At 46.7% G+C, this 118,529-nt stretch overlaps 1 long non-coding RNA gene across 2 annotated transcripts; it reads right to left on the bottom strand.

The window, feature by feature from the left end:
• Positions 1-46,143: 46,143 nt before the first annotated feature.
• LOC118401589 (uncharacterized) lies at positions 46,144-91,422 on the bottom strand. Of its 2 annotated transcripts, none has more exons than XR_004829286.2 (4): positions 91,193-91,422; positions 70,196-70,334; positions 50,362-50,424; positions 46,144-46,756 (listed from the first exon to the last, which is right to left on the bottom strand). It is a non-coding gene; the product is annotated as an uncharacterized LOC118401589 (long non-coding RNA). The 2 variants fall into 2 exon arrangements; XR_004829287.2 differs by having other exon boundaries at positions 91,197-91,422.
• Positions 91,423-118,529: the final 27,107 nt, after the last annotated feature.

The following is a 118,529-nucleotide window of genomic DNA, read 5'->3' as shown; positions in this document are numbered from 1 at the left end:
GGTCTGATGGTGTCTATCACCACGTCAGAGTTCCCTCTAGTGGTCTGATGGTGTCTATCACCACGTCAGAGTTCCCTCTAGTGGTCTGATGGTGTCTATCACCGCGTCAGAGTTCCCTCTAGTGGTCTTCTGATGGTGTCTATCACCACGTCAGAGTTCCCTCTAGTGGTCTGATGGTGTCTATCACCACGTCAGAGTTCCCTCTAGTGGTCTTCTGATGGTGTCTATCACCACATCAGAGTTCCTCTAGTGGTCTGATGGTGTCTATCACCGCGTCAGAGTTCCCTCTAGTGGTCTGATGGTGTCTATCACCCGTCAGAGTTCCCTCTAGTGGTCTGATGGTGTCTATCACCACGTCAGAGTTCCCTCTAGTGGTCTGATGGTGTCTATCACCACGTCAGAGTTCCCTCTAGTGGTCTGATGGTGTCTATCACCACGTCAGAGTTCCCTCTAGTGGTCTGATGGTGTCTATCACCACGTCAGAGTTCCCTCTAGTGGTCTGATGGTGTCTATCACCACGTCAGAGTTCCCTCTAGTGGTCTGATGGTGTCTATCACCGCGTCAGAGTTCCCTCTAGTGGTCTGATGGTGTCTATCACCACGTCAGAGTTCCCTCTAGTGGTCTTCTGATGGTGTCTATCACCACGTCAGAGTTCCCTCTAGTGGTCTGATGGTGTCTATCACCGCATCAGAGTTCCTCTAGTGGTCTGATGGTGTCTATCACCGTGTCAAGAGTTCCTTCTAGTGGTCTGATGGTGTCTATCACCACGTCAGAGTTCCCTCTAGTGGTCTGATGGTGTCTATCACCACGTCAGAGTTCCCTCTAGTGGTCTGATGGTGTCTATCACCGCGTCAGAGTTCCTCTAGTGGTCTGATGGTGTCTATCACCGCGTCAGAGTTCCCTCTAGTGGTCTGATGGTGTCTATCACCGCGTCAGAGTTCCTCTAGTGGTCTGATGGTGTCTATCACCACGTCAGAGTTCCCTCTAGTGGTCTTCTGATGGTGTCTATCACCACGTCAGAGTTCCTCTAGTGGTCTGATGGTGTCTATCACCGCATCAGAGTTCCCTCTAGTGGTCTGATGGTGTCTATCACCGTGTCAAGAGTTCCTTCTAGTGGTCTGATGGTGTCTATCACCACGTCAGAGTTCCCTCTAGTGGTCTGATGGTGTCTATCACCACGTCAGAGTTCCCTCTAGTGGTCTGATGGTGTCTATCACCGCGTCAGAGTTCCCTCTAGTGGTCTGATGGTGTCTATCACCGCGTCAGAGTTCCCTCTAGTGGTCTGATGGTGTCTATCATCGCGTCAGAGTTCCCTCTAGTGGTCTGATGGTGTCTATCACCGCGTCAGAGTTCCCTCTAGTGGTCTGATGGTGTCTTCACCACGTCAGAGTTCCCTCTAGTGGTCTGATGGTGTCTATCACCACGTCAGAGTTCCTTCTAGTGGTCTGATGGTGTCTATCACCACGTCAGAGTTCCTCTAGTGGTCTGATGGTGTCTATCACCACGTCAGAGTTCCCTCTAGTGGTCTGATGGTGTCTATCACCACGTCAGAGTTCCCTCTAGTGGTCTGATGGTGTCTATCACCGCGTCAGAGTTCCCTCTAGTGGTCTTCTGATGGTGTCTATCACCACGTCAGAGTTCCCTCTAGTGGTCTGATGGTGTCTATCACCACGTCAGAGTTCCCTCTAGTGGTCTTCTGATGGTGTCTGTCACCACGTCAGAGTTTCTACATTTACATTACATTTAAGTCATTTGGTCTGATGGTGTCTATCACCACGTCAGAGTTCCCTCTAGTGGTCTGATGGTGTCTATCACCACGTCAGAGTTCCCTCTAGTGGTCTGATGGTGTCTATCACCGCGTCAGAGTTCCCTCTAGTGGTCTTCTGATGGTGTCTATCACCACGTCAGAGTTCCCTCTAGTGGTCTGATGGTGTCTATCACCACGTCAGAGTTCCCTCTAGTGGTCTTCTGATGGTGTCTATCACCACATCAGAGTTCCTCTAGTGGTCTGATGGTGTCTATCACCACGTCAGAGTTCCCTTTAGTGGTCTGATGGTGTCTATCACCGTCAGAGTTCCCTCTAGTGGTCTGATGGTGTCTATCACCACGTCAGAGTTCCCTCTAGTGGTCTGATGGTGTCTATCACCACGTCAGAGTTCCCTCTAGTGGTCTGATGGTGTCTATCACCACGTCAGAGTTCCCTCTAGTGGTCTGATGGTGTCTATCACCACGTCAGAGTTCCCTCTAGTGGTCTTCTGATGGTGTCTATCACCACGTCAGAGTTCCCTCTAGTGGTCTGATGGTGTCTATCACCGCGTCAGAGTTCCCTCTAGTGGTCTGATGGTGTCTATCACCACGTCAGAGTTCCCTCTAGTGGTCTTCTGATGGTGTCTATCACCACGTCAGAGTTCCCTCTAGTGGTCTGATGGTGTCTATCACCGCATCAGAGTTCCTCTAGTGGTCTGATGGTGTCTATCACCGTGTCAAGAGTTCCTTCTAGTGGTCTGATGGTGTCTATCACCACGTCAGAGTTCCTCTAGTGGTCTGATGGTGTCTATCACCACGTCAGAGTTCCCTCTAGTGGTCTGATGGTGTCTATCACCGCGTCAGAGTTCCCTCTAGTGGTCTGATGGTGTCTATCACCGCGTCAGAGTTCCCTCTAGTGGTCTGATGGTGTCTATCATCGCGTCAGAGTTCCCTCTAGTGGTCTGATGGTGTCTATCACCACGTCAGAGTTCCCTCTAGTGGTCTTCTGATGGTGTCTATCACCACGTCAGAGTTCCCTCTAGTGGTCTGATGGTGTCTATCACCGTCAGAGTTCCCTCTAGTGGTCTGATGGTGTCTATCACCGTGTCCAGAGTTCCTTCTAGTGGTCTGATGGTGTCTATCACCACGTCAGAGTTCCCTCTAGTGGTCTGATGGTGTCTATCACCACGTCAGAGTTCCCTCTAGTGGTCTGATGGTGTCTATCGCGTCAGAGTTCCCTCTAGTGGTCTGATGGTGTCTATCACCGCGTCAGAGTTCCCTCTAGTGGTCTGATGGTGTCTATCATCGCGTCAGAGTTCCCTCTAGTGGTCTGATGGTGTCTATCACCACGTCAGAGTTCCCTCTAGTGGTCTGATGGTGTCTTTCACCACGTCAGAGTTCCCTCTAGTGGTCTGATGGTGTCTATCACCACGTCAGAGTTCCTTCTAGTGGTCTGATGGTGTCTATCACCACGTCAGAGTTCCCTCTAGTGGTCTGATGGTGTCTATCACCGCGTCAGAGTTCCTTCTAGTGGTCTGATGGTGTCTATCACCACGTCAGAGTTCCCTCTAGTGGTCTGATGGTGTCTATCACCACGTCAGAGTTCCCTCTAGTGGTCTGATGGTGTCTATCACCGCGTCAGAGTTCCCTCTAGTGGTCTGATGGTGTCTATCACCACGTCAGAGTTCCCTCTAGTGGTCTTCTGATGGTGTCTATCACCACGTCAGAGTTCCCTCTAGTGGTCTGATGGTGTCTATCACCGCGTCAGAGTTCCCTCTAGTGGTCTGATGGTGTCTATCACCACGTCAGAGTTCCCTCTAGTGGTCTGATGGTGTCTATCACCGCGTCAGAGTTCCCTCTAGTGGTCTTCTGATGGTGTCTATCACCACGTCAGAGTTCCCTCTAGTGGTCTGATGGTGTCTATCACCACGTCAGAGTTCCCTCTAGTGGTCTGATGGTGTCTATCACCACGTCAGAGTTCCCTCTAGTGGTCTGATGGTGTCTATCACCGCGTCAGAGTTCCCTCTAGTGGTCTTCTGATGGTGTCTGTCACCACGTCAGAGTTCCCTCTAGTGGTCTGATGGTGTCTATCACCACGTCAGAGTTCCCTCTAGTGGTCTGATGGTGTCTCTATCACCACGTCAGAGTTCCCTCTAGTGGTCTTCTGATGGTGTCTATCACCACATCAGAGTTCCCTCTAGTGGTCTGATGGTGTCTATCACCACGTCAGAGTTCCCTCTAGTGGTCTGATGGTGTCTATCACCGCATCAGAGTTCCCTCTAGTGGTCTGATGGTGTCTATCACCACGTCAGAGTTCCCTCTAGTGGTCTGATGGTGTCTATCACCACGTCAGAGTTCCCTCTAGTGGTCTGATGGTGTCTATCACCACGTCAGAGTTCCCTCTAGTGGTCTGATGGTGTCTATCACCACGTCAGAGTTCCCTCTAGTGGTCTTCTGATGGTGTCTGTCACCACGTCAGAGTTCCCTCTAGTGGTCTGATGGTGTCTATCACCACGTCAGAGTTCCCTCTAGTGGTCTTCTGATGGTGTCTATCACCACATCAGAGTTCCCTCTAGTGGTCTGATGGTGTCTATCACCGCGTCAAGAGTTCCCTCTAGTGGTCTGATGGTGTCTATCACCACGTCAGAGTTCCCTCTAGTGGTCTGATGGTGTCTATCACCGCGTCAAGAGTTCCCTCTAGTGGTCTGATGGTGTCTATCACCACGTCAGAGTTCCCTCTAGTGGTCTGATGGTGTCTATCACCACGTCAGAGTTCCCTCTAGTGGTCTGATGGTGTCTATCACCACGTCAGAGTTCCCTCTAGTGGTCTTCTGATGGTGTCTATCACCACGTCAGAGTTCCCTCTAGTGGTCTGATGGTGTCTATCACCACGTCAGAGTTCCCTCTAGTGGTCTGATGGTGTCTATCACCACGTCAGAGTTCCCTCTAGTGGTCTTCTGATGGTGTCTATCACCACGTCAGAGTTCCCTCTAGTGGTCTGATGGTGTCTATCACCACGTCAGAGTTCCCTCTAGTGGTCTGATGGTGTCTATCACCGCGTCAGAGTTCCCTCTAGTGGTCTGATGGTGTCTATCACCACGTCAGAGTTCCCTCTAGTGGTCTTCTGATGGTGTCTATCACCGCGTCAGAGTTCCCTCTAGTGGTCTGATGGTGTCTATCACCACGTCAGAGTTCCCTCTAGTGGTCTGATGGTGTCTATCACCACGTCAGAGTTCCCTCTAGTGGTCTGATGGTGTCTATCACCACGTCAGAGTTCCCTCTAGTGGTCTGATGGTGTCTATCACCGCGTCAGAGTTCCCTCTAGTGGTCTGATGGTGTCTATCACCACGTCAGAGTTCCCTCTAGTGGTCTGATGGTGTCTATCACCACGTCAGAGTTCCCTCTAGTGGTCTGATGGTGTCTATCACCACGTCAGAGTTCCCTCTAGTGGTCTGATGGTGTCTATCACCACGTCAGAGTTCCCTCTAGTGGTCTGATGGTGTCTATCACCGCGTCAGAGTTCCCTCTAGTGGTCTGATGGTGTCTATCACCACGTCAGAGTTCCCTCTAGTGGTCTGATGGTGTCTATCACCACGTCAGAGTTCCCTCTAGTGGTCTTCTGATGGTGTCTATCACCACTCAGAGTTCCCTCTAGTGTCTGATGGTGTCTATCACCACGTCAGAGTTCCCTCTAGTGGTCTGATGGTGTCTATCACCACGTCAGAGTTCCTTCTAGTGGTCTGATGGTGTCTATCACCACGTCAGAGTTCCCTCTAGTGGTCTGATGGTGTCTATCACCACGTCAGAGTTCCCTCTAGTGGTCTGATGGTGTCTATCACCACGTCAGAGTTCCCTCTAGTGGTCTGATGGTGTCTATCACCACGTCAGAGTTCCCTCTAGTGGTCTGATGGTGTCTATCACCACGTCAGAGTTCCCTCTAGTGGTCTGATGGTGTCTATCACCACGTCAGAGTTCCCTCTAGTGGTCTGATGGTAGTGAGTTCTCTCTAGTGGTCTGATGGTGTCTATCACCACGTCAGAGTTCCCTCTAGTGGTCTTCTGATGGTGTCTATCACCACGTCAGAGTTCCCTCTAGTGGTCTGATGGTGTCTATCACCACGTCAGAGTTCCCTCTAGTGGTCTGATGGTGTCTATCACCACGTCAGAGTTCCTCTAGTGGTCTGATGGTGTCTATCACCGCGTCAGAGTTCCTCTAGTGGTCTTCTGATGGTGTCTATCAGAGTTCCCTCTAGTGGTCTGATGGTGTCTATCACCACGTCAGAGTTCCCTCTAGTGGTCTGATGGTGTCTATCACCACGTCAGAGTTCCCTCTAGTGGTCTGATGGTGTCTATCACCACGTCAGAGTTCCCTCTAGTGGTCTGATGGTGTCTATCACCGCGTCAGAGTTCTAGTGGTCTGATGGTGTCTATCACCGCGTCAGAGTTCCCTCTAGTGGTCTGATGGTGTCTATCACCACGTCAGAGTTCCCTCTAGTGGTCTGATGGTGTCTATCACCACGTCAGAGTTCCTCTAGTGGTCTGATGGTGTCTATCACCACGTCAGAGTTCCCTCTAGTGGTCTTCTGATGGTGTCTATCACCACGTCAGAGTTCCCTCTAGTGGTCTGATGGTGTCTCATCACGTCAGAGTTCCCTCTAGTGGTCTGATGGTGTCTATCACCACGTCAGAGTTCCCTCTAGTGGTCTGATGGTGTCTATCACCACGTCAGAGTTCCCTCTAGTGGTCTTCTGATGGTGTCTATCACCACGTCAGAGTTCCCTCTAGTGGTCTGATGGTGTCTATCACCACGTCAGAGTTCCCTCTAGTGGTCTGATGGTGTCTATCACCACGTCAGAGTTCCTCTAGTGGTCTGATGGTGTCTATCACCGCGTCAGAGTTCCCTCTAGTGGTCTGATGGTGTCTATCACCACGTCAGAGTTCCCTCTAGTGGTCTGATGGTGTCTATCACCACGTCAGAGTTCCCTCTAGTGGTCTGATGGTGTCTATCACCACGTCAGAGTTCCCTCTAGTGGTCTGATGGTGTCTATCACCACGTCAGAGTTCCCTCTAGTGGTCTGATGGTGTCTATCACCACGTCAGAGTTCCCTCTAGTGGTCTGATGGTGTCTATCACCACGTCAGAGAGTTCTGATGGTGTCTATCCACGTCAGGTTCCTCTAGTGGTCTGATGGTGTCTATCACCGCGTCAGAGTTCCCTCTAGTGGTCTGATGGTGTCTATCACCACGTCAGAGTTCCCTCTAGTGGTCTGATGGTGTCTATCACCGCGTCAGAGTTCCCTCTAGTGGTCTGATGGTGTCTATCACCACGTCAGAGTTCCCTCTAGTGGTCTTCTGATGGTGTCTATCACCACGTCAGAGTTCCCTCTAGTGGTCTGATGGTGTCTATCACCACGTCAGAGTTCCCTCTAGTGGTCTGATGGTGTCTATCACCACGTCAGAGTTCCTTCTAGTGGTCTGATGGTGTCTATCACCACGTCAGAGTTCCCTCTAGTGGTCTGATGGTGTCTATCACCACGTCAGAGTTCCCTCTAGTGGTCTGATGGTGTCTATCACCACGTCAGAGTTCCCTCTAGTGGTCTGATGGTGTCTATCACCGCGTCAGAGTTCCTCTAGTGGTCTGATGGTGTCTATCACCACGTCAGAGTTCCCTCTAGTGGTCTGATGGTGTCTATCACCACGTCAGAGTTCCCTCTAGTGGTCTGATGGTGTCTATCACCACGTCAGAGTTCCTCTAGTGGTCTTCTGATGGTGTCTATCACCACGTCAGAGTTCCCTCTAGTGGTCTTCTGATGGTGTCTATCACCACGTCAGAGTTCCCTCTAGTGGTCTTCTGATGGTGTCTATCATCAGAGTTCCCTCTAGTGGTCTGATGGTGTCTATCACCGCGTCAGAGTTCCCTCTAGTGGTCTGATGGTGTCTATCACCGCGTCAGAGTTCCCTCTAGTGGTCTGATGGTGTCTATCACCACGTCAGAGTTCCTCTAGTGGTCTGATGGTGTCTATCACCGCATCAGAGTTCCCTCTAGTGGTCTGATGGTGTCTATCACCACGTCAGAGTTCCCTCTAGTGGTCTGATGGTGTCTATCACCACGTCAGAGTTCCCTCTAGTGGTCTGATGGTGTCTATCACCACGTCAGAGTTCCCTCTAGTGGTCTGATGGTGTCTATCACCACGTCAGAGTTCCCTCTAGTGGTCTGATGGTGTCTATCACCACGTCAGAGTTCCCTCTAGTGGTCTGATGGTGTCTATCACCACGTCAGAGTTCCCTCTAGTGGTCTGATGGTGTCTATCACCACGTCAGAGTTCCCTCTAGTGGTCTGATGGTGTCTATCACCACGTCAGAGTTCCCTCTAGTGGTCTGATGGTGTCTATCACCACGTCAGAGTTCCCTCTAGTGGTCTTCTGATGGTGTCTATCACCACGTCAGAGTTCCCTCTAGTGGTCTGATGGTGTCTATCACCGCGTCAGAGTTCCCTCTAGTGGTCTGATGGTGTCTATCACCACGTCAGAGTTCCCTCTAGTGGTCTTCTGATGGTGTCTATCACCACGTCAGAGTTCCTCTAGTGGTCTGATGGTGTCTATCACCCATCAGAGTTCCCTCTAGTGGTCTGATGGTGTCTATCACCGTCAAGAGTTCCTTCTAGTGGTCTGATGGTGTCTATCACCACGTCAGAGTTCCCTCTAGTGGTCTGATGGTGTCTATCACCACGTCAGAGTTCCCTCTAGTGGTCTGATGGTGTCTATCACCGCGTCAGAGTTCCCTCTAGTGGTCTGATGGTGTCTATCACCACGTCAGAGTTCCCTCTAGTGGTCTGATGGTGTCTATTCGTCAGAGTTCCCTCTAGTGGTCTGATGGTGTCTATCACCACGTCAGAGTTCCTCTAGTGGTCTGATGGTGTCTATCACCACGTCAGAGTTCCCTCTAGTGGTCTGATGGTGTCTATCACCACGTCAGAGTTCCCTCTAGTGGTCTGATGGTGTCTATCACCACGTCAGAGTTCCCTCTAGTGGTCTTCTGATGGTGTCTATCACCACATCAGAGTTCCCTCTAGTGGTCTGATGGTGTCTATCACACGTCAGAGTTCCCTCTAGTGGTCTGATGGTGTCTATCACCACGTCAGAGTTCCCTCTAGTGGTCTGATGGTGTCTATCACCACGTCAGAGTTCCCTCTAGTGGTCTTCTGATGGTGTCTATCACCCATCAGAGTTCCCCTCTAGTGGTCTGATGGTGTCTATCACCACGTCAGAGTTCCCTCTAGTGGTCTGATGGTGTCTATCACCACGTCAGAGTTCCTCTAGTGGTCTGATGGTGTCTATCACCACGTCAGAGTTCCCTCTAGTGGTCTGATGGTGTCTATCACCACGTCAGAGTTCCTCTAGTGGTCTGATGGTGTCTATCACCACGTCAGAGTTCCCTCTAGTGGTCTGATGGTGTCTATCACCACGTCAGAGTTCCCTCTAGTGGTCTTCTGATGGTGTCTATATCAGAGTTCCCTCTAGTGGTCTGATGGTGTCTATCACCACGTCAGAGTTCCCTCTAGTGGTCTGATGGTGTCTATCACCACATCAGAGTTCCCTCTAGTGGTCTGATGGTGTCTATCACCACGTCAGAGTTCCCTCTAGTGGTCTGATGGTGTCTATCACCACGTCAGAGTTCCCTCTAGTGGTCTGATGGTGTCTATCACCACGTCAGAGTTCCCTCTAGTGGTCTGATGGTGTCTATCACCACGTCAGAGTTCCCTCTAGTGGTCTGATGGTGTCTATCACCACGTCAGAGTTCCCTCTAGTGGTCTGATGGTGTCTATCACCGCGTCAGAGTTCCCTCTAGTGGTCTGATGGTGTCTATCACCGCGTCAGAGTTCCCTCTAGTGGTCTGATGGTGTCTATCACCACGTCAGAGTTCCCTCTTGTGGTCTGATGGTGTCTATCACCGCGTCAGAGTTCCCTCTAGTGGTCTGATGGTGTCTATCACCACGTCAGAGTTCCCTCTAGTGGTCTTCTGATGGTGTCTATCACCGCGTCAGAGTTCCCTCTAGTGGTCTGATGGTGTCTATCACCACGTCAGAGTTCCCTCTAGTGGTCTTCTGATGGTGTCTATCACCACGTCAGAGTTCCCTCTAGTGGTCTGATGGTGTCTATCACCGCGTCAGAGTTCCCTCTAGTGGTCTTCTGATGGTGTCTATCACCACGTCAGAGTTCCCTCTAGTGGTCTTCTGATGGTGTCTATCACCACGTCAGAGTTCCCTCTAGTGGTCTGATGGTGTCTATCACCACATCAGAGTTCCCTCTAGTGGTCTTCTGATGGTGTCTATCACCACGTCAGAGTTCCCTCTAGTGGTCTTCTGATGGTGTCTATCACCACGTCAGAGTTCCCTCTAGTGGTCTTCTGATGGTGTCTATCACCACGTCAGAGTTCCTCTAGTGGTCTGATGGTGTCTATCACCACGTCAGAGTTCCCTCTAGTGGTCTGATGGTGTCTATCACCACGTCAGAGTTCCCTCTAGTGGTCTGATGGTGTCTATCACCGCGTCAGAGTTCCCTCTAGTGGTCTTCTGATGGTGTCTATCACCACGTCAGAGTTCCTCTAGTGGTCTGATGGTGTCTATCACCACGTCAGAGTTCCCTCTAGTGGTCTTCTGATGGTGTCTATCACCACATCAGAGTTCCCTCTAGTGGTCTGATGGTGTCTATCACCACGTCAGAGTTCCCTCTAGTGGTCTGATGGTGTCTATCACCGCGTCAGAGTTCCCTCTAGTGGTCTGATGGTGTCTATCACCACGTCAGAGTTCCCTCTAGTGGTCTGATGGTGTCTATCACCACGTCAGAGTTCCCTCTAGTGGTCTGATGGTGTCTATCACCACGTCAGAGTTCCCTCTAGTGGTCTGATGGTGTCTATCACCGCGTCAGAGTTCCTTCTAGTGGTCTGATGGTGTCTATCACCACGTCAGAGTTCCCTCTAGTGGTCTGATGGTGTCTATCACCACGTCAGAGTTCCCTCTAGTGGTCTGATGGTGTCTATCACCGCGTCAGAGTTCCCTCTAGTGGTCTGATGGTGTCTATCACCGCGTCAGAGTTCCCTCTAGTGGTCTTCTGATGGTGTCTATCACCACGTCAGAGTTCCCTCTAGTGGTCTGATGGTGTCTATCACCGCGTCAGAGTTCCCTCTAGTGGTCTGATGGTGTCTATCACCACGTCAGAGTTCCCTCTAGTGGTCTGATGGTGTCTATCACCACGTCAGAGTTCCCTCTAGTGGTCTGATGGTGTCTATCACCGCGTCAGAGTTCCCTCTAGTGGTCTGATGGTGTCTATCACCACGTCAGAGTTCCCTCTAGTGGTCTGATGGTGTCTATCACCACGTCAGAGTTCCCTCTAGTGGTCTGATGGTGTCTATCACCACGTCAGAGTTCCCTCTAGTGGTCTGATGGTGTCTATCACCACGTCAGAGTTCCCTCTAGTGGTCTGATGGTGTCTATCACCTGCGTCAGAGTTCCCTCTAGTGGTCTGATGGTGTCTATCACCACGTCAGAGTTCCCTCTAGTGGTCTTCTGATGGTGTCTATCACCACGTCAGAGTTCCTCTAGTGGTCTGATGGTGTCTATCACCGCATCAGAGTTCCCTCTAGTGGTCTGATGGTGTCTATCACCACGTCAGAGTTCCCTCTAGTGGTCTGATGGTGTCTATCACCGCGTCAGAGTTCCCTCTAGTGGTCTGATGGTGTCTATCACCACGTCAGAGTTCCCTCTAGTGGTCTTCTGATGGTGTCTATCACCGCGTCAGAGTTCCCTCTAGTGGTCTGATGGTGTCTATCACCGCGTCAGAGTTCCCTCTAGTGGTCTGATGGTGTCTATCACCACGTCAGAGTTCCCTCTAGTGGTCTGATGGTGTCTATCACCACGTCAGAGTTCCCTCTAGTGGTCTGATGGTGTCTATCACCACGTCAGAGTTCCCTCTAGTGGTCTTCTGATGGTGTCTATCACCACGTCAGAGTTCCCTCTAGTGGTCTTCTGATGGTGTCTATCACCACGTCAGAGTTCCCTCTAGTGGTCTGATGGTGTCTATCACCATGTCAGAGTTCCCTCTAGTGGTCTGATGGTGTCTATCACCACGTCAGAGTTCCCTCTAGTGGTCTGATGGTGTCTATCACCACGTCAGAGTTCCCTCTAGTGGTCTGATGTTGTCTATCACCACGTCAGAGTTCCCTCTTGTCGTCTGATGGTGTCTATCACCGCGTCAGAGTTCCCTCTAGTGGTCTGATGGTGTCTATCACCGCGTCAGAGTTCCCTCTAGTGGTCTGATGGTGTCTATCACCACGTCAGAGTTCCCTCTAGTGGTCTTCTGATGGTGTCTATCACCGCGTCAGAGTTCCCTCTAGTGGTCTGATGGTGTCTATCACCACGTCAGAGTTCCCTCTAGTGGTCTGATGGTGTCTATCACCGCGTCAGAGTTCCCTCTAGTGGTCTGATGGTGTCTATCACCGCGTCAGAGTTCCCTCTAGTGGTCTTGATGGTGTCTATCACCGCGTCAGAGTTCCTCTAGTGGTCTGATGGTGTCTATCACAACGTCAGAGTTCCCTCTAGTGGTCTTCTGATGGTGTCTATCACCACGTCAGAGTTCCCTCTAGTGGTCTGATGGTGTCTATCACCGCGTCAGAGTTCCCTCTAGTGGTCTGATGGTGTCTATCACCGCGTCAGAGTTCCCTCTAGTGGTCTGATGGTGTCTATCACCACGTCATAGTTCCCTCTAGTGGTCTGATGGTGTCTATCACCACGTCAGAGTTCCCTCTAGTGGTCTTCTGATGGTGTCTATCACCACGTCAGAGTTCCCTCTAGTGGTCTGATGGTGTCTATCACCTCAGAGTTCCCTCTAGTGGTCTGATGGTGTCTATCACCACGTCAGAGTTCCCTCTAGTGGTCTGATGGTGTCTATCACCACGTCAGAGTTCCCTCTAGTGGTCTGATGGTGTCTATCACCACGTCAGAGTTCCCTCTAGTGGTCTGATGGTGTCTATCACCGCGTCAGAGTTCCCTCTAGTGGTCTGATGGTGTCTATCACCACGTCAGAGTTCCCTCTAGTGGTCTGATGGTGTCTATCACCACGTCAGAGTTCCCTCTAGTGGTCTGATGGTGTCTATCACCACGTCAGAGTTCCCTCTAGTGGTCTGATGGTGTCTATCACCACGTCAGAGTTCCCTCTAGTGGTCTGATGGTGTCTATCACCACGTCAGAGTTCCCTCTAGTGGTCTGATGGTGTCTATCACCGCGTCAGAGTTCCTCTAGTGGTCTGATGGTGTCTATCACCACGTCAGAGTTCCCTCTAGTGGTCTGATGGTGTCTATCACCACGTCAGAGTTCCCTCTAGTGGTCTTCTGATGGTGTCTATCACCACGTCAGAGTTCCCTCTAGTGGTCTGATGGTGTCTATCACCGCGTCAGAGTTCCCTCTAGTGGTCTGATGGTGTCTATCACCACGTCAGAGTTCCCTCTAGTGGTCTGATGGTGTCTATCACCACGTCAGAGTTCCCTCTAGTGGTCTGATGGTGTCTATCACCACGTCAGAGTTCCCTCTAGTGGTCTGATGGTGTCTATCACCGCGTCAGAGTTCCTCTAGTGGTCTGATGGTGTCTATCACCGCGTCAGAGTTCCCTCTAGTGGTCTGATGGTGTCTATCACCGCGTCAGAGTTCCCTCTAGTGGTCTGATGGTGTCTATCACCACGTCAGAGTTCCCTCTAGTGGTCTGATGGTGTCTATCACCACGTCAGAGTTCCCTCTAGTGGTCTGATGGTGTCTATCACCGCGTCAGAGTTCCCTCTAGTGGTCTGATGGTGTCTATCACAACGTCAGAGTTCCCTCTAGTGGTCTGATGGTGTCTATCACCACGTCAGAGTTCCCTCTAGTGGTCTTCTGATGGTGTCTATCACCACGTCAGAGTTCCCTCTAGTGGTCTGATGGTGTCTATCACCGCGTCAGAGTTCCCTCTAGTGGTCTGATGGTGTCTATCACCGCGTCAGAGTTCCCTCTAGTGGTCTGATGGTGTCTATCACCACGTCAGAGTTCCCTCTAGTGGTCTGATGGTGTCTATCACCACGTCAGAGTTCCCTCTAGTGGTCTGATGGTGTCTATCACCACGTCAGAGTTCCCTCTAGTGGTCTGATGGTGTCTATCACCACGTCAGAGTTCCCTCTAGTGGTCTGATGGTGTCTATCACCGCGTCAGAGTTCCCTCTAGTGGTCTGATGGTGTCTATCACCACGTCAGAGTTCCCTCTAGTGGTCTGATGGTGTCTATCACCGCGTCAGAGTTCCCTCTAGTGGTCTGCTGGTGTCTATCACCACGTCAGAGTTCCCTCTAGTGGTCTTATGGTGTCTATCACCGCGTCAGAGTTCCCTCTAGTGGTCTGATGGTGTCTATCACCACGTCAGAGTTCCCTCTAGTGGTCTTCTGATGGTGTCTATCACCACGTCAGAGTTCCCTCTAGTGGTCTGATGGTGTCTATCACCACGTCAGAGTTCCCTCTAGTGGTCTGATGGTGTCTATCACCACGTCAGAGTTCCCTCTAGTGGTCTGATGGTGTCTATCACCACGTCAGAGTTCCCTCTAGTGGTCTGATGGTGTCTATCACCGCGTCAGAGTTCCCTCTAGTGGTCTGATGGTGTCTATCACCACGTCAGAGTTCCCTCTAGTGGTCTGAGTGTCTGTTCCCTCTAGTGGTCTGATGGTGTCTATCACCACGTCAGAGTTCCCTCTAGTGGTCTGATGGTGTCTATCACCACATCAGAGTTCCCTCTAGTGGTCTTCTGATGGTGTCTATCACCACGTCAGAGTTCCCTCTAGTGGTCTGATGGTGTCTATCACCACGTCAGAGTTCCCTCTAGTGGTCTGATGGTGTCTATCACCACGTCAGAGTTCCCTCTAGTGGTCTGATGGTGTCTATCACCGCGTCAGAGTTCCCTCTAGTGGTCTTCTGATGGTGTCTATCACCACGTCAGAGTTCCCTCTAGTGGTCTTCTGATGGTGTCTATCACCACGTCAGAGTTCCCTCTAGTGGTCTGATGGTGTCTATCACCGCGTCAGAGTTCCCTCTAGTGGTCTGATGGTGTCTATCACCACGTCAGAGTTCCCTCTAGTGGTCTGATGGTGTCTATCACCACGTCAGAGTTCCCTCTAGTGGTCTTCTGATGGTGTCTATCACCACGTCAGAGTTCCCTCTAGTGGTCTGATGGTGTCTATCACCGCGTCAGAGTTCCTCTAGTGGTCTGATGGTGTCTATCACCACGTCAGAGTTCCCTCTAGTGGTCTGATGGTGTCTATCACCACGTCATAGTTCCCTCTAGTGGTCTGATGGTGTCTATCACCACGTCAGAGTTCCCTCTAGTGGTCTTCTGATGGTGTCTATCACCACGTCAGAGTTCCCTCTAGTGGTCTGATGGTGTCTATCACCACGTCAGAGTTCCCTCTAGTGGTCTGATGGTGTCTATCACCACGTCAGAGTTCCCTCTAGTGGTCTGATGGTGTCTCATCACCACGTCAGAGTTCCCTCTAGTGGTCTTCTGATGGTGTCTATCACCACGTCAGAGTTCCCTCTAGTGGTCTGATGGTGTCTATCACCACATCAGAGTTCCCTCTAGTGGTCTTCTGATGGTGTCTATCACCACGTCAGAGTTCCCTCTAGTGGTCTGATGGTGTCTATCACCGCGTCAGAGTTCCCTCTAGTGGTCTGATGGTGTCTATCACCACGTCAGAGTTCCCTCTAGTGGTCTTCTGATGGTGTCTATCACCGCGTCAGAGTTCCCTCTAGTGGTCTGATGGTGTCTATCACCGCATCAGAGTTCCCTCTAGTGGTCTTCTGATGGTGTCTATCACCACGTCAGAGTTCCCTCTAGTGGTCTGATGGTGTCTATCACCACGTCAGAGTTCCCTCTAGTGGTCTTCTGATGGTGTCTATCACCGCGTCAGAGTTCCCTCTAGTGGTCTGATGGTGTCTATCACAACGTCAGAGTTCCCTCTAGTGGTCTGATGGTGTCTATCACCACGTCAGAGTTCCCTCTAGTGGTCTGATGGTGTCTATCACCGCGTCAGAGTTCCCTCTAGTGGTCTGATGGTGTCTATCACTGTGTCAGAGTTCCCTCTAGTGGTCTGATGGTGTCTATCACCACGTCAGAGTTCCCTCTAGTGGTCTTCTGATGGTGTCTATCACCACGTCAGAGTTCCCTCTAGTGGTCTGATGGTGTCTATCACCGCATCAGAGTTCCCTCTAGTGGTCTGATGGTGTCTATCACCACGTCAGAGTTCCCTCTAGTGGTCTGATGGTGTCTATCACCACGTCAGAGTTCCTCTAGTGGTCTGATGGTGTCTATCACCGCGTCAGAGTTCCCTCTAGTGGTCTGATGGTGTCTATCACCACGTCAGAGTTCCCTCTAGTGGTCTGATGGTGTCTATCACCACGTCAGAGTTCCCTCTAGTGGTCTGATGGTGTCTATCACCGCGTCAGAGTTCCCTCTAGTGGTCTGATGGTGTCTATCACCACGTCAGAGTTCCCTCTAGTGGTCTTCTGATGGTGTCTATCACCACGTCAGAGTTCCCTCTAGTGGTCTTCTGATGGTGTCTATCACCACGTCAGAGTTCCCTCTAGTGGTCTTCTGATGGTGTCTATCACCACGTCAGAGTTCCCTCTAGTGGTCTGATGGTGTCTATCACCACGTCAGAGTTCCCTCTAGTGGTCTGATGGTGTCTATCACCGCGTCAGAGTTCCCTCTAGTGGTCTGATGGTGTCTATCACCACGTCAGAGTTCCCTCTAGTGGTCTGATGGTGTCTATCACCACGTCAGAGTTCCCTCTAGTGGTCTGATGGTGTCTATCACCACGTCAGAGTTCCCTCTAGTGGTCTGATGGTGTCTATCACCGCGTCAGAGTTCCCTCTAGTGGTCTGATGGTGTCTATCACCGCGTCAGAGTTCCCTCTAGTGGTCTGATGGTGTCTATCACCGCGTCAGAGTTCCCTCTAGTGGTCTGATGGTGTCTATCACCATGTCAGAGTTCCCTCTAGTGGTCTGATGGTGTCTATCACCGCGTCAGAGTTCCCTCTAGTGGTCTGATGGTGTCTATCACCACGTCAGAGTTCCCTCTAGTGGTCTTCTGATGGTGTCTATCACCACGTCAGAGTTCCCTCTAGTGGTCTGATGGTGTCTATCACCACGTCAGAGTTCCCTCTAGTGGTCTGATGGTGTCTATCACCACGTCAGAGTTCCCTCTAGTGGTCTGATGGTGTCTATCACCACGTCAGAGTTCCCTCTAGTGGTCTGATGGTGTCTATCACCGCGTCAGAGTTCCCTCTAGTGGTCTGATGGTGTCTATCACCGCGTCAGAGTTCCCTCTAGTGGTCTGATGGTGTCTATCACCACGTCAGAGTTCCCTCTAGTGGTCTTCTGATGGTGTCTATCACCGCGTCAGAGTTCCCTCTAGTGGTCTGATGGTGTCTATCACCACGTCAGAGTTCCCTCTAGTGGTCTGATGGTGTCTATCACCACGTCAGAGTTCCCTCTAGTGGTCTGATGGTGTCTATCACCACGTCAGAGTTCCCTCTAGTGGTCTTCTGATGGTGTCTATCACCACGTCAGAGTTCCCTCTAGTGGTCTTCTGATGGTGTCTATCACCACGTCAGAGTTCCCTCTAGTGGTCTGATGGTGTCTATCACCGCGTCAGAGTTCCCTCTAGTGGTCTTCTGATGGTGTCTATAACCGCGTCAGAGTTCCCTCTAGTGGTCTGATGGTGTCTATCACCGCATCAGAGTTCCCTCTAGTGGTCTGATGGTGTCTATCACCACGTCAGAGTTCCCTCTAGTGGTCTGATGGTGTCTATCACCACGTCAGAGTTCCCTCTAGTGGTCTGATGGTGTCTATCACCACGTCAGAGTTCCCTCTAGTGGTCTGATGGTGTCTATCACCGCGTCAGAGTTCCCTCTAGTGGTCTGATGGTGTCTATCACCGCGTCAGAGTTCCCTCTAGTGGTCTGATGGTGTCTATCACCACGTCAGAGTTCCCTCTAGTGGTCTGATGGTGTCTATCACCCGTCAGAGTTCCCTCTAGTGGTCTGATGGTGTCTATCACCACGTCAGAGTTCCCTCTAGTGGTCTTCTGATGGTGTCTATCACCACGTCAGAGTTCCCTCTAGTGGTCTGATGGTGTCTATCACCACGTCAGAGTTCCCTCTAGTGGTCTGATGGTGTCTATCACCACGTCAGAGTTCCCTCTAGTGGTCTGATGGTGTCTATCACCACGTCAGAGTTCCCTCTAGTGGTCTGATGGTGTCTCATCAGAGTTCCCTCTAGTGGTCTGATGGTGTCTATCACCGTCAGAGTTCCCTCTAGTGGTCTTCTGATGGTGTCTATAACCGCGTCAGAGTTCCCTCTAGTGGTCTGATGGTGTCTATCACCACGTCAGAGTTCCCTCTAGTGGTCTTCTGATGGTGTCTATCACCGCGTCAGAGTTTCCTCTAGTGGTCTGATGGTGTCTATCACCACGTCAGAGTTCCCTCTAGTGGTCTGATGGTGTCTATCACCACGTCAGAGTTCCCTCTAGTGGTCTGATGGTGTCTATCACCACGTCAGAGTTCCCTCTAGTGGTCTTCTGATGGTGTCTATCACCGCGTCAGAGTTCCCTCTAGTGGTCTGATGGTGTCTATCACCACGTCAGAGTTCCCTCTAGTGGTCTGATGGTGTCTATCACCACGTCAGAGTTCCCTCTAGTGGTCTGATGGTGTCTATCACCACGTCAGAGTTCCTCTAGTGTCTGATGGTGTCTATCACCACGTCAGAGTTCCCTCTAGTGGTCTGATGGTGTCTATCACCACGTCAGAGTTCCCTCTAGTGGTCTGATGGTGTCTATCACCACGTCAGAGTTCCCTCTAGTGGTCTTCTGATGGTGTCTATCACCACGTCAGAGTTCCCTCTAGTGGTCTGATGGTGTCTATCACCACGTCAGAGTTCCCTCTAGTGGTCTTCTGATGGTGTCTATCACCACGTCAGAGTTCCCTCTAGTGGTCTGATGGTGTCTATCACCACGTCAGAGTTCCCTCTAGTGGTCTGATGGTGTCTATCACCACGTCAGAGTTCCCTCTAGTGGTCTGATGGTGTCTATCACCGCGTCAGAGTTCCCTCTAGTGGTCTGATGGTGTCTATCACCGCGTCAGAGTTCCCTCTAGTGGTCTGATGGTGTCTATCACCACGTCAGAGTTCCCTCTAGTGGTCTGATGGTGTCTATCACCGCGTCAGAGTTCCCTCTAGTGGTCTGATGGTGTCTATCACCACGTCAGAGTTCCCTCTAGTGGTCTTCTGATGGTGTCTATCACCACGTCAGAGTTCCCTCTAGTGGTCTGATGGTGTCTATCACCGCGTCAGAGTTCCCTCTAGTGGTCTGATGGTGTCTATCACCACGTCAGAGTTCCCTCTAGTGGTCTGATGGTGTCTATCACCGCGTCAGAGTTCCCTCTAGTGGTCTGATGGTGTCTATCACCGCGTCAGAGTTCCCTCTAGTGGTCTGATGGTGTCTATCACCACGTCAGAGTTCCCTCTAGTGGTCTGATGGTGTCTATCACCACGTCAGAGTTCCCTCTAGTGGTCTGATGGTGTCTATCACCACGTCAGAGTTCCCTCTAGTGGTCTGATGGTGTCTATCACCGCGTCAGAGTTCCCTCTAGTGGTCTGATGGTGTCTATCACCACGTCAGAGTTCCCTCTAGTGGTCTGATGGTGTCTATCACCACGTCAGAGTTCCCTCTAGTGGTCTGATGGTGTCTATCACCACATCAGAGTTCCCTCTAGTGGTCTGATGGTGTCTATCACCACGTCAGAGTTCCCTCTAGTGGTCTGATGGTGTCTATCACCACGTCAGAGTTCCCTCTAGTGGTCTGATGGTGTCTATCACCGCGTCAGAGTTCCCTCTAGTGGTCTGATGGTGTCTATCACCACGTCAGAGTTCCCTCTAGTGGTCTGATGGTGGTCTGATGGTGTCTATCACCACGTCAGAGTTCCCTCTAGTGGTCTTCTGATGGTGTCTATCACCACGTCAGAGTTCCCTCTAGTGGTCTGATGGTGTCTATCACCGTCAGAGTTCCCTCTAGTGGTCTTCTGATGGTGTCTATCACCCGTCAGAGTTCCCTCTAGTGGTCTTCTGATGGTGTCTATCACCACGTCAGAGTTCCCTCTAGTGGTCTGATGGTGTCTATCACCGCGTCAGAGTTCCCTCTAGTGGTCTGATGGTGTCTATCACCACGTCAGAGTTCCCTCTAGTGGGTCTAGTGGTCTGATGGTGTCTATCACCACGTCAGAGTTCCCTCTAGTGGTCTGATGGTGTCTATCACCGCATCAGAGTTCCCTCTAGTGGTCTGATGGTGTCTATCACCGCGTCAGAGTTCCCTCTAGTGGTCTGATGGTGTCTATCACCACGTCAGAGTTCCCTCTAGTGGTCTGATGGTGTCTATCACCACGTCAGAGTTCCCTCTAGTGGTCTGATGGTGTCTATCACCACGTCAGAGTTCCCTCTAGTGGTCTTCTGATGGTGTCTATCACCACGTCAGAGTTCCCTCTAGTGGTCTGATGGTGTCTATCACCACGTCAGAGTTCCCTCTAGTGGTCTGATGGTGTCTATCACCACGTCAGAGTTCCCTCTAGTGGTCTGATGGTGTCTATCACCACGTCAGAGTTCCCTCTAGTGGTCTTCTGATGGTGTCTATCACCACGTCAGAGTTCCCTCTAGTGGTCTTCTGATGGTGTCTATCACCCGTCAGAGTTCCCTCTAGTGGTCTTCTGATGGTGTCTATCACCACGTCAGAGTTCCCTCTAGTGGTCTGATGGTGGTGTCAGAGTTCCCTCTAGTGGTCTGATGGTGTCTATCACCACGTCAGAGTTCCTCTAGTGGTCTGATGGTGTCTATCACCACGTCAGAGTTCCTCTAGTGGTCTGATGGTGTCTATCACCACGTCAGAGTTCCCTCTAGTGGTCTGATGGTGTCTATCACCACGTCAGAGTTCCCTCTAGTGGTCTGATGGTGTCTATCACCACGTCAGAGTTCCCTCTAGTGGTCTGATGGTGTCTATCACCACGTCAGAGTTCCCTCTAGTGGTCTGATGGTGTCTATGGTCAGAGTTCCCTCTAGTGGTCTGATGGTGTCTATCACCACGTCAGAGTTCCCTCTAGTGGTCTGATGGTGTCTATCACCGCGTCAGAGTTCCCTCTAGTGGTCTTCTGATGGTGTCTATCACCACGTCAGAGTTCCCTCTAGTGGTCTGATGGTGTCTATCACCACGTCAGAGTTCCCTCTAGTGGTCTTCTGATGGTGTCTATCACCACGTCAGAGTTCCCTCTAGTGGTCTGATGGTGTCTATCACCACGTCAGAGTTCCCTCTAGTGGTCTGATGGTGTCTATCACCGCGTCAGAGTTCCTCTAGTGGTCTGATGGTGTCTATCACCACGTCAGAGTTCCCTCTAGTGGTCTGATGGTGTCTATCACCGCGTCAGAGTTCCTCTAGTGGTCTGATGGTGTCTATCACCACGTCAGAGTTCCCTCTAGTGGTCTTCTGATGGTGTCTATCACCACGTCAGAGTTCCTCTAGTGGTCTGATGGTGTCTATCACCACGTCAGAGTTCCCTCTAGTGGTCTGATGGTGTCTATCACCACGTCAGAGTTCCCTCTAGTGGTCTGATGGTGTCTATCACCACGTCAGAGTTCCCTCTAGTGGTCTGACGTCAGAGTTCCCTCTAGTGGTCTTCTGATGGTGTCTATCACCACGTCAGAGTTCCCTCTAGTGGTCTGATGGTGGTCAGAGTTCCCTCTAGTGGTCTGATGGTGTCTATCACCACGTCAGAGTTCCCTCTAGTGGTCTTCTGATGGTGTCTATCACCACGTCAGAGTTCCCTCTAGTGGTCTGATGGTGTCTATCACCACTCAGAGTTCCCTCAGTGGTCTGATGGTGTCTATCACCACGTCAGAGTTCCCTCTAGTGGTCTGATGGTGTCTATCACCACGTCAGAGTTCCCTCTAGTGGTCTGATGGTGTCTATCACCACGTCAGAGTTCCCTCTAGTGGTCTGATGGTGTCTATCACCACGTCAGAGTTCCCTCTAGTGGTCTTCTGATGGTGGTCAGAGTTCCCTCTAGTGGTCTGATGGTGTCTATCACCACGTCAGAGTTCCCTCTAGTGGTCTTCTGATGGTGTCTATCACCACGTCAGAGTTCCCTCTAGTGGTCTTCTGATGGTGTCTATCACCACGTCAGAGTTCCCTCTAGTGGTCTGATGGTGTCTATCACCACGTCAGAGTTCCCTCTAGTGGTCTGATGGTGTCTATCACCACGTCAGAGTTCCCTCTAGTGGTCTTCTGATGGTGTCTATCACCACGTCAGAGTTCCCTCTAGTGGTCTGATGGTGTCTATCACCACGTCAGAGTTCCCTCTAGTGGTCTGATGGTGTCTATCACCACATCAGAGTTCCCTCTAGTGGTCTGATGGTGTCTATCACCACGTCAGAGTTCCCTCTAGTGGTCTGATGGTGTCTATCACCACGTCAGAGTTCCCTCTAGTGGTCTGATGGTGTCTATCACCACGTCAGAGTTCCCTCTAGTGGTCTGATGGTGTCTATCACCACGTCAGAGTTCCCTCTAGTGGTCTGATGGTGTCTATCACCACGTCAGAGTTCCCTCTAGTGGTCTTCTGATGGTGTCTATCACCACGTCAGAGTTCCCTCTAGTGGTCTGATGGTGTCTATCACCACGTCAGAGTTCCCTCTAGTGGTCTTCTGATGGTGTCTATCACCACGTCAGAGTTCCCTCTAGTGGTCTGATGGTGTCTATCACCGCGTCAGAGTTCCCTCTAGTGGTCTGATGGTGTCTATCACCACGTCAGAGTTCCCTCTAGTGGTCTGATGGTGTCTATCACCACGTCAGAGTTCCCTCTAGTGGTCTGATGGTGTCTATCACCGCATCAGAGTTCCCTCTAGTGGTCTGATGGTGTCTATCACCACGTCAGAGTTCCCTCTAGTGGTCTGATGGTGTCTATCACCACGTCAGAGTTCCCTCTAGTGGTCTGATGGTGTCTATCACCACGTCAGAGTTCCCTCTAGTGGTCTGATGGTGTCTATCACCGCGTCAGAGTTCCCTCTAGTGGTCTGATGGTGTCTATCACCGCGTCAGAGTTCCCTCTAGTGGTCTGATGGTGTCTATCACCGCGTCAGAGTTCCCTCTAGTGGTCTTCTGATGGTGTCTATCACCACGTCAGAGTTCCCTCTAGTGGTCTGATGGTGTCTATCACCGCGTCAGAGTTCCCTCTAGTGGTCTGATGGTGTCTATCACCACGTCAGAGTTCCCTCTAGTGGTCTTCTGATGGTGTCTATCACCACGTCAGAGTTCCCTCTAGTGGTCTGATGGTGTCTATCACCGCGTCAGAGTTCCCTCTAGTGGTCTGATGGTGTCTATCACCACGTCAGAGTTCCCTCTAGTGGTCTGATGGTGTCTATCACCACGTCAGAGTTCCCTCTAGTGGTCTTCTGATGGTGTCTATCACCACGTCAGAGTTCCCTCTAGTGGTCTGATGGTGTCTATCACCACGTCAGAGTTCCCTCTAGTGGTCTGATGGTGTCTATCACCACGTCAGAGTTCCCTCTAGTGGTCTTCTGATGGTGTCTATCACCACGTCAGAGTTCCCTCTAGTGGTCTTCTGATGGTGTCTATCACCACGTCAGAGTTCCCTCTAGTGGTCTTCTGATGGTGTCTATCACCACGTCAGAGTTCCCTCTAGTGGTCTGATGGTGTCTATCACCGCGTCAGAGTTCCCTCTAGTGGTCTGATGGTGTCTATCACCGCGTCAGAGTTCCCTCTAGTGGTCTGATGGTGTCTATCACCACGTCAGAGTTCCCTCTAGTGGTCTGATGGTGTCTATCACCACGTCAGAGTTCCCTCTAGTGGTCTGATGGTGTCTATCACCACGTCAGAGTTCCCTCTAGTGGTCTGATGGTGTCTATCACCACGTCAGAGTTCCCTCTAGTGGTCTGATGGTGTCTATCACCACGTCAGAGTTCCCTCTAGTGGTCTGATGGTGTCTATCACCGCGTCAGAGTTCCCTCTAGTGGTCTGATGGTGTCTATCACCGCGTCAGAGTTCCCTCTAGTGGTCTGATGGTGTCTATCACCGCGTCAGAGTTCCCTCTAGTGGTCTTCTGATGGTGTCTATCACCGCGTCAGAGTTCCCTCTAGTGGTCTGATGGTGTCTATCACCACGTCAGAGTTCCCTCTAGTGGTCTTCTGATGGTGTCTATCACCACGTCAGAGTTCCCTCTAGTGGTCTGATGGTGTCTATCACCACGTCAGAGTTCCCTCTAGTGGTCTGATGGTGTCTATCACCACGTCAGAGTTCCCTCTAGTGGTCTGATGGTGTCTATCACCGCGTCAGAGTTCCCTCTAGTGGTCTGATGGTGTCTATCACCACGTCAGAGTTCCCTCTAGTGGTCTGATGGTGTCTATCACCACGTCAGAGTTCCCTCTAGTGGTCTTCTGATGGTGTCTATCACCGCGTCAGAGTTCCCTCTAGTGGTCTGATGGTGTCTATCACCACGTCAGAGTTCCTTCTAGTGGTCTGATGGTGTCTATCACCACGCGTCAGAGTTCCCTCTAGTGGTCTGATGGTGTCTATCACCACGTCAGAGTTCCCTCTAGTGGTCTGATGGTGTCTATCACCACGTCAGAGTTCCCTCTAGTGGTCTGATGGTGTCTATCACCGTCAGAGTTCCCTCTAGTGGTCTGATGGTGTCTATCACCACGTCAGAGTTCCCTCTAGTGGTTTTCTGATGGTGTCTATCACCACGTCAGAGTTCCCTCTAGTGGTCTGATGGTGTCTATCACCACGTCAGAGTTCCCTCTAGTGGTCTTCTGATGGTGTCTATCACCACGTCAGAGTTCCCTCTAGTGGTCTTCTGATGGTGTCTATCACCGCGTCAGAGTTCCCTCTAGTGGTCTGATGGTGTCTATCACCACGTCAGAGTTCCCTCTAGTGGTCTGATGGTGTCTATCACCACGTCAGAGTTCCCTCTAGTGGTCTTCTGATGGTGTCTATCACCACGTCAGAGTTCCCTCTAGTGGTCTGATGGTGTCTATCACCGCGTCAGAGTTCCCTCTAGTGGTCTGATGGTGTCTATCACCGCGTCAGAGTTCCCTCTAGTGGTCTGATGGTGTCTATCACAACGTCATAGTTCCCTCTAGTGGTCTGATGGTGTCTATCACCACGTCAGAGTTCCCTCTAGTGGTCTTCTGATGGTGTCTATCACCGCGTCAGAGTTCCCTCTAGTGGTCTGATGGTGTCTATCACCGCGTCAGAGTTCCCTCTAGTGGTCTGATGGTGTCTATCACCACGTCAGAGTTCCCTCTAGTGGTCTTCTGATGGTGTCTATCACCGCGTCAGAGTTCCCTCTAGTGGTCTGATGGTGTCTATCACCACGTCAGAGTTCCCTCTAGTGGTCTGATGGTGTCTATCACCACGTCAGAGTTCCCTCTAGTGGTCTTCTGATGGTGTCTATCACCACGTCAGAGTTCCCTCTAGTGGTCTTCTGATGGTGTCTATCACCACGTCAGAGTTCCCTCTAGTGGTCTGATGGTGTCTATCACCGCGTCAGAGTTCCCTCTAGTGGTCTGATGGTGTCTATCACCACGTCAGAGTTCCCTCTAGTGGTCTGATGGTGTCTATCACCACGTCAGAGTTCCCTCTAGTGGTCTGATGGTGTCTATCACCACGTCAGAGTTCCCTCTAGTGGTCTGATGGTGTCTATCACCACGTCAGAGTTCCCTCTAGTGGTCTGATGGTGTCTATCACCACGTCAGAGTTCCCTCTAGTGGTCTGATGGTGTCTATCACCGCGTCAGAGTTCCCTCTAGTGGTCTGATGGTGTCTATCACCGCGTCAGAGTTCCCTCTAGTGGTCTGATGGTGTCTATCACCACGTCAGAGTTCCCTCTAGTGGTCTTCTGATGGTGTCTATCACCACGTCAGAGTTCCCTCTAGTGGTCTTCTGATGGTGTCTATCACCACGTCAGAGTTCCCTCTAGTGGTCTGATGGTGATCAGAGTTCCCTCTAGTGGTCTGATGGTGTCTATCACCACGTCAGAGTTCCCTCTAGTGGTCTGATGGTGTCTATCACCACGTCAGAGTTCCCTCTAGTGGTCTTCTGATGGTGTCTATCACCACGTCAGAGTTCCCTCTAGTGGTCTTCTGATGGTGTCTATCACCACGTCAGAGTTCCCTCTAGTGGTCTTCTGATGGTGTCTATCACCACGTCAGAGTTCCCTCTAGTGGTCTGATGGTGTCTATGTCAGAGTTCCCTCTAGTGGTCTGATGGTGTCTATCACCGCGTCAGAGTTCCCTCTAGTGGTCTGATGGTGTCTATCACCACGTCAGAGTTCCCTCTAGTGGTCTGATGGTGTCTATCACCGCGTCAGAGTTCCCTCTAGTGGTCTGATGGTGTCTATCACCACGTCAGAGTTCCCTCTAGTGGTCTGATGGTGTCTATCACCACGTCAGAGTTCCCTCTAGTGGTCTGATGGTGTCTATCACCACGTCAGAGTTCCCTCTAGTGGTCTGATGGTGTCTATCACCGCGTCAGAGTTCCCTCTAGTGGTCTGATGGTGTCTATCACCCGCGTCAGAGTTCCCTCTAGTGGTCTGATGGTGTCTATCACCGCGTCAGAGTTCCCTCTAGTGGTCTGATGGTGTCTATCACCACGTCAGAGTTCCCTCTAGTGGTCTGATGGTGTCTATCACCCGTCAGAGTTCCCTCTAGTGGTCTGATGGTGTCTATCACCACGTCAGAGTTCCCTCTAGTGGTCTGATGGTGTCTATCACCGCGTCAGAGTTCCCTCTAGTGGTCTGATGGTGTCTATCACCGCGTCAGAGTTCCCTCTAGTGGTCTGATGGTGTCTATCACCGCATCAGAGTTCCCTCTAGTGGTCTTCTGATGGTGTCTATCACCACGTCAGAGTTCCCTCTAGTGGTCTGATGGTGTCTATCACCACGTCAGAGTTCCCTCTAGTGGTCTTCTGATGGTGTCTATCACCGCGTCAGAGTTCCCTCTAGTGGTCTGATGGTGTCTATCACCACGTCAGAGTTCCCTCTAGTGGTCTGATGGTGTCTATCACCACGTCAGAGTTCCCTCTAGTGGTCTGATGGTGTCTATCACCACGTCAGAGTTCCCTCTAGTGGTCTTCTGATGGTGTCTATCACCACGTCAGAGTTCCCTCTAGTGGTCTGATGGTGTCTATCACCACGTCAGAGTTCCCTCTAGTGGTCTGATGGTGTCTATCACCACGTCAGAGTTCCCTCTAGTGGTCTGATGGTGTCTATCACCCGTCAGAGTTCCCTCTAGTGGTCTGATGGTGTCTATCACCACGTCAGAGTTCCCTCTAGTGGTCTGATGGTGTCTATCACCGCGTCAGAGTTCCCTCTAGTGGTCTGATGGTGTCTATCACCGCGTCAGAGTTCCCTCTAGTGGTCTGATGGTGTCTATCACCACGTCAGAGTTCCCTCTAGTGGTCTGATGGTGTCTATCACCACGTCAGAGTTCCCTCTAGTGGTCTGATGGTGTCTATCACCGCGTCAGAGTTCCCTCTAGTGGTCTGATGGTGTCTATCACCGCGTCAGAGTTCCCTCTAGTGGTCTTCTGATGGTGTCTATCACCGCGTCAGAGTTCCCTCTAGTGGTCTTCTGATGGTGTCTATCACCACGTCAGAGTTCCCTCTAGTGGTCTTCTGATGGTGTCTATCACCACGTCAGAGTTCCCTCTAGTGGTCTGATGGTGTCTATCACCGCATCAGAGTTCCCTCTAGTGGTCTGATGGTGTCTATCACCACGTCAGAGTTCCCTCTAGTGGTCTGATGGTGTCTATCACCACGTCAGAGTTCCCTCTAGTGGTCTGATGGTGTCTATCACCACGTCAGAGTTCCCTCTAGTGGTCTTCTGATGGTGTCTATCACGTCAGAGTTCCCTCTAGTGGTCTGAGAGTCAGAGTTCCCTCTAGTGGTCTGATGGTGTCTATCACCACGTCAGAGTTCCCTCTAGTGGTCTGATGGTGTCTATCACCGCGTCAGAGTTCCCTCTAGTGGTCTTCTGATGGTGTCTATCACCACGTCAGAGTTCCCTCTAGTGGTCTGATGGTGTCTATCACCGCGTCAGAGTTCCCTCTAGTGGTCTGATGGTGTCTATCACCACGTCAGAGTTCCCTCTAGTGGTCTGATGGTGTCTATCACCACGTCAGAGTTCCCTCTAGTGGTCTGATGGTGTCTATCACCACGTCAGAGTTCCCTCTAGTGGTCTGATGGTGTCTATCACCGCGTCAGAGTTCCCTCTAGTGGTCTGATGGTGTCTATCACCGCGTCAGAGTTCCCTCTAGTGGTCTTCTGATGGTGTCTATCACCACGTCAGAGTTCCCTCTAGTGGTCTTCTGATGGTGTCTATCACCACGTCAGAGTTCCCTCTAGTGGTCTTCTGATGGTGTCTATCACCACTTCAGAGTTCCCTCTAGTGGTCTGATGGTGTCTATCACCCGTCAGAGTTCCCTCTAGTGGTCTGATGGTGTCTATCACCACGTCAGAGTTCCCTCTAGTGGTCTGATGGTGTCTATCACCACGTCAGAGTTCCCTCTAGTGGTCTGATGGTGTCTATCACCACGTCAGAGTTCCCTCTAGTGGTCTGATGGTGTCTATCACCGCGTCAGAGTTCCCTCTAGTGGTCTGATGGTGTCTATCACCACGTCAGAGTTCCCTCTAGTGGTCTGATGGTGTCTATCACCACGTCAGAGTTCCCTCTAGTGGTCTTCTGATGGTGTCTATCACCACGTCAGAGTTCCCTCTAGTGGTCTGATGGTGTCTATCACCACATCAGAGTTCCCTCTAGTGTTCTGATGGTGTCTATCACCACGTCAGAGTTCCCTCTAGTGGTCTGATGGTGTCTATCACCACGTCAGAGTTCCCTCTAGTGGTCTGATGGTGTCTATCACCACGTCAGAGTTCCTCTAGTGGTCTGATGGTGTCTATCACCACGTCAGAGTTCCCTCTAGTGGTCTTCTGATGGTGTCTATCACCACGTCAGAGTTCCCTCTAGTGGTCTGATGGTGTCTATCACCGCGTCAGAGTTCCCTCTAGTGGTCTGATGGTGTCTATCACCGCGTCAGAGTTCCCTCTAGTGGTCTGATGGTGTCTATCACCACGTCAGAGTTCCTTCTAGTGGTCTGATGGTGTCTATCACCACGTCAGAGTTCCCTCTAGTGGTCTTCTGATGGCGTCTATCACCACGTCAGAGTTCCCTCTAGTGGTCTGATGGTGTCTATCACCACATCAGAGTTCCCTCTAGTGGTCTTCTGATGGTGTCTATCACCACGTCAGAGTTCCCTCTAGTGGTCTTCTGATGGTGTCTATCACCACATCAGAGTTCCCTCTAGTGGTCTTCTGATGGTGTCTATCACCATGTCAGAGTTCCCTCTACTTGTCTGATGGTGTCTATCACCACGTCAGAGTTCCCTCTAGTGGTCTGATGGTGTCTATCACCACGTCAGAGTTCCCTCTAGTGGTCTGATGGTGTCTATCACCACGTCAGAGTTCCCTCTAGTGGTCTGATGGTGTCTATCACCACGTCAGAGTTCCCTCTAGTGGTCTGATGGTGTCTATCACCACATCAGAGTTCCCTCTAGTGGTCTTCTGATGGTGTCTATCACCACATCAGAGTTCCCTCTAGTGGTCTGATGGTGTCTATCACCGCGTCAGAGTTCCCTCTAGTGGTCTGATGGTGTCTATCACCGCGTCAGAGTTCCCTCTAGTGGTCTGATGGTGTCTATCACCACGTCAGAGTTCCCTCTAGTGGTCTTCTGATGGTGTCTATCACCACGTCAGAGTTCCCTCTAGTGGTCTGATGGTGTCTTTCACCACATCAGAGTTCCCTCTAGTGGTTCTGATGGTGTCTATCACCACGTCAGAGTTCCCTCTAGTGGTCTGATGGTGTCTATCACCACGTCAGAGTTCCCTCTAGTGGTCTTCTGATGGTGTCTATCACCACGTCAGAGTTCCCTCTAGTGGTCTTCTGATGGTGTCTGTCACCACGTCAGAGTTCCCTCTAGTGGTCTGATGGTGTCTATCACCACGTCAGAGTTCCCTCTAGTGGTCTGATGGTGTCTATCACCACGTCAGAGTTCCCTCTAGTGGTCTGATGGTGTCTATCACCGCATCAGAGTTCCCTCTAGTGGTCTTCTGATGGTGTCTATCACCACGTCAGAGTTCCCTCTAGTGGTCTGATGGTGTCTATCACCACGTCAGAGTTCCCTCTAGTGGTCTGATGGTGTCTATCACCACGTCAGAGTTCCCTCTAGTGGTCTGATGGTGTCTATCACCACGTCAGAGTTCCCTCTAGTGGTCTTCTGATGGTGTCTATCACCGCGTCAGAGTTCCCTCTAGTGGTCTGATGGTGTCTATCACCACGTCAGAGTTCCCTCTAGTGGTCTGATGGTGTCTATCACCACGTCAGAGTTCCCTCTAGTGGTCTTCTGATGGTGTCTATCACCACGTCAGAGTTCCCTCTAGTGGTCTGATGGTGTCTATCACCGCGTCAGAGTTCCCTCTAGTGGTCTGATGGTGTCTATCACCGCGTCAAGAGTACCTTCTAGTGGTCTGATGGTGTCTATCACCACGTCAGAGTTCCCTCTAGTGGTCTTCTGATGGTGTCTATCACCACGTCAGAGTTCCCTCTAGTGGTCTGATGGTGTCTATCACCGCGTCAGAGTTCCCTCTAGTGGTCTGATGGTGTCTATCACCACGTCAGAGTTCCCTCTAGTGGTCTTCTGATGGTGTCTATCACCACGTCAGAGTTCCCTCTAGTGGTCTGATGGTGTCTATCACCACGTCAGAGTTCCCTCTAGTGGTCTGATGGTGTCTATCACCACGTCAGAGTTCCTTCTAGTGGTCTGATGGTGTCAGAGTTCCCTCTAGTGGTCTGATGGTGTCTATCACCGCGTCAGAGTTCCCTCTAGTGGTCTGATGGTGTCTATCACCGCGTCAGAGTTCCCTCTAGTGGTCTGATGGTGTCTATCACCGCGTCAGAGTTCCCTCTAGTGGTCTGATGGTGTCTATCCGCGTCAGAGTTCCCTCTAGTGGTCTGATGGTGTCTATCACCGCGTCAGAGTTCCCTCTAGTGGTCTGATGGTGTCTATCACCACGTCAGAGTTCCCTCTAGTGGTCTTCTGATGGTGTCTATCACCATGTCAGAGTTCCCTCTAGTGGTCTTCTGATGGTGTCTATCACCCATCAGAGTTCCCTCTAGTGGTCTGATGGTGTCTATCACCGCGTCAGAGTTCCCTCTAGTGGTCTTCTGATGGTGTCTATCACCACGTCAGAGTTCCCTCTAGTGGTCTGATGGTGTCTATCACCACGTCAGAGTTCCCTCTAGTGGTCTTCTGATGGTGTCTATCACCACGTCAGAGTTCCCTCTAGTGGTCTTCTGATGGTGTCTATCACCGCGTCAGAGTTCCCTCTAGTGGTCTTCTGATGGTGTCTATCACCACGTCAGAGTTCCCTCTAGTGGTCTGATGGTGTCTATCACCACGTCAGAGTTCCCTCTAGTGGTCTGATGGTGTCTATCACCGCGTCAGAGTTCCCTCTAGTGGTCTTCTGATGGTGTCTATCACCACGTCAGAGTTCCCTCTAGTGGTCTGATGGTGTCTATCACCGCGTCAGAGTTCCCTCTAGTGGTCTGATGGTGTCTATCACTGCGTCAGAGTTCCCTCTAGTGGTCTTCTGATGGTGTCTATCACCGCGTCAGAGTTCCCTCTAGTGGTCTTCTGATGGTGTCTATCACCACGTCAGAGTTCCCTCTAGTGGTCTGATGGTGGTTCCCTCTAGTGGTCTGATGGTGTCTATCACCACGTCAGAGTTCCCTCTAGTGGTCTGATGGTGTCTATCACCACGTCAGAGTTCCCTCTAGTGGTCTGATGGTGTCTATCACCACGTCAGAGTTCCTTCTAGTGGTCTGATGGTGTCTATCACCGCGTCAGAGTTCCCTCTAGTGGTCTGATGGTGTCTATCACCACGTCAGAGTTCCTTCTAGTGGTCTGATGGTGTCTATCACCACGTCAGAGTTCCCTCTAGTGGTCTTCTGATGGCGTCTATCACCACGTCAGAGTTCCCTCTAGTGGTCTGATGGTGTCTATCACCACGTCAGAGTTCCCTCTAGTGGTCTTCTGATGGCGTCTATCACCACGTCAGAGTTCCCTCTAGTGGTCTGATGGTGTCTATCACCGCATCAGAGTTCCCTCTAGTGGTCTGATGGTGTCTATCACCGCGTCAGAGTTCCCTCTAGTGGTCTTCTGATGGTGTCTATCACCACGTCAGAGTTCCCTCTAGTGGTCTGATGGTGTCTATCACCGCGTCAGAGTTCCCTCTAGTGGTCTGATGGTGTCTATCACCGCGTCAAGAGTTCCTTCTAGTGGTCTGATGGTGTCTATCACCACGTCAGAGTTCCCTCTAGTGGTCTGATGGTGTCTATCACCACGTCAGAGTTCCCTCTAGTGGTCTGATGGTGTCTATCACCGCATCAGAGTTCCCTCTAGTGGTCTGATGGTGTCTATCATCGCGTCAGAGTTCCCTCTAGTGGTCTGATGGTGTCTTATCACCACGTCAGAGTTCCCTCTAGTGGTCTGATGGTGTCTATCACCACGTCAGAGTTCCCTCTAGTGGTCTTCTGATGGTGTCTATCACCGCGTCAGAGTTCCCTCTAGTGGTCTGATGGTGTCTATCACCATGTCAGAGTTCCCTCTAGTGGTCTTCTGATGGTGTCTATCACCACATCAGAGTTCCCTCTAGTGGTCTGATGGTGTCTATCACCGCATCAAGAGTTCCTTCTAGTGGTCTGATGGTGTCTATCACCACGTCAGAGTTCCCTCTAGTGGTCTGATGGTGTCTATCACCACGTCAGAGTTCCCTCTAGTGGTCTGATGGTGTCTATCACCGCGTCAGAGTTCCCTCTAGTGTTCTGATGGTGTCTATGATCAGAGTTCCCTCTAGTGGTCTGATGGTGTCTATCACCACGTCAGAGTTCCCTCTAGTGGTCTTCTGATGGTGTCTGTCACCACGTCAGAGTTCCCTCTAGTGGTCTGATGGTGTCTATCACCACGTCAGAGTTCCCTCTAGTGGTCTTCTGATGGTGTCTATCACCACATCAGAGTTCCCTCTAGTGGTCTGATGGTGTCTATCACCGCGTCAGAGTTCCCTCTAGTGGTCTGATGGCGTCTATCACCGCGTCAAGAGTTCCTTCTAGTGGTCTGATGGTGTCTATCACCACGTCAGAGTTCCCTCTAGTGGTCTGATGGTGTCTATCACCACGTCAGAGTTCCCTCTAGTGGTCTTCTGATGGTGTCTATCACCACATCAGAGTTCCCTCTAGTGGTCTTCTGATGGTGTCTATCACCACGTCAGAGTTCCCTCTAGTGGTCTTCTGATGGTGTCTATCACCACGTCAGAGTTCCCTCTAGTGGTCTTCTGATGGTGTCTATCACCACGTCAGAGTTCCCTCTAGTGGTCTTCTGATGGTGTCTATCACCACGTCAGAGTTCCCTCTAGTGGTCTGATGGTGTCTATCACCACGTCAGAGTTCCCTCTAGTGGTCTGATGGTGTCTATCACCCGTCAGAGTTCCCTCTAGTGGTCTGATGGTGTCTATCACCGCGTCAGAGTTCCCTCTAGTGGTCTTCTGATGGTGTCTATCACCACGTCAGAGTTCCCTCTAGTGGTCTGATGGTGTCTATCACCACATCAGAGTTCCCTCTAGTGGTCTTCTGATGGTGTCTATCACCACATCAGAGTTCCCTCTAGTGGTCTGATGGTGTCTATCACCGCGTCAGAGTTCCCTCTAGTGGTCTTCTGATGGTGTCTATCACCACGTCAGAGTTCCCTCTAGTGGTCTTCTGATGGTGTCTATCACCACGTCAGAGTTCCCTCTAGTGGTCTTCTGATGGTGTCTATCACCACGTCAGAGTTCCCTCTAGTGGTCTGATGGTGTCTATCACCACATCAGAGTTCCCTCTAGTGTTCTGATGGTGTCTATCACCACGTCAGAGTTCCCTCTAGTGGTCTGATGGTGTCTATCACCACGTCAGAGTTCCCTCTAGTGGTCTTCTGATGGTGTCTATCACCACGTCAGAGTTCCCTCTAGTGGTCTTCTGATGGTGTCTATCACCACGTCAGAGTTCCCTCTAGTGGTCTGATGGTGTCTATCACCACGTCAGAGTTCCCTCTAGTGGTCTGATGGTGTCTATCACCACGTCAGAGTTCCCTCTAGTGGTCTGATGGTGTCTATCACCACGTCAGAGTTCCCTCTAGTGGTCTGATGGTGTCTATCACCGCGTCAGAGTTCCCTCTAGTGGTCTGATGGTGTCTATCGTCAGAGTTCCCTCTAGTGGTCTTCTGATGGTGTCTATCACCACGTCAGAGTTCCCTCTAGTGGTCTGATGGTGTCAGAGTTCCCTCTAGTGGTCTGATGGTGTCTATCACTGCGTCAGAGTTCCCTGTAGTGGTCTTCTGATGGTGTCTATCACTGCGTCAGAGTTCCCTCTAGTGGTCTTCTGATGGTGTCTATCACCACGTCAGAGTTCCCTCTAGTGGTCTTCTGATGGTGTCTATCACCCGCATCAGAGTTCCCTCTAGTGGACTTCTGATGGTGTCTATCACCGCGTCAGAGTTCCCTCTAGTGGTCTTCTGATGGTGTCTATCACCACGTCAGAGTTCCCTCTAGTGGTCTGATGGTGTCTATCACCACGTCAGAGTTCCCTCTAGTGGTCTGATGGTGTCTATCACCACGTCAGAGTTCCCTCTAGTGGTCTTCTGATGGTGTCTATCACCACGTCAGAGTTCCCTCTAGTGGTCTGATGGTGTCTATCATCGCGTCAGAGTTCCCTCTAGTGGTCTGATGGTGTCTTATCACCACGTCAGAGTTCCCTCTAGTGGTCTGATGGTGTCTATCACCGCGTCAGAGTTCCCTCTAGTGGTCTTCTGATTATATCTGTCACCACGTCAGAGTTCCCTCTAGTGGTCTGATGGTGTCTATCACCACGTCAGTGTTCCCTCTAGTGGTCTGATGGTGTCTATCACCACGTCAGAGTTCCCTCTAGTGGTCTGATGGTGTCTATCACCGCGTCAGAGTTCCCTCTAGTGGTCTTCTGATGGTGTCTATCACCACGTCAGAGTTCCCTCTAGTGGTCTGATGGTGTCTATCACCACGTCAGAGTTCCCTTTAGTGGTCTGATGGTGTCTATCACCGCGTCAGAGTTCCCTCTAGTGGTCTGATGGTGTCTATCACCGCGTCAGAGTTCCCTCTAGTGGTCTTCTGATGGTGTCTATCACCACGTCAGAGTTCCCTCTAGTGGTCTGATGGTGTCTATCACTACGTCAGGTTCCCTCTAGTGGTCTGATGGTGTCTATCACCACGTCAGAGTTCCCTCTAGTGGTCTTCTGATGGTGTCTATCACCACATCAGAGTTCCCTCTAGTGGTCTGATGGTGTCTATCACCGCGTCAGAGTTCCCTCTAGTGGTCTGATGGTGTCTATCACCGCGTCAGAGTTCCTTCTAGTGGTCTGATGGTGTCTATCACCACGTCAGAGTTCCCTCTAGTGGTCTTCTGATGGTGTCTATCACCACGTCAGAGTTCCCTCTAGTGGTCTGATGGTGTCTATCACCGCGTCAGAGTTCCCTCTAGTGGTCTGATGGTGTCTATCACCACGTCAGAGTTCCCTCTAGTGGTCTTCTGATGGTGTCTATCACCACGTCAGAGTTCCCTCTAGTGGTCTGATGGTGTCTATCACCGTGTCAGAGTTCCTTCTAGTGGTCTGATGGTGTCTATCACCACGTCAGAGTTCCCTCTAGTGGTCTGATGGTGTCTATCACCGCGTCAGAGTTCCCTCTAGTGGTCTGATGGTGTCTATCACCGCGTCAGAGTTCCCTCTAGTGGTCTGATGGTGTCTATCACCGCGTCAGAGTTCCCTCTAGTGGTCTGATGGTGTCTATCATCGCGTCAGAGTTCCCTCTAGTGGTCTGATGGTGTCTATCACCACGTCAGAGTTCCCTCTAGTGGTCTGATGGTGTCTTATCACCACGTCAGAGTTCCCTCTAGTGGTCTTCTGATGGTGTCTATCACCGCGTCAGAGTTCCCTCTAGTGGTCTTCTGATGGTGTCTATCACCATGTCAGAGTTCCCTCTAGTGGTCTTCTGATGGTGTCTATCACCACATCAGAGTTCCCTCTAGTGGTCTGATGGTGTCTATCACTGCGTCAGAGTTCCCTCTAGTGGTCTTCTGATGGTGTCTATCACTGCGTCAGAGTTCCCTCTAGTGGTCTTCTGATGGTGTCTATCACCACGTCAGAGTTCCCTCTAGTGGTCTTCTGATGGTGTCTATCACCACGTCAGAGTTCCCTCTAGTGGACTTCTGATGGTGTCTATCACCGCATCAGAGTTCCCTCTAGTGGACTTCTGATGGTGTCTATCACCGCGTCAGAGTTCCCTCTAGTGGTCTTCTGATGGTGTCTATCACCACGTCAGAGTTCCCTCTAGTGGTCTGATGGTGTCTATCACCACGTCAGAGTTCCCTCTAGTGGTCTGATGGTGTCTATCACCACGTCAGAGTTCCCTCTAGTGGTCTTCTGATGGTGTCTATCACCACGTCAGAGTTCCCTCTAGTGGTCTGATGGTGTCTATCATCGCGTCAGAGTTCCCTCTAGTGGTCTGATGGTGTCTTATCACCACGTCAGAGTTCCCTCTAGTGGTCTGATGGTGTCTATCACCACGTCAGAGTTCCCTCTAGTGGTCTTCTGATTATATCTGTCACCACGTCAGAGTTCCCTCTAGTGGTCTGATGGTGTCTATCACCACGTCAGAGTTCCCTCTAGTGGTCTGATGGTGTCTATCACCACGTCAGAGTTCCCTCTAGTGGTCTGATGGTGTCTATCACCGCGTCAGAGTTCCCTCTAGTGGTCTTCTGATGGTGTCTGTCACCACGTCAGAGTTCCCTCTAGTGGTCTGATGGTGTCTATCACCACGTCAGAGTTCCCTCTAGTGGTCTGATGGTGTCTATCACCACGTCAGAGTTCCCTCTAGTGGTCTGATGGTGTCTATCACCACGTCAGAGTTCCCTCTAGTGGTCTGATGGTGTCTATCACCACGTCAGAGTTCCCTCTAGTGGTCTGATGGTGTCTATCACCACGTCAGAGTTCCCTCTAGTGGTCTGATGGTGTCTATCACCACGTCAGAGTTCCCTCTAGTGGTCTTCTGATGGTGTCTATCACCACGTCAGAGTTCCCTCTAGTGGTCTGATGGTGTCTATCACCGCGTCAGAGTTCCCTCTAGTGGTCTGATGGTGTCTATCACCACGTCAGAGTTCCCTCTAGTGGTCTTCTGATGGTGTCTATCACCACGTCAGAGTTCCCTCTAGTGGTCTGATGGTGTCTATCACCGCATCAGAGTTCCCTCTAGTGGTCTGATGGTGTCTATCACCGTGTCAGAGTTCCTTCTAGTGGTCTGATGGTGTCTATCACCACGTCAGAGTTCCCTCTAGTGGTCTGATGGTGTCTATCACCACGTCAGAGTTCCCTCTAGTGGTCTGATGGTGTCTATCACCGCGTCAGAGTTCCCTCTAGTGGTCTGATGGTGTCTATCACCGCGTCAGAGTTCCCTCTAGTGGTCTGATGGTGTCTATCATCGCGTCAGAGTTCCCTCTAGTGGTCTGATGGTGTCTATCACCGCGTCAGAGTTCCCTCTAGTGGTCTGATGGTGTCTTATCACCACGTCAGAGTTCCCTCTAGTGGTCTTCTGATGGTGTCTATCACCACGTCAGAGTTCCCTCTAGTGGTCTTCTGATGGTGTCTATCACCATGTCAGAGTTCCCTCTAGTGGTCTTCTGATGGTGTCTATCACCACATCAGAGTTCCCTCTAGTGGTCTGATGGTGTCTATCACCGCGTCAGAGTTCCCTGTAGTGGTCTTCTGATGGTGTCTATCACTGCGTCAGAGTTCCCTCTAGTGGTCTTCTGATGGTGTCTATCACCACGTCAGAGTTCCCTCTAGTGGTCTTCTGATGGTGTCTATCACCGCATCAGAGTTCCCTCTAGTGGACTTCTGATGGTGTCTATCACCGCGTCAGAGTTCCCTCTAGTGGACTTCTGATGGTGTCTATCACCGCGTCAGAGTTCCCTCTAGTGGTCTGATGGTGTCTATCACCACGTCAGAGTTCCCTCTAGTGGTCTGATGGTGTCTATCACCACGTCAGAGTTCCCTCTAGTGGTCTGATGGTGTCTATCACCACGTCAGAGTTCCCTCTAGTGGTCTGATGGTGTCTATCACCACGTCAGAGTTCCCTCTAGTGGTCTGATGGTGTCTATCACCGCGTCAGAGTTCCCTCTAGTGGTCTTCTGATGGTGTCTGTCACCACGTCAGAGTTCCCTCTAGTGGTCTGATGGTGTCTATCACCACGTCAGAGTTCCCTTTAGTGGTCTGATGGTGTCTATCACCACGTCAGAGTTCCCTCTAGTGGTCTGATGGTGTCTATCACCACGTCAGAGTTCCCTCTAGTGGTCTTCTGATGGTGTCTATCACCACGTCAGAGTTCCCTCTAGTGGTCTGATGGTGTCTATCACCGCGTCAGAGTTCCTTCTAGTGGTCTGATGGTGTCTATCACCACGTCAGAGTTCCCTCTAGTGGTCTGATGGTGTCTATCACCACGTCAGAGTTCCCTCTAGTGGTCTGATGGTGTCTATCACCGCGTCAGAGTTCCTTCTAGTGGTCTGATGGTGTCTATCACCACGTCAGAGTTCCCTCTAGTGGTCTTCTGATGGTGTCTATCACCACGTCAGAGTTCCCTCTAGTGGTCTGATGGTGTCTATCACCGCATCAGAGTTCCCTCTAGTGGTCTGATGGTGTCTATCACCGTGTCAGAGTTCCTTCTAGTGGTCTGATGGTGTCTATCACCACGTCAGAGTTCCCTCTAGTGGTCTTATGGTGTCTATCACCACGTCAGAGTTCCCTCTAGTGGTCTGATGGTGTCTATCACCGCGTCAGAGTTCCCTCTAGTGGTCTGATGGTGTCTATCACCGCGTCAGAGTTCCCTCTAGTGGTCTGATGGTGTCTATCATCGCGTCAGAGTTCCCTCTAGTGGTCTGATGGTGTCTATCATCGCGTCAGAGTTCCCTCTAGTGGTCTGATGGTGTCTATCACCACGTCAGAGTTCCCTCTAGTGGTCTTCTGATGGTGTCTATCACCATGTCAGAGTTCCCTCTAGTGGTCTTCTGATGGTGTCTATCACCACATCAGAGTTCCCTCTAGTGGTCTGATGGTGTCTATCACCGCGCCAGAGTTCCCTGTAGTGGTCTTCTGATGGTGTCTATCACACGTCAGAGTTCCCTCTAGTGGTCTTCTGATGGTGTCTATCACCACGTCAGAGTTCCCTCTAGTGGTCTTCTGATGGTGTCTATCACCGCATCAGAGTTCCCTCTAGTGGACTTCTGATGGTGTCTATCACCGCGTCAGAGTTCCCTCTAGTGGTCTTATGGTGTCTATCACCACGTCAGAGTTCCCTCTAGTGGTCTGATGGTGTCTATCACCACGTCAGAGTTCCCTCTAGTGGTCTGATGGTGTCTATCACCACGTCAGAGTTCCCTCTAGTGGTCTGATGGTGTCTATCACCGCGTCAGAGTTCCCTCTAGTGGTCTTCTGATGGTGTCTATCACCACGTCAGAGTTCCCTCTAGTGGTCTGATGGTGTCTATCACCGCGTCAGAGTTCCCTCTAGTGGTCTGATGGTGTCTATCACCGCGTCAAGAGTACCTTCTAGTGGTCTGATGGTGTCTATCACCACGTCAGAGTTCCCTCTAGTGGTCTGATGGTGTCTATCACCGCGTCAGAGTTCCCTCTAGTGGTCTTCTGATGGTGTCTATAACCGCGTCAGAGTTCCCTCTAGTGGTCTGATGGTGTCTATCACCACGTCAGAGTTCCCTCTAGTGGTCTGATTGTGTCTTATCACCACGTCAGAGTTCCCTCTAGTGGTCTTCTGATGGTGTCTATCACCGCGTCAGAGTTCCCTCTAGTGGTCTTCTGATGGTGTCTATCACCACGTCAGAGTTCCTTCTAGTGGTCTTCTGATGGTGTCTATCACCACGTCAGAGTTCCTTCTAGTGGTCTTCTGATGGTGTCTATCACCGCGTCAAGAGTTCCTTCTAGTGGTCTGATGGTGTCTATCACCACGTCAGAGTTCCCTCTAGTGGTCTGATGGTGTCTATCACCACATCAGAGTTCCCTCTAGTGGTCTTCTGATGGTGTCTATCACCACGTCAGAGTTCCTCTAGTGGTCTGATGGTGTCTTTCACCACATCAGAGTTCCCTCTAGTGTTCTGATGGTGTCTATCACCACGTCAGAGTTCCCTCTAGTGTTCTGATGGTGTCTATCACCACGTCAGAGTTCCCTCTAGTGGTCTGATGGTGTCTATCACCGCGTCAGAGTTCCTTCTAGTGGTCTGATGGTGTCTTTCACCACGTCAGTGTTCCCTCTAGTGGTCTTCTGATGGTGTCTATCACCGCGTCAGAGTTCCCTCTAGTGGTCTTCTGATGGTGTCTATCACCACGTCAGAGTTCCCTCTAGTGGTCTTCTGATGGTGTCTATCACCATGTCAGAGTTCCCTCTAGTGGTCTGATGGTGTCTATCACCACGTCAGAGTTCCCTCTAGTGGTCTGATGGTGTCTATCACCGCGTCAGAGTTCCCTCTAGTGGTCTGATGGTGTCTATCATCGCGTCAGAGTTCCCTCTAGTGGTCTGATGGTGTCTATCACCGCGTCAGAGTTCCCTCTAGTGGTCTGATGGTGTCTTATCACCACGTCAGAGTTCCCTCTAGTGGTCTTCTGATGGTGTCTATCACCACGTCAGAGTTCCCTCTAGTGGTCTTCTGATGGTGTCTATCACCACGTCAGAGTTCCCTCTAGTGGTCTGATGGTGTCTTATCACCACGTCAGAGTTCCCTCTAGTGGTCTTCTGATGGTGTCTATCACCGCATCAGAGTTCCCTCTAGTGGTCTTCTGATGGTGTCTATCACCGCGTCAGAGTTCCTCTAGTGGTCTGATGGTGTCTATCACCACGTCAGAGTTCCCTCTAGTGGTCTTCTGATGGTGTCTATCACCACGTCAGAGTTCCCTCTAGTGGTCTTCTGATGGTGTCTATCACCACGTCAGAGTTCCCTCTAGTGGTCTTCTGATGGTGTCTATCACGTCAGAGTTCCCTCTAGTGGTCTTCTGATGGTGTCTATCACCACGTCAGAGTTCCCTCTAGTGGTCTGATGGTGTCTATCACCACGTCAGAGTTCCCTCTAGTGGTCTTCTGATGGTGTCTATCACCACGTCAGAGTTCCCTCTAGTGGTCTTCTGATGGTGTCTATCACCACGTCAGAGTTCCCTCTAGTGGTCTTCTGATGGTGTCTATCACCACCACAGAGTTCCCTCTAGTGTTCTTCTGATGGTGTCTGTCCCTTAAAAGAGTAATCTATTTTACTTTGGATGGAAACACTCCCAAACGTTTGTCATTGGCCAAACCTTGTGTTTCCCCATGTATTGTTTGAGTTATAAAACAGTGGAATTATTGGATCTCTTGATCTTTATTTTAATGAGCAAAAAAATACATACAAAACTATATTATATACTAAACACAATTACTCAGAGAAAGAGATTTTGTAATATATATATATATATATATATATAATTTTTAAAAAACATTCTCCCCCTTGTGAGGATAACAGCACTGAGCCGTTTTCTAAAATGTTTGATGACATTGGAGAACACATTGGGATACTATCTTAGACCAGTCCTCCGTACAGAATCTTACCACTTCCTTGATATCCTTCATCTGCACTTATGGACTGTCCTCTTCAAAATCAAACCACGTGTGCGGAGAATAAGATGGTCAAGCATATCTTTGTGGATTTTTGATGTGTGTGGTTATCTTGCACGAAGATTCAAATGCAACCAGGTTTTTTAAAATATTTTTTACTAAAAATGTCTTGGTCCTTGTTAAAGTTCATTATGCTGTTGACCTTAACAAGGGCCCCAAGACCAGTGGAAGACAAATAGCCCCATTACATCAAAGAACCACCATCACATTTCACAGTAGGCATGGGGTTATTGTATTGTTCTTTCAAAGGCCAAACCCACATGACCACAGCACTGGTTCCAAACCAAGTACCAAGGCCGTTTCGCCAACTCCAGGCAGTGATATGGTCAGGTGCTGGGAGTATTGAAAACAGGGGATCCTGACCCCTATCTTTCAGGGAGCTTTTAAAAAAATATATTATGAGCAATTGTATTAGTATGAAATATAATTGGTTGAGCATTCCCATATCGCTCAGTATTTTAATTATTTTAGTATTTTTTTGTAAAAAAAATATTTTTATCAAGGGATCCTATAATTCCAGACCCCACAGTATCTGAAGTTGGACTACATTTACATAAGTAACAGCATAATGGGTCACCAATTCTTCAAGTGTTATTTTCTGGAAGATAAAGGACTAGATAAATGTAAAATTAGATTATGAGAACAAAATGTAAAAATGAATTTTAAAGTAATCAAATTCCAGACACACAACTAGTTGAAGGTCTTGTGTTTAATATGAGTTGCCATCATCCTTGTTATGAGGTACAGTATCATTCCCTTTATGGATTCACAGAACTTCTCTCTCTCTACATTTATTATATAATGCCTACTAAATACCTTTAAATCACTACAGGCGGGGGGGTGGTGTGATGCACTGTTTCTCCAAGATGATTAGTGGGGCTATTTCCTTCAGGACATAACAAATCTAATCAAAATGTATTTGTCACATGCGCCGAATACAACAGGTGAAATGCTTACTTTACAAGCCCTTTAACCAACGACGCAGTTTTAAGATAATACCTAAACAAAATAAAAATGAGAAAAAAGGAAGATAAGAAAAACAAATAAAGAGCAGCAGTGAATAACATTAGCGGGGCTATATACAGGGTATTACGGTACAGAGTCAATGTGGAGGCTATATACAGGGTATTACGGTACAGAGTCAATGTGGAGGCTATATACAGGGTATTACGGTACAGAGTCAATGTGGAGGCTATATACAGGGTATTACGGTACAGAGTCAATGTGGAGGCTATATACAGGGTATTACGGTACAGAGTCAATGTGGAGGCTATATACAGGGTATTACGGTACAGAGTCAATGTGGAGGCTATATACAGGGTATTACGGTACAGAGTCAATGTGGAGGCTATATACAGGGTATTACGGTACAGAGTCAATGTGGAGGCTATATACAGGGTATTACGGTACAGAGTCAATGTGGAGGCTATATACAGGGTATTACGGTACAGAGTCAATGTGGAGGCTATATACAGGGTATTACGGTACAGAGTCAATGTGGAGGCTATATACAGGGTATTACGGTACAGAGTCAATGTGGAGGCTATATACAGGGTATTACGGTACAGAGTCAATGTGGAGACTATATACAGGGTATTACGGTACAGAGTCAATGTGGAGGCTATATACAGGGTATTACGGTACAGAGTCAATGTGGAGACTATATACAGGGTATTACGGTACAGAGTCAATGTGGAGGCTATATACAGGGTATTACGGTACAGAGTCAATGTGGAGGCTATATACAGGGGATACCGGTACAGAGTCCATGTGGAGGCTATATACAGGGTATTACGGTACATAGTCAATGTGGAGGCTATATACAGGGTATTACGGTACAGAGTCAATGTGGAGGCTATATACAGGGTATTACGGTACAGAGTCAATGTGGAGGCTATATACAGGGTATTACGGTACAGAGTCAATGTGGAGGCTATATACAGGGGATACCGGTACAGAGTCAATGTGGAGGCTATATACAGGGGATACCGGTACAGAGTCAATGTGGAGGCTATATACAGGGGATACCGGTACAGAGTCAATGTGGAGGCTATATACAGGGGATACCGGTACAGAGTCAATGTGGAGGCTATATACAGGGGATACCGGTACAGAGTCAATGTGGAGGCTATATACAGGGGATACCGGTACAGAGTCAATGTGGAGGCTATATACAGGGTATTACGGTACAGAGTCAATGTGGAGGCTATATACAGGGTATTACGGTACAGAGTCAATGTGGAGGCTATATACAGGGGATACCGGTACAGAGTCAATGTGGAGGCTATATACAGGGTATTACGGTACAGAGTCAATGTGGAGGCTATATACAGGGTATTACGGTACAGAGTCAATGTGGAGGCTATATACAGGGTATTACGGTACAGAGTCAATGTGGAGGCTATATACAGGGTATTACGGTACAGAGTCAATGTGGAGGCTATATACAGGGTATTACAGTACAGAGTCAATGTGGAGGCTATATACAGGGGGTACTGGTACAGAGTCAATTTGTTGAGGTAGTTATGTACATGCAGGTAGGGTTATTAAAGTGGCTATGCATAGATAATAACAGAGAGTAGTGGCAGCATTGGGTGGGGGGGTGCAAATAGTCTGGGTAGCCATTTGATTGAGGAGTCTTATGGCTTGGGGGTAGAAGCGGTTTAGAAGCCTCTTGGACCTAGACTTGGCGCTCCGGTACCGCTTGCCATGCTGTAGCAGAGAGAACGGTCTATGACTAGGGTGGCTGGAGTCTGACGATTTTTGGGCCTTCCTTTGACACCGCCTGGTATAGAGGTCCTGGATGGCAGGAAGCTTGGCCCCGGTGATGTACTGGGCCGTACGCACTACCCTCTGTAGTGCCTTGCGGTCGGAGGCTGAGCAGTTGCCATTTTAATTTTTTTATTTCACCTTTATTTAACCAGGTAGGCTAGTTGAGAACACCTTTATTTAACCAGGTAGGCTAGTTGAGAACAAGTTCTCATTTGCAACTGCGACCTGGCCAAGATAAAGCATACCAGGCGGTGATGCAACCCGTCAGGATACTCTCAATGGTGCAGCTGTAAAATCTGTTGAGGATCTGAGGGACCCATGCCAAATCGTTTTAGTCTCCTGAGGGGGAATATGTAATGATGGTGTTGGAGTTGTGCCTGGCCGCGCAGTCATCCTGTCCTCCATCTGTCAAACTAGACCAATTTAGTGTTATAATCTAATAATCTTACAGTAGGTTGCCTTTGTGCTAAATTTGACAGTCGCCCAACACTGTGAAAGAGTGATGGGTTAAAACGTGTTAATTCCCCTCTCTAATCCTTGGTAATGACAGTCTGTAGTTTATTTGTATTTAAGGCTCTATTCAATCTGTATTGCTGAAGCGTTTAGAGATTCCGCGATAGAAATGTAAAATGTCAGCTGAATGCAGTCTAGTAATGCCTTTTAAAAAATGTTAAATCACACTAACGGTGAACTATAGCGACACGGATGGAATAGAGACCTTAGATTTGTATCTCAATGAGAAAAATAAAGGCTGTTGGAAGAGGGACCTATAATATCTGCCTTTTTCAAAATCCGTTTTGACCGTCAGTCAAAAAAAGAAACCCACACAGAATCATACGAAATATACATTTTATTCTCTCCCTCTCCCATAGTCACATAAGAAGTCTCCACGAGCATGATCAAGATGAGATATGACGCAATGTCTACTTACATTCTCCATATAATACTGTACATACATACATACATACATACATACATACATACATACATACATACCAGAATCAGCATATCAGAACGAGATCCCCTCTGATGGTCGATTGCTGTGAAAATCTGGGACACAGTTGCATTCATTGTTCAGCGAGTTTTTCCATATAGTTAAACCCACCGACAGCAATGAATGTTGATTGTGACCTTTGTTGTGGTTTGGGGCCAGAGGCTTTTCTTTCAGCAGAGTTGTTCTGAAGGAAGGATACAGGATGGGGGCTGGGGTGGAGTGGAGGGGGCTGGGTTGGGTGAAGGAGGCTGGGTTGGGTGGAGGGGGCGGGGCGTGGTAGTGGTGGGGCGTGGTAGTGGTGGGGCGTGGTAGTGGTGGGGTGTGGGTGGAGGGGCGTGGGTGGTGTGGTAGTGGAGGGGTGGGCTGTGGTAGTGGAGGGGTGTGGTAGTGGTGAGGCGGGGCGGGGCGTGGTAGTGGTGTGGGTGGAGGGGGCGGGGTGTGGTAGTTGTGCGGTGTGGGTGGAGGGGGCGGGGTGTGGTAGTGGAGGGACTGGGTGTGGTAGTGGTGAGGCAGGGCGTGGGTGGAGGGGGCGGGGTGTGGCGTGGGTGGAGGGGGCGGGGTGTGGTAGTGGTGGGGCGTGGGTGGAGGGGGCAGGGTGTGGTAGTGGTGAGGCGTGGGTGTGGTAGTGGAGGGGTGTGGTAGTGGTGAGGGTGGAGGGAGCGGGGTGTGGTAGTGGCGGGGTGTGGCGTGGGTGGAGGGGGCGGGGTGCGGTAGTGGGACGTGGGGGGCAGATGGGACCATAGTGTTCTTTCTCTGGTTATAATGAGTTAGTAGCCATGCGCGTCGATCATCAAGCGAAAAGGGCTGGCCACAGGGTACAATCAACGGTCGATGGTCTTTGTCAATTTAGCTCAAAACTCACCGACAGCGTTGAATGTTCACCGGGGCGAACGGGGGCTGATAGTGAACAAGGTTGACAGGCTGACGCTTGGAGATTCAGAGAGATGAGCACAGTGGGCGACTGGGCCGATCATTTCCTCTCGCTCTCTCTCTCTCTCTCTCTGAGAGCAAGAAGGACACTACAAAGACACAGCCATTATCCCTCATATCTCAAGTCACTTTTCAGACAGCTCTCTCTACCGGGTTATCAGAGGATGGCTATTTAATGTTTCACAGAAGACACTCGATTACTTTTTTTGTTGTTGTTACATTCTACTTCAATGACTGAAACCCGTTTCATAATTGCGCCCTGTGTAGAGAGACGAAAGGCGTGGATATGAATGCAGACGGTCTCTTCTTGCCCCTGGTCTTGTCCTCTGGCTGACAACAAGAGGGAGAAAGGAAGGAATTAACAATTTTTTAAAAACAACTCTTCCATTTGGGTAATAAACCTGAATTTCAAATAAAAGTGCCATTATCAATTTGGTTTCAGACTGTTTAAATGTCTTGATGTAATTTAATATAATACATTCATAATATTCTTATTTTGCTCAGAGAGTTTAAACGTCAGTTCAGCTCCTTACTTTTCTTTGACTGATATAACACAGTATAAAAACTGTACACTGGGCAGGAAAACATGTTTATTTTCTCTCTCGGTAGCGGTTGGGGCTTTAGTCATATTTTAGTCATCTCTAAAGTCCTGACTCATTTAAGAGTTTTGGTAAACAGCACACTGTGGGAATGCTAGGGGTGGTGTCACAGTGGCCTATCCGCGTATGCGTTGTTTACCTCAACTGAGCGTCAACTAGCTTCAGTGGGTGGAGGTGCCCCTAACCGTAACCCAGAGGGCTCATCTCAGAGCTCAGGATGAGACGGTGTCGGACTCGCAACCTGCTCGGGTCATGATAATTGATAGCATCTGGAGACTATGGTGTGGGGCATGGCCGCAGGAAAATGTAGGGTACATTTATTTGTTCCTTTATAATAAAGTATGTAGAGAGCAGGGATGTTTTAGTATTTTCACACACCTTTTTCACAGGGTCTGGAAAAACCCAGGGAAAAAAATGGCCATTTATAAACACATTTCATGACATTCTACGTCATTTGCATGACAGAACACAACAGAACTGTTTGAAATAGCACAAAAGGCTACTCTGACAAACAGATCAATAAAAAACGACCAGATATTGAATGCAAACAAATAGCCCAGGCCAATTACACACACACACACACACACACACACACACACACACACACAACATCCGGGTTAGGGTTTGGCCAGGGTAGGCCGTCATTAATGTAAATAAGAATTTGTTCTTAACTGACTTGACTAGTTAAATAAAAGGTTAAATAAAAAATGTAAAAAAGCGAAAATATTGCCTTTGAACGGGGTATGGTGGTAGTAGCCTTTGAACGGGGTATGGTGGTAGTAGCCTTTGAACGGGGTATGGTGGTAGTAGCCTTTGAACGGGGTATGGTGGTAGTAGCCTTTGAACGGGGTATGGTGGTAGTAGCCTTTGAACGGGGTATGGTGGTAGTAGCCTTTGAACGGGGTATGGTGGTAGTAGCCTTTGAACGGGGTATGGTGGTAGTAGCCTTTGAACGGGGTATGGTGGTAGTAGCCTTTGAACGGGGTATGGTGGTAGTAGCCTTTGAACGGGGTATGGTGGTAGTAGCCTTTGAACGGGGTATGGTGGTAGTAGCCTTTGAACGGGGTATGGTGGTAGTAGCCTTTGAACGGGGTATGGTGGTAGTAGCCTTTGAACGGGGTATGGTGGTAGTAGCCTTTGAACGGGGTATGGTGGTAGTAGCCTTTGAACGGGGTATGGTGGTAGTAGCCTTTGAACGGGGTATGGTGGTAGTTGCCAGGCGCACCGGTTAGAGTGTGTTAAGAACTGCAACGGTGTTGGGTTTTTCACACTCAACAGTTTCCCGTGTGTATCAAGAATGGTCCACCACCCAAAGGACATCCAGCCAACTTGACAACTGTGGGAAGCATTGGAGTCCATGCCCCAATTAATTGAGACTGTTCTGAGGGCAAAAGGGGGTGCAACTCAATATTAGGAAGGTTTTCTTAATGTTTTGTACACTCAGTGTATATAGTGACCCGCTTGATTAGCTACTATCTTGTGTGTGTGTGTATTCCCTCTTGCTAAATAAACAACACGCTCCTAACCGGGCCTTTAACGGCTTGCTCCAGAGACATGACCAAATGTGCAGTCAGTCCATGCTCGAGAGGCCACATCAAACTCCCTGACCCCTGGCCCCTTAGTAAAGCCATTGGACTGACAAAAGTGGCAGTGTACTGTAAGGTCTTCTACTGGCCAGAGGACAAGATGACAGAGACTTGTTAAGCCAGGAGTCAGAGAGAACCAGAGAGGGGGCCCCTGAGCTGACATCCAAGCCCATATCAGAGTGACAGGGCTGGGCATCACAGGTGGACGTGTTAGTGTGGATGGTGGAAGAGGGGGAAGTTTACAGTACATGGGAATGGAGGAGGGGGTTGGTAGTCTTTCCCTTAATGGCACCGGCAGCTCTGACATTTAGCCACTTCATGGTTGTAAGTCAGATGATGGGTGGGATAGAGACTGCTGTGTCAGAAGTGGATGTGTTTATAGTCATAAAGCATGTGACTGCAGATAAATAATTGACTGTGCATAACAGGGTGGAACATTAGGTTTATATCGCTGAAGCAATCCTAGTGACTAAAAAAACCCAAGAAAAATACTAAGATATCATTTATTTTTTTGTATAATAAGGAAAAAAGGACAGTGACCAACATATTAACTAAAGTGTAAACACATATTCAGACTCCTCCCACAGAAACTCCAGAATGACAAATCGCCAAGCGCGATCGAATTACTGAAAAATAACTAAAAGGGAGGTGTCGGCACATTGCTATCGTAGCAGCCGTGTGAACTATTTTACTGCTCAGAGATCTGCTTTCAACCACAGGGAAGGGTGGTATTACACAAAACTAGCTCAGCGACGACACGGGAACACTTTGTGACACCGGCTAGGGAGAACCAGGCAACACTTTACAGGACACCAGGCAACTGGGTCATGTTCATTAGAGAAACAGGTTGAAAACACTCTGCAATCAGAAAGGGTCATTTTCATTAGGGAAACAGGTTGAAAACACTCTGCAATCAGAAAGGGTCATGTTCATTAGAGAAACAGGTTAAAAACACTCTGCAATCAGAAAGGGTCATGTTCATTAGGGAAACAGGTTAAAAACACTCTGCAATCAGAAAGGGTCATGTTCATTAGAGAAACAGGTTGAAAACACTCTGCCATCAGAAAGGGTCATGTTCATTAGATAAACAGGTTGAAAACACTCTGCAATCAGAAAGGGTCATGTTCATTAGAGAAACAGGTTGAAAACACTCTGCAATCAGAAAGGGTCATGTTCATTAGAGAAACAGGTTGAAAACACTCTGCAATCAGAAAGGGTCATGTTCATTAGAGAAACAGGTTGAAAACACTCTGCAATCAGAAAGGGTCATGTTCATTAGAGAAACAGGTTGAAAACACTCTGCAATCAGAAAGGGTCATGTTCATTAGAGAAACAGGTTGAAAACACTCTGCAATCAGAAAGGGTCATGTTCATTAGGGAAACGGGTTAAAACACTGCAATCAAAATATATATATCTAAATTGGACAAGTCCAGGTAGTCCCTCCCAGTTGCAGTCTGGATTAGTTCTGTTGTATTACAGGAAGCTATCAGGGTAAAGTAGTTCTGTTGTATTACAGGAAGCTATCAGGATAAAGTAGTTCTGTTGTATTACAGGAAGCTATCAGGGTAAAGTAGTTCTGTTGTATTACAGGAAGCTATCGGGGTAAAGTAGTTCTGTTGTATTACAGGAAGCTATCAGGGTAAAGTAGTTCTGTTGTATTACAGGAAGCTATCAGGGTAAAGTAGTTCTGTTGTATTACAGGAAGCTATCAGGGCAAGTAGTACCTGCCCCTCCTCCTCCTCCTCTCACCTCCAGGAGCGCGTAGGTCTATTGGCCCCACAGCTGAAAGGTCTTGTGGTCTTCTGTGATCTGCTGTCACACACGCAGGCAAGAAATAATTATTAATACACCATTACTATTTTGACATTTGAAAAATACTACAAGCTATTTGAAGAATAGTTATAACAGCACAAGCACACACAAAAAAGCCACACACACACGCACAGTCTCTCTTTCATGTTGAAACACACCGTCCCTGTGACAGGATGTGTGTGATGCGGTTGATTACAGTCATTGTGTGTGTGTGTGTGTGGGATGCTGCGGCAGGAAGGTTGTTATGGAGTGGGGAGGACAGGCCGCGACACCCCTTTCGACACCCAGCCACCGAGCACTGACAAAAAAAAACTCTGACCAAACCAAAATGGCAGCATATTCCCAGCATCAAGGCCTAGTGTGAACATCAAAATGGCAGCATTTTCCCAGCATCAAGGCCTAGTGTGAACATCAAAATGGCAGCATTTTCCCAGCATCAAGGCCTAGTGTGAACATCAAAATGGCAGCATTTTCCCAGCATCAAGGCCTAGTGTGAACATCAAAATGGCAGCATTTTCCCAGCATCAAGGCCTAGTGTGAACATCAAAATGGCAGCATTTTCCCAGCATCAAGGCCTAGTGTGAACATCAAAATGGCAGCATTTTCCCAGCATCAAGGCCTAGTGTGAACATCAAAATGGCAGCATTTTCCCAGCATCAAGGCCTAGTGTGAACATCAAAATGGCAGCATTTTCCCAGCATCAAGGCCTAGTGTGAACATCAAAATGGCAGCATTTTCCCAGCATCAAGGCCTAGTGTGAACATCAAAATGGCAGCATTTTCCCAGCATCAAGGCCTAGTGTGAACATCAAAATGGCAGCATTTTCCCAGCATCAAGGCCTAGTGTGAACATCAAAATGGCAGCATTTTCCCAGCATCAAGGCCTAGTGTGAACATCAAAATGGCAGCATTTTCCCAGCGTCAAGGCCTAGTGTGAACAACACACAGAAAGCCATCCTCCATTTGAGCTTTGTGCTGGTAACACACACACACAGGGCTGAGCCGGGGGAATGGGGCAGAGGCATTCAGTCTCACAGTATTAGCTGAGAAGAGGAGGTTGACAGAGACCTTTATTATTGATGCCATGTGTTTCATAGAGTGCCTAAGTGCCTTCGTGGCTACACATTAAATCCATTCCTTTAAATCTATACATTAAAGCCAATAGGCCCTAGACATCTAGTATAATGTGCAATAAAACACTCCTTAGTACAGATCTATTGATATAATCCATTCATTCTTTGAAAAAAATCCACTCCATAATCGGACAACCTTCCTGAAGTTCCCCACCAGTCTGTCTGTATAAACCCCGTGGTTTCTGGTCTTTTTAAAACACATCGTGCTTTTCTCCAAAGACTACGCACACTAAAGCCTTGTGTGACGTGGACTGAGTAGACGTTGAAGCCAGTCAGAGTGACCACAGGTGATAAAACCGTGTCCAGCCAGCTAGGCCACTTCTCCACCTCCGGTCAGCCCACTGACACTGAGGGCAGATCTGGGTTACGCTCCATAAGGCATGCAACCAAAAAAAAAAAAAAATAATACATTTTTAAAAATGTTTTGCAACTGGAAATGAAAACGTGGGTTTCTTATTGAACCAGGTCCAGGGAGTACCGCCTTTATTCAGTCAGTTAATTCTATATTAATATTAATATAATTAATTATATTTTTTGGTGCCTAATGAACGCAACCCTGAGGTAGTACTTTGGGTCGAACCAGAATACAGGACAGAACGTGTTAGGACCTCTGAATATGGACTTAGACGGGACAGGAGACACCTTGGTGTGTGAGAGTTAAAGAGAGAGACACACCAGACACATCTGTCTGTGTACAGGGCAGGCTTCACATTGTCTCCATTCAACCTATTTGACATTATTTTGAGAGAGGGAAGGAGCGACAGAGCCAGCGAGAGAGAGCGACAGAAAGAGCGAGAGAGCGTGCGACACAGAGAGCGAGCGACAGAGAGAGCGAGCGACAGAGAGAGCGAGCGACAGAGAGAGCGAGCGAGCGGCAGAGAGAGCGAGCGACAGAGAGAGCGAGCGACAGAGAGAGCGAGCGACAGAGAGAGCGAGCGACAGAGAGAGCGAGCGAGCGGCAGAAAGAGCGAGCGGCAGAGAGAGGGAGCGACAGAGAGAGGGAGCGACAGAGAGCGCGAGACATTGAAATACAGAGAGAAGAGAGATAAATTAAGAGAAAGTGAACAAGGAGAGATGTAGAGTAAAAGAGTGAATAGTAACCTGCAATATCATTATCATTCATCCCCCTCAGTTATCGTCCGCCCTCCCTCTCATCATTCATCCTCCTCAGTTATCGTCCGCCCTTCCTGTTATCAATCATCCCCCTCAGAGGGAGAGAAAGAGCGATAGGTTTCCATGGTAACCTGGGATGGCATAGCTCCAGTGTTTGTGAAGTGCAGTGGGGATATTTCATTGTGGGAAAATATAACTAGTGAGAGTGAGAGAGAGTGAGTGTCAGAGAGAGAGTGAGAGAGAGTGAGAGAGTGTCTGAGAGAGAATGAGAGTCAGAGAGTGAGAGTGAGAGAGAGTGAGTGTCAGAGAGAGAGAGAGAGTGAGTGAGTGAGTGAGTGAGTGAGTGAGTGAGTGAGTGAGTGAGTGAGTGAGTGAGTGAGTGAGTAAGTGAGTAAGTGAGTGAGTGTGTCTGAGTGACTGAGTGAGGTGAGTGAGTGTGTGTGTCTGAGTGAGGTGAGTGAGGTATAAAAGGTGACACGGGTCACAGGGTTTCATTTGGGTGTCTGACAGAGTGGATACTCAGGCCAGTGTGAGGAATAGACACATAGTTCTCACTGCATAGGAGTTGTATTCACTAACAACATTCATGTTTAACAAACACATGCATAAGTCCAGTACAGGCAGATTGTATCTTCTACTTATTGTATGTACTATGTAGTAGTAGTTTGGATACTCCCATCATCATTACATATCCAGTCATTACTACACATTGTTGTACTGACTCTGGTTATTACCACGGGCGGTGTACAGGATGTCTGTGTGGTTATTACCACGGGCGGTGTACAGGATGTCTGTGTGGTTATTACCACGGGCGGTGTACAGGATGTCTGTGTGGTTATTACCACGGGCGGTGTACAGGATGTCTGTGTGGTTATTACCACGGGCGGTGTACAGGATGTCTGTGTGGTTATTACCACGGGCGGTGTACAGGATGTCTGTGTGGTTATTACCACGGGCGGTGTACAGGATGTCTGTGTGGTTATTACCACGGGCGGTGTACAGGATGTCTGTGTGGTTATTACCACGGGCGGTGTACAGTCTGTCTGGTTATTACCACGGGCGGTGTACAGTCTGTCTGGTTATTACCACGGGCGGTGTACAGTCTGTGGTTATTACCACGGGCGGTGTACAGTCTGTGTGGTTATTACCACGGGCGGTGTACAGTCTGTGGTTATTACCACGGGCGGTGTACTGGCTGTCTGGTTATTACCACGGGCGGTGTACAGTCTGTGTGGTTATTACCACGGGCGGTGTACAGTCTGTCTGGTTATTACCACGGGCGGTGTACAGTCTGTCTGGTTATTACCACGGGCGGTGTACTGTCTGTCTGGTTATTACCACGGGCGGTGTACAGTCTGTGGTTATTACCACGGGCGGTGTACAGTCTGTGTGGTTATTACCACGGGGGTGGTGTACAGTCTGTGTGGTTATTACCACGGGTGGGGTACAGTCTGTGTGGTTATTACCACGGGTGGGGTACAGTCTGTGTGGTTATTACCACGGGTGGGTGTACAGTCTGTGTGGTTATTACCACGGGTGGTGTACAGTCTGTGTGGTTATTACCACGGGTGGGGTACAGTCTGTGTGGTTATTACCACGGGTGGTGTACAGTCTGTGTGGTTATTACCACGGGTGGTGTACAGTCTGTGTGGTTATTACCACGGGTGGGGTACAGTCTGTGTGGTTATTACCACGGGTGGGGTACAGTCTGTGTGGTTATTACCACGGGTGGGGTACAGTCTGTGTGGTTATTACCACTGTGTGGGGTGGGGTACAGTCTGTGTGGTTATTACCACGGGCGGTGTACAGTCTGTGTGGTTATTACCACGGGTGGGGTACAGTCTGTGTGGTTATTACCACGGGTGGTGTACAGTCAAACCCAAGGTCTCACCTTTGTTTGTGGATATGAATCCACTCACAACCTCATTGATACGCACCTCATGGGTGATCTACAGTTTTTCCGGTGCATTTACTCTCAACCTAACTTGACTGTCAGGTTTTTTTGCAGCAGCCTTTTATATCGCATGTAGAGAATGAGGAGTTTCTCGTGAAACCTAACTTTTTTTCTCTTTCCCTCTAAACAGACAACGAACAGTAGAACCTTGAGGTAGGAACGTATCGAGGTAGGAACGTATCGAGGTAGGAACGTATCGAGGTAGGAACGTATCGAGGTAGGAACGTATCGAGGTAGGAACGTATCGAGGTAGGAAAGAATCGAGGTAGGAAAGTATCGAGGTAGGAACGTATCGAGGTAGGAACGTATCGAGGTAGGAACGTATCGAGGTAGGAACGTATCGAGGTAGGAAAGAATCGAGGTAGGAAAGAATCGAGGTAGGAAAGAATCGAGGTAGGAAAGTATCGAGGTAGGAACCTATCGAGGAAGGATACGTTCCCTCTCCCCTCCCATTTCCCCTCTCCCTTCCCGTTCCCCCTCTCCCTCCCCACCCGTTCCCCCTCTCGTTCCCACCCTCTCTCCCTTTCCCAACCCTCTCCCTCCCGTTCCCTCCCTCCCTCCCCTCCCACCCTCCCCCCCCCAACCCCTCCCTCCCTCCCTCCCCCTCTCCCTCCCTCCCAACCTCTCCCTCCCTCCCAACCTCTCTCCCTCCCAACCTCTCCCTCCCAACCTCTCTCCCTCCCAACCTCTCTCCCTCCCAACCTCTCTCCCTCCCAACCTCCCAACCTCTCTCCCCCTCCCAACCTCTCTCCCCCTCCCAACCTCTCTCTCCCCCTCCCAACCTCTCTCCCCCTCCCAACCTCTCTCCCTCCCTCCCAACCTCAACCCTCCCTCCCTCCCAACCCCAACCTCTCTCTCTCCCTCCCAACCTCTCTCTCTCCCTCCCAACCTCTCTCTCTCCCTCCCAACCTCTCTCCCTCTCCCTCCCTCCCCCCTCTCCCTCCCGTCCCTCCCAACCCCCTCTCCCTCCCGTTCCCCCCCTCCCTCCCTCCCAACCTCTCTCCCTCCCAACCTCTCTCCCTCCCAACCTCTCTCCCTCCCAACCTCTCTCCCTCCCAACCTCTCTCCCTCCCAACCTCCCAACCTCCCTCCCGTTCCCACCCTCTCCCTCCCGTTCCCACCCTCTCCCTCCTCCCTCCCTCCCACCCTCTCCCTCCCTCCCTCCCTCCCTCCCTCCCTCCCCCGCTCTCTCTCTCCCTCCCTCCCTCCCTCCCGTTCCCTCCCGCTCTCTCTCCCCTCCCTCCCTCCCTCCCGTTCCCTCTCTCTCCCCTCCCTCTCTCCCGTTCCCTCCCGTTCCCCGGCCCTCTCTCCCTCCCGTTCCCCGGCCCTCTCTCCCTCCCGTTCCCCGGCCCTCTCTCCCTCCCGTTCCCCGGCCCTCTCTATCCTTCTCTCTAACACCAAGCATCAATGAGCAGACAGACAGGCTTGCTGAAACCAGGGAGGGCATTCTTCATCAGGACAGACACGGCACAGAGACTCGCCAATGTATTCCCTCATTAGCAAGTACATGTGCTGCACACTTCAGTAAAAACCATGGGGACCACCCATGTAGTCATGCCCTCTCTAACAACCACACACAATAAAGAGAGCAGCTCTCTGGTGACTAAATAGTGAACGAGCTGTTTATTTGGCTCACTGATTTGAATACTGCTACTTCTGCTTTTTGCACTTCAGACAACAATTATCTGCTGATAAAGTTACAAAATCAAATCTCCGAAGAGGGTAAATCCTCACTGCAGAAACAATCAATAGCGGGGAAGAACAAGTCGTTCTGGTCCACGGCTCATTTTTGCAGTGTGTTAAAAGAAAACATTTGTTTTGTTGTTGCAGGTAATCAAATCCTTTGACCAGGTAGGAAAGTACTTGAACGCGCATTTCACATTCTGACAATGGCACCCTACTTTTAACACACTTTTAGGGTTTTCCACTGGAGATCAAAAATCATGGTCCAAGTGGAATTTTAAGCATTTTTCAACAAAGAGTAATTTGGGAGCCAAATTCATAAACTAACACAGTGCTGTCATTCAAACAACTCCCCCCCCCCCCCCCTCCTCTCACCAGTCTAACAGACTTCATCCTCTGGTGCCATTCTACTTACAGCACATCTAAAACACTAACACTAGTTCACTAGGAAACCAATCCTCACTCAGCCATATCCCACTGGGCACAGACGTCTATTCCATGTTGGTTCAGCGTAATTTCATTGTAATGACATGGAAACAACGTTGAGTCAACCAGTGTATGCCCAGTGGGATATGTCTTTATGTCTTTATGTGAAGTCATATCTATAGCCAGTCATTTATTAACATTGTAAGCTAGACATTCTGACCTGTTGCATCAGCCTCAGTGCTTTTAAAAAAAGTGTTTTTGATGCTAGTGGTTGTATTAATTTGAGCTCTATCACATCCCAGAACTGTCCAGCCTTTTATTTGGAATATTTATGTAATGCACAGAAGGACAAGTTGACCAATAGAACAGGTCAACTTTTGTATTATGGGGGAGAGTAGATTGACATAGGCTAGTGCTTTTGCTGTTCCTTAGGCCTACTCATCTTGTTGGCTGACGAAAAATAGGCGGTTCTACTAAAATCAATATGCTTCTCGGAATTCGATAAGTGGGGCGCACAGTTGTGTCCTCAATGTCTCGGTCTTCACTTGTAGCCTACTTCTTAACTGTGATAAGGACCCGATCACATAATGATGATGGGCATTGGCTAATAAGAATTGAGATATCTGAGAGGCCCATGTGACTGAGAGGTGGTTTGGCGCATGGCAGCCTGGAGAAGGAAATTATAATCAGCCCAAGGGTACAACGGCCACTTTGGCTGCAACAGGCATGGATTTGTTTAGGGAACATAACGGCCACACATGGGGGATACCACCGGGATATTCGAGACCTGGTGAGAATATTATCAACTACTTGTCAAATTGTGAATGAGAGACTGATGAAGTGTGTGCAGCCTGTGCAAATAAACAAAAAGTAGAGCTCATGCCTTTCAGGTGACTTTTTTCAAATCATCATTAAATTGCATCATGCAGCCTTACATTATATTAAAAATCTAAACATATAGACCAACATTTGTATCACACCTGAAGTTATAAGGAACTATAAATTAAGCAGATATGAGGACCTGGTTCCTTGTTAACCCCTCAACACAGAATACCTGCATGTTCGAACTCCCTTGGAAATCGTTTGGAGAAAATATCCTTTCTATTTTAAAATCAGCTATATTCAATTGAATTCTTCATACTATGAAACATATATTTTTTTAAAGAATGCCACAGAATTCTAAGCAAATCTTGTCTGCTAAATTAACTATTGTAGGCCACAGCCATTAGGCATAGCCAGACCAGGGCCTAACATAAGGACAACTCAAGAGTATGTTATTCTGTTCTTCTGAAATGTACTACATGGTCTTCGTGTCATGTTTCTTTAGAGACCTGTCTAAAATAAATAAGCCACTGATGTTCCAAAGGTCTATGCAGGAAACTAAAATGTGTTTATGTTAATTAACGGTCAGTTACCGTGAGACTGGCAGTTATTTGCTTGACAATCACCGGCTGACAACATTTTGTGACCGCCACAGCCCTAGTTGTTATGCTTATGGTTCATTATCGTGGCTTTGTTTACACTGACTATTCATTTAAGTTGCACTGTATTAAAATGGCTCCTAAACAACAAGTAAATGTTACCCATCGACAACAACATTGAACTCCAGCTGAGGTTATGTTCTCGGTCTACAGAGATAGTCGGGAAAACACACTGACAAACTCAAATCCTTTTGACTTCAAAGAGATGAGTAAAAAAAAAAAGAAATGAAGCTCTTATATCAAGCCATGCGCAGACAGACAGAGGAAGACCCGGAGATGAACGGAGAGAAAACAGGAAACAGAGACGTTGTAATGAAGGAGTGCCGGCAACAAAAAGAATGAGCGGCTGTTGTGAACACACTGCTGCAGTGCCTTTCAGAGGCCTGTAATTTTAAGATGGTTATATTCAGAGTCGAGAGGTAGGCAGGGCCCGTAACAATGCCTCTCTGCCAGATCCAAAACCCTATGATCCTCTGGCCGACACGCTCCTGAATGTTTTTGTTTGGAAACAAATAGTTTAGACGCTTCCACTAAAAGCACAGTGACATCCCCACTAAACAGTGCCCGAAAAGCCACTAAACACAGTGCCCCGAAAAGCCACTAAACAGTGCCCGAAAAGCCACTAAACACAGTGCCCCGAAAAGCCACTAAACAGTGCCCCTAAAAAGCCACTAAACAGTGCCCCGAAAAGCCACTAAAACAGTGCCCCGAAAAGCCACTAAACAGTGCCCCGAAAAGCCACTAAACAGTGCCCGAAAAGCCACTAAACCCCGAAAAGCCACTAAAAAGCCACTAAACAGTGCCCCGAAAAGCCACTAAACAGTGCCCGAAAAGCCACTAAACAGTGCCCGAAAAGCCACTAAACAGTGCCCGAAAAGCCACTAAACAGTGCCCAAAAAGCCACTAAACAGTGCCCGAAAAGCCACTAAACAGTGCCCGAAAAGCCACTAAACAGTGCCCGAAAAGCCACTAAACAAAAGAACACTTTGGTAAAAAGGGTTCTTTGGATATCCCTGTATGAGAACCTTTTCTTTGGTTCCAGGTACAGTAGAACCCTTTGGAACCAATAAGCAATACCCCACAGGGACAACCAAAGAACCTTTATGGTGAAGAGAAGAGTAGAAAATAAGGAAGCCAAGAGAGCGAGAGGTACCCCGCTCCCTCCTTTCCTCCAGTTAGGACGGGGTCGTATTCTTTAGGGCCACATCCTCCAGTTAGGACTGGGTCGTATTCATTAGGGCCACATCCTCCAGTTAGGACTCGGTCGTATTCATTAGGGCCACATCCTCCAGTTAGGACGGGGTCGTATTCTTTAGGGCCACATCCTCCAGTTAGGACTGGGTCGTATTCATTAGGGCCACATCCTCCAGTTAGGACTGGGTCGTATTCATTAGGGCCACATCCTCCAGTTAGGACTGGGTCGTATTCATTAGGGCCACATCCTCCAGTTAGGACTGGGTCGTATTCATTAGGGCCACATCCTCCAGTTAGGACTGGGTCGTATTCATTAGGGCCACATCCTCCAGTTAGGACTGGGTCGTATTCATTAGGGCCACATCCTCCAGTTAGGACTGGGTCGTATTCATTAGGGCCACATCCTCCAGTTAGGACTCGGTCATATTCATTAGGGCCACATCCTCCAGTTAGGACTGAGTCGTATTCATTAGGGCCACATCCTTTAGGACTGGGTCGTATTCATTAGGGCCACATCCTCCAGTTAGGACTGGGTCGTATTCATTAGGGCCACATCCTCCAGTTAGGACTGGGTCGTATTCATTAGGGCCACATCCTCCAGTTAGGACTGGGTCGTATTCATTAGGGCCACATCCTCCAGTTAGGACTGGGTCGTATTCATTAGGGCCACATCCTCCAGTTAGGACTCGGTCATATTCATTAGGGCCACATCCTTTAGGACTGAGTCGTATTCATTAGGGCCACATCCTCCAGTTAGGACTGGGTCGTATTCATTAGGGCCACATCCTCCAGTTAGGACTGGGTCGTATTCATTAGGGCCACATCCTCCAGTTAGGACTGGGTCGTATTCATTAGGGCCACATCCTCCAGTTAGGACTGGGTCGTATTCATTAGGGCCACATCCTCCAGTTAGGACTGGGTCGTATTCATTAGGGCCACATCCTCCAGTTAGGACTGGGTCGTATTCATTAGGGCCACATCCTCCAGTTAGGACTGGGTCGTATTCATTAGGGCCACATCCTCCAGTTAGGACTCGGTCATATTCATTAGGGCCACATCCTCCAGTTAGGACTGGGTCGTATTCATTAGGGCCACATCCTTTAGGACTGGGTCGTATTCATTAGGGCCACATCCTCCAGTTAGGACTGGGTCGTATTCATTAGGGCCACATCCTCCAGTTAGGACTGGTCGTATTCATTAGGGCCACATCCTCCAGTTAGGACTGGGTCGTATTCATTAGGGCCACATCCTCCAGTTAGGACTGGGTCGTATTCATTAGGGCCACATCCTCCAGTTAGGACTGGGTCGTATTCATTAGGGCACACGGTAGCAGTTCAGGTGGTCCCCTTCCTTTTTCAGTCCGCTTTCCTCTGTTCGGTGCCTAATGAATACGACCCAGGCAGTCATATAGCATCCCTTCTTCAGAGCTACTTATCCTCGTACACAGAGGGGGAGACAGAGGAGAGACGACCATTTTAGCTTCAGTGAACTGGCGCTGATGGGAACACAGCAGGGGCGCGGAGGGGGGGGGGTACACTACGCCTTCCTCTCAACTTATTTGATTCGACTGTCTCTGTCACAACCACTAATGACGGATGCGGGAGAAGGTATGTGTGTGTGCGGCACCTGTTTGTGTGTGTGTGTGTGGGGGAGGTAATGCCTCCAAGGGCAGCCTAATGCTACCTTTTATCGACATCCAGCAGTGAATATGCGCCTGTCTCCAGCCTCAGAAAATTGAGAATTTAAGGCTTCCTTTACCTAACCAGCTGATACACTAACACTAGATCTCTCAACTAACACTAGATCTCTCAACTAACACTAGATCTCTCAACTAACACTAGATCTCTCAACTAAGGTCAAGTCCCAATTATCTCTCCTTCCCCCTGAAGTGTGGTATTGTTCACTACTTCCAACACATTTTAAAATCATTGGATTGGTGTAAGCATGGGCGGGGAGTTTTCATATACCTGAAAGGAGACATTGGGACTTAGGGACAGACACAGTTGAATCAAATATCCAAACAGACGTTAGTATCCAACTACTTGACTTGAGTATTTTGACAATGAAAAAGCTTTGTCTGAATTACATTTGAATGATCCTTGTGACATTGTTATCTACAAGGATATACCATGACATTTTAAATGCTTAAATTTAAAAACAAAACTTTTGATTGTAGTTTTTATAACCGTGCGTTGAACTACTGCTGTACATCTAGCGCTGCAGTCCGTTTATCATCTTCCCACCCTTAAATATTACATGTACATACCTAACAGAGTTTCCACAAGACCTGACAATGATCAATGCAAAACACTCACTTTTTTGTAATCAGAATCAGTTATCATGGGTGAAAATCTGACTTTGCTTTTCACTGGTAGTCAAAACTACCGGTGAAAAGCAGTCCGTCCTGTTTACCTCTGCCAAGTGCATTTGCACCATAAAAAATGTTGACTATCCGGGTATCCGAATAGTTAAACAATTTCAAAATAGCCATCCTTAATTGGGACGTACCCCTTCCAACCGAGAGGCTGAGCCAGCATCCAGAGTAAATGCTGTAGCCTAAACTGCTCTTTGAAAGCTGAGCTAACATCCAGAGTAAATGCTGTAGCCTAAACTGCTCTTTGAAAGCTGAGCTAACATCCAGAGTAAATGTTGTAGCCTAAACTGCTCTTTGAAAGCTGAGCTAACATCCAGAGTAAATGCTGTAGCCTAAACTGCTCTTTGAAAGCTGAGCTAACATCCAGAGTAAATGTTGTAGCCTAAACTGCTCTTTGAAAGCTGAGCTAACATCCAGAGTAAATGTTGTAGCCTAAACTGCTCTTTGAAAGCTGAGCTAACATCCAGAGTAAATGCTGTAGCCTAAACTGCTCTTTGAAAGCTGAGCTAACATCCAGAGTAAATGCTGTAGCCTAAACTGCTCTTTGAAAGCTGAGCTAACATCCAGAGTAAATGCTGTAGCCTAAACTGCTCTTTGAAAGCTGAGCTAACATCCAGAGTAAATGCTGTAGCCTAAACTGCTCTTTGAAAGCTGAGCTAACATCCAGAGTAAATGCTGTAGCCTAAACTGCTCTTTGAAAGCTGAGCTAATATCCAGAGTAAATGTTGTAGCCTAAACTGCTCTTTGAAAGCTGAGCTAACATCCAGAGTAAATGCGGTAGCCTAAACTGCTCTTTGAATGCTGAGCTAACATCCAGAGTAAATGCTGTAGCCTATACTGCTCTTTGAATGCTGAGCTAACATCCAGAGTAAATGCTGTAGCCTAAATTGCTCTTTGAATGCTGAGGAAGTTACTGAGTAAAAAAGAAAATAGGGAGAGTTGCTTTGCCTCTGTCAAAAATATAGAAAAGGGTCTGAAAAAGGTGCTCATTGAAAATAAGGTTTGAAATAGACTTTTATATAAAATTGAAAATAAGGTTTGAAAAATTGTTTATATAAAATTGTTTGTAGCAGTTTGGAAATGATCTCTTTCAATGATAATAATCATGATTGTTCTCAATCTACAGGCTAAAGAGGCACAGAATGGAGAGCAATGCTAATTCATACAGTCCTTCATTAAAGAGAGGTCCCCTCGTTAAATCACTCACACACTGCAATTAGAGAAGGACCAGGAAGCACACAACTTTACGACCTTATATAAAACGTTAGACCAAGCACACATCTCTCTCTCTCCAGAGCAAGACTGCATGTGATCAAGACTATATTGAGGGTCTAGATGTGGGTGATGTCCGTCTGTCTGTCTGCCTGCCTGCCTGTCGGTCTTTAGCAAATGGAAAAAGGCTAACTTTAGGCTAGAGGCTACAAGTCTTGGTAGTTCCTGGCAGGTCTGCAATCCTAAAATGACACAGAAAGAGCTGAAATGCACTGTGCTTCCAGTTTGAGCCCTCATTCACGGAGACACCACACTCGAGAGGAAACCACTAGGCCTCAATGAATAAAGACCCAGGGTAGTGTTCATTAGGGCGCAGATAACGTTTTAAAACGTCTTGCAACGGATAACAAAAATGTGCGTTTCTTATTCACCAGACAGCCTTGCATCACAGGGAGCCATAAGAAGTCAGGTGACATCCTGGCTTTAAAACCACACTCCTATTCATTAGACACTAAACAAAAGAAAAACTTACTGAAACAGAAGGCAACACCTGAACTTGCTTGTTTGTTATTTTCTGTTACAAAAGGTTTTGCTACGTTTTGTCCTAATGAATAGGACCCAGGGGGAGGTAAAGCAAAGTGGGGTTATTTGCTTGGAAGCCCTTTACAGGAGGTTTCCTTGTAAAGAAACAAGGAGGTACCCTCTATATCCCCTTAATCTCTTTCATCACCTCCTGCCTTTAAAATGGGAAAACATGAAGCCTTTGTTGGAGGGCCCAGTAGGATGGAAGAGCAGTCACAGAGTAGTCAAGGGCCTGGGAACCACGATGGGCCCAGTAGGACAGGGTCTGGAACTTGGACTGGCGGTAGCAACTGGATGCCAACAGCTTGCAGAAAGGGGGGCGTGAACTGTGAAAGGGCTCTTGGAGAATGAGGAGAGAGAGAGAACACCAATGTAGGTGTGGGTAAGGAGGACTTGCATTTATTTCCGAGAAGTTGGCTACAGCAACTAAGTTACCACAACAGCTAGTTTGAAGCTACAGTGTCAAATCTTTTCTACCTCCTTACCACCCGGTTTTGAATTGTACCACAGAAGAGAGAAAGATAAGAAGAGAGGGAAGAAATGACAGCTTTCTGGCATTCCGCATCCTCTTTATATCTCTGCCTGGAATCTTAGAGCCCCGGTCTGACCACGCTACAGACTAGCATTTGATTTACTGTAGCTTTTAGCCCGGGAGAGGGAAAGACAGAGTGCTCGGAGGTTAAGTGGCAGAGACGTGGGAAACCCTACAACACAATCCAGTAGATGTCTTTCTCTTTGTGTTCCATCCTTTTGCTCTGACCTGTTCACACATACGTTGTTCTGAACATACAACCTTGAGAGAGTTGTTTTTCTCAGATTGTGTTTTTTTAATTTAGACAGGGAGTCAACGCTGAAAACAAGGTGTCTTTATTTAGACAGGGAGTCAACGCTGAAAACAAGGTGTCTTTATTTAGACAGGGAGTCAACGCTGAAAACAAGGTGTCTTTATTTAGACAGGGAGTCAACGCTGAAAACAAGGTGTCTTTATTTAGACAGGCAGTCAACGCTGAGAACAAGGTGTCTTTATTTAGACAGGCAGTCAATGCTGAGACCAAGGTGTCTTTATTTAGACATGCAGTCAATGCTGAGACCAAGGTGTCTTTATTTAGACAGGGAGTCAATGCTGAGACCAAGGTGTCTTTATTTAGACAGGCAGTCAACGCTGAAAACAAGGTGTCTTTATTTAGACAGGCAGTCAATGCTGAGACCAAGGTGTCTTTATTTAGACATGCAGTCAATGCTGAGACCAAGGTGTCTTTATTTAGACATGCAGTCAATGCTGAGACCAAGGTGTCTTTATTTAGACAGTGAGTGAATGCTGAGGCCAAGGTATCTTTATTTATACAGGGAGTCAATGCTGATACCAAGGTGTCTTTATTTAGACAGGCAGTCAATGCTGAGACCAAGGTATCTTTATTTATACAGGGAGTGAATGCTAAGACCAAGGTGTCTTTATTTAGACAGGGAGTCAATGCTGAGACCAAGGTGTCTTTATTTAGACAGGAGTCAATGCTGAGGCCAAGGTATCTTTATTTATACAGGGAGTGAATGCTGAGACCAAGGTGTCTTTATTTAGACAGGCAGTCAACGCTGAGACCAAGGTGTCTTTATTTAGACAGGCAGTCAATGCTGAGACCAAGGTGTCTTTATTTAGACAGGGAGTGAATGCTGAGGCCAAGGTATCTTTATTTAGACATGCAGTCAATGCTGAGACCAAGGTGTCTTTATTTAGACATGCAGTCAATGCTGAGACCAAGGTGTCTTTATTTAGACAGTGAGTGAATGCTGAGGCCAAGGTATCTTTATTTATACAGGGAGTCAATGCTGATACCAAGGTGTCTTTATTTAGACAGGCAGTCAATGCTGAGACCAAGGTATCTTTATTTATACAGGGAGTGAATGCTAAGACCAAGGTGTCTTTATTTAGACAGGCAGTCAATGCTGATACCTAAAAATACACAATAAAATGCACATTCAGATATGTTATACACAACAATACACAAAAAGCTAAACACAATCATAAAAAACAGACACATTCTTCTGTAAAAAGGTCCCCGAACACCAGTCTGAAATTACCTAGAGGCACCAAGTCATCCCATTTTAAAGTGCATTGTAGATCATTCCACACGTAAGGTGCAAGGAAATTAAAAGTGGATTTATCTAACTCCCTAGACGCCAAAGGAGTCTCCTGCCTTGTGTGGTAGGAAGGGCGTCTCGTGTGGTAGGGGGTTGTAGTTTAAAAGCCCAGAGTAAATCTCTCCTTCATGTGTTAAGAGTTGCTTCACATTAGTAGCTTTTTGCTTGACACCAGCTATCAAATTGGGCTCATATTTTTGGTAACGCCACGAAAATGTCTCGGGCCTTTTAGTCAGTGGCCATTTAAAATACTTATTTGAATCCTAAGAGCAACCAATAGACCATCTTATCTATCCTCCCATGCTATGGTCGTTGTATAGCTAACAAGACTTATTCTGAAGTCCAGTATTCGGTCGATTGAACCAGGTTGACTTGGATGTGAAGCAAATACTATTTTCTGAAATACCAGGTGGGCGGGATTTTCACTTTTGTGCAATCTGGAAAACTGTCAAATCCCTCTAGGGTCCAACTTCCTCCTCTCTGCCACAACATATGAATTCAGACACAGGCCACATTACGGAAGAAGAAAAAATGCCTTCACTGATGCATTTAAAAAGCATGTTATATCATCTTTCTTTGAGAAAGAACTTTAAGCCTATTCACAAGGATATTGGGCTGGATGCCGATAGGGGAAAGTTGCTGAATGATCAAATCAATGATTGTCAAAGCTTTTCATTTAGGCTATTGACAGAAAAAATAAGTCCTGAATGCTTTTTAAATGATTTTTTATTTAACTAGGTAAGTCAGTTAAAGAACAAATTATTGTTTACAATGACGGCCTACCCCGGCCAAAGCCTCCCCTAACCTGGACGACACTGGGCCAATTGTGCGCTGCCCTATGGGACTTCCCGATCACGGCCGGTTGTGATACAGTTCAGGATTGAACCCAGGTCTGTAGTAACGCCTCTAGTGCTGAGATGCAGTGGGTTAGGCTGCAATAGAAGACAATAAAAACCACAGGGGCCGACCAATTGGATCCTGGTCTGCTTAAGTGTCCAGAGCCCATCATTGTTGGCTCAATAACCCACATTTCACATTGTTATCAGGAAATATGAAATATTCCCAAAAGTATGGAAATCATCTCTTGTGCTGCCACTCCATAAAGATGGGGAAAGTAGTGATCTCAATAAATATCACCCCATTCCAAGGCTTCCTTGTCTATGATTCTAGAATCCTTGGTAAATGTACAACTTTACAAAAAAAAATATCTGAGTAATGTATTTTGAATGTAAATCAATCAGGGTTTAGTCCTGAACATAGTTTAGTACTATTACAACAACCACTGCTACAGCCAGGGTTTAGTACTATTACAACAACCACTGCTACAGCCAGGGTTTAGTACTATTACAACAACCACTGCTACAGCCAGGGTTTAGTACTATTATTACAACAACCACTGCCAGGGTTTAGTCCTGGACAACAACCACTGCCAGGGTTTAGTCCTGGACAACAACCACTGCCAGGGTTTAGTCCTGGACAACAACCACTGCCAGGGTTTAGTCCTGGACAACAACCACTGCCAGGGTTTAGTCCTGGACAACAACCACTGCCAGGGTTTAGTCCTGGACAACAACCACTGCCAGGGTTTAGTCCTGGACAACAACCACTGCCAGGGTTTAGTCCTGGACAACAACCACTGCCAGGGTTTAGTCCTGGACAACAACCACTGCCAGGGTTTAGTCCTGGACAACAACCACTGCCAGGGTTTAGTCCTGGACAACAACCACTGCTACTGCCAGGGTTTAGTCCTGGACAACAACCACTGCTACTGCCAGGGTTTAGTCCTGGACAACAACCACTGCTACAGTCAGGGTTTAGTCCTGAACATAGTACTATTACAACAACCACTACAGTCAGGGTTTAGTCATGAACAACAACCACTACAGTCAGGGTTCAGTCCTGGACATAGTACTATTACAACAACCACTACAGGCAGGGTTTAGTCCTGGACGACAACCACTACAGGCAGGGTTTAGTCCTGGACGACAACCACTACAGTCAGGGTTTAGTCCTGGACAACAAACACTACAGTCAGGGTTTAGTCCTGGACAACAAACACTACAGTCAGGGTTTAGTCCTGAACAACCACTACAGTCAGGGTTTATTACAACAACCACTACAGTCAGGGTTTAGTCCTGAACAACAACCACTACAGTCAGGGTTTAGTCCTGAACATAGTACTATTACAACAACCACTACAGTCAGGGTTTAGTCCTGGACAACAACCACTACAGTCAGGGTTTAGTCCTGGACATAGTACTATTACAGCAACCACCACAGCTGTTAATGAACTTGTCAATGTTTTAGACACTAAAATGAAATGTCCTGCTTTGTTTGTGGACCTGTCAAAAGCTTTTGATACTGTTTATCAGGCTATTTTATTGAATAAGTTGTCCTCGATAGGCCTGAGCTCTGACGCCTGTTGATGGTTTCATGATTATCTTAGTGACAGAACTCAGACCATTGTGATTGATGGGGTTAAGTCTAGAAGTACATAAAGGTGTACCTCAGGGGTCGATAATACGACCTGTTCTTTTCACTCATTTATATAATTGCTATTGGTCAATCTGTTAAAAATAAAACATTTATATGCAGATGATACTATTATGTACTCAATTGCCCTGACTGCTGACCTGGCTGTGTCAAAACTACAGTCTGATTTTGCAGCTGTACAGGATGCCCTTACTAATTTAAAACGGGTATTTAATAAATGGCAAACCTAAATATATGTTGTTTTTAAATTCTGTTAAGATTGTCTCAGAAGGATGACATCTTTAATATAATATAATAATATATGCCATTTAGCAGACGCTTTTATCCAAAGCGACTTGTGCGTCATGTGTGCATACATTCTACGTATGGGTGGTCCCGGGGATCGAACCCACTACCCTGGCGTTACAAGCGCCATGCTCTACCAACTGAGCTACAGAAGGACCGTAGCTCATTGGATGGTTCTATAAATCAAAACGAGTCCCTGTATACAAATACCTTGGTATTTAGATTGACAATGATTTAGCGTTTAAAGAACACACGACTGAGCTTGTTAACCTGTTGAGTGTAGGGGGCAGTATTTTGATGTTTGGATGAAAAACGTACCCAAATGAAACTGCCTATTTCTCAGGCCCAGAATCTAGAATATGCATATAATTGTCAGATTAGGATAGAAAACACTCTAAGGTTTCCAAAACTGTCAAAATATTGTCTGTGAGTAAAAGAGAACTGATATTGCAGGCGAAAACCTGAGGAAAATCCAACCAGGAAGTGCCTAAGAGAAACGAATCTCCCTGTTCCATTGCATGCCTTCCCTCCATTTAAAGGGATATCAACCAGATTCCTTTCCCTATGGTTTCCACATGGTTTGAACAGTCTTTAGACATAGTTTCAGGCTTTTATTCTGAAAAATGAACGAGAACGATCACTCGTGTCAGTGGATGGCTGGGTGCCAGCAGAGTTTTGCATGCGCAACAGCTTGGAGCATACATTTTCTCTCTCTCTCCTATTGAAAAAGCTACGTTCTGGTTGAAATATGATTGATTATTGTAAAAACAACCCGAGGATTGATTATAAAAAAAACGTTTGACATTTTTCTATTTTATGGATACTATTTGGAATTTGTGTCTGCCTGTCATAACCGCCACGAGCCTGTGGACTTCTGAACAAAACGCATCAACCAAATGGAGGTGTTTGGATATAAAATAATCTTTATCGAACAAAAGGAAAAATGTATTGTGTAACTGGGAGTCTCATCCGAAGATCAAAGGTAAGCGATTCATTTTATTGCTTTTCTGACTTTCGTGATTTTGCTGCTAGCTGTTGGTAATGTTTTGTCTGCTGAGCGAGATGTCCTAACAAATGCTTGGATAGCTTTTGCTGGAAAGCTTTTTTGAAATCTGACACGACAGGTGGATTAACAAGCTAAATTGTGCTTTGCTATATTGCACTTGTGATTTCATGAAAATTAAATATTTTTAGTAATTTAATTTGACGCTCTGCAATTCAGCGAATGTTGACGAAAATGATCCCGCTAACGGGATGGGTGCGCCAAGATTTTTTTTATTTTTTTTATTTTTTTTTTACATAAAGAGATCTTGTCTCTCTCTGGTTCACCAGGAAGCAGATTGTGCAGTCAAACCATCTACCTGTTCTTGATTATGGAGATACTATTTATCAAAGTGTAGCTGCCTCTATTCTTAAACCCTTAGATGTTATTTTTCATAGAGCCCTTTGTTTAATGACAGAAGACAGTTGTATTTCTCATCACTGTAATTCTTCACCAAAAAGGTTGTCTGGGCCTCTTTAAAGTCACATAGATCACATCATTACACCCTTTTTTGTTTACAAAGCCCTGCTCCACAAAATTGACTTACCTAACATCACTGTTAAGATTTTAAATGACAAGTCCCTCTCCCTACTACACCTTCCCCACCACACTCTCACCTTCCCTACCACACAAGGCTCCGTTTGACCTCAGGGCTCTTACTTACCTCTATCACTCTTTCATGTCACAGCAGTTATCCCTCCCTCCCTCTGGTTCTGCTCTGGGGCTTCTTCCATTCCTTCGGGCCACTTCTCTTCATCCTCTCCTTCTCTCTCTCCCCATTTTCCTGTCTGCTTTCTGATAGCCTATGAAATGTAATAGGACAGAGGGTTAAAGAAATGGTTCCAGCATATGGAGTCATCCTCATCGTCATAAGGCTGAGGGCAGGGAACAGGCTGAGGGCAGGGAACAGGCTGAGGGCAGGGAACAGGCTGAGGGCAGGGAACAGGCTGAGGGCAGGGAACAGGCTGAGGGCAGGGAACATTCCATTAAAAACTACATTTGTCAAGAGAGTCGTGCCCAGGTTGTTGAATCCCAATCATTACATTAGTATTTCGATTATCTTTCAAAATGGTTACAACAAAGATATAAAATATTAGGAGGGGACAAAAATCCTGGGAAATAATACCAGGGTAGATGAGAGCAGCTATTTCTAATGCAGGGGCAAGATGGTGTCCAGAAGCTTCAATGCAGTCAGTAGTTAAAAAAGGTGAGAGAAGCAGCGAAGCCAGAATAATGGACTGTGTTCGGGCCGAACGGCAGCAGCATACTGCAGGGAGATAACTTGTGTGGAGAGGGAGGGGGTCAGCTAGAGGGGAATACACCGCTGTTATAAGTGTACTCATGAAATTGCTAGCAGCTGTGCTCCTATCCAGCTAGTTAGAACCCCCCCCAGCCTTTTTTTTTGATCATACAGCCGCACAGATAGAGGGTTAAGCAAATATTACACAAAGAACAGTAAAACACAGCAGACCTTCCACTCCTCGCACCTCGCTTCGGGAAACATGGGCAAGAGACCCCTACTGTGTCTGTCTCTGTGTGTGTCTCTGTGTGTGTGAACTCACTGCTTGTGCTCTTTGTCTGTCTCAATATAACCCCTCTTAATATTTTATTCTCTATTCTCTGCACCCTCCCTCCTCTCCAGCACTGCCTGCCTCCGCCGACCCTCCCCAAAAAACCTTGGGGAGGCAATGACAGTGTTCCTTTGTTCGCCCTCCTCTCCTCTCGGCCCCCGTCGCTCTTTCACTCCCTCTGTGCCCACGTCGGTTGTGAGGGGAGGCATGCCTGGACAGGCGCAGGGAGGGAGTGAGAGCCAAGAGAAGGGTGAGAAGGGGAGGGTCTCTCTCTCATTCCTCCACCTTTCTGTCAACTCGGCAATACCAGAGTGTGCTTGGGAGAGGGGGTCAGCAGTAAGGTTTGACCTCTGAACTAACCACTACAGGAGGTCAGCCACACCCCATAGCTGGGGCCTATATAAGGACTTTATATCAGAACATAAACAAAAAGTCCAAACCAAACATCGGGGAGAGACAAAACAGTTTGACTTAAGAGGCTCTGTGGCTTCACAAGAACAACGAGAAAAGGTTTAATTTCTGCATTCGTTTGGAAAGAAGACAACATTCCAGACTACAGTAATAACGTGCCATGGGGGAGGGGGGGGTATACCTCCTTAAAAACAAAGAAACATGCAGTCTGTTCATTATGGTCAGGGAGACAGTTTTCTGAGCTGCTCCTTTAGCAAACCCATCCCCAAATAGTGGGCATAGAAACCGAATGACTAGAATGGACATTCTGTAATTATATTTCTATGCTATATGTTGCCTGCAGTACTGTAGGTGCCTGGTGGTAATCAGGGAGCCTCCCTGCTAAGAACAGCTCATTTTCCCCAACCCATACTTTAAAGACGCCTAGCCTCCCAGGCAATCGGATCATTAACCTCAGCTAATCTACAAACATTACATTTAGAAAGAAATGTCTTCCCAGGCTTAAGCTCTGTGCACAGCCAAAGCGCCTTGCTTATTCATTTGGAGGGTGCAAGACTGACTGTGTGAGTGAGATGGAGTGTACACATGAGCGTGTGTGTGTGCGTGTGTGTGTGTGTGTGTGCGCGAGTGAGCGAGACTGCATTTTTATCTACATGCGTGATGTCTACAAAAAAAAAAAAATGAAAAACTGAGCAGCCTTGATGGTGTCTGTTGTCTCTCCTGCCAAGCTAAAGCCCCTGCTGGGATCTCAATCAATAGGACCGATGAAGACACCCGTCGTGCCATGAGGGAAAACGCTAGTCTGTGTTTGAGACGGGCTGTCAATCCCCAAGGGTAGAGGGGGGCAGATATGGAAAGAGTTCCCTAAATGTGCAAAGATAATCTGAACGTCACCCCACTGATTCTATCATGAAAACCTAGCTTATTTATACATCTCAAATGTGGAGATAGAAATGCACTGGCTCAAAAAAAAAGGATTCAGTATCTGAGATGGTTTCTTATTCATTTGGGGACGAAACTGATTCTGGATGTGATAAATACAAATGAGAAAATGCTAATTCACCCTGAGTGCAATAAACATGGTTCTAACCTATCGTACAATTCTGAAAGTCTATCCCTCATCTTCCTTCGATGTAACAAACATGAACCTCGCAATAGAAATGAACACATTTATGTGGTTTTATGGATTTTTCCTTCTCTCTTTTCAAATGTGAATCCAGAGAAATTCATTAATAACTAAATATACAGTACTTCAATGCTTGTACGACCTGCAAGATGAAGGCAATAGGGTGGAAGCTACCCCATTGCTCTGCTGATGTCTATAGACTCTTCACATCGTAGAAGAGTAAACAGTTAGGGTAGGGAAGGGCTTGGCAGCAAATTGAGACTGCTCGGTTAGTCATGTCTTGCTCTTTATAGGCCCACACCACATCTCTGACAGAGAGGAGTGATCAAGACTCCAGCCAAAGTGTACACAGGTGATTGGGAGGCGTCCCACGCGAACATCTGCGAATCAAACTGTCAATCTCAGAACTGGGAGGTTGTGTGTGAAGGGGGGAGTAGCTTCGGGTTCTCCTGACTTAACTGCCACGTTGGTCCGAGAACCAAGAAGCGTCCGGAAGCGATTCTGAGACTGTCATATTTACTCTCTGTGGTTAGAAGGACTGCCTTTGGGGAGTTAAACCAAACATTATAATGTGAGATGTCAGCTTGAAAATATGACTTGTGTTTCCCTTCAAATAATTCTCAAAAAAACCTTGACAACTTCAGTAATATATAGACACAATATGTAATTCATAACATTATATATGTTTATTGCATTTGGTTAAGCACTATCATTCAGTCCAGAGGGTAGACTACGGCCCAGAGGGTAGACTACGGCCCAGTGGGTAGACTACGGCCCAGAGGGTAGACTACGGCCCAGAGGGTAGACTACGGCCCAGAGGGTAGACTACGGCCCAGAGGGTAGACTACGGCCCAGAGGGTAGACTACGGCCCAGAGGGTAGACTACGGCCCAGAGTAGACTACGGCCCAGAGGGTAGACTACGGCCCAGAGGGTAGACTACTGCCCAGTGGGAAGACTACTGCCCAGAGGGTAGACTACTGCATAGTGGGTAGACTACTGCATAGTGGGTAGACTACGGCCCAGAGGGTAGACTACTGCCCAGAGGGTAGACTACTGCCCAGTGGGAAGACTACTGCCCAGAGGGTAGACTACTGCCCAGTGGGTAGACTACTGCCCAGTGGGTAGACTACTGCCCAGTGGGTAGACTACTGGGTAGACTACTGCCCAGAGGGTAGACTACTGCCCAGTGGGTAGACTACTGCCCAGTGGGTAGACTACTGCCCAGTGGGTAGACTACTGGGTAGACTACTGCCCAGAGGGTAGACTACTGCATAGTGGGTAGACTACGAAGTGTTTAAAAAAAAAAACTGCTCACTCAAAGTTGCCATCTCAATTTAATTTCCAATTAAATGTTTTTATTTTTTTATTATTATTTTCTTCTACAACTGATGTCACTACCACAGGAAGATTTTGTCATTTCAACCAAAGAATGTGTGTCATTTCCTGGTATTCCAACTTCCAGATGAAATCGACGCAACAGCTCAGCTACCAATTCTACAACAATAACCTTTTAAAACGTTATCCACCCGTGGAAGTTGGGGACTTTTAATTGTGCATGTTTAAAATGCTTTATAATATCATCGGTGACATGTATCAATGGGGCGGCAGGGTAGCCTAGTGGTTAGAGCGTTGGACTAGTAACCGAAAGGTTGCAAGTTCGAATCCTCGAGCTGACAAGGTACAAATCTGTCGTTCTGCCCCTGAACAGGCAGTTAACCCACTGTTCCTAGGCCGTCATTGAAAATAAGAATTTGTTCTTAACTGACTTGCCTGGTTAAATAAAGGTAAAAATAAAAAATTTAAAAAATCAATGTACACAATGTTCTTATAGTTGGTGATATCTTGTTATAGAATGTAACTTTCTTTCAAACTCGAGGCTTCTCTATTCCTCTACTTAACATGAGCCAATAGCAGCAGCATCCTCCTCCTCCTAACCATCATATTTACCAAAGAGATCGTCAATAAACGTTTAAGAGGTGAGAATAAACTACCCAACATAGACCCTTGTGTGTTTCCAGCATCTCAAAAGGTTAATAGACGTGTCAATTCCCTAGCCGAGATACCCTGACTGCACCCCCCACTCAACGCTCCTAATCAGCCTCCGCAACCCTTCAGAGGACCCCCCAGCCAACTCCAGACAGAGGGGCATTTAAGAGTGGGACACTAACCAAATGAACGTCCTCCTGGAAGCTATAGTTTAATTGTCCGTCCTCTCCTCTCTAAATTGAACAAGCTGCCGTACTCACAAGAGGCAATGCGGATCTCTCTACCGTAAAAGACAGGCACGTTTCCATTATATTGAACGCAGACTTTCTTGGGCGCCCTGAAGCCTTCTTCACAACAATTGAACCGCTCTCCTTGAAGTTCTTGATGATCCGAAGAAAATGGTTGATTTCGGTGCAATTTTACTGGCAGCAATATCCTTGCCTGTAAAGCCTTTTTTGTGCAAAGCAATGATGACGGCACATGTTTTCTTGTAACCGTGGTTGACAGAGGAAGAACAATGATTCCAAGCACCACCCTCCTTTCGAAGCTTCCAGTCTGTTATTAAAACTCAATAAGCATGACAGAGTGATCTCCAGCCTTGTCCTCTTCAACACTCACACCTGTGTTAATGAGAGAATCACTGACATGATGTCAGCTGGTCCTTTTGTGGCAGGGCTGAAATGCAGTGGAAATGTTTTTTTTTGTGTGATTCAGTTCATTTGCATGGCAAAGAGGGACTTTGAAATTAATTGCAATTCATCTGATCACTCATCATAACATTCTGGAGTATATGCAAATTGCCATCATACAAACTGAGGCAGCAGACTTTCTTAAAACTTTTGGCCACGACTGTAGAATGTATTTCACATTTTTGGGATGGACAACAGCAAGTGTGGAGCTCACCTCTCTTCCGGACTCTTCTCTTATCCTCACCATTCCACGCCTCTCCCACATTCCTTCTTTCCTTTTTTCTGTGTGTGGTAGTGTTTTCTTTCAAAAACCCTGCTGTGTTTCTTAGAACAAGGCAGGGAGAAGTTGAACATGGTTCCAGTTTAGGTATCACCCAGCACTACATTAATGGCACAAGTGACGAAATCATGTCTCTTTTTGCTGCAGGAGATCATGTCAGCTGTCAATTCCATCTTTCAAGCTTGAATTTGAACAACAGTCAACTACAGTAATGGTTTCATCTTTATCACTTAAAGGCAATACATGCTCCATTTGAAGAAAATAAGCTTTAGCTGACAGAATGGCGACGTCTGTAGAATTTACAGTCGTTTGAAAAGAGAGAGGAAGTCGAGTGGCCATGTTCATCATTTACCTGGAAAGCGTTCAGCTAAAAAATGACTAACCGGCTTTGTCGCTTACCCACCATTTAAATCATGTTCCTCAGTGGCTGTTCAGCTTTGATAGAACAACCCGACAGGACAAATACCGGTCTCATAGGAAATTGTGCAAATAATTTTCTTTCATCTCGGATCCTAGCGGCATTGTTCCATTCCCCCCACGGGGTGCTAATCTGAGACAAACACTCGAAGACTCTGACACCTTGTCAAATCCCAAACTATCTAACCACAGACAGGAGAAGGGAGGGGGGAAATCTAACCAGAGCTGGGAGAAGGGTAAATCTAACCAGAGACGGGTAAATCTAACCAGAGACGGGTAAATCTAACCAGAGACGGGTAAATCTAACCAGAGACGGGTAAATCTAACCAGAGACGGGTAAATCTAACCAGAGACGGGTAAATCTAACCAGAGACGGGTAAATCTAACCAGAGACGGGTAAATCTAACCAGAGACGGGAGAAGGGATAACTAACCAGAGACGGGAGAAGGGATAACTAACCAGAGACTGGAGAAGGGATAACTAACCAGAGACTGGAGAAGGGATAACTAACCAGAGACTGGAGAAGGGATAACTAACCAGAGACTGGAGAAGGGATAACTAACCAGAGACTGGAGAAGGGATAACTAACCAGAGACTGGAGAAGGGATAACTAACCAGAGACTGGAGCAGGGATAACTAACCAGAGACTGGAGCAGGGATAACTAACCAGAGACTGGAGCAGGGATAACTAACCAGAGACGGGAGAAGGGATAACTAACCAGAGAGTGGAGAAGGGATAACTAACCAGAGAGTGGAGAAGGGATAACTAACCAGAGAGTGGAGAAGGGATAACTAACCAGAGAGTGGAGAAGGGATAACTAACCAGAGAGTGGAGAAGGGATAACTAACCAGAGAGTGGAGAAGGGATAACTAACCAGAGAGTGGAGAAGGGATAACTAACCAGAGAGTGGAGAAGGGATAACTAACCAGAGAGTGGAGAAGGGATAACTAACCAGAGAGTGGAGAAGGGATAACTAACCAGAGAGTGGAGAAGGGATAACTAACCAGAGACGGGAGAAGGGATAACTAACCAGAGACGGGAGAAGGGATAACTAACCAGAGACTGGAGAAGGGATAACTAACCAGAGACTGGAGAAGGGATAACTAACCAGAGACTGGAGAAGGGATAACTAACCAGAGACTGGAGAAGGGATAACTAACCAGAGACTGGAGAAGGGATAACTAACCAGAGACTGGAGAAGGGATAACTAACCAGAGACGGGAGAAGGGATAACTAACCAGAGACGGGAGAAGGGATAACTAACCAGAGACGGGAGAAGGGATAACTAACCAGAGACGGGAGAAGGGATAACTAACCAGAGACGGGAGAAGGGATAACTAACCAGAGACTGGAGAAGGGATAACTAACCAGAGACGGGAGAAGGGATAACTAACCAGAGACTGGAGAAGGGATAACTAACCAGAGACTGGAGAAGGGATAACTAACCAGAGACTGGAGAAGGGAGAAGGGATAACTAACCAGAGACGGGAGAAGGGATAACTAACCAGAGACTGGAGAAGGGATAACTAACCAGAGACTGGAGAAGGGATAACTAACCAGAGACTGGAGAAGGGATAACTAACCAGAGACTGGAGAAGGGATAACTAACCAGAGACTGGAGAAGGGATAACTAACCAGAGACGGGAGAAGGGATAACTAACCGGAGACGGGAGAAGGGATAACTAACCAGAGACGGGAGAAGGGATAACTAACCGGAGACGGGAGAAGGGATAACTAACCGGAGACTGGAGAAGGGATAACTAACCAGAGACTGGAGAAGGGATAACTAACCAGAGACGGGAGAAGGGATAACTAACCAGAGACTGGAGAAGGGATAACTAACCAGAGACTGGAGAAGGGATAACTAACCAGAGACTGGAGAAGGGATAACTAACCAGAGACTGGAGAAGGGATAACTAACCAGAGACTGGAGAAGGGATAACTAACCAGAGACTGGAGAAGGGATAACTAACCAGAGACTGGAGAAGGGATAACTAACCAGAGACTGGAGAAGGGATAACTAACCAGAGACTGGAGAAGGGATAACTAACCAGAGACTGGAGAAGGGATAACTAACCAGAGACTGGAGAAGGGATAACTAACCAGAGACTGGAGAAGGGATAACTAACCAGGAGAAGGGATAACTAACCTGAGACTGGAGAAGGGATAACTAACCTGAGACTGGAGAAGGGATAACTAACCAGAGACGGGAGAAGGGATAACTAACCAGAGACGGGAGAAGGGATAACTAACCAGAGACGGGAGAAGGGATAACTAACCAGAGACGGGAGAAGGGATAACTAACCAGAGACTGGAGAAGGGATAACTAACCAGAGACTGGAGAAGGGATAACTAACCAGAGACTGGAGAAGGGATAACTAACCAGAGACTGGAGAAGGGATAACTAACCAGAGACGGGAGAAGGGATAACTAACCAGAGACGGGAGAAGGGATAACTAACCAGAGACGGGAGAAGGGATAACTAACCAGAGACAGGATGCACGCAGTGGGGCTTAATTCTGTAGGCCTATCAGCATTTGGTTTGCCAGTCTCCAAGATCCAATCTTCTAATACTCAGTGCCGGTCGGAAGGATATCTGTCAGATAGTGCTGCCCCAAGGCCTCGGCTGCGTAAGGCCTCGGCTGCGTAATCGGATTTCAGCAGAAGAGGAGTAATACTGGCCCTGCCAACAGCCCTCTGCTCCACGCTCCCCTTACTGACCACCTCCAGGCTTCACCTCATCTTTTTCCACACACTGGGAATGGCGGGAATTATCCGTGTGTAACATGAGCTCCAAGATGAGGGAGGACAGACGAGTGGACCGAACGCTGATCCCTTTTCTCTCTCTGTGATAAATGTCATTGACCGGCTCCGTTTCAGATAGCTCAAGGATAAGCAGACCCCTCCTTTTGGAAAGGCAGACCCCTCCTTTTGGAAAGGCAGACCCCTCCTTTTGGAAAGGTTTTGCTGTAAGTGCTGCCTTCACCAAGATCAATGGCACATACCGTCGACTGGCCAGTTCAATCCCAGCAACAATGGTGCTGCACAAATCTCTGCACATTTTTGTGACCGCAATAGACGGACAACCGCAAGACGGTTGGTTTATAAAGTTAATTTATCAAAAAACTTCCCCTTAATGAGGCCAAAAGTCTGATTGATTTCTCATGGAGATCAGTCTGTGTAGAAATTATACATTCCTCCTTGTCAACTCCCAAATCTATATGAAATAGGGCAGAGCATCGGTCTAGCCGCTCCATCTAGATGGCAGGAGAACAGATGTAATTTAGTTCATTAACCTAACAGCACTTAACCACTGGGCCATGTACTCTAGATGGTTCAGTCCATCAGAGAATGTTTTTATTTTAAAGAAAGCGCCTTAATAGCATCAGGAAACGTTAACTACTGTCACATGTGCTCCCTCTCCGGCCTCTAGGTCACCAGGCTGCTCGTTAGGGAGCACACCTGTTACCAGCGTTACGCGCATAATGACACTGACCTGGACTCCATCACCTCCTTGATTACCGGCCCTTTATATGTCCCTCCCAGTCGTCATTGTTGCCGTTTCATGTCGCTACACTACTTCTACTCTCTGTTTATCATATATGCATAGTCACTTTAACAATATCTACATGTACATACCACCTCAATCAACCTTACTAACTGGTGTCCCTATTACCTCACTGCTGTTAATACCCTCTCTCTGCTGCATGGAGCCTCTCTGCTGCATGGAGCCTCTCTGCTGCATGGAGCCTCTCTGCTGCATGGAGCCTCTCTGCTGCATGGAGCCTCTCTGCTGCATGGAGCCTCTCTGCTGCATGGAGCCTCTCTGCTGCATGGAGCCTCTCTGCTGCATGGAGCCTCTCTGCTGCATGGAGCCTCTCTGCTGCATGGAGCCTCTCTGCTGCATGGAGCCTCTCTGCTGCATGGAGCCTCTCTGCTGCATGGAGCCTCTCTGCTGCATGGAGCCTCTCTGCTGCATGGAGCCTCTCTACTGCATGGAGGCTCTCTACTGCATATAGCCTCTCTGCTGCATGGAGCCTCTCTGCTGCATGGAGCCTCTCTACTGCATGGAGCCTCTCTGCTGCATGGAGCCTCTCTGCTGCATGGAGCCTCTCTGCTGCATGGAGCCTCTCTGCTGCATGGAGCCTCTCTGCTGCATGGAGCCTCTCTGCTGCATGGAGCCTCTCTGCTGCATGGAGCCTCTCTGCTGCATGGAGCCTCTCTGCTGCATGGAGCCTCTCTGCTGCATGGAGCCTCTCTGCTGCATGGAGCCTCTCTGCTGCATGGAGCCTCTCTGCTGCATGGAGGCTCTCTACTGCATGGAGGCTCTCTACTGCATGGAGGCTCTCTACTGCATGGAGCCTCTCTGCTGCATGGAGCCTCTCTGCTGCATGGAGCCTCTCTGCTGCATGGAGCCTCTCTACTGCATGGAGCCTCTCTACTGCATATAGGCTCTCTACTGCATGGAGCCTCTCTGCTGCATGGAGCCTCTCTACTGCATATAGGCTCTCTACTGCATGGAGCCTCTCTGCTGCATGGAGCCTCTCTGCTGCATGGAGCCTCTCTGCTGCATGGAGCCTCTCTGCTGCATGGAGCCTCTCTGCTGCATGGAGCCTCTCTGCTGCATGGAGCCTCTCTGCTGCATGGAGCCTCTCTGCTGCATGGAGCCTCTCTGCTGCATATAGGCTCTCTACTGCATGGAGCCTCTCTGCTGCATGGAGCCTCTCTGCTGCATGGAGCCTCTCTGCTGCATATAGGCTCTCTACTGCATGGAGCCTCTCTACTGTTTTCACTGTCTTTTTTTTCTTCTTTACTTACCTATTGTTCCCCCAATACTTTTTTTGCACTATTGGTTAGAGCCTGAAAGTAAGCATTTCACTGTAAGGTGAACAACACCTGCTGTATTCGGAGCCCGTGACAAATAAACTTTGATTTGACGTCGGTATTTGTTGTTTTGTTCATTTATTGAATATATTCACTCCCTGAACTTGTTTCCCAGACTCTCAGTGTACGGCCAGGGGCTCATTTGCTCTGGCGTTATCAAACGGTGGAATAATTATGACAAGCCTCTGATTTTATGATCTTGTGATTATTACACCATGTCATACCATCTGAGTTTTTCTTCATTATTTGAATATAGGGGCCTATGGAGTGGGGTTTAGGCAACCCACTGAAAGAAGAGAATGCGGGAGAAATCACCACCCCGTTCCTGCTAAGAACCCTCTCCCAGAGCCAATACAATGACCTTCCTGTTTGGAACCCTCACACCAAGCCAATACAATGACCTTCCTGTTTGGAACCCTCACACCGAGCCAATACAATGACCTTCCTGTTTGGAACCCTCACACCAAGCCAATACAATGACCTTCCTGTTTGGAACCCTCTCCCCGAGCCAATACAATGATTTTCCTGTTTGGAACCCTCACCTCGAGCCAATACAATGACACTAAGACCTTCCTGTTTAGAACCCTCACCCCAAACTAATACAATGACACTAAGACCTTCCTGTTTAGAACCCTCACCCCAAGCCAATACAATGACCTTCCTGCTTAGAACCCTCACCCAGGGCCAATACAATGAACTTCCTGCTTAGCACCCTCACCCCGAGCCAATACAATGACAGACCTTCCTGTTTAGAACCCTCACCCGAGCCAATGCAATGACACAAAGACCTTCTGTTTAGAACCCTCACCCCGAGCCAATACAATGATACTAAGACCTTCCTGTTTAGAACCCTCACCTCGAGCCAAAACAATGACCTTCCTGCTTAGAACCCCCACCACGAGCCCATACAATGATACTAAGACCTTCCTGTTTAGAACCCTCACCCCGAGCCAATACAATGACACTAAGACCTTCCTGTTTAGAACCCTCACCCCGAGCCAATACAATGACACTAAGACCTTCCTGTTTAGAACCCTCACCCCGAGCCAATACAATGACACTAAGACCTTCCTGTTTAGAACCCTCACCACGAGCCAATACAATGATACAAAGAGGAGAAGACATGTGAAAAGGATCTGTGTGTTCACACAGTGTTTCCCCCAGGTTCTCCAGTGTGTGTGAGCTCAGGCGGAGAGAGGGCTTGCACCTGGAGCAGGGAGGAGCATGCAAGGTCAGGGTCTCCCCACGGGGTTAAAACGGGACTTGCTCGCTCTCCTGGGGAGGCCAGACAATCCCTGCGGTGGCGTGGCACAATATGGGCCTTTTTTCCCCTCCCGTTCCCCCTCTCCTTCTCTTTCTTTTGGAGAAACGCAGTAATCCATAACACAAGCAGCAACCGGCAGCTCAATTATCCTCACCTTAGAACATTTTCTAAAACAATTAACCCCTTCATGGACCGCAGACTATTCCCAGGAAAGTGCACATCCGTAATTGAATGAATCCTCCATTTACAGTCAGTGACCCCAGGTCTCCGAGAAGGTCTCAGGGGGAGTCGAGATATGCAAAAAAAAATATTTTGCTCCAATTCACACATAAATAAACACACTCGTACATTTGTGAATTAGGACAAATATAAGCACCGATCAAATTATTGTTTTGTTACTACATTCCTGACCGTGACATCGGTCAATCATGAAATCCTTAACTGTTGCTTTGTCCTCAGCAGCATGGGTGTTATATTACCGTGCAATAAAGATAACAATTTATTTCAGTACAGATTTATAGACTGGCTACAAAATACATAAAAAACGTTTCATATAATTCTCAATAACCATTGGCAAACAGTGATTCGCATAAGCAAATATTACTACTATTTTACGACCTACCCCTAATGCAATGTGGTTTTGTGTTAAGATGAATGCGGAATGAAAAGGTGCAACACAAAATCCAGTGCAACATCAATTTCCAAAAGAAACAAAAAATCCCTATTCATTACAATTTAGCTAAAAAAATATATATATTTTACCTTTATTTAACTAGGCAAGTCAGTTAAGAACAAATTCTTATTTTCAATGACTGCCTAGGAACAGTGGGTTAACTGCCTGTTCAGGGGCAGAACTACAGATTTGTACCTTGTCAGCTCGGGGGTTTGAACTTGCAACCTTCCGGTTACTGGTCCAACACTCTAACCACTAGGCTACCCTGCCACCTCAACCAAGATAATTCAAATTTACTGAACATCTAAACTAATAGGGCAAAAATGAGATGCATAGTGTGTACCCTGTAAGTGTGTAACCTGTACAGTGTGTTGTGAAACAGAAATGTGTTTTTTGTATATCCCACTCCCATGAGACACCCTCGGAGAGTGGGGTCACGGCCAGGGATCAGCCAGTCGGCTCGGGATTCAAAAAATATTTTGGTTACTGGCCCAACGCTAAGCTATCTGCTGCCCTATCTTCAGGCCCAACGCTAACCGCTAGGCTATCTGCTGCCCTATCTTCAGGCCCAACGCTAACCGCTAGGCTATCTGCCGCCCTATCTTCAGGCCCAACGCTAACCGCTAGGCTATCTGCCGCCCTATCTTCAGGCCCAACGCTAACCGCTAGGCTATCTGCCGCCCTATCTTCAGGCCCAACGCTAACCGCTAGGCTATCTGCTGCCCTATCTTATAGAGCAAATCAATGTTCTTAAAAAAAAAATTGGGAGATGAAGAGGCTGGCTTGCTTTTTGACTCAGAAAGTGATCAAATCAAATGTTTTATTTGTCACGTGTGCTGAATACAACATTTACCTTTATACTTACTTAAAAGACCTTAACATTTATTTTTCTTAAAACTGCATTGTTGGTTAAGTAAAAAAAATAGATGAGTAAAAAATGGAAAATAAAAAAAGTTACAAATAATTAAAGAGCAGCAGTAAAATAACAGTAGCGATGCTATATACAGGGAGTACCGGTACAGAGTCAATGTGGAGGCTATATTCAGGGGGTACCGGCACAGAGTCAATGTGGAGGCTATATACAGGGGGTCGCTCTGGATAAGAGCGTCTGCTAAATGACTTAAATGTAATGTAAATGTACCGGTACAGAGTCAATGTGGAGGCTATATTCAGGGGGTACCGGCACAGAGTCAATGTGGAGGCTATATTCAGGGGGTACCGGCACAGAGTCAATGTGGAGGCTATATACAGGGAGTACCGGTACAGAGTCAATGTGGAGGCTATATTCAGGGGGTACCGGCACAGAGTCAATGTGGAGGCTATATTCAGGGGGTACCGGCACAGAGTCAATGTGGAGGCTATATACAGGGAGTACCGGTACAGAGTCAATGTGGAGGCTATATTCAGGGGGTACCGGCACAGAGTCAATGTGGAGGCTATATACAGGGAGTACCGGTACAGAGTCAATGTGGAGGCTATATTCAGGGGGTACCGGTACAAAGTCAATGTGGAGGCTATATACAGGGGGTACCGGTACAGAGTCAATGTGGAGGCTATATACAGGGGTTACCGGTACAGAGTCAATGTGCAGGCTATATACAGGGGGTACCGGTACAGAGTCAATGTGGAGGCTATATACAGGGGGTACCGGTACAGAGTCAATGTGGAGGCTATATACAGGGGGGTACCAGTACAGAGTCAATGTGGAGGCTATATACAGGGGGTACCAGTACAGAGTCAATGTGGAGGCTATATACAGGGGGTACCAGTACAGAGTCAATGTGGAGGCTATATACAGGGTATTATGGTACAGAGTCAATGTGGAGGATATATACAGGGTATTATGGTACAGAGTCAATGTGGAGGCTATATACAGGGTATTATGGTACAGAGTCAATGTGGAGGATATATACAGGGCGTACCGGTACAGAGTCAATGTGGAGGCTATATACAGGGCGTACCGGTACAGAGTCAATGTGGAGGCTATATACAGGGGGTACCGGTACAGAGTCAATGTGGAGGCTATATACAGGGGGGTACCAGTACAGAGTCAATGTGGAGGCTATATACAGGGGGTACCAGTACAGAGTCAATGTGGAGGCTATATACAGGGGGTACCGGTACAGAGTCAATGTGGAGGCTATATACAGGGGGGTACCAGTACAGAGTCAATGTGCGGGGGCACCGGTTAGTCGAGGTAATATGTACATGCAAGTAGAGTTAAAGTGACTATGCATTGATAATAAAGAGAGTATCAGCAGTGTAAAAAAGGGGGGGGCAAATAGTCTGGGTCATCCAGATCTTGACTTAGAAAAAGTTGGTGACCACTGTTATAGGGGCTAGGGTTCTATTTGGGATTTAGCGGAGGCCAGATCTAGGAGTGTCCTTAATTAATGCCATGACACTCAAAGTAGACATTAGAAAAACAGATTGTTTTCATTTCCAGCTGCCCTCATATTTTCCATAGCCTATCACACATGTTCCTTACTTTGTAGGCTTGGGGATTATTCTTTCAATAGAGGAGATCCATTTCCTGTACATTATACATACTCTTAAAACATGTGCAAAAGGTTTGAATATGGAATTTAAAAGCTTGGTTGCAAGAAAGTAAAATCAATCATATAAGTCTTAATTTGATCAAAGTAAGATTTGTATCTTGTTTCAAAAATAGAATACACAGTGGTCACTCAGAAATGTTAGGGAAAAAAATTCCATGACGTGGAATAGTGTAGGTGGATTTTTATTTCACCTGATTGTAGAATGAGCATTTTGTGAGTGTCACACACAGACCACTCAAATCAGCCATTTGGTGAGTGTCATACGCAGACCACTCAAATCAGCCATTTTGTGAGTGTCACACAGACCACTCAAATCAGCCATTTGGTGAGTGTCATACGCAGACCACTCAAATCAGCCATTTTGTGAGTGTCACACAGACCACTCAAATCAGCCATTTTGTGAGTGTCACACAGACCACTCAAATCAGCCATTTGGTGAGTGTCACACGCAGACCACTCAAATCAGCCATTTTGTGAGTGTCACACGCAGACCACTCAAATCAGCCATTTTGTGAGTGTCATACGCAGACCACTCAAATCAGCCATTTTGTGAGTGTCATACGCAGACCACTCAAATCAGCCATTTTGTGAGTGTCACACAGACCACTCAAATCAGCCATTTGGTGAGTGTCATACGCAGACCACTCAAATCAGCCATTTTGTGAGTGTCACACAGACCACTCAAATCAGCCATTTGGTGAGTGTCATACGCAGACCACTCAAATCAGCCATTTTGTGAGTGTCACACAGACCACTCAAATCAGCCATTTTGTGAGTGTCACACAGACCACTCAAATCAGCCATTTGGTGAGTGTCACACGCAGACCACTCAAATCAGCCATTTTGTGAGTGTCATACGCAGACCACTCAAATCAGCCATTTTGTGAGTGTCATACGCAGACCACTCAAATCAGCCATTTTGTGAGTGTCATACGCAGACCACTCAAATCAGCCATTTTGTGAGTGTCACACAGACCACTCAAATCAGCCATTTGGTGAGTGTCATACGCAGACCACTCAAATCAGCCATTTTGTGAGTGTCACACAGACCACTCAAATCAGCCATTTGGTGAGTGTCACACGCAGACCACTCAAATCAGCCATTTTGTGAGTGTCATACGCAGACCACTCAAATCAGCCATTTTGTGAGTGTCATACGCAGACCACTCAAATCAGCCATTTTGTGAGTGTCATACGCAGACCACTCAAATCAGCCATTTTGTGAGTGTCACACAGACCACTCAAATCAGCCATTTAGTGAGTGTCATACGCAGACCACTCAAATCAGCCATTTGGTGAGTGTCACACACAGACCACTCAAATCAGCCATTTTGTGAGTGTCACACACAGACCACTGAAATCAGCCATTTTCTGAGTGTCACACGCAGACCACTGAAATCAGCCATTTTGTGAGTGTCACACGCAGACCACTCAAATCAGCCATTTTGTGAGTGTCACACACAGACCACTCAAATCAGCCATTTTGTGAGTGTCACACACAGACCACTCAAATCAGCCATTTTGTGAGTGTCACACGCAGACCACTCAAATCAGCCATTTGGTGAGTGTCACACGCAGACCACTCAAATCAGCCATTTGGTGAGTGTCACACAGACCACTCAAATCAGCCATTTAGTGAGTGTCATACGCAGACCACTCAAATCAGCCATTTGGTGAGTGTCACACACAGACCACTCAAATCAGCCATTTTGTGAGTGTCACACACAGACCACTGAAATCAGCCATTTTCTGAGTGTCACACGCAGACCACTCAAATCAGCCATTTTGTGAGTGTCACACGCAGACCACTCAAATCAGCCATTTTGTGAGTGTCACACACAGACCACTCAAATCAGCCATTTTGTGAGTGTCACACACAGACCACTCAAATCAGCCATTTTGTGAGTGTCACACGCAGACCACTCAAATCAGCCATTTGGTGAGTGTCACACGCAGACCACTCAAATCAGCCATTTGGTGAGTGTCACACGCAGACCACTCAAATCAGCCATTTGGTGAGTGTCACACACAGACCACTGAAATCAGCCATTTTGTGAGTGTCACACACAGACCACTCAAATCAGCCATTTGGTGAGTGTCACACACAGACCACTCAAATCAGCCATTTTGTGAGTGTCACACACAGACCACTCAAATCAGCCATTTTATGAGTGTCACACGCAGACCACTCAAATCAGCCATTTGGTGAGTGTCACACGCAGACCACTCAAATCAGCCATTTGGTGAGTGTCACACACAGACCACTCAAATCAGCCATTTTCTGAGTGTCACACACAGACCACTCAAATCAGCCATTTTGTGAGTGTCACACACAGACCACTCAAATCAGCCATTTTGTGAGTGTCACACACAGACCACTGAAATCAGCCATTTGGTGAGTGTCACACGCAGACCACTCAAATCAGCCATTTTGTGAGTGTCATACGCAGACCACTCAAATCAGCCATTTTGTGAGTGTCATACGCAGACCACTCAAATCAGCCATTTTGTGAGTGTCACACGCAGACCAATCAAATCAGCCATTTTGTGAGTGTCACACGCAGACCACTCAAATCAGCCATTTGGTGAGTGTCATACGCAGACCACTCAAATCAGCCATTTTGTGAGTGTCACACGCAGACCACTCAAATCAGCCATTTTGTGAGTGTCATACGCAGACCACTCAAATCAGCCATTTTGTGAGTGTCACACGCAGACCACTCAAATCAGCCATTTTGTGAGTGTCACACGCAGACCACTCAAATCAGCCATTTTGTGAGTGTCACACGCAGACCACTCAAATCAGCCATTTGGTGAGTGTCACACGCAGACCACTCAAATCAGCCATTTGGTGAGTGTCACACGCAGACCACTCAAATCAGCCATTTGGTGAGTGTCACACGCAGACCACTCAAATCAGCCATTTGGTGAGTGTCACACGCAGACCACTCAAATCAGCCATTTGGTGAGTGTCACACGCAGACCACTCAAATCAGCCATTTGGTGAGTGTCACACGCAGACCACTCAAATCAGCCATTTGGTGAGTGTCACACGCAGACCACTCAAATCAGCCATTTGGTGAGTGTCACACGCAGACCACTCAAATCAGCCATTTGGTGAGTGTCACACGCAGACCACTCAAATCAGCCATTTGGTGAGTGTCACACACAGACCACTCAAATCAGCCATTTTGTGAGTGTCACACACAGACCACTCAAATCAGCCATTTTGTGAGTGTCACACGCAGACCACTCAAATCAGCCATTTTGTGAGTGTCACACGCAGACCACTCAAATCAGCCATTTGGTGAGTGTCACACACAGACCACTCAAATCAGCCATTTTGTGAGTGTCACACACAGACCACTCAAATCAGCCATTTTGTGAGTGTCACACACAGACCACTCAAATCAGCCATTTTGTGAGTGTCACACACAGACCACTCAAATCAGCCATTTTGTGAGTGTCACACACAGACCACTCAAATCAGCCATTTGGTGAGTGTCACACGCAGACCACTCAAATCAGCCATTTGGTGAGTGTCACACGCAGACCACTCAAATCAGCCATTTGGTGAGTGTCACACGCAGACCACTCAAATCAGCCATTTTGTGAGTGTCACACGCAGACCACTAAAATCAGCCATTTTGTGAGTGTCACACGCAGACCACTCAAATCAGCCATTTTCCATAAAGCTAGCCCATCATTCAGCATTCCTCAGACGACAGATCAACGAAGGCATTCCAAGAAGAAAGACGTGTGACCACAAAGGAGAAAAACAAAAATCCCTCCCGTAACAGATATAGGCTTGTCGTTATGAGATTAAAGCAGGCTAAAATGGAAGTTTGTGGGTGAAAAAGTCCATATTTTAGGCTTCACAAAAGCTCCTTTCAACCAAAGACAATTTTTCCATTGAAGGGTTTTTCATGAACTCGCAAGTCCTAATGAGAGCTTGGTAAGTCAGCCTTTTACTCATTAGAACCCTCCATGCCCTAGCGTTCAGCCCCAGGTGATAGACATTCGCTTATAGCAGTGAGTGTGGCCAAATCGTTTAGAACGTGACACCTGTCTTCAAAAGGCCTGAGTATAACCACCAATGTAGTACTGAAACAGGGACAGGTTCCGATTAAGACAACATGATCCAGGTACGCATGCAAGAGCATGAGGTGCAAGGGTAAATAATGCCTTTATGCCGTGGAATGAGACAGAATGTGTAGGCTAATGATCCCAAAAAATAAAAAAAATAAAAATATTTTTTTTTTAAATAATCTGCCATACTGTGTGTGAATAAGCCCTCAACTCCGTTTGCATTAAAAAAAAAATTAAAAACCTAGGTGCTGTTTAACTATGTTTCACAGCCTTGCTGAAAGAGTATGGTAGAACACACACACTCTCAACAGTAACAGTGTTGTCTTTCATGTTCCCTTACTCCTCTCTCTCTGTGTGTGTGTGTGTGTGTGTGTGTGTGTGTGTGTGTGTGTGTGTGTGTGTCTCCATCCCCTGCCATATACAACGACAGCGGAACTGGCCACCCGCAAGCATAGCGTGCTGGCTCCTTGATTGTGGATGGAGGAAGGAGGCAGACAGGCAAACAGACAAGCAAAAAGATAGGCAGACAAACACAGGCAGGCAGACAGGGGCAGCAGTAGGGGGGGGGCATATAAAACAACTGGCTGTTCTCCAGACTGACTGGAACATTATCTTTCAGGTGTCTCGAGGCGGCAGTTGGCGGCAGTTGGGTGAGGTGTACATAACAGAAGAACCAGACAAAGAAGAAGGAGCCTACCAGCTGCAAGCAGGGAGGGAAACAATGAGGTTATAAACATTTGATTAGGCATCTTCCACTGGAGTGACTTTCTGTGTTGGGTTGTTTTTCTCGCATTCACCCCCTTTCTTTCCCCCCGGGAATGGGACAAATACATTTTTATAGATCTAGTTAAAACCATCTGAAGCCTTTCAAAACATCTCATTTCCTGTTATTTTCTAAGATCCTTAAATGTCTCGATTTCAGAGCGTTTTTATTGAGACTCAAAATCTATAATTTTTTCACTCCCTTCTGTGTTGAAATCAATCATAGGGTTATAACATAACCTCATATAGCCTGTCTTTTCCATTTGATTGGAATGTGATCCCTCTCAAGCAAAGGCACGTTTGGTAGTGAGACAGAGAGAACACTCTTGTAGGCGAGCCAATACTGCCGACTTCAGTCTTCTTATAACTGAGCTTTAAAAAGATATCAAAATTTAAGGGTAGTTTTGTCAGAATATTTGGCATGGAAATGGAGAATGAAATCGGAGAATGATACACCCTTTCTCTCATCCCTGTTGCTGAGCTTTGCCCCTCAGGTGCTCCATGTCCTCTTGTTGGAAACTTGGGTTAATTGCCCTCACTCAGCCATGTCGACCGGTTGGACAGCCCTGTACGGTCTTTTAGGGTCAGCGTGTTTGGCGGGCCTTTATTCAAGCTGTCATGCCCTAACATATATCCTGTCAAAATCAGAGCACTTAGGCTACCTTTCACGGACTGTTTCTAACCAAAACCACGGGGGTGGTAGGGTACGCCTATAGGCGTGAACCTCAAAGTATACGGATTAATTATACCATTATATAAATAAAATACATGTATTTTAGAAATGACTAAATTGTTCTCTCAACGTGCAAACACAGTACGTGGGGTGCAAGGTGTGAAGAGCAAAAAACAGAAATGGCTCAACTTTTTTTAAACAAGACATGAAATGAGTCACCATTGATAGGCGCGCATCATCAAAAATAAATCTGAGTGAAGTAATAAAAACACTTACGTACGGTTCATTTTAGAAGATGATGACTGAAGATGACTCATAGTATCGTACGGCTCAAGAATTTCCGCTGCCAACAGTCAGTCCATTCGAAAATGTGTCTGGTCCCTTGAAAACTTGTCTTCATACCTAATAATTGTTGCGCTGTCGTTGACGTCCTGCCGCGCCGGACTCGGTTCTTCAGTGACGCTAGAATCCCGCGATTGAACGCTGTGTGGAGAGACGCGAGAGGAATCTGTCATGTGAGCTATGAGGAGTCGCGCCATTGGCTAGTAGGAAAGCATACATTGATAAGGCTGGTCTTTGTTCCATTGGACTAGCACGGGAACGGACGGAGAGAGGCGCCTCCTAAGCGAGGGTGATCTGTGTGAAAGAATGTGTGTGCGGTGAGCGGTGTCCACAATTTCCAGCAAAAACGAACAGTAACAAATTGGTGAAGTCATTTTTGTTTTGTGGTCAAGAATAACAAATACAAGTCTAATAACAAATACAAGTATAATACTCATCATTTAAAGAAGTCTAGAGAAAGCTATATGCAAGACAGTGTTATAAAAATTAGAGACAACATTGATAAAGATGAGCAATAATGACTCTTTAAAATAAATTATTCAAATTCTGAGCAATATTGTATGCTCCCCAAAAATGGGAAATTATATTTTTTCATACTAGTACAATTTCTCAAATAAATATATTTTGTTTAACAAGTAATACTTGTTTTTCTCAGAAAGGTAGGGGTCAAAATTATTTTATTATACTAATATGTTTCGAAATGCTTCCACATTAATGTGGATGCTTCCATGATTATGGATAATCCAGAATTAATTGTGAATAAAGATAGGCCTATATCTTGAGTGAATTGCTAATAATAGTGAGTGAGAAAGTTACAGAGTGAAAAAGTTCATACCCCTAAGACATGCTAACCTCTCACCATTACCAATAACAAAGAAGGTTAGCATGTCTTGGGGGTATATTCTTTGACACTCTGAAACTTTCTCACTCATCATTATTAGCGATTCACTCAAGATTGTAGGCCTATCCGTAATCATAATAGCATCCAGATTAATGTAGAGGTGCTTAGAAACATTATATTCTTATTTACAATAAAAAAAAATGACTTCAAAATGACATAATACATTATTTACCATTCATTTCTATTGGGCACAAAATAATCTGAAACACAAACAAAAATTTACTGCAAATGCATCCAACACGTTTTTAGAGTCACAATACGTTTTTAGAGTCACAATACGTTTTTAGAGTCACAATACGTTTTTAGAGTCACAATACGTTTTTAGAGTCACAATACGTTTGTAGAGTCACAATAGCAATAATTAGTGCTAGGAATATGGGACCAAATACTCAACTTTTGACAACTTAATTTTTTTACAAATCTTTAGGGATGTCAATAATTTTATGACTACCTTTTTGACAGAAAAAGTATTACATGTTGAACAAAATCTCTTTCTCTGAGCAATGTGATTAGTATGAAATAATATCATTTCCACCATTCTTTGAGCATACAATATAGCTTTGTATTTCAATTATTTATTTTATACAGTCAATATTGCTCATCTTTATCAAAGGCGTTGATAATTTCGGACCCCACTGTAGATGAAATATGCCTACGCAATTGTAGATTTTTTTTTTTTTACAGAAGTTAATTAATAGGTAATCTGATACATGCGAATATATCTATAGGCGATTTACCCTTATGATGTTCAACACAACAAAATGTGCTACTTTTTTGATTTTATGCAATATTGTTTAAACTATAGGTTACAGGTGAATAGGTTTGTTTTACAAGAGGCTGAATTGTTTGTATGCTTACTATGTTACGGCATGGGGGTGTACTGAAGGGTTATGGCACCTTGCATAGATACTTTAATGGGTTATTTAAAAAAAAAATGGGTTATTTAAAAAAAAATTACATTTTACCTTTATTTAACTAGGCAAGTCAGTTAAGAACATATTCTTATTTTCAATGAAAGCCTGGGAACTGCCTGTTCAGGGGCAGAACGACAGATTTGTACCTTGTCAGCTCGGGGGTTTGAACTCGCAACCTTCCGGTTACTAGTCCAACGCTCTAACCACTAGGCTACGCTGCCACCCCTTCCATACATGTCAGAATAGACACAGGTTATAGCTCCATTGTAAACAGATCATCAGAATCTACAATATATTCATGACTAAATGTGGTATACAGTGGCCTTCGGGAAGTATTCACACCCCTTGTCTTATTCCACATGTTGTTGTGTTACAGCCTGAATTCAAACAACGGATTCAACTGTCTAATTGGTTCTTGATCATTGCTAGACAACTATTTGTCTAGTGGTCCTGTAGCTCAGTTGGTAGAGCATGGCGCTTGTAACGCCAGGGTAGTGGGTTCGATCCCCGGGACCACCCATACGTAGAATGTATGCACACATGACTGTAAGTCGCTTTGGATAAAAGCGTCTGCTAAATGGCATATATTATATATTTTATTATATTTGTAGGTGTTGCCATAGATTTTCAGGTAGATTTAAGTCCAAACTGTAACTCGGGCCACATAGGAACATTAACTGTCTTATTGGTAAGCAACTCCAGTGTGGATTTGACCTTGTATTTTAGGTTATTGTCCTACCGAACACTGAATTTGTCTCCCAGTGTTTGGTGGAAAAAAAGACTGAACCGGGTTTTTCTCGAGGATTTTGCCTGTGCTTAAGTTACATTCCGTTTATGTTTTTATCCTGAAAAACTCCCCAGTCCTTAATGATTACAAATATACAGATAACATGATGCAGCCACCAGTGCTCCCGAGTGGCGCAGCAGTCTAAGACACTGCATCACAGTGATAGAGGCTTCACTACAGACCTTGGTTCGATAACTGGCTGTATCACAACCGGCTGTGATTGGTAGACCCATAAGGCTGTGCACAATTGGCCCAGTGTTGTACAGGTTAGGGTTTGGCCAGGGTCGTTAGGGTTTGGCCCAGTGTTGTTAGGGTTAGGGTTTGGCCCAGTGTTGTTAGGGTTAGGGTTTGGCCAGGGTCGTTAGGGTTTGGCCAGGGTCGTTAGGGTTTGGCCCAGTGTTGTACAGGTTAGGGTTTGGCCAGGGTCGTTAGGGTTTGGCCAGGGTCGTTAGGGTTTGGCCAGGGTCGTTAGGGTTTGGCCCAGTGTTGTACAGGTTAGGGTTTGGCCCAGTGTTGTACAGGTTAGGGTTTGGCCAGGGTAGGCCATCATTATAAATAATAATTTCTTCTGACTTTTCTAGGTTTAGAAAAAAAAAAGTATGCTTGAAAATATGGAGAGTGGTAGTCACTCATGTGTTGTATTGGATTTGCCCCAAACTTAACACTTTGTATTCAAGACAAAAAGTGAATTGCTTTGCCACATTTTTTTCTCTTTCAATTAAGGTTACTATTGTGGAATAACTACAATGTTGTTGATCCATCCTCAGTTTTCTCCTATCACAGCCATTCAACTCTGCGACTGTTTTGAAGTCACCATTGTATTGGTACACCATCCCAAAGTGTTCCAGAGTTCCTCTGTCCAGTGTCAGTGTTTTTTTTGTTGCCCATCTTAATCTTTTATTTCTATTGGCCCGTCTGAGATATGGCTTTTTCTTTGCAACTCTGCCTAGACGGTCAGCGTCCCGGAGTCGCCTCTTCACTGTTGACGTTGATACGAGTGTTTTGCGGGTACTATTTAATGAAGCTGCCAGTTGAATACTTGTGAGGTGTCTGTTTCTCAAACTAGACCATCTAATGTATTTGTCCTCTTGCTCAGTTGTGCACCGGTTCATATACAGCTCATGCGGGCTGTAGCACAACAGCACGTGGGAAAAAAGTCAAGGGGTGTGAATACTTTCTGAAGGCAGTATATATCATCTCTGTTTTAACTCCTGATGTCTCACTCCTTGCCTTTTATACCCTGTGGAAGATGTACTGAACTGTACCTTGTTCTGAATGTGGTCATATATGAGCCACTGCCACACATTAATACAGTCATGTATTATTAAACGGAGAGAAGTGGAGAAAGTATTACATGCACGAGATAAAGAGGGGCATCCCAAATGGCACCCTGTTCCCTATATAGTGCACTACTTTTGACCACAGCCCTATGGAAAGTGCACTATATAGGGAATAGGGTGCTATTTGGTACATCACTGTACTCAAGCTGTGGTCTGTTTTCTGTTCACCGATAGAATACGCTGTACCAAGATACTGGTCTGTTTTCTGATGCTGTACCACAATACTGGTCTGTTATCTGACGCTGTACCACAATACTGGTCTGTTATCTGATGCTGTACCACAATACTGGTCTGTTATCTGACGCTGTACCACAATACTGGTCTGTTATCTGACGCTGTACCACAATACTGGTCTGTTATCTGATGCTGTACCACAATACTGGTCTGTTATCTGACGCTGTACCACAATACTGGTCTGTTATATGATGCTGTACCAAGATACTGGTCTGTTATCTGACGCTGTACCACAATACTGGTCTGTTATATGATGCTGTACCAAGATACTGGTCTGTTTTCTGATGCTGTACCACAATACTGGTCTGTTATCTAACGCTGTACCACAATACTGGTCTGTTATCTGATGCTGTACCACAATACTGGTCTGTTATATGATGCTGTACCACAATACTGGTCGGTTATCTGATGCTGTACCACAATACTGGTCTGTTATCTGACGCTGTACCACAATACTGGTCTGTTATATGATGCTGTACCAAGATACTGGTCTGTTTTCTGATGCTGTACCACAATACTGGTCTGTTATCTGACGCTGTACCACAATACTGGTCTGTTATCTGATGCTGTACCACAATACTGGTCTGTTATATGATGCTGTACCACAATACTGGTCGGTTATCTGATGCTGTACCACAATACTGGTCTGTTATATGATGCTGTACCACAATACTGGTCTGTTATCTGATGCTGTACCACAATACTGGTCTGTTATCTGACGCTGTACCACAATACTGGTCTGTTATCTGATGCTGTACCACAATACTGGTCTGTTATATGATGCTGTACCACAATACTGGTCTGTTATATGATGCTGTACCACAATACTGGTCTGTTATATGATGCTGTACCACAATACTGGTCTGTTATCTGATGCTGTACCACAATACTGGTCTGTTATCTGATGCTGTACCACAATACTGGTCTGTTATATGATGCTGTACCACACTACTGGTCTGTTATCTGACGCTGTACCAAGATACTGGTCTGTTATCTGATGCTGTACCACAATACTGGTCTGTTATCTGATGCTGTACCAAGATACTGGTCTGTTATCTGATGCTGTACCACAATACTGGTCTGTTATCTGATGCTGTACCAAGATACTGGTCTGTTATCTGATGCTGTACCACAATACTGGTCTGTTATCTGATGCTGTACCAAGATATTGGTCTGTTATATGATGCTGTACCACAATACTGGCCTGTTATCTGATGCTGTACCAAGATACTGGTCTGTTATTTGACGCTGTACCACAATACTGGTCTGTTATCTGATGCTGCACCAAGATACTGGTCTGTTATATGATGCTGTACCATAATACTGGTCTGTTATCTGATGCTGTACCACAATACTGGTCTGTTATCTGATGCTGTACCACAATACTGGTCTGTTATCTGATGCTGTACCAAGATACTGGTCTGTTATCTGATGCTGTACCACAATACTGGTCTGTTATCTGATGCTGTACCAAGATATTGGTCTGTTATATGATGCTGTACCACAATACTGGCCTGTTATCTGATGCTGTACCAAGATACTGGTCTGTTATTTGACGCTGTACCACAATACTGGTCTGTTATCTGATGCTGTACCAAGATACTGGTCTGTTATCTGATGCTGTACCACAATACTGGCCTGTTATCTGATGCTGTACCACAATACTGGTCTGTTATCTGATGCTGTACCACAATACTGGTCTGTTATCTGATGCTGTACCAAGATACTGGTCTGTTATCTGATGCTGTACCACAATACTGGTCTGTTATCTGATGCTGTACCAAGATATTGGTCTGTTATATGATGCTGTACCACAATACTGGCCTGTTATCTGATGCTGTACCAAGATACTGGTCTGTTATTTGACGCTGTACCACAATACTGGTCTGTTATCTGATGCTGTACCAAGATACTGGTCTGTTATCTGATGCTGTACCACAATACTGGCCTGTTATCTGATGCTGTACCACAATACTGGTCTGTTATCTGACGCTGTACCACAATACTGGTCTGTTATCTGATGCTGCACCAAGATACTGGTCTGTTATATGATGCTGTACCATAATACTGGTCTGTTATCTGATGCTGCACCAAGATACTGGTCTGTTATCTGATGCTGTACCAAGATACTGGTCTGTTATTTGACGCTGTACCACAATACTGGTCTGTTATCTGATGCTGTACCAAGATACTGGTCTGTTATCTGATGCTGTACCACAATACTGGTCTGTTATCTGATGCTGTACCAAGATATTGGTCTGTTATATGATGCTGTACCACAATACTGGCCTGTTATCTGATGCTGTACCAAGATACTGGTCTGTTATTTGACGCTGTACCACAATACTGGTCTGTTATCTGATGCTGTACCAAGATACTGGTCTGTTATCTGATGCTGTACCACAATACTGGCCTGTTATCTGATGCTGTACCACAATACTGGTCTGTTATCTGATGCTGTACCACAATACTGGTCTGTTATCTGATGCTGTACCAAGATACTGGTCTGTTATCTGATGCTGTACCACAATACTGGTCTGTTATCTGATGCTGTACCAAGATATTGGTCTGTTATATGATGCTGTACCACAATACTGGCCTGTTATCTGATGCTGTACCAAGATACTGGTCTGTTATTTGACGCTGTACCACAATACTGGTCTGTTATCTGATGCTGTACCAAGATACTGGTCTGTTATCTGATGCTGTACCACAATACTGGCCTGTTATCTGATGCTGTACCACAATACTGGTCTGTTATCTGACGCTGTACCACAATACTGGTCTGTTATCTGATGCTGCACCAAGATACTGGTCTGTTATATGATGCTGTACCATAATACTGGTCTGTTATCTGATGCTGCACCAAGATACTGGTCTGTTATATGATGCTGTACCACAATACTGGTCTGTTATCTGATGCTGTACCACAATACTGGTCTGTTATCTGATGCTGTACCAAGATACTGGTCTGTTATCTGATGCTGTACCACAATACTGGTCTGTTATCTGATGCTGTACCACAATACTGGTCTGTTATCTGATGCTGTACCACAATACTGGTCTGTTATCTGATGCTGTACCAAGATACTGGTCTGTTATCGGACGCTGTACCACAATACTGTTCTGCTATCTGATGATGTACCACAATACTGGTCTGTTATCTGATGCTGTACCACAATACTGGTCTGTTATCTGATGCTGTACCAAGATACTGGTCTGTTATCTGATTCTGTACCACAATACTGGTCTGTTATCTGATGCTGTACCAAGATACTGGTCTGTTATCTGATGCTGTACCAAGATACTGGTCTGTTATCTGATCTACAGATGGTGCAGCACAATACTGGTCTGTTATCTGATCTACAGATGGTGCAGCACAATACTGGTCTGTTATCTGATCTACAGATGGTACAGCACAATACTGGTCTGTTATCTGATCTACAGATGCTGTACCACAATACTGGTCTGTTTTCTGATCTACAGATGGTACAGCACAATACTGGTCTGTTATCTGATCTACAGATGGTACAGCACAATACTGGTCTGTTATCTGATCTACAGATGGTACAGCACAATACTGGTCTGTTATCTGATCTACAGATGGTACAGCACAATACTGGTCTGTTATCTGATCTACAGATGGTACAGCACAATACTGGTCTGTTATCTGATCTACAGATGGTACAGCACAATACTGGTCTGTTATCTGATCTACAGATGGTACAGCACAATACTGGTCTGTTATCTGATCTACAGATGGTACAGCACAATACTGGTCTGTTATCTGATCTACAGATGGTACAGCACAATACTGGTCTGTTATCTGATCTACAGATGGTACAGCACAATACTGGTCTGTTATCTGATGCTGTACCACAATACTGGTCTGTTATCTGATCTACAGATGGTACAGCACAATACTGGTCTGTTATCTGATGCTGTACCACAATACTGGTCTGTTTTCTGATCTACAGATGGTAGAGCACAATACTGGTCTGTTTTCTGATCTACAGATGGTGCAGCACAATACTGGTCTGTTATCTGATCTACAGATGGTACAGCACAATACTGGTCTGTTATCTGATGCTGTACCACAATACTGGTCTGTTATCTGATCTACAGATGGTACAGCACAATACTGGTCTGTTATCTGATCTACAGATGGTACAGCACAATACTGGTCTGTTATCTGATGCTGCACCACAATACTGGTCTGTTATCTGATCTATGGTTTGATATCCACTTAAGACAACACATCCGACATCTATAGGTTATCTCTCTGTCTCTATCCCTCCCTCCATCCATTGCGCTCTCTCTCTCTCTCTCTCTCTCTCTCTCCCTCCCTCCCTCTCTCCCTCCCTCCCTCCCTCTCTCCCTCCCTCCCTCCCTCCCTCCCTCCCTCCCTCCCTCCCTCCCTCCCTCCCTCCCTCCCTCTCTGCCTCTATCCCTCCCTCCACCCCCCCCCTCTCTCTCTCTCTGCAGAGAGTGGAGGCAGCAGAACTCAAGGTATGGGGGAAATAGAGGGTAATACAGACACACATCTTCCACTGCTTGAACACAGCATTATATCAATATTCGGCAAAACTTTCTCTTGTTCTTGCGTTTACTTGACTGCTGCCATGATGCATCTTGGGAGTTGTGTAGTCACTGCCGTGATGCATCATAAGGGTTGGGTAGTCACTGCCATGATGCATCATGGGGGTTGTGTAGTCACTGCCATGATGCATCATAAGGGTTGTGTAGTCACTGCCGTGATGCATCATAAGGGTTGTGTAGTCACTGCCGTGATGCATCATAAGGGTTGTGTAGTCACTGCCATGATGCATCATAAGGGTTGTGTAGTCACTGCCATGATGCATCTTGGGAGTTGTGTAGTCACTGCCATGATGCATCATAAGGGTTGTGTAGTCACTGCCATGATGCATCTTGGGAGATGTGTAGTCACTGCCATGATGCATCATAAGGGTTGTGTAGTCACTGCCATGATGCATCTTGGGAGTTGTGTAGTCACTGCCATGATGCATCATAAGGGTTGTGTAGTCACTGCCATGATGCATCTTGGGAGTTGTGTAGTCACTGCCATGATGCATCATAAGGGTTGTGTAGTCACTGCCATGATGCATCATAAGGGTTGTGTAGTCACTGCCATGATGCATCATGGGGTTGTGTAGTCACTGCCATGATGCATCTTGGGAGTTGTGTAGTCACTGCCATGATGCATCATAAGGGTTGTGTAGTCACTGCCATGATGCATCTTGGGAGTTGTGTAGTCACTGCCATGATGCATCATAAGGGTTGTGTAGTCACTGCCATGATGCATCTTGGGAGTTGTGTAGTCACTGCCATGATGCATCATAAGGGTTGTGTAGTCACTGCCGTGATGCATCTTGGGAGTTGTGTAGTCACTGCCACGATGCATCATAAGGGTTGTGTAGTCACTGCCATGATGCATCTTGGGAGTTGTGTAGTCACTGCCATGATGCATCATAAGGGTTGTGTAGTCACTGCCATGATGCATCATAATGGTTGGGTAGTCACTGCCGTGATGCATCATGGGGGTTGTGTAGTCACTGCCGTGATGCATCATGGGGGTTGTGTAGTCACTGCCATGATGCATCATGGGGGTTGTGTAGTCACTGCCGTGATGCATCATGGGGGTTGTGTAGTCACTGCCATGATGCATCATGGGGTTGTGTAGTCACTGCCGTGATGCATCATGGGGGTTGTGTAGTCACTGCCATGATGCATCATGGGGGTTGTGTAGTCACTGCCGTGATGCATCATGGGGGTTGTGTAGTCACTGCCGTGATGCATCATGGGGTTGTCCGGCCTCTGATTGGGATAGCACCGAGGCTCCTCTTATTGGCATAGCTCTGAGACTCCTCTGATTGGGATAGCTACGAGACTCCTCTGATTGGGATAGCTCCGAGGCTCCTCTGATTGGCATAGCTCCGAGCCCCTTCTGATTGGGATAGCACTGAGGCTCCTCTGATTGGGATAGCTCCGAGGCTCCTCTGATTGGGATAGCTACGAGGCTCCTCTGATTGGGATAGCTACGAGGCTCCTCTGATTGGGATAGCTACGAGGCTCCTCTGATTGGGAAAGCTACGAGGCTCCTCTGATTGGAATAGCACTAAGGCTCCTCTGATTGGGATAGCTATGAGGCTCCTCTGATTGGGATAGCACTGAGGCTCCTCTGATTGGGATAGCTCCGAGGCTCCTTCGATTGGGATAGCTACGAGGCTCCTCTGATTGGGATAGCTACGAGGCTTCTCTGATTGGGATAGCTACGAGGCTCCTCTGATTGGGATAGCTACGAGGCTTCTCTGATTGGGATAGCTACGAGGCTCCTCCGATTGGGATAGCACTGAGGCTCCTCTGATTGGGATAGATCCGAGGCTCCTCCGATTGGGATAGCTCCGAGGCTCCTCTGATTGGGATAGCACTGAGGCTCCTCTGATTGGGATAGCTCCGAGGCTCCTCCGATTGGGATAGCTACGAGGCTCCTCTGATTGGGATAGCTACGAGGCTTCTCTGATTGGGATAGCTACGAGGCTCCTCCGATTGGGATAGCACTGAGGCTCCTCTGATTGGGATAGATCCGAGGCTCCTCCGATTGGGATAGCTCCGAGGCTCCTCCGATTGGGATAGCTACGAGGCTCCTCTGATTGGGATAGCTACGAGGCTCCTCTGATTGGGATAGCTACGAGGCTCCTCCGATTGGGATAGCTCTGAGACTCCTCTGATTGGGATAGCTCCGAGGCTCCTCCGATTGGGATAGCTCCGAGGCTCCTCCGATTGGGATAGCTCCGAGGCTCCTCCGATTGGGATAGCTCCGAGGCGCATACTGCCAATTCTACATGTCCCACATGCGAATGTCAGAAATATGTTAATGCATTATCACGTGTGTGTGTGTATCGCCCTCAAGCAGTCGTGGTGGACTAAAATGAAAACACATATCAGTTGATGGATGGAGGATCATAGCTTTTACAGGCATGCTACACCGCAGAAATTCATAGGAACTTTTTGAATACCACAATCAAACCTTAAGCGAGCCCTTGAACCCTTTTTGGTTCTATAATAGCACTATTTCCGTATATATTCTCACAAAATGGAAATGGAAAAACAAAAAATGGAACCTTCTAAGACACGGTGGTTGAGGAAGACTGATAATCAGAAAAATGACACATTTTGTGAAATAACATTACACGTGTCCTCTTTTTTCTCAAAATCAGTATTTCTCACCCACGCAGTTACGAAAGGTTCCCCTTTCCTGCCATTTTGTATCAGCAGAAAAAGCCACTGGCCGTGTCATGCTGGTCTCGCTAACGGTGTTCGAAGCGAGCGCGCGACAGAAGCATTTACCAGAAACCAGCATAGCACTTCCTTTAGAGATTTAAGCCCTGTCACACTTCATCATCCCAGTGTATAAAACTGGTACACACACACACACACACACACACACACACACACACACACACACACACACACACACACACACACACACACACACACACACACACACACACACACACACACACACACACACACACACACACTCAAACACACACGGCATCATTATGAAAGCAAAATTCGGTCTGCAAAAATAGGTCATACATCACTGTATCTCTGTAAGTACAGTCATAATGGACATTCATAATGTAGTCTTACATCAAATCACATTTATAAAGCCCTATCTCAAAGTGCTGTACAGAAACCCAGCCTAAAACTCCAAACAGCAAGCAATGCAGGTGTAGAAGCACGGTGGCTCTGAAAAAACTCCCTAGAAAGGCCAAAACTTAGGAAGAAACCTAGAGAGGAACCAGTCTGTGAGAGGTGGCCAGTCCTCTTCTGTGCCGGGTGGAGATTATAACAGAACATGGCCAAGATGTTCATAAATGACCAGCATGGCCAGGTGGACTGGAGACAGCAAGGAGTCATCATGCCAGGTAGTCCTGATGCATGGTCCTAGGGCTCAGGTCCTCCGAGAGAGAGAGAGAGAGAGAGAGAGAGAGAGAGAGAGAGAGAGAGAGAGAGAGAGAGAGAGAGAGAGAGAGAGAGAGAGAGAGAGAGAGAGAGAGAGAGAAAGAAAGAGAGAAAGAGAGAATTAGAGAGAGCATACTTAAATTCACACAGGACACTGGATAAGACATGATAAATACTCCAGATATAACAGACTAACCCTAGCCCCCCGACACATAAACGATTGCAGCATAAATACGGGAGGCTGAGACAGGAGGGGTCAGGAGACACTGTGTCCCCATCCGAGGACACCCCCGGACAGGGCCAAACAGGAAGGATGTAACCCCACCCACTTTGCCAAAGCACAGCCCCCACACCCCTCGAGGGATATCTTCAACCACAAACTTACCATCCTGAGACAAGGCCGAGTATAGCCCACAAAGCTCTCCGCCACGGCACAACCCAAGGGGGGATGCCAACCCAGACAGGAAGATCACATCAGTGACTCAACCCCCTCAAGTGACACACCCCTCCTAGGGACGGTATGAAAGAGCTCTAGTAGGCCAGTGACTCAGCCCCTGCAATAGGGTTAGAGGCAGAGAATCCCAGTGGAAAGAGGGGAACCGGCCAGGCAGAGACACCAAGGGCGGTTCGGTTCATTGCTCCAGAGCCTTTCCGTTCACCTTCACACTCCTGGGCCAGACTACACTCAATCATATGACCCACTGAAGAGATGAGTCTTCAGTAAAGACTTAAAGGTTGAGACCGAGTTTGCGTCTCTCACATGGGTAGGCAGACCATTCCATAAAAATGGATCTCTATAGGAGAAAGTCCTGCCTCCAGCTGTTTGCTTAGAAATTCTAGGGACAATTAGGAGGCCTGCGTCTTGTGACCGCAGCGTAAGTGTAGGTATGTCCGGCAGGACCAAGTCAGAGAGATAGGTAGGAACAAGCCCATGTAATGCTTTGTAGGTTAACAGTAAAACCTTGAAATCAGCCCTTGCTATGACAGGAAGCCAGTGTAGGGAGGCTAGAACTGGAGTAATATGATCAATTTTTGGGGTTCTCCTCAGGATTCTAGCAGCCGTGTTTAGCAGTAACTGAAGTTTATTTAGTGCTTTATCCGGGTAGCCGGAAAGTAGAGCATTGCAGTAGTCTAACCTGGAAATAACAAAAGCGTGGATACATTTTTCTGCATTATTTTTGGACAGAAAGTTTCTGATTTTTGCAATGTTGCGTAGTACCCACATGTACATATTACCTCAACTAACCAGTGCCCCCTCACATTGACTCTGTACAGGTACCCCCCTGTATACAATCTTGCTATTGTTATTTTACTGCTGCTCTTTAATTACTTGTTACTTTCATTTCTTATTCTTATCCTTATTTCTTAAAACTGCATCATTGGTTAGGGAAAGCAAGCATTTCACTGTAAGGTTGTTTTCGGCGCATGTGACTAATAAATGTGATTTGATTTGAACTGATTCTAGTATTTTATTTTCCCAACCTCCACATCCAAATTATTATCATTTATTTTACTCTTTGTTTCCGATGTAACAACATCTCAGTTTGGATAACAACAGCAACGCACTGCCAGCATGTTTCCTATGTAACAACATCTCAGTTTGGATATCAACAGCAACGCACTGCCAGCATGTTTCCTATTTCTTTTATTTTTTTATTTTTTTATTTCACCTTTATTTAACCAGGTAGGCTAGTTGAGAACAAGTTCTCATTTGCAACTGCGACCTGGCCAAGATAAAGCATAGCAGTGTGAACAGACAACACAGAGTTACACATGGAGTAAACAATTAACAAGTCAATAACACAGTAGAAAAAAAGGGGAGTCTATATACAATGTGTGCAAAAGGCATGAGGAGGTAGGCGAATAATTACAATATTGCAGATTAACACTGGAGTGATAAATGATCAGATGATCATATACAGGTAGAGATATTGGTGTGCAAAAGAGCAGAAAAGTAAATAAATAAAAACTGTGGGGTCATTTTCACCTACCTCATGGTAGGTGAAAATGGGTGGGCTATTTACCAATAGATTATATACAGCTGCAGCGATCGGTAAGCTGCTCAGATAGCTGATGTTTGAAGTTGGTGAGGGAGATAAAAGTCTCCAACTTCAGTGATTTTTGCAATTCGTTCCAGTCACAGGCAGCAGAGTACTGGAACGAAAGGCGGCCGAATGAGGTGTTGGCTTTAGTGATGATCAGTGAGATACACCTGCTGGAGCGTGTGCTACGGATGGGTGTTGCCATCGTGACCAGTGAACTGAGATAAGGCGGAGCTTTACCTAGCATGGCCTTGTAGATGACCTGGAGCCAGTGGGTCTGGCGACGAATATGTAGCGAGGGCCAGCCGACTAGAGCATACAAGTCGCAGTGGTGGGTAGTATAAGGTGCTTTAGTGACAAAACGGATGGCACTGTAATAAACTGCATCCAGTTTGCTGAGTAGAGTGTTGGAAGCGATTTTGTAGATGACATTGCCGAAGTTGAGGATCGGTAGGATAGTCAGTTTTACTAGGGTAAGCTTGGCAGCGTGAGTGAAGGAGGCTTTGTTGCGGAATAGAAAGCCGACTCTTGATTTGATTTTCGATTGGAGATGTTTGATATGGGTCTGGAAGGAGAGTTTGCAGTCTAGCCAGACACCTAGGTACTTATAGGTGTCCACATATTCAAGGTCGGAACCATCCAGTGTGGTGATGCTAGTCGGGCATGCGGGTGCAGGCAGCGATCGGTTGAAAAGCATGCATTTGGTTTTACTAGAGTTTAAGAGCAATTGGAGGCCACGGAAGGAGTGTTGTATGGCATTGAAGCTCGTTTGGAGGTTAGATAGCACAGTGTCCAATGACGGGCCGAAAGTATATAGAATGGTGTCGTCTGCGTAGAGGTGGATCAGGGAATCGCCCGCAGCAAGAGCAACATCATTGATATATACAGAGAAAAGAGTCAGCCCGAGAATTGAACCCTGTGGCACCCCCATAGAGACTGCCAGAGGACCGGACAGCATGCCCTCCGATTTGACACACTGAACTCTGTCTGCAAAGTAATTGGTGAACCAGGCAAGGCAGTCATCCGAAAAACCGAGGCTACTGAGTCTGCCGATAAGAATATGGTGATTGACAGAGTCGAAAGCCTTGGCAAGGTCGATGAAGACGGCTGCACAGTACTGTCTTTTATCGATGGCGGTTATGATGTCGTTTAGTACCTTGAGTGTGGCTGAGGTGCACCCGTGACCGGTAAAAACATCTCAGTTTGGATAACAACAGCAACGCACTGCCAGCATGTTTCCGATGTAACAACATCTCAGTTTGGATAACAACAGCAACGCACTGCCAGCATGTTTCCTATGTAACAACATCTCAGTTTGGATAACAACAGCAACGCACTGCCAGCATGTTTCCTATGTAACAACATCTCAGTTTGGATAACAACAGCAACGCACTGCCAGCATGTTTCCTATGTAACAACATCTCAGTTTGGATAACAACAGCAACGCACTGCCAGCATGTTTCCTATGTAACAACATCTCAGTTTGGATAACAACAGCAACGCACTGCCAGCATGTTTCCTATGTAACAACATCTCAGTTTGGAAAACATACCCACAAACAGCATCCAACTGCCAGCATGCAGGTGTGGAGACAAAACCAATGCCACTCAGAGAGAGAGATCAGAGAAAAACAGTCTTACCGGAAGATCACAGAGTGAGCTAATCTGCGCTTTGTTCTTTCTCCTATATTTAGACTGACGTTTCGGGACATTTGCATAATTTGCCGAGAAGAGAGAAGCTTTTGAGAGTACAGTTAACCTTGATGGTTTTAATGCTCATTTAAGAGATTCAGACTGAAAGCACCTGTTCTCAGCAAAATGAAAGTGTGTGTTATTTTCTCAATACTTGTGTGGGCCTGAGAGCTATTGAAATTACAACTGATGCAATCTATACATGAGTTGAGCTGGCCTAGTACACACCTGTTATGAGAAATAGCAATGGCGTCTTTTTGTAGGCAATAACTCTTCATCAGCAAACGTCACATTTTGTGAATTTCTGTAAATTAAAAAAGCACACAAAGCACATAAAGGCTTGATAATTAATAAAGGTTGTGTTAATAAGTGACTGATATTATCACAGAACACAACATAAATGTCATGTTAACTGATTGATATTATCACAGAACACAACATAAATGTCATGTTAACTGACTGATATTATCACAGAACACAACATAAATGTCATGTTAACTGACTGATATTATCACAGAACACAACATAAATGTCATGTTAACTGACTGATATTATCATAGAACACAACATAAAGGTCATGTTAACTGACTGATATTATCATACATAAAAAATGAATAGCTGAATGAAAGTTCTACTGTACCTACTGTATCCTAAAAACAGATTGTCATGTTTCACTTTTCCTAAATGTCAGCGAGAAGTCCACCAAATGCTGTATTTTGGACCAGGGCCCTGGACACAAACACAAACACACACACACCTCCATCTGTCGTGTGTGGTCATCACACTGTGAGGCAGGAGGGACAGGGACTTCCTGCTTAAAGCAAAGCATCTCCCTTAAGCTTGAAAGAGTTATAGGTTTGGCCCCAAAGTCACACTGGGGACTGGCATGGCATCTGCCCCCAAACCATGAGCCAAAGCCTGGGGGAAGGTAGGGAGGGATGGACAGTCTTGTAGCCCAGATAAAGACAACCTCCCCTGGCCACGGTAGTAGGAGACTAGTGGACAGGCCTTGGGGTTCAGCTGTGGACTGAGGACTGCTGATATTAATCCACATGGGTGTGTATGTTTGCATGCTTGTAGTGTACACTCTTAGAAGTAAATGAGCCTTAAATAACCTTTTGAGGTTGAAAAGATTGCCAAACGAGGTAACCTTCCCCAGGTCAAAAAGTTTCCTCGGGGAGCTCGTGTGACATGACACATATCTTTTCGCAAAAGCTTCAGAGATTGGCCCTTATACAGTACAGTGTTACTGGGCTGCTTGTGTAAAGGTTCAAACTGAATCTTTTTTTGTGATGGGAAGGGTTCAATTTTTAACCTTTCTGTCGATTGGAGGCATGGCTTATTGGAGGTTTTCAAATAGTTATTTTTGGCCACTCGTGAGAGAAAATGTCATTCCTGTTCATCATATTAAGTTTCTACACTACAACTGTCAACTTTCCTTGAATATTTATGCATATGACATATTCTAATATAATATTAACATTGCTGATTACATATTCTAATATAATGTTAACATTGCCGATTACATATTCTAATATAATATTAACATTGCTGATTACATATTCTAATATAATGTTAACATTGCCGATTACATATTCTAATATAATATTAACATTGCTGATTACATATTCTAATATAATATTAACATTGCTGATTACATATTCTAATATAATGTTAACATTGCTGATTACATATTCTAATATAATGTTAACATTGCTGATTACATATTCTAATATAATATTAACATTGCTGATTACATATTCTAATATAATGTTAACATTGCCAATTACATATTCTAATATAATGTTAACATTGCTGATTACATATTGTAACAAAGTGGTAACTATTCCAACTTTGGGATTTGCATAGGCTCTTGAGGTACTCATACACATCTTTATTAAGCCTCATTGAAGCTACAAAACTGTCAGTGCTCAACCTTAACATGATGACAATACAACAGCACAGATTAACAGGAATGACATTTACTCTCACAGGTGTCCAAAAAGAACTATCTGAAAGCCATGCCCCTACTAAAGCAATGCCTCTCCAATCTTCTGAGGGGCCTGGCTTTAGTAATAAACCACAGGATCTTCAACCTAGGGTAAGGTAGTGTTCATGATGGGATTATTATGGATAATAAATTAAATGATGATGATGATCGATGCTTGACTGCCATTTGACAAATTAAACTGTCACCAGAATAAGACCCTTGATATTTATTGGAAAGGATATCATGCTCATCACCCTGTGGAGTTTATTTAATCTGTAGTCTAATAAATTGCATGGTTCCCCGAGTCGTAGTGGGAGAACCACACCATATCATTGCGTGACTCCAACTTTACTTTGATACAGTACGATCGTTGTAAATATCAGTATTTGCGCCCTAAAGACGTTTCCACCGCCATTTCTCACATAATCAATTTTAACGACACAAAAAGATCCCACCATGTCGAACGAACAAATTATCGGGTCGGCATTTATAAAATTATACCGAAACGTAATGTTTCCAATGGCAATAAAAACTGTGGATGGAAACGTGGTTTATGTCAACAAAACAAAATACGCTGAACAAGGTGGGATATTGTTTTGTTTATTGGCAGATGGATTAAGTTATGTTAAATTTCATAAGTTATGTGCGCGGTTGTGAGCTTCATGCAAATGTCCATTAAATATCAGGGGTATTTCGTATTTCTTATTAAGGATCTCCGTTAGCTTCTGCCAAGGCAGTAGCTACACTTCCTGAGGTCAAATATTACCTGACATTTCCTTCCATAAGACTATCCACAACACATTGTGTTCCCTCAGGCCACTATCTACAACACATTGTGATCCCTCAGGCCACTATCTACAACACATTGTGTTCCCTCGGGCCACTACTCTACTATCACATATCTACAACACATTGTGATCCCTCAGGCCACTATCTACAACACATTGTGATCCCTCAGGCCACTATCTACAACACATTGTGTTCCCTCGGGCCACTACTCTACTATCACATATCTACAACACATTGTGTTCCCTCGGGCCACTATTCTACTATCATATATCTACAACACAAAATCTATATGTATCTGTGTGTAGAGCGTAGAGAGTCACAGAGTTGAAAATGCAACGGAAACACAGTTAAACTTTTTTTATTATTTTTTATTCGGTAGGCTATGTTAAAACTTGAGCGCAAAAGTGTTTTAATGTGCATTACGTCATCACGCACAGCATTTGATCTAAAAAAAATCTGTTTGATGGAAATACTCCTGGTGAGAAAATGCACATACTTTTTACATGCACACTTTAGAGTATTTACATAAAATTCTGTCGCCAATTGGACGGAAACCTAGCTACTGTTACTGACTGCACTATATTAAAAGAATCTGATTATTTCATACTGTAAATGCACTAGTTTTCATGAGTACACATTTTCTGCTAATGCTAATTAGTCCACTGTAAACAAATTAAGCCATTCTCATTCATAGGATTTAACATTGGATTTAATATAGTGGTGTTTTTTTTCATAGGAATTTAATAAAGACTTTGTAATGTCTCAGGGAACAAGCTATTTGATTTTCTGTCCTTATCATTTGAGGTCCAAACATACATTTACCAATAGAGGAGGTGTCAAGGGTTGCCTTATTACATGAACTAGTGAGGTGAATGCAATTAGTTCAGGGTACATAGTTAGTTCAGGATGAATGATTAGGTCAGGGTACATAGTTAGGTCAGGGTACATAGTTAGTTCAGGGTACATAGTTAGGTCAGGGTACATAGTTAGGTCAGGGTACATAGTTAGTTCAGGATGAATGATTAGGTCAGGGTACATAGTTAGTTCAGGATGAATGATTAGGTCAGGGTACATAGCTAGTTCAGGATGAATGATTAGGTCAGGGTACATAGTTAGTTCAGGATGAATGATTAGGTCAGGGTACATAGTTAGTTCAGGATGAATGATTAGGTCAGGGTACATAGTTAGTTCAGGATGAATGATTAGGTCAGGGTACATAGTTAGTTCAGGATGAATGATTAGGTCAGGGTACATAGTTAGTTCAGGATGAATGATTAGGTCAGGGTACATAGTTAGTTCAGGATGAATGATTAGGTCAGGGTACATAGTTAGTTCAGGATGAATGATTAGGTCAGGGTACATAGTTAGTTCAGGATGAATGATTAGGTCAGGGTACATAGTTAGTTCAGCATGAATGATTAGGTCAGGGTACATAGTTAGTTCAGGATGAATGATTAGGTCAGGGTACATAGTTAGTTCAGGATGAATGATTAGGTCAGGGTACATAGTTAGTTCAGGGTACATAGTTCATCACGGGCACATAGTTAGTTAAGGGTACATAGTTAATTCAGGGTACATAGCTGATTCAAGGTACATAGTTAGTTCAGGGTACATAGTTAGTTCAGGGTACATAGTTAATTCAGGGTACATAGTTAATCACAGGCACATAGTTAGTTAAGGGTACATAGTTAGTACAGGGTACATAGTTAGATCAGGGTGCATAGTTAATTCAGGGTACATAGCTGATTCAGGGTACATATGTAGTTCAGGGTACATAGTTCAGGGTGCATGATTAGTTCAGGGTACATAGTTAGTTCAGGGTACATAGTTAGTTCAGGGTACATTGTTAGTTCACGGTGCATGATTAGTTCAGGGTACATAGTTAGTTCAGGGTACATAGTTAGTTCAGGATGAATGATTAGGTCAGGGCACATAGTTAGTTCAGGGTACATAGTTAATTCAGGGTACATAGCTGATTCAGGGTACATAGTTAGTTCAGGGTACACCGTTAGTTCAGGGTACATAGTTAGTTCAGGGTACATAGTTAGTTCAGGATGAATGATTAGGTCAGGGCACATAGTTAGTTGAGGGTACATAGTTAATTCAGGGTACATAGCTGATTCAGGGTACATAGTTAATTCAGGGTACACCGTTAGTTCAGGGTACATAGTTAGTTCAGGGTACATAGTTATTTCAGGGTACATAGTTAGTTCAGGGTACATAGTTAATTCAGGGTACATAGTTAATTCAGGGTACATAGTTAGTTCAGGGTACATAGTTAATTCAGGGTACATAGTTAATTCAGGGTACATAGTTCGTTTGGGTACATAGTTAATTCAGGGTACATAGTTAGTTCAGGGTACATAGTTAATTCAAGGTACATAGTTAATTCAGGGTACATAGTTAGTTAAGGGTACATAGTTAGTACAGGGTACATAGTTAGATCAGGGTGCATAGTTAATTCAGGGTACATAGCTGATTCAGGGTACATAGTTAATTCAGGGTACATAGTTAATTCAGGGTACATAGTTAGTTCAGGGTACATAGTTAGTTCAGGGTACATAGTTAGTTCAGGGTACATAGCTGATTCAGGGTACATAGTTAATTCAGGGTACATAGTTAGTTCAGGGTACACCGTTAAGTTCAGGGTACATAGTTAGTTCAGGGTTCAGGGTTATATCCTTCCTGTTTGGCCCTGTCCAGGGGTGTCCTCGGATGGGGCCACAGTGTCTCCTGACCCCTCCTGTCTCAGCCTCCAGTATTTATGCTGCAGTAGTTTGTGTCGGGGGGGCTAGGGTCAGTTTGTTATATCTGGAGTACTTCTCCTGTCCTATTCGGTGTCCTGTGTGAATCTAAGTGTGCGTTCTCTAATTCTCTCCTTCTTTCTTTCTCTCTCTCTCTCTCGGAGGACCTGAGCCCTAGGACCATGCCCCAGGACTACCTGACATGATGACTCCTTGCTGTCCCCAGTCCACCTGGCCATGCTGCTGCTCCAGTTTCAACTGACCTGAGCCCTAGGACCATGCCCCAGGACTACCTGATATGATGACTCCTTGCTGTCCCCAGTCCACCTGGCCATGCTGCTGCTCCAGTTTCAACTGTTCTGCCTTACTATTATTTGACCATGCTGGTCATTTATGAACATTTGAACATCTTGGCCATGTTCTGTTATAATCTCCACCCGGCACAGCCAGAAGAGGACTGGCCACCCCACATATGCTCTCTCTAATTCTCTCTTTCTTTCTCTCTCTCAGAGGACCTGAGCCCAAGGACCGTGCTCCAGGACGACCTGACATGATGACTCCGTGCTGTCTCCAGTCCACCTGACTGTGCTGCTGCTCCAGTTTCAACTGTTCTGCCTTGTTATTATTCGACCATGCTGGTCATTTATGAACATTTGAACATCTTGGCCATGTTCTGTTATAATCTCCACCCGGCACAGCCAGAAGAGGACTGGCCACCCCACATAGCCTGGTTCCTCTCTAGGTTTCTTCCTAGGTTTTGGCCTTTCTAGGGAGTTTTTCCTAGCCACCGTGCTTCTACACCTGCATTGCTTGCTGTTTGGGGTTTTAGGCTGGGTTTCTGTACAGCACTTTGAGATATCAGCTGATATACGAAGGGCTATATAAATAAAATTTGATTTGATTTGATACACAGTTAGTTTGGGGTACATAGTTAGTTTGGGTACTAGTTAGTTTGGGGTACATAGTTAGTTTGGGGTACATAGTTAGTTTGGGGTACATAGTTAGGTCAGGTTTTTTTTATTTAAAATGTTTATTTCACCTTTATTTAACCAGGTAGGCTAGTTGAGAACACCTTTATTTAACCAGGTAGGCTAGTTGAGAACAAGTTCTCATTTACAACTGCGACCTGGCCAAGATAAAGCAAAGTGGAGTTCTAGATGAGCAGGTGATGATGTGCAAGTAGAGATACTGGTGTGCAAAAGAGCAGAAAAGTAAATAAAAACAATATGGGGATAAGGTAGGTTGATTGGGTGGGCTATTTACAGATGGACTATGTACAGCTGCAGCGATCAGTTAGCTGCTCAGATAGCTGATGTTTAAAGTTATTGAGGGAAATATAAGTCTCCAGCTTCAGCGATTTTTGCAATTCGTTCCAGTCACTGGCAGCAGAGAACTGGAAGGAAAGGCGGCCCAAGGAGGTGTTGGCTTTGGGGATGACTAGTGAGATATACCTGCTGGAACGCGTGCTACAGGTGGGTGTTGTTATCGTGACCAGTGAACTGAGAAAGGGCGGAGCATTACCTAGCATAGACTTATAGATGACCTGGAGCTAGTGAGTCTGGCGACGAATATGTAGCGAGGGCCAGCCGACTAGAGCATACAGGTCGCAGTGGTGGGTGGTATAAGGGGCTTTGTTAACAAAACAAATGACACTGTGATAGACTGCATCCAGTTTGCTGAGTGGAGTATTGGAAGCTATTTTGTAGATGACATCGCCGAAGTCGAGGATCGGTAGGATAGACATTTTTACTAGGGTAAGTTTGGCGGCGTGAGTAAAGGAGGTTTTTTGCGAAATAGAAAGCCGATTCTAGATTTGATTTTGGATTGGAGAGTTTACAGTCTAGCCAGACACCTAGGTATTTGTAGTTGGGGGTACATAGTTAGTTCAGGGTACATGGTTAGTTCAGGGTACATGGTTAATTAGTAAAATGTCATATGCTGAATTTACTGTTGAATGTACACAACACGACCAAAAGTATGTGGACACCTGATTAACCCAAGCCATGAAAAACAACCCCAGACTATTTCTCCTCCTCCACCAAACTTTACAGTTGGCACTGTGCATTCAGGCTGGTAGCATTCTCTTGGCATCCACCAAACCCAAATGTGTTCGTCGGGCTAGAAAATGGTGAAGATTGATTAATCAATCCAGGGAGCGAGTTTCCATTGCTCCAGAGTCCAATGGCGGCAAGCTTTACACCACTCCAGCCGACGCTTGGCATTGCACATGGTGATCTTAGGCTTGTGTGCGGCTGCTCAGCCATGGAAACCCATTTCATGAAGCTCCTGACAAACAGTTATTGTGCTGACATTGCTTCCAGAGGCAGTTTGGGACTCAGTAGTGAGTGTTGCAACCGAGGACAGATGATTTTTACTCGCTACGTGCTTCAGCACTCGGCGGTCCCATTCTGTGAGCTACTGAGCCACTGTTGCGCCTCAACGTTTCCACTTCACAATAGCAGCACTTCCAGTTGCCCGGGGGGCAGCTCTAGCAGGGCAGAAATTTGACGAACTGACTTGTTGGAAAGGTGGCATCCTCTGATGGTGCCACGTTGAACGTCACTGAGCTCTATAGTAACGCCATTCTACTGCTAATGTTTGTCTATGGAGATTGCATGGCTGTGTGTTCGATTTTATACACCTGTCAGCAACGAGTAAGGCGGAAATAGCTGAATCGACTCGTTTGAAGGGGTGTCCACATACTTTAAAAAAATGTGAAATCAACTTGAAATCCATAAAATATGTCACCATGTCATTGGATTTAGGTTAAAAGTTGGGTAAATGTTTTTTTATAAAGTCCCTTACGTTCATGACCTTTTGCAAATCCAATCAGTTCCCCACGTTGCTTCAACATCATCACATTACATTTTTTGGGGGTTGAAATGACGTGCAAAAAACTATGTTGATTCAACCAGTTTTTTTTTGCCCAGTGGGAGGGCATTATTTTGGCTTCAAATAAAACCTAAGTGAAAGATAATTAATAAACCTTATCTTAAAAATTAAATGAATAAGACTGGAAAGATAGGACATAGTATGAAACATATGAATTATGGGAAAAATTACAATTTCTTCCTCAATATCAGTTAATCAGCTATGAAATGCAGGTTATCATGTTGAATAGTAGACACATTGTGCAACATCCCAGTGCTTTGTGTGTGTGTGTGTATGTGTGTGTGTGTGTGTGTGTGTGTGTGTGTGTGTGTGCGTGTGCGTGTGCGTGTGCGTGTGCGTGTGTGTGTGTGCGTGTGTGTGTGTGTAAAACCCTGAGAACAGGAGCATGTGTTGTTGGGAGGGACTCAGGAATGTATCCAGGTCAGCTGTGATGTCCCAGCTGGAGTAGAGGAGGCTACACCTGTCAGCATCCAGAGGCCTCGCTCTCTCGCTCTCTCTCTCTCTCTCTCTCTCTCTCTCTCTCTCTCTCTCTCTCTCTCTCGCTCTCTCTCTCTCTCTCTCTCTCTCTCTCTCTCTCTCTCTCTCTCTCTCTCTCTCTCTCTCTCTCTCTCTCTCTCTCTCTCTCCAGCTGGACGTGCAGGAACCCCTCACCCCTCATAGATCCAGGCCGTGTGAGTCAGTCCAGCTCAGCCATGCGTGTCCTATCTTTGGGAATTCACTCTGGGAGCTTCTGTTACGTCCCTCTCTCTTTCTCTCCTTGTCTGTTATTAACATCACTGTGTATCTTCCCTATCTCTCTTTTCTTTCACCCCCTCCATCTTTTTATCATTCTCACTCTGTCTGTTGTCTCTTCCACTCCTCTCTCTGTGTGTTGTCTCTTCCACTCCTCTCTCTGTCTGTTGTCTCTTCCACTCATTTCTCTGTAACTCTCTCTCTGTCTGTTGTCTCTTCCACTCCTCTCTCTCTCTGTCTGTTGTCTCTTCCACTCCTCTCTCTGTCTGTTGTCTCTTCCACTCCTCTCTCTCTCTGTCTGTTGTCTCTTCCACTCTCTCTCTGTCTGTTGTCTCTTCCACTCCTCTCTCTGTCTGTTGTCTCTTCCACTCCTCTCTCTGTCTGTTGTCTCTTCCACTCCTCTCTCTGTCTGTTGTCTCTTCCACTCCTCTCTCTGTCTGTTGTCTCTTCCACTCCTCTCTCTGTCTGTTGTCTCTTCCACTCCTCTCTCTGTCTGTTGTCTCTTCCTCTCCTCTCTCTGTCTGTTGTCTCTTCCACTCCTCTCTCTGTCTGTTGTCTCTTCCACTCCTCTCTCTGTCTGTTGTCTCTTCCACTCCTCTCTCTGTCTGTTGTCTCTTCCACTCATTTCTCTGTAACTCTCTCTCCATCTGCTGTCTCTTCCACTCCTCTCTCCGTCTGAAGTCACAGACGGGGCTACCTCATCAAGGGACCATATAATGCAACCAGGAAAGACACGGCAATACTAGGTTATAACATCTACAGAAAATACAGAAATGCCAGTGGTGGAGGTGTTGCTGTTTATATTCAGAACCACGTTCCTGTAAAGATTTAGAGAGGATCTCATGTTAAATACTGTTGAAGTAATATGGCTACAGGTTCATCTGCCTCCCCTAAGCCCATTCTAGTGGAAAGCTTCTATAGACCACCAAGTGCTAACAGTCAATATCTGGATAATATGTGTGACATGCTTGATAATGTATGTGATATCAAGGTTTATTGCTTATCCCAGTTACTAGTAAGCACACTTATAGGGAAGGACATTGAACCAGCACAGCACTTACACAAATGACTGATGATTGGCTGAGAGAAATTTATGATAAAAAGATTTTGGGGCTGTTTTGTTAGACTTCAGTGTGGCTTTTGACATTATCAATCATAGACTGATGTTTGAAGAATGTATGTGTTATGGCTTCACATCTCCTGCTATATTGTGGATAAAGAATTACCTGTCTAACAGAACACAGAGGGTGTTCTTTAGTGGAAGTCTCTCCAACATAATCCAGGTAGAATCAGGAATTCCACAGGGCAGCTGTTAAGGTCCCAGTCAAAAGTTTGGATACACCTACTCATTCAAGGATTTTTTTTTTTTTTTTTTTTTTTTTTTTACTATTTTCTACATTTTACACTCTAAAAATAAATGGTTCCTTGAGTATACTTTAGGGGTTCCTCACATTGAAACTGTGGGGGAACCCATATAAGTTCCTAGAAGAACATTTGAAAAGGGTTCTTCAAAGGACCCCTTTAGATGGGTCCTCAAAGAACCTTTTGAATACATGTTTGGGGTTAATTTGGAATTATTCATAATAATATGAATAACAATAACAGTAACACAATGTTTTAGTTGTCATTGTTTATTTTTATTTTTTTTAAATCTAAATATCAGGTCAAATCCCAGCAGAGCCCCAAGTCCACTGTGTATATCCTCTGGCGTGTTGATGTTAATGTGTTAATGTTCTCCGTATCCATAGCCAGGATGATTTTTCAGTGCATGGCGATCGATTAGATTTCCAGACATATAATGAGGGGGGGTTGAATTCTGTGATTCACAAAAAATAGTAATTATACATATTAACAAAACATGACATATAACAATATTCATATCTGGGTTTTTGTGGTAAAATGTGGTAAAATGTGAATGAAAGAAGCTGTTTTGATACATGCCTTGTCCATAATGTAGAAGCCTATGGGATAGTCATTGAAGAGGTCAGGGAGGAGGATGGTACATGTGATCTGCATAACATACCAATACCAATTGACGTATTCTTACCTCTTTGATGATGTATAATCCATTGAATTGTGGCCATTTTCTGTTTTAGAAAGATTTGCACAAACATGAAAAGATAGATGGTATCATCATAAAACAATATACATTTAGATCACACGAGCGACAAACCTTACCTTAAAACTGAGGAGATCTTGAAATATTTCAGTTAAGTGCCTGCACCT

The sequence above is a fragment of the Oncorhynchus keta genome, chromosome 22 (genome assembly GCF_023373465.1).
Source record: "Oncorhynchus keta strain PuntledgeMale-10-30-2019 chromosome 22, Oket_V2, whole genome shotgun sequence".
Taxonomy (NCBI): domain Eukaryota; kingdom Metazoa; phylum Chordata; class Actinopteri; order Salmoniformes; family Salmonidae; genus Oncorhynchus; species Oncorhynchus keta.
This window is presented reverse-complemented; position numbering and strand designations above follow the sequence as displayed.